This window comes from Cheilinus undulatus, linkage group 11, assembly GCF_018320785.1.
Source record: "Cheilinus undulatus linkage group 11, ASM1832078v1, whole genome shotgun sequence".
NCBI lineage: Eukaryota > Metazoa > Chordata > Actinopteri > Labriformes > Labridae > Cheilinus > Cheilinus undulatus.
Genome location: NC_054875.1, coordinates 39779197 through 39920427, shown reverse-complemented (window position 1 = coordinate 39920427; position 141231 = coordinate 39779197). Strand labels below are relative to the sequence as shown.

General features: G+C 38.9%; 6 protein-coding genes across 9 annotated transcripts; 5 read left to right on the top strand and 1 right to left on the bottom strand.

Moving 5' to 3' along the window:
• Positions 1–1737: 1737 nt before the first annotated feature.
• Positions 1738–17820, top strand: cs (citrate synthase). Its single transcript, XM_041800331.1, has 11 exons — positions 1738–1901; positions 6323–6373; positions 6675–6782; positions 9015–9080; positions 9424–9555; positions 10156–10344; positions 10484–10683; positions 12538–12667; positions 13415–13516; positions 13819–14028; positions 15750–17820. Exons 1-11 carry the CDS (start codon positions 1851–1853, stop codon positions 15918–15920), a joined length of 1410 nt encoding a protein of 469 aa, XP_041656265.1. The 5' UTR covers positions 1738–1850; the 3' UTR covers positions 15921–17820.
• A 3721-nt stretch (positions 17821–21541) lies between these two features.
• On the bottom strand, positions 21542–30319 carry coq10a (coenzyme Q10A). The gene is made up of 5 exons (XM_041800332.1): positions 29692–30319; positions 26049–26198; positions 25768–25960; positions 25348–25449; positions 21542–23944 (listed from the first exon to the last, which is right to left on the bottom strand). The coding sequence occupies exons 1-5, from the start codon at positions 29826–29828 to the stop codon at positions 23777–23779; spliced, it is 750 nt and encodes a 249-aa protein (XP_041656266.1). The 5' UTR covers positions 29829–30319; the 3' UTR covers positions 21542–23776.
• A 1637-nt stretch (positions 30320–31956) lies between these two features.
• Positions 31957–59823, top strand: ankrd52a (ankyrin repeat domain 52a). Its single transcript, XM_041799697.1, has 28 exons — positions 31957–32143; positions 32727–32810; positions 32941–33019; positions 33212–33282; positions 33501–33701; positions 33789–33876; positions 34136–34278; positions 34453–34665; positions 35516–35594; positions 35690–35804; positions 35982–36064; positions 36160–36277; positions 36395–36463; positions 36547–36687; positions 37015–37077; positions 37230–37341; positions 39203–39274; positions 39370–39571; positions 40575–40662; positions 40778–40895; positions 43755–43974; positions 44073–44160; positions 44392–44475; positions 46890–47035; positions 47174–47256; positions 47443–47525; positions 47775–47866; positions 50162–59823. The coding sequence occupies exons 1-28, from the start codon at positions 32117–32119 to the stop codon at positions 50431–50433; spliced, it is 3234 nt and encodes a 1077-aa protein (XP_041655631.1). The 5' UTR covers positions 31957–32116; the 3' UTR covers positions 50434–59823.
• Positions 59824–64077: 4254 nt separating this feature from the next.
• On the top strand, positions 64078–71628 carry rnf41 (ring finger protein 41). 3 transcript variants are annotated; one of them, XM_041800495.1, is made up of 7 exons: positions 64078–64201; positions 65055–65151; positions 65263–65378; positions 65467–65738; positions 66037–66172; positions 69848–69951; positions 70061–71628. In XM_041800495.1, the coding sequence occupies exons 3-7, from the start codon at positions 65289–65291 to the stop codon at positions 70413–70415; spliced, it is 957 nt and encodes a 318-aa protein (XP_041656429.1). In that variant the 5' UTR covers positions 64078–64201; positions 65055–65151; positions 65263–65288; the 3' UTR covers positions 70416–71628. The 3 variants fall into 3 exon arrangements, with proteins under 3 accessions (XP_041656429.1, XP_041656427.1, XP_041656428.1); XM_041800493.1 differs by having other exon boundaries at positions 65055–65160; XM_041800494.1 differs by lacking the exon at positions 65055–65151 and having other exon boundaries at positions 64092–64201.
• A 4691-nt stretch (positions 71629–76319) lies between these two features.
• On the top strand, positions 76320–103450 carry dgkaa (diacylglycerol kinase, alpha a). Of its 2 annotated transcripts, XM_041800204.1 has the most exons (25): positions 76320–76506; positions 80415–80534; positions 88394–88497; positions 88808–88884; positions 90113–90242; positions 90426–90500; positions 90597–90646; positions 90820–90894; positions 91172–91288; positions 94558–94675; positions 94824–94912; positions 95026–95142; positions 95405–95503; positions 95737–95823; positions 95904–95977; positions 96059–96133; positions 96268–96353; positions 96444–96533; positions 97746–97906; positions 98000–98064; positions 98417–98507; positions 98656–98842; positions 101771–101888; positions 102101–102161; positions 102511–103450. In XM_041800204.1, the coding sequence occupies exons 3-25, from the start codon at positions 88422–88424 to the stop codon at positions 102583–102585; spliced, it is 2193 nt and encodes a 730-aa protein (XP_041656138.1). In that variant the 5' UTR covers positions 76320–76506; positions 80415–80534; positions 88394–88421; the 3' UTR covers positions 102586–103450. The 2 variants fall into 2 exon arrangements, with proteins under 2 accessions (XP_041656138.1, XP_041656137.1); XM_041800203.1 differs by lacking the exon at positions 80415–80534.
• Positions 103451–106104: 2654 nt separating this feature from the next.
• On the top strand, positions 106105–126934 carry tamalin (trafficking regulator and scaffold protein tamalin). The gene is made up of 8 exons (XM_041800459.1): positions 106105–106457; positions 111073–111125; positions 113038–113092; positions 117370–117472; positions 120251–120344; positions 123379–123445; positions 124491–124557; positions 126109–126934. Exons 1-8 carry the CDS (start codon positions 106260–106262, stop codon positions 126588–126590), a joined length of 1119 nt encoding a protein of 372 aa, XP_041656393.1. The 5' UTR covers positions 106105–106259; the 3' UTR covers positions 126591–126934.
• Positions 126935–141231: the final 14297 nt, after the last annotated feature.

The following is a 141231-nucleotide window of genomic DNA, read 5'->3' as shown; positions in this document are numbered from 1 at the left end:
AACTCAGCTCTGCTGCTCATCCCACAAATACATGCTCCGTACAAAAATGTGGAAATAAACAGACTTTCCAAAAGTGCAAGATTAATCGCCAAGTAGCATTGGTACAACAAGGAAATAATTCACCAGACACACATTTCTTTACTTTCTGTGCTAGATAAAAATATTCACTTCTATTAATTCGAAAATAAAAAAATCTGGCTCTTGTATAAGTGTTGTTGATGACCCCAGCACGAGAGGATTAAAAGACTCACAATGATGGTGTTTAAAGATCTGCCTTATATATTCAATAAATGAACTAAATGTCTGAGACTCTCCAGAGACATCCAGCCAAGATTATATGAATAAATCTATATTGGAGTGCATATTCAGGTCAGATAAAACTAAATGATCAGGACGGCTTTGATAAAAGACATAAAGACCATATGAACTGTTAGATAACATGCAAACTGGGTCAGAGGTTACTCTCCTGGGCAAACTCTCAAAGATGATGCTGTAAAAGTCATTTAAGGTCTTAGGTGCAGTGTGTTTCCAGCGTAAAGAAAGTTAACTGAGACATAAGAATCTAGATGTGCCAAATACACTATTTTGTGGGCTTTATCCACTTCTGTTATTAACATAACTTGCATTATGTGACTTAGGATGAGTATGCAATTTAAGACAATGTACTCCACAAGCTCTGATTCAAGAATGACAGCAAGGTTGGTTTCTCTCTGTACTGTATTTGAATAACGGGGCTGTGTGTTTCTGTTTTGATACATCTCTGCATTTTAATTGTTTCTTGTGTATCGAAGCATTGGACAAACTGTTGAAACACTGTAGTCCAAAAAGTTAGCGGACAATGGGATTGACCATTAAACTATGAACCAAACTAAACCGGTTTAAGTGCATGCAGGTGGTTTGAAACATATGCCCTTGACTCTTAAACAACCAGCTACTTCTTTTTTTCCAACAGTCCTTGACAATAAAGTTTGAATCTCTTGTTTTACAGCAAAATGTATTTTTGTTCAGTTATTTACAAACCATTATGGTTGTTATCTGACAGAGCCATGTGGATGGATAACACTGGCTGTAGAAATACCAGTGTGGAGCTCCCAAGCCTCATGGGATCATGTGCGGCTACGTTTTCTCTTAGAGTACCACTTTTGTGGGTGAAAAGATTTCGGTTTTCCAAACAGTTTAGTGAGATATCCATTTATAGCATTAGCCAACCCTGATTGATTGAGAGTAACATATGCTAATACTGATTGCCAAAAATAGCACAGGTCAGGTATAAATAACATGTAGGTAAAGCCTTTGATCACTGGTAGAAAATAAGAGACAAACATTTTATGAAGGACTGAGCTGTGGAAAAAAAAATAAGGTAACTAGGCCATAATATCTTGGTTTTATTGCTCATGATTGATCTTGATGCCATACTTAGATATTGTGGAGCTATTAAAATTTACAGCAGTAAAGCTCAGAGTCCATTATATTGCACCACATTCAAAAATGTCATTTCAACGTGTTAAATAAAACTATCTTAACTGTAATTGCTATCATACATGAATAGATTATAGAGACTTTAAAGAGCTTGTTCTTGAACATACCCTGGTTGAAAGCTGTCGTCACAGGCAGACAAAGGCACTTCACCCAATCACCGCACTCCTAATGCTCCTGTAGCCAATCAAATTCCTTTACGATGTTATCCCATCAGGCCCATCGTCCAATCAACAGTGCTGCTACTTGCGGGCCAGAATCCCTCTTCAACCTTCTGCTTTCTGGAGGGGCACCTTCAACCAACTCCGCGGTGCACTGGCAGCGGCTTCTTAGTTGTAAAGATTAAGAGGAAATAACACTTGAACACAGACACAATGTCCTTTCTCTCAGTCAGCAGGCTAGCGCCCAAACTCCTCAATTCAAAGGTAAGAAGGCTCGAAACGGCCTCGGGGCCACTTAATTCACCAAAGGTGTGAGCGTTACCTTGAAAGCTAACGTTAGGTTAGCCCGGCTAGCGGCGAGCTAGTCAACGTTCGTTAGCCTAGCTTTGCTAACCACATTGTGAAATGCTGTTTGGCGAGAGCTTGTCTTGTACACCTTTATAATCTGGAGTTATTTTGAAAAAGATGCCTATATTTGTTGTTGTTTTGTACAGGGAAGTTCAAACGTCCATGTTAAAATGTTTGTGAACTTGTGTCATGTCAGCTAGCGTTAGCATTGTAAGCGTTGCTTTCTATGCTGGCCTGGTACTGTGACAGTCAGGACATGTTTCCTTAACCAACAGGGACTAGACAGATTTAACTTGGTGTCAATGAACGATCGTGCCAGTCACGTTTCTTTAGAATTGATTTTACTGATAAATGGTTCCTAATAGGTTACAGACACGAGGGTTTCTCCTAAACTCGGCTTCAACTTTGTGTTTCTGAACCCCCCTCGTTGACCTTCACGTTAAAATTTCAGCCATCTATTTTTGATAAGGTGCACCAAATATGTTTATCGTTCTTCAAAATGGAAATGTTATGTGATAGTGCAGAATTAAGCGTCTTGTATTTGTTTTATACAACTTACATTAAATTTTATAAAGTGATAAAAACTGGGGAATATGACTATTGTGAATTATTATTTATAATGAGAATTGCATTGATATCTATCTTGCAGTTGTCACTAAACCTAAATTTCAACTTTAATGTGATTCTAGTAGAATCATATGACATCCACACCTGTTGTGATACCACTGGTACAAAATTAGGAGTCCTATGCACCCAATATTGGGAGCTTAATTATATTCAGTGATCAAAAACTGTAAAGTAAATTCCTATACACTCTACAAGTTGCACAAAAACATTGGTAGTGTTACAGTACTGAAATGTTGCCAACATAAATGTGCAGTCTAGACTCCATATGTGCTTGCCTACAACTTGTGAATCTCCTGTGATTCTTGTCTTGTGAATAGGTTCTGTTTTCCTAAAGCTTATTTATTTTCTGCTAGGGATGCACGATATTGTTTTTTGCAGGTTTCTTATATACCAGTAGCAACAAATTAAATTGAGCTAAATTTGGTACTGATAACAATATTTAAATGTACTTTTAATCTTAATCTCTTGGTCCCTAAAACACACAATTCAAGTATTAGGATGAATAAATTCACAAATTTAAGTCCCTTCAACGCACTTAAAAGTTTCAGGCATCAGGTTTAACAAAACAATAGACTTAAGATGATATAGGTCTGTCAGCCCAGCTGAAAACTCCACTTATTATTTGTTCATACATGCAGTATTTAAAGCTGATTCAGGCAGATTTTTGTTGTCAAAATATCTGCTGTAAATATTCGCAGGAATTTGCACAACTACCAATATTAATATCATGTAATGTTGATAATATCCTTACTTTTTGATGCTATCAAATTTGTGTTGTCACTCGGGGAAATAACAGACTGCACATTTTTAAACACTTCATATCAAAAATTATCGACGCAAGAGCCTTATTGGCAAATATAACCCTTATAAATTGTTATAAAACAGCTTTTGCTTTTATAATCAACTGGGTTCTTCATCACTATAGCACCCTGAGGCTTATCATGCTCAGACAAGCTGCTGAAACACTGCCAGTTATGAAGCTGGTTGCTTTTCATGCGTGCTGTAACCTTCCACTGGGTATAACCTAGTGTCTTACCCCACTGACCTTTCAGCCTAGACAACTTCCACTTAGATGACCCTCATATCAAGTTGTCATCCACTCCTGAAGAATTTCTAATCACTTACTAGGTTTCCTCCAGAGTAATCGGTGACTAAATGACTTTCTTTCTTGAACCCTGTACAGACCAATGAGGAGATATGTTGTCCCTGTTATCGGTCTTGTAATTATGGATATGTAGAGATAACCTGTGTCACACTCACCCTTTCTCTCTTATCAGTTGCAATCTTTGCACAGGACAATTATTAGTCAGCTGTATCTTTCATTTCTGCAGTCCATGCTTGGGTTGTAAAATCTTTTGTTTCTGAATTATGACTGAAAATCATGTGACTCACAAGACTGGGATCAAGGACAAAATACAATCTTGTGATACTTTATTGCCTTAGGGAATTAAACTGGTTGAGCAAACTTTAATTTTGTGTGTTTTTTAGCAGAAAATTATTTTGAAACAGAAGTAACTGAAGTCCCAACAGACATGAAATGCATGTTCTCTACACCAAGGTTTCTTGCTGAAGCCAGTTTGTTCATTTGCTTTTGTTTACCAAAGAGCAAGTTAAGTCCGACATTGTTCTTCTTGTGTTTCTTCTTAACACAGCCTCTCCTATACCCCTCTGAGCAGGGTTGTTGCCCTAACCTTTCTCCTCAGCAGGAAGCTAGGAGTGACTGAGTGAAACTGGCGCTCTATATTTAAGACCCTGGCCTGAGCTGTTACATAATCTCTGTCAGCTGTGTAGAGTCTGTGTGGTGACCTGCGGTCCTACCTTTTGTTTTTGGCAAGTCTTGTCAGTTCCCTTTCTACTCTCACCCCCAGTTTAGGTTACGATAGTGGACCTATTAGGAGCAAAGCCAGCTGTCCCTTGTTTCCCAAACTCCTCCCTCTCCCATTGATGAATTAAATGAGCTTTAAGAGGAGTCATGTTTCAGTACAGAGTAGCAGTAGGCTAGACTCCCCACTACTGGCACTGAGCTTCCGAGATTACTAGTCTCTAAACACTTTAATAATCAGCGCCTGTATTTATTTAATCTCTATCCTCTTTTCTTGCTGAAGTTCCAGCAGCAAACCAAGGCTTAAGGATCCAGACTACACGAAATGTTTTGGTTTCTCATGCTTATTTATCTAGTTTTTGGCATGACTGATAAATACAAGCTGGCTTTTCACAAATGCCAAGATGGAAAGGAACAAGAAGAATAAAGTTAAAGCCTTCGGCTTATTTTTTTCATAGCTTAAAATCAATCAGTTTTTTGTTCAGTTTTTTGTTGACATCAGTACTAAAATACCTCCAGTACCATGTAATATATGGCATCTGTGACTATGCTTTTACTTGCACCAATTCCAATAGAATTTATTTATATCCAAAAGAAGTTGGAAATAAACAGTTTTAAACAGTAGCCCACATAAGTTGTACTATGCTGACACCATGGATGTATTCTGGCTACCACTGAAAACCTTGTCTTTAAAAAACAGATCTCGGACAATTTATCAAATGAAAATAGCAGAAACTAACAGGTAAAAATAGCTGTCTAAATATAGTATGAGTAGGTTTGTCTAAACAGATTTGTCATTGCACTGCACTGTGTAGTTTATTTACAAATAAAAATGAGCAACTATTGGGAAGGAAAAAAGGGAGTTGGAACCTTTTCTCATGTTTATTTAATCTTTTGTAATTCAGTGGTTCCCAGTAAGGTTTTCTATTGGTTTTATCAATGAAACCAAACTAAGTTGTGTTTTGACAGCAGTGTATTTCTTTCCATCTTTGGGTGCAAGCACTGGGGGTCTGAAGGAAAGGTGTTTGGAACCACTAGTAAATTTTTTTATTGTAACTACTGCAGCAAGTTAATACTAGGTGTGAACATAACTAGAGCATCAGGACATTCACTGTTTAGTCACCTTGGCATGTCATAGTAAGGTGGGACTAGACAGAAGGTAGACCCACCTGAGTTTTAAACCTCAGATGTCTGAAAAGGTTCGAAGCCTGTCCCTAAACTCAGAAAGACAGCAAGAGATTTCTAAAGCACACACTTTGCTGTTTGATAGAAGTTGAGCAATATTCATGTGAGTCAATTGTGAGTCAAGATTGTTCATTGTGAATTGATAGTTGGTGGGGCAGCTCTTCGTGCGTCACATGAGGATAAACGGAAGTAGTCACCTGCAGTTACTTGTTTCAGGTCTTTGTAGTTGTCTGAGTCAGTCGAGGTGTTTCAACACAGTTAACTTTGTTTTAAATGGGGTTGAAAAAGAGTAGAAAGTAAACACTTGCCCAGATCAATGCAAAACTGATACAGATGGAGGAAAGAGAAGTTGAACATTTGATACACTTAAAGAGAGGATGCCCAGAGGAATTGTAGCTATGCAGTGAGGGAAGAAATGAAATGCTTGTCAGTATAAAGAGGACAGGATTAATAATTGAAGTCCATAATTGATTACTAATGATAATATCAGTCATACTCTGCAGGGTAAAGGCCAACAGATCAATGTAAATTGGTAAATAAGAACATGCAATTGTGATGTAAAGAGTTGGATAAAGGATGATTTATTCTTGGACTGTTTTTTGTGACAGGAATTTGTGAGAAGAATTTAATCTGCACGGGTTGTCTCAGTAGTATTTAGCTTCCTGGTTATGTCATTCATATTATTTCTTTGTGTCTTACCCAGAATGCCGCCTCTTTCCTTGTGGCAGCCAGACATGCCAGCGCATCAACAACAGTAAGTACACTCTGTTCACTCCAAGGCTGTCTGCTAGCCTCGGATTTCAGCCGCTATTAATCTGTTGTTTAAATAATCGGTTTATAGCACTTTAGAAAAGACACCGTTATCCCTGTGGGTTCCCTTGAGTTTTATAAAATATGATAATAAACCTTGTGAAGCTACACATCAATTCTGTTCCACTATAATGTTTATGAGTCTTGGCAGTAAATCTTAGTACAAACTAGAGGATTGTATTTTACTTAAAGTCTGTATGTTTAATGGAAACAGCAGAGTTCTGACTGATTACTTGTTGTTCCAGAATCTGAAGGATGTTCTGGCAGACCTCATCCCCAAAGAACAGACAAGGATCAAGAACTTTAAACAACAGTATGGCAAAACCAACATAGGACAGGTTACTGTTGATATGGTAAGTAATTCATGATGATGTTAAAATAATAAGACAGCTGCATATGTCAACAATGGATCAGAATAAATGTAATCAACTAACAAGCAGGGATTGTCTAATTTACTTTATCAATAGGGAAGGAACATGTAGGTCATCAAACAGAGAATTGATTAGATGTGGCACAGTGACCTCAATTATCTGTCTAGGCTTGCCCAGCTTTGTTTACTGACAGGTTTGAGTGTTTGATCAACTCCTTTAGAGGTCACAGTATAAAGCTGTGCTTCTTTCTGCCGGTGGTGTCATTTCAGCTGAGTCACTCAGCCATCCACTGTACACTGCAAACATCTATCTCCCTGGACCACTTTATACATTTGCAGATTCACCAGTGCACCATCTGCGTCATCATCTCGGGTTTATCAATCACTAAATTCTTTGACCTTTGATCCGCCTCTTTGGGATTACATAACTTTCTTAAGACTTGACTTGGGTCTGTTGAAGCCTGGGCAGTATGGACCTAAAATATTTGAATATTTTTAGCTGAATGAGGATATACAAACTGTATGTATGGATATTTTCAACAAAAATAAAGTCACTTCTAAGTCAAATCCACATGAGACAAATGCCAAACACCACACAGGGACTCCTATAAACAGCCAGTATCACAATGTCAAAATGTGGGAAAATGAAATAAAAATTCTCCATAAATGAAATGATAATTTCTGGGTTTAAATTGTGGTCAGTAAGCATGCAAGCTTGTAAATTAACCTTTTATCAAGTCTTAAAAGTTTGGCATCTATTTTTCCTCAAATAACCAGTAAAAATATCAATATAAACACTAAATGTTACCCTGTACCTTGTTTGAAAATGCATATCAATTTCCCCAAAAAACTTGATATATTGTCCAGCAGTAGGTCTATTTATGTTCAGTCATAATTAGGGTTGTCAGCACTTCTCCATTAATGTCAGTGTACTAAAGATCCGTTATTAGTGCATTAACTTTTTAATTGCATTAATCCAAGGCTTTAATGTCCCTTTCAGCACACTTTGGTTGAGCCTCTGCAGTATCTTCCTACAGCCACAGTGATGTTAAATAAGGACACCACAGCTTCTTTATGCTTCATTATTAGTTATTTCCCTTTTTTTTTAATTTGAGAAGTTTTTTTCCATTCCTTGCTCATTTGTAACAACACTGACTAGAAGTTCTGTATCTTCTTTTGAAATAAAAGCAGGTCTATATCCAAACACCAAGTGTAAGGAACAAAACCCATTTTAAATTCAAAATAGTGGGATTTAAAATGTGACAAAAAGGAGATTAATTGTGATCAACAATAGGAATTCTGAGATTAATCCCAATTAAAGGTTTTCTTCTTGTTTGACAGCCCTAGCCATAGTATGATAATCTTTATCTGTGGCCAAAATCATGTTCTGTAAAGTGATGTATGTTTAGTACTCAGTGTACATCTAGTTCACATCTATGAAAGTTTGCCTTTTCTTTTCTGTTGCATTGTTTTCCATAGCCTTTGACAAACAAAGTTGGCAAATTCAGAGCAGTCAGTAGATTGTGATTTCATTGCAAAATAGAAACTGCACAGACATCAGGCAATGAGTCTTTTTTACTATGACTTTTGACAACACCGATCCGAATAAATCCAGACTGATTTACTTTACCATCACAAATTTGGCTGGACCTAGCCACACCCTGAATGGTCATGCTCTGGAGCCCAAATGTGCCGGCCCCACCTCCAAGTGCAATGTAGTGACATCACAGCCGTTCATCATAATTCAAGGACGCTCTGCAGATGTGTTTAAGTAGAAGTAGCTGCTCCAAACTCTGAAATACCTGCTGGATAAACAATAGAAGAAGAAGAAGCTCTGAGGTAGAATCAGTGGCCCACTTTTTAACTAAACAAGGCCTACTGAAGTGCAGCTACAACTTCATTGACTCAAAACGCCACCTCATAAGCTCTAGATGCACCCTCAAATGGGTAGCTTGGTTGTTGTGGAGGAGCAAATTCCCTGCTGTGTCAAACCAAGCAGAGCCAGGCTAGGGATCTGATGAACTTTCTTTGCTCATGTCTCAAAAGCATATTTTAGAAATGCTCACATATAAACAACCACCCAGTAATTTTAAACTAATAAATACTTTGAAATTGATTGAAAGATTCGGAATAATTCTGTCATTGTTGCTGCAAACACACATCTGAAGTAAGTATTAACAAGAAATGCATTTTCTCTTTGTGCTTCCCTGCACAGGTCTACGGAGGAATGAGGGGCATGAAGGGTTTGGTGTATGAGACCTCTGTGTTGGATCCAGAGGAGGTCAGTATGCTATAAAAGCAGCATTAATGTTATTTTTCTAACAGTGGTTAAATATATTGAGCTCATTATCCTGTGGTAAAATATCCTGCCTCACAGACACTACACTTGATTTTTTTTCTTACTGAAGCTATGTAGGAGCTTTTCGAGGCAGAGAGTTAATGTCATCATGTATCTTGTTCACAGGCCGCCACATGGAGTGAGATATTCAATTAAGCAAATTTAATTAGCAGAGCTGGAGCTCATGGTGGCAGCTCGCCAACACTTACTGGATGGTTCATTTCGGGATAATTTCAATATGGATTTCTTTACAATCTGTTTTGCTTCTCTCTCCATTCTCACACAGGGCATCCGTTTCCGTGGCTACAGCATCCCAGAGTGTCAGCAGCTGCTGCCCAAAGCTCCAGGAGGCGAGGAGCCGCTGCCCGAGGGTCTCTTCTGGCTGCTGGTCACAGGACAGGTTCCTACTGAGGAGCAGGTGAGAGGGAGCAGAGTCCTAGTGCTGCAGTCGTTATTTAACCATAGATTTATGATTGATGGAGGTCTGAACAGCAGTTCACTCTCCATCTGTCAGAGCTGGTGGCTCAGACTTTGTGGGATTTTTATAGAATGTCATTATCTTTTATAAGAATTACAAAAGATGTTAGTGAAGGTAAAATATTTGCTTCTGATTCAATTAACAATAGGGACATAAAAGGGATAAGATCCATAAGGCTTAGGCTAAGTGTTTTGTATGAACTAGAGAGCCTTTCCTCTACATTTGGACAGACATTTTATTGCTGCTAGATATCTCCTCAGAGGGTTATGCTAGGACAGCTTTACTGATAAGAGCTTTGCTTTTTGCTGAGTATAGCGTTTATTTGAAGATATAACTTCTCCTCAAGAAAAACAAGTACTCAGACAGTTTAGTTGTTTCTTTTGTATTTAACTTTTATTTTACCTTGCAATTTTTGTCAGGTAAGTTAAGTGAAAACTTGATCTAAGGCTTTGCCTGTAGCACTCATCCTCATCAGCTAAAAGTTAGAGAGAATAAAGATGTCTATAGGTGGTCCACTTATACCGTGTTCCTTTCCTCCAGGTGAACTGGGTGTCCAAAGAGTGGGCCAAGAGAGCAGCACTTCCCTCTCATGTCGTCACCATGCTGGATAACTTCCCCACAAACCTCCACCCCATGTCTCAGTTCAGTGCTGCTATCACAGCTCTGAACAGCGAGAGCAGCTTTGCACGAGCTTACTCTGAGGGTGTTCACAAGACCAAGTACTGGGAGGTGAGTTAGCATCGATAACACAGAAGCGTAACCTTGTTTAAAACCTTCAGTGTGTGGTTTGTGACTAGGGTGGAAACATTTATGTAAATAAAAATCCTTTAGTCTGTTATAATTGGTTCTTTTTTAATCATTTGTGTAGTTTGTCTATGAAGACTCCATGGACTTGATCGCCAAGCTGCCCTGCATTGCAGCTAAGATCTACCGCAACCTGTACCGTGAAGGCAGCAGCATCGGGGCCATCGACTCTAACCTGGACTGGTCCCATAACTTCACTAACATGCTGGGCTACAGCAACAACCAGTTCACTGAACTGATGAGGCTCTATCTCACCATCCACAGGTGCAAGTTCAACCATATCTATCAGATTTTACACCAGCATTGATCTTAGACATGGGCACCATGGCGCTTCCTGAGGTTCCTGTTTTTTTCAGACTATATGCTTAGAGTGAAAGATAATGAAGTGTTTACACACCACCTCAAACAGTAGAGCTACTATTGGGCCCGAGGACTAAAAACCTATTCATTTTTTCAGATTTAAACATAACCTAGAATCACGCTGAAAGGAGAGATCTTAATTGATATAAAGTCTTGAGCTAGAATCCACAAAATTTGTCGAGGTGACAGAAAAGAGTCTTTTTGTTTTAATGAGTGAAATTGAAACCTTTGGTTTTACACAACACTTAAACTCAAATATTGAGGTTAAATGGCTGGAGGAACCCTCCTGTTGATCTTACAATAAGGCACACTGGTCTTGGTAGTTTGGCTTAGGTAGTGATAGTTAGAAAAGAGCTTCCACATTAATGCATTCATTTATTGCTGCAACTTTTTATTTCCTACGTTAACAACAGTCCTGCTATTTTGCATTGGCAGCTACCCAAAGAAAATCATCTGGTAACATCTGAAGTTTGTATAAACACCAACCCATATACCAAGTAGAATATGTTCAGAGTAGGGCTGGGAAATTAATCGCAAATTAGATTAAATTGTAATATGGCCTGCTGCAATTTTCAAATTGCAATGTAAAGCGCGATTATAAGGCTGTAAAGTGCAATGTATCTTTAACCTGAATTTGTGTCAAAATACCTGTTGAAAAGTTTTTTTGCAGCAGCAGCAGCAGCAGTGGTGTCATGCATTACATATCGTATAGTCATTCAAGTGCCCTTTTTTAGAAAAGTCTACAAAAATTACTACTTTTTTCATTTTTGTACATTTTTCTTATCAAATATTAGAATGACAAAAATTATCACTCCCTTCAATACAACAATTCATATCTAATTTGCAATATGAGTCAAAATCACAATTAGATATTTTTTTTTAAAAACTGTGCAGCCCTTGTTCAATATAATATTGTGCTGGTTATAATGTAGAAGGATTCACTGTTTGCATATGTTGGAAAATACATACGATGAGGAACGTAAGAAATAATCATATCAACTTGCAATTGCAATATTGGGGGGGGGGATAAGATTTTTCCTCAAATTGTTCAGCTCTTGTTCAGAGTCGCACATTATCAGAATAAAGGCACAACAGTGTTCCAGTCTTTGCTCGTTAATAATAAACATGGAGGGCACCTCACTGGAGCATAAAATCCTTTACCATGCTGAAGCATGATCCCCCGTAGTCCTATGCTGGCCATCACTTGTATTGTTCCAGGCCAAACCAGGTGGAAGTATAGATCTGTCATCATGTCGTACCCCAGGAAGGCTGGTTTTGCATTAGGGTACAGCTAGTACATATCTTAAATAGACAAACAGAAGCACTATGACACTCCCAGTGTACAAGAACTGCAGTCTCACAGAGAAATACACACACAGCAGCTGCGAACTTTCTTCCCTTTGGGGCTTATTTTAGGTTGTTATGTCAGATACACCTCTAACGCTGCCATTGTGTAAGATTATTGTTGATGGGAACAGTGGTATTGATACGTCATGTCCACATTGCACGCCTTTGTTTATGCATGAGCAGTTGTACCATGTCGAAGCACCTCTTCTAAACCATGCCAGGGCCAAAGAAGTGTACAGTGCTTGAGTGCAGTACAGTGCACTCACAAGTCCAACAAACAGGACTTCAGGGGTCAGATGTACTCGGCAATGTACAGATTGCCTAATGTGAAACTGTCCTTTACAAATGCAAGTGTGTTCAAAATGCAACTTGAATTTTTTTATTTTAAATGATGGTTTTATTATTCTGCAGTGACCATGAAGGAGGCAATGTCAGTGCCCACACCAGCCACTTGGTGGGCAGTGCCCTGTCCGACCCCTACCTGTCCTTCAGCGCTGCCATGAATGGTCTGGCTGGTCCTCTGCACGGTCTGGCCAATCAGGTCTGTGTCAAGCAAGTTACTACTTTGACATATAAAATGTGCAGATTTTAATAGCTTCAGAGTTTTTGTGTGAGGCCGTCTTTGATAGCTCCTCTCAAGTCATGTCTCAATAGACCTTTTTACCAAAGAGTTTTATTATATCCCAGATTTAAAGTAAAAGTTTGAATTTAATATATTTAACTTCTTCCACTTCTGGCAGGTTGTCACACTTTCATTACTAACTGTGGCACCATAACTTTATAAGCTTTTATACTTTGACAAATGTGCACTGAGAAGATCTTCATAACTGAGCATTGTCAGAAAGTTTGCAGTTCTCATGTTTCACAAACTGCCTCGGTGTTGAATCATAGCATCCAATCACTGAGTTAAATGTCTGTCTCTGCTTGTTCGGCAGGGCATGGGCAAAGCTTACAGGGTGTCAAAGCTCCAGCTTAAATAAATTTAGCCACCTTTATAATTGGCTTTTTCTAAGGGCTGCATAATATACTGTTTGACAGTGCTGGAGCCAACACTGATAAAATGACTTGATAAGTGTTAGCTCATATTGAATACCTTGTGTGTTCAAATACTGATGATTGTGATACATTGGAAGAGTTTGAATACATAATCATTGCTGAGTTTATTTTAAACAATATGCAGATGTTTTATCTTGCTGAAAGGTTTTTTTCTCCTGTTGTGGTGTGTTGTGTACAAGCTGTTGAAATTCAGTTGTACTCAACAGTTTGTCTTTCCCCCTGTGTCTCACAGGAGGTGCTGGTGTGGCTCACTGCCCTGCAGAAGGAGATGGGTGGAGAGGTCTCTGATGAGAGGATGAGGGATTACATCTGGAACACACTCAAGTCTGGAAGGGTAAAGAAAAAAACCCTCTCACAAACAATTCTAGTCATTCTACTAATTTTTTAAGTATTGCTCTTCAAGAATGCAAAGATGGCCAGTGCACTCAGTTTTAAAAGCATTTTTCCAAAGGCTATTTTGCCTTTGGGGATTGTTGCATTTTGCAGCCTGAAACTGCCCCATTTTAAACTCAAAACACATTTGATTAACTCTTTCTTCCATAATAGATGTTCTAAAATGCTTTGCAGAGATTTAAAAGAGCAAGAGATCCTGGAACAGTTCAGAAGTGAAGGAAAATTGGTCCTCTGTTTTTATAGGTTGTGCCAGGTTATGGCCACGCTGTCCTGAGGAAGACTGACCCACGTTACACATGCCAGCGTGAGTTCGCACTGAAGCACCTGCCCAACGACCCCATGTTCAAGTTGGTCGCCCAGCTTTACAAGATTGTACCCAACGTGCTCCTGGAGCAGGGCAAGGCCAAGAACCCCTGGCCCAACGTGGATGCACACAGTGGAGTTCTGCTGCAGGTAGGACAGGCGTTGTAGCGTGAATCTTTTTTTATTGTGTTTATTGAATTTTCCTCTTTTCCACAAGAATTAAACACATATTGATGCCAAAACAAAAAAACTAGAACCACAAGCAAACTAAACCAATTTTCAGCTTAACAGAGTTACACAGGTAGTAATTGAAAATGTTTGTGTTAGGTAGGCCTTTGGTTTAAAACTCATGTTAAAAGGAAAATACTAAACTACAAGATTCTCCCAGGGGAAAACGTCAAGTATAGCCTTACACAAGAGATCCATGATTGATGAGGATTTTTTGAGCCCATACAAGTACTGATACTGATATTTAAATGTAGCTCAGACTTAAGCTGCTGTAGGTCTGTTGGTCCAACCTAAAACTCCACTAACTTACTGGTTTGTACAGCCAATATTACAGATGATATAGGCAGATTTTTATATTCAAAACATAGTTTTTTGAAATCTGCAGAAGTTTTCCAAGATCATGCTGATCATACTGTGCATTGCTACCTTACACCAAAACCAGTATAGGATGTTCACAATGGAGATATACGTTATTAAGATTTATAATCGTGCTTTTGCCTCTGTTTAAGAAAGAACAGTGGATAGAGAAGGAGAGAACTGGGTATGGCATGCAGGAAAGAGGCTGCTGGTCGGACTTCAACACAGCCTGCTTAAAAAGGCTGTAGCCTCCGTACATGAGATGCAGTCTAACAGCTCGGCCATTGTTGCTAACATTATTGGTTTTTTTAGAGCTATAATGAAAATAGATCTTGGTGTGTGACTTTCTAAACTGATTTTTCCACTGAAACAACCATGCAAAATCACTTACAGAAACTATATAAAATAACTTAATCAAAAGAGTTTTTGACTTTTAAATCAGTTGTTATGAATCCTGATTTATGCTGCTGTGTTGACTGTAAGCAGCAGCAAGTGCCATTGGCTTGTGTAGCCTGAATCTTGCAGAGGCCTGTGCATGTATATGATATGCACCTTCTTAAAAAATGCATCCAAAATGACACAGACTGCAAGCCCTGCAGGGTAGCACTGGATAACTGCTTGTCTCTGAGTTGTCTGCAGGCATGTTGTATTTATTCTAGAGTGAGGTGAATGGCTGCAGATGGATTTACGTCTAGTCAGATCTACTTGCAAGCATCTGATCCATGCTCATCCATGTCTCTCTCAGGGCTGAGCGGTGCAAAATAATTCCTCCTTAGCTGATTCAGCAGCCCTACGTCAAATGTCTCCTCTCTTTTTTTCTTTGCAATAACTGCAGTATAATCAATAGCTGCTCAGTCCTTGCCATTGTAAGTATGCTCAGATTCAGCTGTTGAGTATTGCAAAGCAATGTGGACACACCAACACTCAAGTATGTGGTGCTTATGATGATGTAGGCCTTTAATGACAAAGATTTGATTAAAAAAGCATTGTATACACCAGGTTTAAGTCTCCTCCACTTTAATGCTTGGCATCATGTGCTGCAGACAGTACTGAGATGTTTGCAGACTACAGAGTTTGAGCACCCTCTGCTGGACTTAATTCCGTTACAGCATATCTGAACCCTCCCCAAGCATTGTTTTCTGCATGGTATTTGCTTTGAATATGTGTTCATATAAGTGTATATTGTGAAACTCATATTTCTGTAGGATTTGTTTATTTGCACACGTATAAAGCTTTGTTTAATTCTAATCTTGACATGCTCCTCTCTCTGTCCTCTTCCCTTTCAGTACTATGGAATGACTGAGATGAACTACTACACGGTGCTGTTCGGCGTGTCCCGAGCTCTCGGCGTGCTGGCTCAGCTGGTGTGGAGTAGAGCTCTGGGCTTCCCCTTGGAGCGCCCCAAGTCCATGAGCACAGATGGACTGATGACACTGGTGGGAGCTAAGTCAGGTTGAAGAAGCACCTGAAAGGAGTTTGGGGGTTAGTGTGAAAGGTGGGAGGAGGTGGAAATATCAAAAAAGGCAGACAAAAGTTGACCCCCTGTCATTTCCAACCCCAGGGATACAATGGGATTCAAAGAGACAGTACGCTTTTAATGTCATTTCACTAAAGAAGGGCCTTTTAAAACCATCACATCATTAGTGTTTTAAATGTGTTTAGTCAACAGCTATTAAGTTTTCACGTCAAATCTTCTTGAGAGGTGAAAACTTCAAACACACGTTCATGTAACCCACAGTAGGCTCAACGTATGTACCATTAGACGTCTGCTAGCATCGCTAAGATTTTCCCCTGTGCAGTGCCTGCCTCTTTATCAGCACTGGATCTGAACTATGAGTAGGCAGAGGCTTTTAAAGGGAATTATGGGAGTGAATAAATCTTCCCCATTATTGTTAAAAGATCTGAAAGTTGACCCTTTTCCTGCTTTTGGCTCACACAGAATTTTTTTTAGGATATCCCAAAGCAAAAAAACTTTTTCCAATTGAAATGTTAGTTTGTTATTTTCAAGGTTCCCAGATCCCACCAGTCTATCCATGCGTCTCACTCCCATGTATGAACACTCCAGTTTAGGAAAAATGGTCCTCATGCTCAAAATTAACACCCTGTTCAAGATATGTTCACAAACATGAAAATCAGTTAAAAGATACTGCCCCTTTAAATCTTTGTTCTCCCCTTTTTCTCCCACTTTTAGCGTGTTTTTTTTCTTAATGATGGCCTGTATAACCTCTATGATCAAAATAACTGTCTTGTCTTACTAATTATTTCTGCTCTGCTCTTTTTCTTTAACATGCCCTCTTATTTTTCATGTTTCTCTCTGCTCTAAAGGGTCTTCTGAATGGTAGAGAATCAGTAATAATGTACAGTAACAGTAATACTGAAGATTTGAGCAAAGGGTGTTGTAATTGGCAGCCTGTAATAAATCCTTAAGAGCAAGCTTGAATAAAAGTGGGATATATTTGGGGCTTTTTATGAGCTTAAGTCCTGTCTTATATGAGTGTGTGTTTGTTAATCCCCACAAGAGAGCGCTTTTAACATCAACTACTCCAAAATGAGCACTTGCTTGATTGGATTTCCTAATTTGTAGCAGTAGAAAGAAACCCTCCCAGGTTGATTGTGTCCCCTTTTACAGAGTTTTTTTGTGTTGAATATGTATAAAACGATAATCTTTGGGTTCTCATTTTGTGGTTTTATTTATACTTTGTGTACATAGGTATATATATGTATAGCTTGAATGTATGAGCTCTGTGCGATCATTTGCTTGTAATAACCACAATGATTACCAGTTTACCAACATTGCAGTAGTGTCCGGTCTCACCAGTCGCTGCGAAACTCAAAGAACAAAAGAAAAACCTGCAGCTATCTTGTATATACACGATTTCTTGCCTAGCTCTGTGGGCCTAGCCGGTGCTTTTTTTTCAGGTGTTTCACTTGAATGTTTCAAGCTTGCTCTTAAGCCCTGGGTTTGTCAACACTCCATTTTTGTGTAGTTAAAGCTCTTGCATCTTTTTTCAAACCTCTCTTGCCGTGTTCATCAGTAGTTCAATCAGGCGTTCAAATCTCTCCGCTCTGCTACCATCTTCCTTTTGGCTGTATCAGGAGTGTGTGTGTTAGTGTGTTTGCTGTAGTGTTCTTCCATGTGGCGGGGTGTTTAAAAAAAAAAACAAAAGATGTGGTTATTTTGATCGTAGAGGAGCATAAAGGTTGTACATGGTAACTGGGAGAATTCAGTGCAGACGGCTTCATCAGAGAAACACTTTTGGGGGACGGGGCTGGATGGGTCAAAAGGGCAAGAAAAGCTGGAAGAGCAAATATTGGAAAACCTTAACAAAAAATGGAAAATAAAGGTTTTTATTAACACTTTTCAGTGTCGATTTGTGATTTTGAATAAATAACCTGTGAAATACAGGAATTTTATCTGGTGCATCTATATTAAAATCGGGATTAGAGATCACACTGGTTATACAGTGATATCCATTGAGTCAGTGATAAATTTGTCAATTTAATTACAACTAAAAATGTTTGTCATCAGGCAGATGGGACAACAAGCTAAAAATAGATCCTTGGTGATAAACACTCTGACTAAAAGAAAGCATAATATTTGTCTAGGATGCTGAACAAGACTAAAACATTAGGGCTGGACAGCAGAATATTCAAAAACGAGTTTTCTACCCTGCATTATAGTCTCTCCAAACACAACCAGAAGTAGAGTATTCAAGGTTTGTTTCCTCTTATTTTGAATAAACAAACGTATTAAGAGTTTATGAATATGAGTGCTACATTTCTATTTATTTTCCAATTTAGCTAAGTAAAGATTAAAATGTAACTTTTTAATGACTAAAATTGCCCTAAATTAATCTTTGATTAGCAAAAAAGGCTAAAATGTGATGAAAAATAATGAATATTTCATTCCAAAGACAGACTGATTTATTCAGGGTTCAGTGATGATCCACAACTATATATTTCTTAGTCTTTTTAAGTACCATTTGTTTATGCCATTGATAGTTTGCTCTTCTACTAGCCATAGTATAACAGTTGTGCTCTGAGCCTGTGGCGATTGTTGTGGATCACTGCAAGTCACTCTAACCTCCACCGTTCTCTTGACATTAATGTTTCGATCAGTGCGTCAGCATCAGGCTGCTTTATTGTGAGATGCTGGTGGCTGCACTAGAGGTCATGATGGTGCATATCAGCACTTTATACTGGTATATTGGTTGCACTGGTGTCTAGGTTGCAGCCAACTTTTATGATGGAAAAATAAGGTATTAAAATTGTCTCATACACCAGATTTAAGAGGAAATAATTAAATATAAAGTTGAATATACAGCCTTTGAAAAAGGTATTTCATGTTGTATCAAATACTTTATTCGTGACTTTTTTCCCCTTTCAATGCTCAACAATAAACAGGCTGGTGTTTACAGCCATTTTAGTAAATGGTGTCTACTCTTGGCCTTTGGTTATTATCAGTGGTAACAACTTTAAAATGTCAAAGACGGGAACTGGAAAAATGACTAGTCCCTAAAATGAATGGTGTACTTTATTGTATGATTGAAATGTAAATACTGCTATTCCAGCTAAAGCTGGACCCAGCTCTGCATTGCACTTATAAACCTCCCAATGAGATTTTATTTCAGAAAAAAAAACATAAGGAAAGTGCTCTCTTACTCTCATAGGTAAAGGACTAAAGCACCTTTTTAAAGATGTATTTATGGGCTTTTGCGCCTTTATTTTAGAGGAGGTTAGTAGATAGAGTTGAAACCCGGGCCACCCACAACCATGGGACACCACCTAACTGCTAGGCCTCTGCTTCCTGGTATTACAGCATCTTTCAACAGCTAAAGAGAGGCAAATTTTACTGCAAAGGATGAAAAATGTATGCTCATTTAATTTTAAGTGTAGTGTTTCTTTTTTTGAACCATTCAAATTAAAATACTGTAGTTAAATTCAAAGGTGCATATCCATCTACTAATCTCCCCAGAGATTTCTGTTTTAGAGACAGTTGTGAAGCAAATCAAGATTTCAGGTTAGAGTTTCTTTACATCACCAAAGAATGTGCCAACTGCCTCATTTTTTAATGTGAAATTTCTGTTTTATCATGGAAAAAGAAAGGAAAATATCTTAAACAGTTTTATGCAGCAGGACATGCTTTTTTAACTTTATATTTCTAACATACTCAAAAAAGTATGTCCCCCCTTTTTGGCATAACTTGAATTGATGCACCACAGATACAATCAGAGCTGGTACTGGACAAGGGGACTTCCTTAGAATTTTGATATAACCAAAAATACACTAAATAATCCAACTAAAAGAGAATCTTTCTACCATAAAATCTGAAAGGTAAGTCCTAAATTCATGTAGGTGAAGTATGATCCAAGTGTTTTTGGATTAGGAAATTATACCACAAAGAATGAACACAGACACCTTGTTAAATGACCTGTAATGTTCAGGTCTGATGTGCCACATTTTAATTATGGTTCTGGTGTAACACATTTGCTGTGTGAATGAACAAATTCTCACTTTGACAGCCTGGAGTCATTACAATTAGGAAACAAGGCTTCAAGATAAAAACATTTAAATGCAATACTGCTTTTAACTCCTCTGCATCCTTTATTAGGACTCCCACAGATCCTTATAAACATGGAAAAATATTTAATTTGTTAAAATATTTAGTTCTAAATTTGACTGAGATTGTTCAGTTGAATGAAAGGAAATTGTAGAAGTGCAAGTTCAGGCAACTTTGGCTTCAAGAACAAAAATACATGGAACAGCTGTTTGCCTTTTGCAATATACTTTAAAAAAAGGCCAGCGGGTCTGACTAAATAGTCCCAGTGTTATGAAAGACTGGTATTAATTTTACTTTGACTGGGTCTTAGAAAGTCTTAAAAGTGTGCAGCAACCCTGTCTTCACTGATGTGTTTTGTATCACCTTCTTTAACAAGCTAGGTCTGAGTAATATTGTACATACAATCAGGAATAATATTGCACGTACTATCAGGCCTGCCCACAGACTTGGCTGGGCTCCTGACAAACCAGAGAATGGGCCCTCCCCAGCTGTGAGTTACTGGTATCAGTGAATGTGTGTTTGATCAGTAGCATTGGTGCTAGCATCCTGGCTCACATTTACTTCATTTTGGACTTGAAAAGTACATTGAGCTATTATTGGGTTCTGATGGTGAAATCATTCATTTGTGCCTCTTTTTAACCCTTTTAACCACCTCACCCCCATGTTTGCCACCATTATTTACCACTTTTTATCAATTTAGCATACATTTTACCCATTTTTGCCACATTTTAACCCTTTTTTCCCACCCCATTTTGCTACTTCAACATGTTTTTGCCACTTTATTTTTCCAGTACAAACCCGTTTTGCTAATTTCAAACAATTGTTTCCAATTTTATTCTCATTTTCTCACCTTTTCTGCCTTTTAAACCTCTTTTCACTACATTTTCCTGCCTGTTTTCACCACTTTTAACCATTTTTTGCATCTTTGCACTCATCAATGCCTCTGTTAACCCCATTTTTGACACTTCTAACCATTGTAATTCTACTTTTAATAAAACGGGTTTACATTCTAAAGAAGGCCACATATGTCAGCCTAAGTAAACTAAACTTAAAAGTTATTATTATTAATAATTAAAATTTTTTTTTTGTTTTGTTTTTTTTTTACAAGAGTGACTTTCATTTAGGTAAAAATTAAAGTATGGTTATCATAGTTCAACTTTACAATGGACCATGATTTTGCTGACCTCCATGGGCCCCCCATTTAGCTGAGCCCCTGAAAGCACTCTCCTATATCCCCCCGTACGGACAGCCTTGCATACAATTGACAAGAAAGAAGACCCAAGGTCTGAATCCTCCGTCTGTCCTACGTGCTGTTTATTAATAACTGGCCCACATACCATCACCCCACTCTGGTTTCTTGTCCGTCAGCTGCCTGTCCTCTCTGTCTTGGGACTCCTGTCTCTGCTTGTTTGCATTTACATTGACAAAGACTCATTTTTATGTATCAGATCAAAACCCTTCAGTTATTGCCCATACCGTTAAAAACCTATAAACATGTGAATAAAAACAGCACACAGATCCCACCTGCCTTTTTTATTTAAATAATAAAGCTCTGAAATACACCCACAGTATTTACAAAGATACACTTCAGCTTGCAACAAAAAAATAGTGATCGGGCTGCAAAAATATGGCAATATATTCTATTGTAGTAACTCTTCAGTCAGTGATTGCAATGTTTCCATACTTTTATACATACAAGGCTAACACTATGAATGAGGGGAAGGGTCAGAACAGGACAGGAGGAATACTGAAGGGTTGGAGGGCTTAGGTGATCATATTTCTGGGTTTCTACTACCACCTTTTTAAAATATCCTTTCAGTTTTTTATGAATCACAGAGCATTGGCACCTACAATAATAAAACTTGGCATAAAACTCAAGTCTGTTGATATACTGAATATAAAACATCTCTAGCAAAAGAATAAAGCAACAGTGCATTCTTCCATGATGCAACTTTACTAATATGAACAGCATGCCTGAATAGAATATGGTATAAAATAGATTTAATCTATTTTATTAAAGATATAGCACTCAAAAATGTCATTTTTACAATCGTAAGAATTGTTTTATTTTATGTAACAGTGATTCAATGTAATACACAAACATTCTTCATGCATGATGATTTACTATCCCTTCACTTCCATTTCCCTTACCAACGCAGACCACATGAACTTCAAAACCAAACTCCAGCTTTAAAGGTTTTTTTTTTTGGAGTATGAGACTTGGAGAATTTGGATGTAAGACCTGCATGAAATGAGGACGGACTTTTGTAGCCACAACTTTTAAATTATTACCAATACAATCACTGACCTTGATGAGCCCTTTATCTGAATAATGCCATATGCTAGTAATTTATGTGCTAGTATCCTATTTAAATGTGGCTGAAATCTTACAATGCCAAACTTAAATCCTAGAAAATGTTGGTGACTTTGTTTCCTTTTAGTTAAATCCACGCATCATAATGTCTTTAAATAAAAGCACCAAATAAATGAAACCCATAAGATGTATAATAAAGCTTTATTCTGCCGCCCAGCAGTGTATTTTTAATCTTACAGCATGTGTAACAGGAGTCATGTCCTCTGATGACATTGAGAAAATGGACCAACATAAAAACACTGCAGAAGAAGCAAAACTGCATTTTTGTGCTTTGCTTGTTGCATTTGTGTCTGTACAACTTAATTCACAAATTTACATCTCAATTATCTCTTGTAAACTATCTCTTATATTGTAAATTATCTCTTTACACTCTGTAAATTAAGGTGCTCTTGTTTGTCAGATTTACTGCGGTTCCTCTTAATATTTTATCCTTGGAGCACTTACGAGTGCTGGGCTGTAAAATAAAGCATTATTGAAATTGCAGGCCAAGTCTCAATGTCCAAAAACACAATTATCACAGCACAAAATCAGGCAAGTTAAAGCTTAATTTCCCTTAGTCCTTGTGGGCACAGCCTAATAATGCAAAGGGCTTTTCTCCCCTTTATACTTAATGTTGTCATTCAATAATATTGTCACAGCTTTCAGTGACTAAAGATCTCCCAACACTTAACATGGCACATTTAATTCCAACCCCAATAAAACAGATAAAATGTGCTTAAATGTATAAATTAATAAGGATGAAATGAATTATGTTTCTGCACCAAGTTTACTAAAGCTCAAAAAAATATATTAAACCTATCTGAACAAAAAGGTCAAAGTAAAGGCAAAGATGACACTGTCCTGATACAGTATAATAAGCTGATTCAAGTGTTGAAGTGAACTAAAAACTGGACGCACTTTGACTTGATAAAGTTTCAGTGTGGAATGAAACTTTAAAGTCACAGTGAACTATGAAAAAGATCCAAGTTCAGAGTTTAAAGTCTGTGCCTTTTATTTCTTTAGTGCCACTGTGCTGTTTAAATAATAGTCGACTCTCTACCATTGGTGTTATGATGTTCAAAGTATTTACTGTTTTGTTCTCATAAATACAGCTTAAACTGTCATGAAGTGATAGCAGTGATCAGTCTCTTCTGCTGAACAAGGATCCCTTTCAGTGGAGGTAGACAGAAAGTGGACTGACTGAACACAAGGAGGTGAAGATAAGTAAGAATATGTTGAAGCAGGAACTCTAACACACTGCCAACAAGAGTTGGATGTCTGCGGTGGTGAAGACTTGGAAGTTTTTGCCGAATAAGCAGCTTCATGCAGGGTCATATGGATGGAAAAACAATAAAGGTTGGTTTGATTTAAGGCCAGATGAGAGAGCGCAGCTGCTGAAATCACGTCTGATGCACCTCGTGAAACATCAGCTCTCGTGGGATACGAGTCTCTGGGCCGTAGAGCTTACAGGCTCGCCGCTCAAAAGCGGCGACATTCTGCTTTACAACCTCGTCAAAGAACATGGTGGCTAACTGGGAGTGCAGCAAGGAGCGGAACTCAAAGGAAATCTGTGAAATACAAAAAATGACACTCTTTAGAATAAACCAGAAAGACTAGGTATTATAAACTGTGGCATATATTATCATGTTTGATGTAAGAGAGGACTGGTATCATTCATGTCTGTACAATAACTACAAAGTTAGAGCTAGCAGTCTTGGCTTAACACCAATTATATTACATATAAATGATGTGTGACAACACTGCCTTTTACTAAGGAACAGACCATCATAGAACCACCTGTAAATACATTAAAAGTTGTTTTTTTGCGGGAGAAAAATAGGTATTGTGTTGATATTAGGGATGCACATTGGTTAAACATTGGCCAAATAATGTGGAATGAACATACATCAGTTACCAATGTTTATCTGTTGTTATCTGGTGTATCTAGCTGCTGAATCAAATATTCAAAGGGCAGAAAATGGGACCCAGTAAGACAAACTCTGACCTGTTTCAATGGTCAAATGTGAGAGAAAATGTTGATATACTACTCATCTGATGGATGCTTTTTGCCTCTGGGAATGAAGGTGATTTTTTTTATCTAGTTCTGGTTGAAGCTAGAGGTTAGCTTTTCTTTTCCATTTGGCATTTTTGTCCACAATGTAAAAGCTGTCATTTCCCTTTTCCCTAGTGTAGTATCATTCATCTGAGGAATCTCAGTTCAAGAGCAGGATGTAGAAAAGTTAAAGGTATAAGCCCAAAAATTAGATACTAATTCTGATGTGATTTTCAAAATTAGGGTAATAAAGACTATAAAGACTGCTAAAGTTACAACAGTCAGATGCAGATTCTTAAAAAGTAAAAGGTCAAGCTTTGTCAGGTGGGGATCAATGAGGTATTATCTTACCATAGGCTACATTCACACTGCAGGCCTTAACACTCAATTCTGAACTTTTGCTCAGATCTAATTTTTTTTTGTTTGCGGTCCAAATTCCAAAAGATCGGATCTGTATCTGATTTAGAACCTCATTAGACAGTTGCCTGTATCCAATACGAAAAGGTCTCAGATCTGAGTCACATGTGAGCAAAAAAATCTGACTTGGATCACTTTCAACTGCCTTGTTAATGTAGCCTTTAGTCTATCCTTAAGAGCAGGGGAAAACACCTTTTTAATTTTGTTAACTGAAGGATTTTGGGTTCAGTCCTTTCTGTTGCTTATAAGGTAGTGAGGAAACCTTATCACTGATTGGTTGTATACAGTGTCAAACAGATTTGTGGCTCAAGTTTGAATCTCTAATTTACATTGGATTGTTAGCTGTGTTCTGATACAGATAAAATAAGATAAAATATTCCTTTATTAGTCCCGCAAGGGGAAATTCCAAACAGATGTGTGTCCTGATTCTACATTTCTAAGTTAGAGAGATTAAACATTACCCAGTAAATGATCACTGTAACCGAACTGCAGGCTACTTACTGAAAAATCTACGGTGGTAGTTCGGGGATAGCCAGGAATGCCAGGACTAAAGCGCCATATTGTCTCCAAGTGATTGAACAGCTTTCCGTCTGTGCACACAGCCTAAAAGCCAACCAAGAAACAAACTCTGTGATCAGAATGACACATTTTGAGATAAGTGTGCTAGCTCAGTGGTTCTCAGCTGGTCGGGTCTAAGGACCCACCATCTACTCCTTAAAGAGGAACTGCAACCCAAATTGTTTTTTAATCATTTAAATTGATTTAGTGGGCTTCGGATTATGTAATTTGAAATAAAAGACCATATAAGAAACCATCACAAGAATGCAACAAGAAAAAAGGCATTTTTTCAATCTAATACAATAATCTAATACAGTTTTAATGCACAGATCTAACAGACTAAGAGAAACTTCTGGTACTTACTTTAACTAGATGAGGTCGGACACTAGTGATCATAGATGTGTATCTCTCCACCACTGGAGGGAAACCTACTTCCAGCTGGGCTTTGGAGTGGCCTGCTCGTCTCATGATGGTCTGGGACTTCTTACACCATGGAACAAAGTTCTTATACTCGTCGACATTGGCCACCACATCGTACATTTCCTGCATTGAGAAGCTATGACAACAAGCATTGAAAGTTTAAGAATCACAAAATAAAAACACTTGTGATGTAAAATTGGTATTAGTTCATGGTGGAAAATTACCCAAGTATTCTACGTTCAGAGTACTCCTTCCTTTTGTTGGTGAGACTGATGAAGTTTCTGCTTTGAGGAACAGCAGTCATCGTGTCCCAGTCTTGAAGGCAAAGCACTTTGGGAGTTCTTGTCATCAAAATGCCACATGATGACAAGTGTCTAAAAGGTGAAAGAAAATGTCATGTAAGCCAGATTCTAGAAAGAATTCAAACTGCCACAGGCACAGTCCTGAGCAAAAAGAGCCCCTACATTCCAGTGTAAAGCTACTAAACTGAGTGGTGCACAGAGAGCAGTGGAACAGCAGCTTATAGAAGGTTGTTGTTGTGAGTGTGCTGGTATTTTCTGAGCTGGGCCTGTAATGTGAATAGAAAAACTCTGTAATGACACACTCAGGCTTGTTGCTCCTCTTGGCAGGCTGTAGAATTTTGACAGACGCATTTTGAGTAGAAGCTAATGTAGGTGTAATTGGAACAATTAGGGATGCACAATATCTGCATGATAGATATTGTAGATAGATATTTGTATTGACATTGGTGTGGCTAAATTGAATTTATAAGTATTGCCTTTTTTGTGCTACCATCAAAACAATACATTATTACTTATTGGACATGGCACTGTCTCGGGATTTCTTGCTAAATTACAATATCACTAACCTGACACGCCAGATGGACGTGTTTCACACATCCATCTGGGAAAGTTTCAATTTGAAACGTTTGAGAAAAGGATGAAATGTTCTGTCTGTCACATCTCTACGGGCCAATAAGAGCAACAAAATACTTGACGTACTGTAATGATCGCCTTTCGGTGTATTGTTTCTTTAAATGCTTTTGGTTACTATGGTGACGCACAGCGCCGTGAGGACGTAACCTGTACACCTGGCGGTCAGACTGGAGTTGCTCCTGGTACCGGTACTTTGCTTTTGTTTGTAAGTTGGGACTCTAAAACCATTTATTTGCTTTTTCCTCCACATAAGTGTGCTTATGCGACATGTGAAGAATGTCTGAGCTTCCCTGCAAACATAAAATCGCAGTGTGACAGTACAGAGCTGTTTCGAGTCATGTTTTCAACTCTTTTGACTTATGAAGACCTCCCTGACCTCTACAGTAGCTGCTATTGAGCTGTGCTTGTGCAGCTACTGAGGAATAACCTGAAACATGGCGACTATAGACATGCAAGTACTCGACTTTTGTAAATTTTGAAAAGCAAACAACTCACTGCAGTTCTTTGTTCTTCTTTTAATGAAGAAATGTGGTCAAGTTCTAATAAAACTGGCGCTTAAGCAGAAGCCACGCTAATCTCTCCCTCTATAACTGCACCAGCTCTTGCTGCTGCTTGTTTACGTCACGACTCTGCTGCGCCTGAAAGTACTGCCCCTTGTCACTGATTGGTCCTGTAACTTTCTAACCAGGCGGATGGGAAACGGTTCCGATGGGAGCTTTGCAAGGTTACAATATCACAAGGTGCAGGATGATATAATAGTTTTAAAAAATGTTTCAGCCAAGGAGTTAACCAACCTTTCCTTACACACAACAAACAAGATTGCTTAACTTGCCATTTGTATAAACTAAGATGCATAGGATTTTACTGCTCAAGTGATGTGGCAGCATAGGGTATAGTATGGTCAAAGAAATTAACAATTGTTGCTGGTAAGTGCCAAGATCATGTGTTAAAATGTTGTTAGACAAGAAAATCCCCATAAAAAGACATCATATACACTGCCTGGCCAAAAAAAAAGTCGCCACCAAAAAAAGGTCACACACTCTAATATTTCGTTGGAGACCGCCTTTAGCTTTGATTACAGCATGCATTCGCTGTGGCATTGTTTCGATAAGCTTCTGCAATGTCACAAGATTTATTTCCATCCAGTGTTGCATTAATTTTAATATTGTTGATGGGAGAGTCTGACCACTGCACAAAGCCTTCTCCAGCACATCCCAAAGATTCTCAATGGGGTTAAGGTCTGGACTCTGTGGTGGTCAATCCATGTGTGAAAATGATGTCTCATGCTCCCTGAACCACTCTTTCACAATTTGAGCCCAATGAATCCTGGCATTGTCATCTTGGAATATGCCCATGCCATTAGGGAAGAAAAAATCCATTGTTTAAGAAATGAGAAGTTACTCATTACATCAGCTGGGGTTAAATAACTTGTTGCCAGCTGGAAGATAATTGCCCATGCAGTAATTATCCAATAGGAGGCTCATACCTATTTGCTTAGTTAAATCCAGGTGGCGACGGTTTTTTTTTTTTTGGCCAGGCAGTGTACTATCTCTATCCATCTATCTATAACACTGCAGTGGTGCGATATCAACTACTCAATCCAAATAAATATTGCTTTGTGTATTTGAAGATATTTGCTTTTAAATTGAAAATGTCAGTTTTACACCTGGCAATTTTACATGAAATCTGTTGTGTTTCTCCCATTCTGTTGTAAGATTCTTTTCTTCTGGTATTGGCAGATATGAACATTTCCGCAAATATTTGCAACTGATATTTTGGCAGTAAAAATCTGCCAAGATCAGGTGTAAACATTGGCAGTACAAATTAATAAGTTAGTGGAGTGTAAGGCTGACCAACAGACCTTCCTCAGCCGAAGTCTTTTTCTTGCTCGTCATCATGCCTTACACTAGTAGTAAAGTATGTTTTAAGTACTTATGTTATCGGTCTGAACTACATACAAGTAAGAGTATTGATTGAAATTAATTTGTAAATATCTGCATATTGGATATATGCAAAAAAGGAATGGCATGCTTCCCTACTTTTGAGTTATAAAATCCTTTGTCAATACTAAAAAATACTGGTTAGACTGTAGGAATCTCAAATTAATCAGCAAACGAAAGCTAGGTGATGAATTCAGTTCTGTCAAAAAATCAATGAACTTTCAAAGGAGATACAGGGCAACACAATATCAGTAAATGGACATATAGTTTATATTGTGTTAAAATAGTGTTACACATGTCATATAACCATTCAACAAGTAGATGCCAGGGATAATGCTCAGTAAGAAGATTGTTTACAGTTAGTACCATTTATAGTATTATACTTAAAGGCCACAAGATAATCTATTTGAAATGTTAAGGTCAGAATATGGATGTGGGATTTTTTTATACCTGTAAAGAATTTATTCTAGATTCGTTTCCTTAATTTCGCAAACAGGTCGTTTTATTAGTTATTCTGTCATTTACAATGTGACATTGTCTGTCTCTGTGAACAAACGACTGATCGACATTTAATTTGGTATTTGGATCTGACTTAAAGCTGGGGTTCTGTTATCGATCCAGGAGAAAAATATCGAGATATATACTGTGCATTGCTATTCGGTTAAAAAACAACACAGCTATATTCTTGTTCAACGTTGTCGGACCTTAATCATACTTTAACATCGATATTACTAAGGTGTAGGTACTGGTGCTGTATACGCCATGGTCAGTCCTGAGTGACCCAAGTCACACAGCCCATACTCTCTCACACACAATCATCACACTTGTGAGACAGGAAAAGAATGTATATGTCCATTCTTGTTATAGTTAGCCTGTAACCTTATCGCTCCATACCACTCGATCCAAGGGAGGCAATGTGTCGGCTGCTCTTTACTGAAGGACTAACTGTAGGTACTTATAATAATAGCCTGTAGTGTCCGTGACTGACTCACCTGATGTTCTGTCGCACGCATCCCCTGGGAACCGCTGTACGACACGAGCGAGGGGAGCCAACAGTGGCAATCTGAAGAAAGTCACTGAATGTCCGCACACCCATAGGTAACCGCCGGGCACCGGCCGTGGCTGCCATCAAACCAGCCACTCAGTTCAAGAGAAGGGGGATCCTGGGTCTGAGCAGTGGAACCCGGTTACTGATCCAATGCCGGGCAGTGGGATTCAAGATCTAAATAATCTACTTTAACACGGTCATATGTAGTGTTAAGATAAACTGACTTGCCGAGATAAATAACATTTGAGAGATAGCAGTACACTTTCGTTTCTGTAGCGCCTCAGCCACTTTCATTACAGTCAGCGTCACCAACGTTAGTTACGATAGTCAACTGCTAACGTTAGCAAACCTTAGCTAGCAAGGTTTCATAACCAACCCGAGCAAAACGCGACGTATGGCCGCGTTTCTCTGCCCTTTTTCAGCAATACTCACATCTCCCCACGTTTTTTAGCGACTAATTTGACAACGTCAAATTAGGTAAACCGGTTTAGGTACTCATTATTATCAAATAAAACCAAGATACGGACGACCTTCTGCTGCTAAATAAAACGCCGGTGGGACAAACTGTTCCTTTCTTCTATCCGTTGGTCTTCGGTTAACCTAACCGGCTCTGTGGAGAAACTGTGTCCCCCAGTGGTTCGGAGGTTACTCTACAAAATACAGCCGTTTTTATGAAACTTACCTTTTTTTATGCATACACCTTTCAAAACTATGTTTTTCCTCGTAGAGAATTAAATGCCCCCCATTTGTGATAGACTGCTATGAATTCAGATGCCATAATGCGCTCCATCTCAATGACAACAAAGAATCGTTTTAGGAGTGTTTTCTCAAGTCTAAGCAGCTAATAATCTACCAATAAAATTAATCGAATAAACCGACTCTAAAGTAGGTGGTTTATTTAGACCCAATGTATTGTACCTTAAAAATAGAACGAAAACGCTTTCCATGAATAACTTACAACGATCTAGTCATTTTTATTTAGGTTATCTTATGTTTAAGGCACCAAACATGTCAATAGAATAGTAGTCTGGAAGTGCAATACAAAATTACACAGTCAGAAACTCTGGAACAAAATTTGAGACAAGTTTACATTGAAAAAAACATCTTTACATTTCATCTATATTAGAAAAAAAAACTTTTACAAATGACAAAACAAGTTTGCATTTGACAAAAAAACAAATCCAATACAAAATTACAAAATTACAAAATTGGAAACACCGTTACAAAACTTGAAACGGGTTGCTTCTGGTATTTGGTACATTGCTTTTCCATAATGTATTGATTGTAAATATCTTTCAGAAGTTGTAAGAGTGTTGTACAACTTGTGAATTTTGTCTCAGCTCGTGTAAAAGTGTTTTGTAAATTTGTCTTGTGCAATGTAAGGTTTAAAATGTATTATGAATTGAATTATTATTAAATTATGAATAAATAAAATCTTGATTGTAGTAACTGGTAATAAAGGGGTAGGATTAAATAAGTTTTTACTTCTGCCTACTCCTTTTTGAACATGTAAACATGCGTCAAATGCAAGATATTGTCAACAGTCTTCTTGTTTTTTCCCTTTTTTTCACAAAAGCATGGGTGACTGTATTTGTTATGGTGACAATTTCAGATTGTTCTTTGTTGTTTGTTTGTTTGTTTGTTTACTTTTTAAATTATTTTTATTTTTACTTCTATACATGTTCAAAATAAATAAATAAGAAAGAATAAAGAATTGTAGAAATGTTTTTGTGTTTCAGACTTTGTGATTTCTTATTAGACTTTGTAAATTTCTTTCATGATTTGAAAGTGTTTCAGTGATTTGAAAGTAGTTTTAGATTGGACTGTGTAAATTTGTTTCAAATTTTGTTGACGTGTTTTTGACTTTGTGATTTTGTATCAGGCTTTGTAAATTAGTTGTGTAAAAGTGTTTCACTCTTTGTAATTTTGTGTTGGACTTTTTGTACATTTGTTTTATAAAATTTAAGTTTTCAGCTAATGAAAACTTGTCTTATGAAATGTAAAAATGTTTTGGTTATTGTTCATCTGTTTTAAGGTTTGTGAAAGTGTTTCAGACTCAGTAATTTTATGCAATTCTATGCCACCGTACAACAGACATGGTGCTGCAGCAGTTCTCCACCACAAGATGACACCATTTCACCCAAGGAGGCAAAAAACAGACCGCCACGCCTGTAGGCGGACCAGCACAGTCGTAGCCTGTATCGTCAGACCAGACAGAGGATACAGACAACAACAGTGACAGATCAAGACCGCATTTCTGTTTGCAACCAGCAATGGGTGTAGTCTGAAAAGTGGATACAGTAGCGCACCGCAATATACCTCGAAGTTTTATCCTCATGAGGGAGCTCCGTCCTGGCTGAGTTTGGGAGATGGGAGTACTCAACATTGCAGACCAGGTACGCTGAAAGAAAGCGCTCCGTGTTTGTGCTATGGCGCAGTCTATTTGCTGGGAGAACCCTGCTCTTGTGCGCAACATATAATCTTTAATTTTGGGAACGGCTTGTTTTGTTGCTTATCTTATTGATGTGCATGGTAATTTTCATGGTTATTGGGGTATTTATTATATAGTGCCCTGTGTTTAGCGGTATTTTGCAGCATAAGACTAGCACGTACGTTGTTTCTTCTCTTGCATAGGCCCTCCTCTGGGTCAGGGCCAGCTCTGTAGCAGCATTAGCTAGCTGCAGCCGTTTGGCTAGCTGACGTATGTAGTCAAACAAGGGCCTGCAGGCCCCATCCAGGGCTCTGGATATTTACTGGAATAAAACTACAATCGCCTTCGGTTTTTGAAATGTACAATATGCGTGTTGAATATTATAAAATAAAAATACTGAACGTCAAGTAAGTAATTTCACTGACTAGTAAATGGTCTTTGGAAAAAAGATGACCTATTCAGGGGGATCACAGAGCCCCTGGCCGGTTTAACGTTGATGTATGCTATATTAGAGTAGCGATAACCCGGCTGTTATTCTTATATTGCAGCCTCCTCTGGTCCAGGCCATCTTCAATCGTAATGCTGAAGAAGTTCAACTATTATTGCACAAAAAGGAGGATGTCAATGCACTGGTATGTATGATGAACACAGACCTAATTACAATGCAGCTTCGTTTCGTTAAGGATTTGGAAACCGCACTATACGTTCAATCTGAAATCAAACGCTGTAATTCCTTGGATTGATGATCAATTTATCCTACAGGACCAAGAGCGCCGTACGCCACTTCATGCTGCTGCCTGTGTGGGTGACGTCCATATAATGGACCTCCTCATCGAATCAGGTTAGTCAGTGTCATGCAATACTGATAGTTTTCTCTGTTTTGACCTGGGTTAACTTGGTGCACAATGCACCCATTGTCACTATGCAGACGTCTCCATCATTGTTACTTCACTGTGCAGTGGCATTTCTCCTTCAACAATGTTAAGCTGTCTCTTCTGTCAAATGGTTTATGTTGATTCATTTTGTTTTGCAGGTGCCACTGTAAATGCTAAAGACCATGTATGGTTGACCCCATTGCACAGGGCGGCTGCTTCAAGAAATGAAGTAAGCAATGAACCAAATTTTTTTTTGACATTTAAAACCATCAGATTATCTCTGGCAGAAAACCTCATCCTCTAATTCTATTAGGTTTCGACCCACAGTGGTAAAAGCTTTTAGTTAGATTTATGCACCAAAAACATTATGCTGACTGTAGAAAATGCAGAAAACCACTAAAATGATACACACTTTAAGGTTATTTATTTACTGCTGCTTTTTCCCAGAGGGCCGTGGGTCTGCTGCTGAGGCGCGGAGCAGAAGCAAACGCACGAGACAAGTTCTGGCAGACACCGCTGCATGTGGCTGCTGCCAACCGTGCCACGCGCTGCGCAGAGGCTCTGCTGACCCAGCTGAGCAACCTGAACATGGCAGATCGCACCGGCAGAACTGCCCTGCACCACGCAGCTCAGAGTGGGTTCCAGGAGGTGAGTTATTTGTTTCCTTTTTGACGACTCTCTTAAATCACAAAAACACTGGTGTTCTTTTTATAAAGACATAAATTTTACTTCCAGATGGTGAAGCTGCTGCTGAACAAAGGGGCCAACCTGAGTGCCATCGATAAGAAGGAGAGACAGCCTATCCATTGTGCTGCTTACTTGGGTAAGCAGGGTTCACTTTGTTGCCAGTGTAGCTCAGCACAAATTTTCATTGTCTAAAAGTAGTTGAAGCATTATTGTGTGAGACTTACTTGGATGAGGAGTAACAACTTTCAGAGTCTTGTTGTCACAGAGTGAGAGTAAAAAGGCACAAAATTACTTAATGAAGTAATGGTGTTGTCACTTTAAGTATCATTCACAGCTCAGAAGATGTCGAAAGGTAGAAAACTTAAACAGTGTCTTTATTTGTATGTCATGTGTAGGGCATGCAGATGTGGTGAAGTTGCTGGTGTCCCGCAGTGCAGACAAGAGCTGTAAGGATAAGCAAGGCTACACCCCTCTTCATGCTGCTGCTGCCAGCGGTCAGATCGAAATTGTAAAGTACCTGCTGCGAATGGGGGCAGAGGTGAGATATAAATTTTTTTTTTAAATATAGATTTTTGAAGTGTCCAAATTAAGCTGTGCTATCATGGGTTTTATTAAATGACACAGCATGTCACTAAGAGTGTTTTATCATCCAATGCTTATTCCTCAGGCATCATCTGATCTGATTTGTCACATTTTTATTTTTTCCTGTCAGATTGATGAGCCAAACGGCTTTGGAAACACTCCGCTCCATGTGGCCTGCTACATGGGGCAGGAGGCTGTGGCTACCGAGCTGGTGAACCATGGAGCTAACGTCAACCAGCCCAACAAGTGCGGCTACACCCCTCTGCACCTGGCCGCCGTCTCCACCAACGGTGCCCTCTGTCTGGAGTTGTTGGTCAACAATGGGGCAGATGTCAACCAGCAGGTATGAAGAGTGTTGAGGATTCTAGAATAAAAATGTTCACACAGTTAATCCACAGTTCCTCATCTACACTCCTGTTGTTAGTTTTCATGTTATTCAGTGATTTTCAGTTTACCTAAAAGCAGATTGTGATGGTAGTAGTTTTTATTCAGTCACTGCACAAAGTCAAAAAATTTGACACAGTATACAGAGTTTTAGTTAATAGTTATGTATTGAGTAGTGACTGAAGAGGCACGGGCAAAATCAAAGTACTCATAAAATCCTGTCCTACATAGTTAAAATTAAGCTACCGGCTTCCAAAAGGGCAAAGAAACGGATAAATCAGTCACGCTTATGACAACAAAATAAATTTGCATCATCTGCAAAAATTGCATATTTAAAAAAAATCAGTAATGTTGCAGAACTCATTGGTATAATGTATAAATAGTAATGGACCTATCATTGATCCCTGGGGTACTCCACAGATAACTTTTCTAAACCCCAACACAGTTTCATTAATTTTTATGCACTGCTGTCTATTTGTAGAAAAAAAATCCAGCTGGGTCATGACTTTGGACATTTTTTTTTTTCTAAGATTTATTTTTGGCATTTTTGCCTTTATTGGACAGTTGATAGTGTCTGAAACAAGGATTAGAGAGAGGGTGATGACATGCAGTGTGGGTGAAAGTGCCACAGGCCAGACTTGACCCCAGGGTGGCCACAAACATGGGTCCCAACCTAAACGCTTGGCCATCTGTGCCTGGACATTTTTTTTTTTTAAGTCTGGATAAAGGCAGCGATTCATTGTAATTCCCCTATACATATCTCTAAAATTCACCTTAAAATAATGTGATTTTTGTTTCACCCTCCATAGAGCAAAGAAGGGAAGAGCCCTTTGCACATGGCAGCCATTCATGGACGCTTCACACGCTCTCAGATCCTCATCCAAAACGGTAACTTTATCTGTGATGTCTCTCTGATTTGTTATAAAGGTTTGTGAAGGCTTTTCTGTCCTCCTAGCTCACTCTTCCCTTCATCTCTCTGTCAGGTGGGGAAATTGATTGTGTGGATAAGTATGGCAATACTCCTCTCCACGTTGCTGCTAAGTACGGCCATGAACTGCTGATCAGCACTCTGATGACCAACGGAGCAGACACGGCCAGGTATGAGAAAGCTTTAAGTGGTATTGGTGATAAATATAATAGAGGTTATAAAACCACAGTGAAGCAAAAGGCTTTTATATAATGCAGTAAGACACTTGGGTTTATATCATGTTGCACTTTGAACACTGATGATTTAGTTTAAATGTTCTGTTTTCTGCATTGTGGGGCTTTTTTCAGACGTGGGATCCATGGAATGTTCCCCTTGCACTTAGCTGTGCTGTACGGGTTTTCAGACTGTTGTCGCAAGTTACTCTCCTCAGGTTTGTGCACTCAGATTAACTTCATTTTCTTCACCTATGTTGATATACACTTGGACACAGCTGTTACTGTCTGCTGTTTCTTCACTACCCTGCAGGTCAGCTGTATAGTATAGTTTCATCCATGAGTAAGGAGCATGTACTATCGGCTGGGTTTGACATAAACACCCCTGACAACTTTGGGAGGACCTGTCTACACGCTGCTGCCTCTGGAGGGTAAGATGCACAATCTGCTCTGTCACTGTAGTCTTAAAATGTCTCAAAAATGTTCTTGTTCATATGCTGTATGCACCTAAAGTTTAAAATCCTCCTTGTGATTATCTCTCCCTGCAGAAATGTTGAATGTCTGAACTTGCTCTTAAGTAGTGGTACCGACTTGAATAAGAGGGACATAATGGGAAGGTGAGTTTTCCCCTCATCTTTGTTACATGTCTGATTCTAGACTCTATATTATGGTTCTGATCTTTATAACTTTCCCACTATAGGACCCCGTTGCACTATGCGGCTGCTAATGGGAGGTACCAGTGCACTGTGACCCTGGTGAGCGCTGGCGCTGAGGTCAATGAGCCTGACCAGACGGGCTGTACTCCCCTGCACTACTCTGCCGCCTCCCAAGCCTTCAGCAGGTTGGAAAGCTTGTCCCTTTTCTTCACTGTTCTCTTTAAAACAACAGAAAACTCCAACTTCTGTTCAAGTCTGGCAGACAGTCAAGTGTTGTCAAAGAAAATAATTAGACTGGTGAAGCTGTCATACTGGCAGGTGGATTCTGAGATTCACAAGCAGTTGGTGAACAAAAAGAACTTTGTTCTTTGACCTTATCTGCCTCAGCTTCTCATGCTGTCTTTCAATCAGTAGTCCAATTGAATTAACTCAGGAAGTGAATGTGTAATGTCTGTATGTTGTACTTTCCTCATGACAGTTTACTAAATCAAAGCATTTTCTGTTCTCTTCAGAGTTGATCGTCATTTTTCTGGAAACCATCAGAATGATGAGGATGAGGCAAAGGAGTCGTACTTGTGAGTTTTCTTTTTTCTCTCTCTCTCTCTCTCCTGCGTATAACTGTGACTAATGAAATGAAATGCTAGTCTTTTAAATCAAATCATTTCTTTCCTCGAGTTTAATTCTGCCATTCCTCCCTCCCATCCCTCTGTACATTTTCTCTCATCAGCTGCTTGGAGCATCTTTTGGACAATGGTGCTGATCCATCCATGGTCAACTCAAAGGGTTACAGTGCTGTTCACTATGCAGCTTACCATGGCAACAAACAAAACTTGGAGTTGGTGAGTTTTTGTGTGTTTTTAAACAGAAATCACTTTATAATTTAACCTACAACAGAATTCATTATATAACACACATGACAAGCTACAATAAAACATAAATATAAGTGGACCTGGTATAAAGGTTGTTTGAAATCAAGTGATCCAGAATATCCATTGAGGGTCAGGAAGTGGGGGACAGCCATTAGGAATCAACAGGAACAGAGGGAAATTCATGCTTAACAGCTCTAAATGGAGCTCTACACTGCAGTTATCATCAGAAAACTTCTACATACCTTGAATACTACTCCTACACTTTACCCATTAGGTTTTTTAACCACAAGTTAAATTATTTACCTGGCATGGAGATAATCAAAATAGCAAATTACTCGATTGTTCTACTATTATAGCGCGGCAAACAGGCCTGTGCTGTGAAATGGCTCTTTTATGCTAGCTGCAGTAGCTAGCTCCTGTTTGAGTGTCAGTTTTCTTTCCTCCATCTTTGATGTCCTTATATAATTCACAGTTAAAAAGCCAAAAAGTGAAAAATGGAGAGGCGTTTGGGAGCCAAACAACCAGCTCTACTAAGCTTAGCCAAATGATCTGGATTTCTAAAAAGAGACAGATTTCCAATCACAGAGGCCACAAAGGCTGGATGTTAGTGAAATATACATCATCAGGAAACTCTTGATAAGATCAGAGTTTAATGTTCTAAACAGGGCACAACTGTACTGATCCAAGCCGGACTTCTTTGTGGTAACAAACCATGTACAAGCATTGTGTGACACTGCTTTTCCAGGCTTAAGGCAAAGGCTTTTTAATTCTTACCTGCTGCTGCTGCTTCTCTCTGACTTTTTAGACTTGGAAAAAAATGCCTGATTATTTCTCTACTTTTGGAACACAAAAATAGATCAAGAATTAAGACTATTTATATTTTCACACTTTGAAGACTTGGTATAGTTGTAGACAGCTCAAAGCATGGCCTTTTTGGCAGCGTTTTTCTATGTAGAAATCACTTGTTGCTCCCCAAGTGGTGACCTCTGCTGCTGCATGACATCATCTGTAAGGATGCAAAGAACCTATGGGCCACAGTTTATTTTTTGAACTCTCCCAAAGGGAGAAAAAGATTTAAACTTCCTGCACTTCCTTTTCATTTTGTTCAGAAAAGTTGATAACATGCCATTTTTGTGAAGCTGTGTCTTTTTTTTAGTACCATGTGTTTTGTTTTGTTTTGTTTTGTTTTGTTTTGTTTTGTTTTTTTTCAGTTTTGGCATCTACTAGCTATAGCACAGTAGGTGAGGTCTTGGACTCCAGGAATTGCTGGGAGGAGTGTGTTCAGTCAATTCAGAATGTAAAGATAACACCAATGAAATACTTTTACTTCTACTTTAAATACATCATTATGCCCTGACAAGGGTAAAAAGCTGTTAAAAAGTGGCACCAAACCCCACTGGTCTCCTCTGTGTTATGTATTTCAGCACATCCTGAGCAGTGTATAAGCTGTTTATAATACACTGTGAATGGGGTGAATTTCATGCAGCGTGTGGGAGTGGCAGCTGCATGCATTTGTAATGACGTAGCATGTGCAAGTTGCCCCTGTAAATAAGCTACAGCAAACTTTTTAGATGAAAAAAGTGCTATTTGTACATCGGATTTTACACACTAATGATATGCCACTTTTGAACATCTCATGGATCAGGTGTAAAGGTCAGCACATTTAATTATTCTGTTTCCTTGCTGTGTGGAATCAGTTGTCAGAAGTTACTTAGTTTTTTAAGCTACAATGAGGTCTTAAAAAGGCTTCTCTTTATATTCTTAACATTGATTTGTTTTACTTCTTTCCTTGGTACATTATCTAATCCTTTGTTGTGGTTTTGTATTTTAGCTCCTGGAGATGTCCTTTAATGCACTTGGAGACATAGAAAGCAGTATTCCAGTCAGTCCACTACATCTAGCTGTAAGGGAAACATTTAAAACAAACGCTTTAATTCTCCACAACATCCTGTTGACTAAATTGAATAAAGTCCTGATGGCCCTTCTCTGCTCTCTCAGGCTGACAATGGCCACTGGCAGGCGCTGCGTGTGCTGACAGAGACTGCAGCCTATGTGGACATGCAGGATGCTGCAGGACGTTCTGTGCTCTACCTGGCTGCTCAGAAAGGCTTCGCCCGCTGCGTGGAGGTGCTGTTGGCTCAGGGGGCATCCTGTCTCCTCAATGACAACCGCCTCATGTGGACTCCAATTCATGTTTCAGGTATGCTGCTCACTGCTGAATGCTGCAAAACCGTTTATTGACTGATTCTGCTATACCAGGTGGTGACATGCCCCCTTTCGTCTTGACCTCGCTAACAAATTGGTCTGCTAAACATAGATCAAATGTTTCTGAGATGTCTATGGTTAAATTTTGGTACTAATATGATGCACACTGTCCCTCTAGCTTATACCAATAAATGACGGCAGACAACAGCAAAACTTCTGCTATGCATTTATGTAGTTTGACTTTAGGGCCTAAGGCTCAATTGCTATACACCCCTCTCCCATACAGTTTAACCCTACCCCCACATTTTGCACATTTATGTCTAGGGGTAGGGATGCCCCTATTCTAGTTAAACCAGAGGGATAGGTACTAGGGGTACATGGCCTTTCTGTTTGGAGTGTACCTTTCAGAGGTAAACTCCAAACAGAATGTTATGAGCCTTATGAATACTCAGCAAGAATTTAAATTATGACAGTACTCTAATACCATAATTCAATGTTTTGATGCATTATGGTCCTTTTAAACTTAAACAACCATTGGAAAGGTCGTCCCAATTAATAGGGAAAGATTTCACTAGTACCCTTTATAACTCTGTTTCAAGGGGTGAAGAGGCGCTCAAAATCAAAGGGTGGGGGTAAACGCTAGAAGTGGGATAGCCGAAGTCCAGTGAAGACTGTGGAGCATGAGCAAAATGCCTAGTCAAGTTTGGGTCCTATGCTGATGCATACATGCCTGAGTTAATGGTTCTTTAGCTGCGTTTTCTCTGTGAATTAGTCGGATGTCAAGAAATTTGATTTAGTACAATTTCAGCTCGACTAACGTGTTCACTTACATTTAACAAGGGAAGTTTTAGCTGGAAAGCACAATAGTTTGCCTGTTTGTAACTGCAAAGAAAGGTAGTGATGTTATTTTAAGTTTCTGTGTGTTTCTGTGATATATTCTGAGAATATATGTTCGTTTTTGTATGTATGATTGTCTCTGTTTCTTTCGGTAAAACCAGCTGCCAACGGTCACTCAGACTGCCTGCGCATGATGATTGATTACGGAGAGGAGGGAGACCTCACCAATGTGGCAGACAAATTTGGCCAGTGAGTTGTTTTCTTTTTGGTTTCAGTTTTAATGGTCAAGATTTCATAAGTAACTTAATGACCATTGAGGATACAGTGATAAAAACTAAACTTTTATTGTCATTGTTTCCTTCAGGACCCCTCTGATGCTAGCTGTTCAGGGAGGTCACACTGACTGTGTCCACTTCCTGTTGGAGAAGGGAGCCTTGCCAGATGCCAAGGACAAGAGAGGCAGCACAGCTTTGCACAGAGGGGTAAGTTATAAACACAGTATGTGGATGAATAAGGGGACTATTTAGTAGTGGATAAAAACGTGTCAGCTGGGATGTTAGCGGTTTGTGGACAACAGCTTTAAAGGCTTGTGCTAGAGTTTTTGCAGTCTTTTACAAATTTGAGCTAAAAATCTTGGTAATTTTAAGTCTGAAGTGTCCATGTTGAGATGAGAGGTAGGATAGATATGTCTTTCCCTGTTTCTCTATTTAAAATGTGTTTTAAGTTGCAGTTTTTCAATGATTAGGAAGCAGTGACCGAAAGCATACCATTCTCTATCATCTGTTATACTCTCAGGTTGAGAGTAACCATTATAAATAAAATTAAAAAATTGAAACTTGGGATTAAAACCACAAGTTCTTAAAGTGTGTTTTCTGAGGCAATACCTTAAATTCTTTACTTTAAGTTGTTGAGCTCTCAGGCTGGGATGATAGCAGGGTGGCTACCAGGTCTTAAAAACTACTAAAAGTTAATAAAAAGTTAAAATTTTAGATGATATAAATATATTAATATGCATTTATTGTCAGAGATGGATAACGATGATAATAATTCAGTGTTGTTCATTCTATGAGCTCGTTTTTGGAGGTAAAAGGGGTAGGTTTAAGTACGCTTCAGCTTCAGCCTACACCCTTTTGGCTACCTTGGAAATTCAGAAATTTCACTTTTATCTTGTAAATTGTATTGTATGTTGTAAGTGAGCTGGAACAAATTACATTCATTCATTCAAACCAATTTAGTGAAAATGTAGGCTGCTGAAACCTTTAAAAAGTATTCAGTGCAAAACTTAACTGATATACTTTTAAGTTTTTACTGCAGTGCATAACTTTAAATGCATGCTTTTAGATTGTGGTGTAACTACTTTTAGGCCTCCTAAGTAGAAAATATGACCCTCAGTCTCCTGCTGCTTTATGATATCAAACAAGTGTCTTTTTTCTCATAGGCTGGCCTCAAAATGCTTCAAGAAAGCTTCATTCACATACAACAAGGAATACCACCACCTTTTTCTTGTCTATAACACATTTTTATTTTACAATCAGCAAAAATAACCCCACACATCTGTAACTGTGTTGCTAAAGAAGTGGTTAGAAATAGAAGATGCAATAGGGTCTTAAAATGTATGAAAAGGGTTTTCAAAGAGGTTATAAAAAGTATTAAAAATCGATATTTCTATATAAACCCTTGTTAGTTGTGAAGTACTGACCCACAGCACACGAGTCGTGCTGCTAACTGCTGATCATTTGTTGGCTTTAACTGAGGAGATTTCTTTATCAATCCAGCTTGATTAACTGCATAGTTGGCCGCTGTTCTCTTGAAATGCAGGATTATAATCCCGGGTTCCTACAGATCCTTGAAAAGTCTTAAATAGTATTACATTTCACATTTGAAATTTATGGCCATAAAAAGTCTTAAAAAGTGTGATTTTTCCATGGAGAGGTCCTAAATTTTAGAGGTCTCTTTAAATAAGACACATCCTTGTCCAATCTTTGTTTTCTTGTCAAACTTGTACCATTCTAATCATCTTCCTCCACAAATTGTTGCATATGTAGTCTTCATATTCAGGGATTTTGGTGCTGGATGTTCTAAATTTCCTGGAGAAGGGCCCCCTAGACCCCTCTGTGATTTTGTCTGGCTCACTGTGATTTTATAAATTTAGTACTGTTGTGTAACACTGGTGCAGTTCTCTAACATCTGGGCTAACAGGTGCAGCCCACCCTTGTTTTAAATGCTCAAAAAACATTATTCTGCTCTTACTAGTTAAACTGATTAGAATCAACTCAGCTCACTTACAAATAAGTGTTGTGATAAATATAAGACATATTGATAGCATAGACGCTCACATTTAATGTGCTAGAAATCATCAAATGTGAGCATCTATGAACAAAAACGTCATGAACAGTTCATTAAAATAGAAAGTTCAGCCCTGTTCTGGTGTACAGAGGAATCCCATGCCTTTCATTCTTGACCATTTACTCTGCAAAAAATTGTGTTAATTTTTGTCAGTTTATGTCTTTTAAAGGTCTAAAAACGTTTTGAATAAAATTTCTAATAGTGTGTAGGAACCCTGATAATCAAAGGATGGAGAAAGCTGTTAGAAAGTGGTGCTGCCCTGCCAGCCAGGTCTGCATGATGCATCCTCTGTTTTGAGCCGTAAAGCAACTTGCAATACACAGTGAATGGGGGCCAGTTTTCAGTAGCGTCTGGTTGTGTGCAGCATGTGATAATGGGGGTGGCTAATGTCAGAGCATTTAATGCCACTATAGTAGATGTGCTGCTATATAGGATGTAGTAAATGTTTAAGATGAGAAAATGGGTGTTAAAAGTGTGTCCTATATATCAGATTTTACAGCATTATAAGTGGGAACTATATGGACTTCTTTTATTCCCTCCTGGTCATCAGAAAAAAATCCTGTTAAACTCAACCCTGACATCAGAGTTTACTGTTGTATGGCACTTTTAAAGAGTTGGATTTTATCCTCACTACTATATATAGTAGTAGGATATCGTAGGGAACCAAGTATTTGCTCAAAATCCTGCCTGATAAGGCTGGGATATATTTAACAGAGTTGTCGAAATTTGCTATCAATACATGAGTAAAATATTAACCAAAAAAAATCATTAGCTCAAGTTCCTTTTTAAGTGGCAATATCTCTTAATTATGGGGCGAAGCAGTAGAACCCAGGCAAAGTGGGCTGTCTGTTATCTTCTGCATTGATGGAATAAAATGCCGATCAATATTCTTGATCTCTGAGTGAGAAATGCCTCTTCATGAAAGCAGCCCTAATCTTTTTGTATAAATATGTTCTGGTGGTTTTCTCATCCTTCCCTCATTGCTCTTTCCTCAGGCCGTGTTGGGCCATGACGACTGTGTGACAACCCTGCTGGAGCACAAAGCTTCTGCACTGTGTCGGGACGTTCAGGGTAGGACACCTCTGCACTACGCTGCATCCAGAGGCCACACAGAGATCCTGGCCAGTCTGGTGCAGGCCGCCATGACAACTGACCCACAAGATAAACTGCTGGACAATAAACAATACACCCCATTACACTGGGCTGCTTACAAAGGTGTGTTCAGTTTAATTGACCTGAAATGGCTTATCTTTTAAACCCACTATTACTCACTGTAGCATCTGTTGTCTGTAACACGGTGTGTTTGTTCTCAGGGCATGAAGACTGTTTGGAGGTTTTACTTGAATTCAAAACATTTATCCATGAAGAGGGAAACCCTTTCACCCCCCTGCACTGTGCTCTGTGAGTATTTCATCTACATTCTATCTTGTCTTTTGTCATACATAAGGTTACATAAACGTATTTCTTCATAAACTAAGGGCTCCTTTTTTTCTTGCAACAAACCTGAAAAGTCATTTAGTTTTAAAATTGAATTTTCAGTGACTGGAATCTCATGATGCTGAGTAATTAAAGGTTTTAAACTGCTGTCGGAAATCGTGTGAGAGCCTTGTTGACTCTTTTTCTGGCTTGTAGGATGAATGGCCACAGCGGTGCTGCAGAGAGGCTGCTGGAATCTGCTGGGGTCCACATGATTAACACCAGAGATGCCAAAGGAAGGTGAGGCTGCAGAACAAAATAAATGTTTATCCAGAGGAAATTCAGACGGACATTATGTTAATACAGGTTATAAAGAATAATGAGGTTTCCACGCATCCTGGGAAACAGTTGACCTATTTTCAAGTCCTGGAAAAACACATGGGAAGAAAAATGTCATGGAAAATTGTTTTGCTGTCCTGGAAAATTAATCGAACATCCTTTATTTTCTATTAGAGTTCAGGCAAGCAGATGACATTGTCATCAGACAGGGCTAAATTATGTTAAGGATTATATCAAATAGCAATGCTGTAAACACCCTAAAGTCACATCATGCAGTAGTACCTCCAGGCTGGGTCACTCCAGGTCACTGTAGACTGTACTTTTTATTAGGTGCATAAATAATTATCACATTTTTTTGGTCTTGTTTTAAACTGTTAAAAAGTCTTGAATTGGCTGGCACGTTTGGTTCATCTACTTAGTTTCATTAAGCTAGCTTGTTTCACTTGCAAAGGTTTTTTTTTTTTTTTTTTTTTTTGGGCTTTTGCCTTTATTTGGTTGGACAGCTGTAGAGAGACAGTAAGGAAGGGTAGAGAGAGTAGGGGAAGACATGCACCAAACATGCGTTGCGAGCAGTATGATGAGGACTACGGCCTTTATGTATGGGTGCCTGCGCTACTAAAGCTGGGTGTACACTGTGTGATTTTCCAGCAATTCAGCCACAAATTTTGAGTTTTACGACTTACTTTGAAGTCGGGCTGACTTTCAGTCAGATCAGGCATCATTTGTCGTGCTGTGTACAGGGGGGTACGACAGCCGACCACAGCCCGACTCAACCTGCTCCCACCCGTTTGGGAGGATTTCTGGCATGTTTTATATTTTGGTTGTACGACTCCAGATACTTCACAGAGAGAGCAGAAACGCGAGCAGAATCAACAGCTTTGGGGGATTGTTTTCCTTTGTAATTGGCCAGACAATGTTCTTAACATGACAACAGCTGGAATGATTTTCTGATGCCCCCTGATATGATAAAGGAAATGAATGAGCAGGAAATATTCCTAGCAGTGGACCTGCAGCTGACATAAAGGTGATGCTGTTTGTGTGTGTGGGACAGAGCGAGATAGCGGGAGAGAGAGACAGAGAGCGAATACGACTGAAAACACCTCACCCTCAGTGTGTGAGACTTGAAAAAAAGGGAACTCCGCAGGTTTCTGTCACAGTCCGTCCCAACTTCAATCGCACAGTGTGAGCACTCAGGTCATGCACGACCTGACTAAAGACTAAAGGAACTGTTATAATTTAGTAGTTTGGACAGCAATGCTTTAAACTTTTCATTTATATTTGAGAGAACTACCTCATATGCAGTAAAAACAACAAGTTTATATTGTTTCACGGGTATTGTTCAATGTTATTCAATAAAATGAGATTGAAACATTGAAGGTGTATGCTGTCAGTTATGAAAAAATCGGTATTGGCCAAAATCGTAATCGGCAGGTCAGGCTTTTTAAAGATCGGAGATTGGCCAGAAAATTGCAATCCGTGCACCCCTAATCGTTATCTGGACTCTAAGCATTTCTGATACATTTCCTAAATGACTGTGAATGGAGCTATGATTTTTTTGTATCTCAAAATTCAATTCTGTTTCCATTTTTGGGGATCACAATCTGATTTAGAATCAATTTTTGATTCAAACTAATTCCTGATTCACCACACACTCCCTATTTAATCTTATTTTTTCAGAAGTGGCAGCCTGATGTCATGTGACTAACATCCTCACCTGTGGTTATTGCACATGCACACTGGCGTCACAGATGTAAAATGATATATCTTCAGCCCTACTCTAAATGTCTGGGTTTTTTTTTGTTGTTTTGTTTTGGTTTTTTTTAAAGGAGTTGGAATGCTGAATAAGCATTTGTTAGCTGATATGTTTTCTTTATCATTGTGAAATAAGAAGTATTGCCTAAACCAGCCTTTCTCAACAGGAGTGCTGCAGCACCCTGGGGGGCCTTATGGCATCATCAGGGTGCCTTCAAATGGCTTTATTTGTAACCAAGAATTTTCATGAATATTCAAATCATTTGCTACCCATGCATAGATAATCAAAATGTCTCATATGCTCCTGAAATCCCATCATTGTAGGGGTAATGCGTTTTTTTTTGTTTTTTTTTCAGTTCAGAGAAACACATCAAAGTGTTATAAAGGTCTGCAAGACCAAACACATTTTGTCCAGGGAATTTGAAAAGTTTTAGGAGATTTTTTTTTTTAATTCTACTACTACATAAAAACCTTGACAGTTAAAAGGGATGAAAAGTGTTAATTTTTCTTTTTACTTTTTGGCATCCAATTTTCCAACATTTTTTAGGGTGCGTTGAAAAGGATAAGAAACCTCAGCCTAAGCCATCTAATTCCTTCATGTTCCAACTGTTAAATATCTGTAGGACCCCACTGCATGCTGCTGCATATGCGGAGGATGTCGCAGGACTTCAGCTGGTGCTTCGCCATGGGGCAGAGATCAATACCGTGGACAAAAGTGGACGATCTGCTCTGATGGTAGCTGCTGACAAGGGACACAGCGGAACCGTGGGTAAGACTCAGACCTGCTGCTCTTGTGGGACTCAGCACGTAGCCGTTTGAAAATATATGACGTGTCTGTAGGCTCACAGTGATTATCAGATGAGAGCGTCTGTTGTTTGCAGGATATAAATGTCTTTGTGTCTTCTAGCCATCCTCCTTCACCGGGCCAAGGCTGACCTGACACTGCTGGATGAGAACAAGAACACTGCCCTGCACCTGGCCTGTAGCAAGGTAAAAACAGCAATTATTCACACATCATAAAGACAAACCACGCTATACCGTCCTAGGGCTGAAGAAGTGTACATCCTCTTTTAATGAGTATTAATGCATCCAAGTGTGATGAACTATCTTTAAATGTGAAGCTAACTATGATAGAAAAGAGAGCGAACATTATCTTCTCTTTGTTTTGTCCCTCAGGCTCATGAGATGTGTGCCCTGCTGATTCTGGGAGAGATCCACAGCCCGACACTCATTAATGCCACCAACAGTGCTCTGCAAATGTGAGAATCTTCTAACATTTATGGGAATGTTCAGAAAAGCATCCTAAACCAATGTTATTGTATATTGTACATTTGTCCTAGTGTTAATTTAGGTTTTTTAATTATTTCTGATGGGTTATTGTGTTGTTATGATTCACACTGACCTTTTTTCTGAAGCTGTATGTTTTATTTGTTATATTATTTGTCAGTCAGTTTGACTGACTGTGGCTTGTCTGGCTGTCTCTCACACTCCCTGTCTTTCTCCTGCAGGCCCCTCCATCTTGCAGCACGCAACGGCCTGGCTACGGTGGTGCAGGCACTGCTGAGCAGAGGAGCCACTGTGCTGGCTGTGGATGAGGAAGGTGAGGGCTTGTCATGCTTTGTTTGATTCTGACAGAGTGGATGAACCGAAATGACATGAGGGTTTTTTTTTTTTTTTGTTATTTAGATCTGCAACAGTGGTTTTTGTCTCCTCAGTGGCACCTGAGCTAACATGTTATTTTTCAAAAGGTATATGTTGAAATGGAAAAAAATCACTGACTAAGTTCAGTGGATAAGTAAGCCTTTTATTTTTTATTTTAGTTGCATCTTTTTATGCAAAGCTTTACAAACTTTGCAATCTGCCTCACCCAGCTATTGAAATCACAAAACTAATGGTGTTGGATCCTAGACTGCTTTTCAACAGCTGCAACCAAGTATTCAGCCAGTAGAGATTCAACTCGACTGAAGAGCCGTTAGTGGTGTGCTAAGGTTTACAGATACATTTTGGGCTTTTTAAGCCTTTATTTAGATACTTCTAATACTTCTTGAATACTTCTCATATATTTGGAATTTGTGCTGATGCCAAATAGCAAACTAGAAAAGCACTCGGAGAGCGCAGACCTCCGCCATTAGCCCTATCTCCCAATAGTAAAGAATCGTTGAAAAAATTCTTGAGGGTGATCTGGATCACTCCCAAAATCTAATCAGGTCTTCCTTATGCCATTTCTGACATTTCCTGAATATTTCATCAAAATCCATCCATTACTTTTTGAGTTATGTTGATAACAAACTAACAAACAAACTAACCCTGCCGATCACATAACCTCCTTGGCGGAGGTAATTATTTATCAGAAACTATCCAGTGACATAATGATAATCCAAAGCTTTCATTGTTGATGCCACTGAAGGTTTTTTTTAGAATGAAACCAACAACAGATCCTGTTATTTTATTGTCTGCTCAGAATTGGCTGGCAGATCCGAGACAGTTCTGATGGTCAGCAGCTTTTGGTTGTACTTATTTTAACCCTGGGTGGTGGCGTATCATGTGAGCTCAGGCTTTTGACTCACTCCTGAAAAAGCCAACTTCACTTTCATTTAGCAGAATCAGCGTAACGGAAGTCAGGCTTCCTCTTACCTGTGGATTTGTTGAATCCACAGTGTATCCTAACTCTTTCTTTAATGAAGATGAGGCAGGCTTAATGCGCTGCTGCTGCACAGGCAGTACATTAGTATGTCAGACACAGCAGTATTTTACCAGCACTGAGAGTTAGGGTTGCTAATGTTAGCAGCATGGCTGATGAGCAAGGTCTGATACCCCTCACTGCATCTGCTTACCATGGTAGGTGGAGAGGATGTATAGATGACTCAACATGGCTGCTGGTGAAGATTTACTAAGAATGAAAAAAATCCATCTTTGAACATGTTGAATCAAATCAGAATATCAGAAGAAATCAATATATGTTAATCAGTTTCTTCAAACACCTCTGCTAACCTGCACCTTTTCTTAGAACAACAGGGTTGCTTGAATAAACTTAACTAGTAGCTTTTTTGAAAGAAAATGACTCTTTAAAACAGTCAAAAACTGATGCATGTTGCAGATTTTGGTGAAAAATGTAAATTTATCCACGGCTCCTGCAGAACCCTAAAAAATCTTCAATTGTATGTTTTAAATTTAAGGCCATAAAAAGTCTTACATGATTTTATTTTAACTAATGAATGGTCTAATCTTTGTTTTCTACCTGCATTTATTCATTTTTTCTGTTATGAGTTTGTGCTTTTTGCATATGTTATGATAGATATCACTCTTCCATATAAAGATAGAAAAGAGGCATTTATTGTGCCAAAAATGATCAAATTTGTGTTTCTATGACCAAAAAAAACATACATTTGACCTTTTTAAAATGCCATTTTACCATTGAACCAGATAATCCAGCTCTGTCTGGTGTTCCAAGAAATCTCATGTGCCTCTCATTTCTGAAAGTTTTCCACACAAACAATAGTATTAATTTTTTATCAACCTAGGTCTTTAAAAATCTTAAATTGATAGGGAAAAGTGTGTAGGAACCCTGTTATCACTGAATATCTTCTTTAACATGATATGATCACTTAATCATTTAATAATATAAGAGATGCACAGGATTATTGGCATGATATTGGTATTGGCAGACATTGGCTTAAAAAGTTAATTGTATCTGTCAGCAGATAAAAACATCTGACGATATTTAAAACCAGTATATTGGCTATAAATATTGTCCATATGGATGAGTCCAGTATCCTGTGTCCTAGACTATTATAAATGTGTTGGATGAATCAGATTTGAAAAGTTTGTCTAATATACTTCCTGTGCCTTGTTGAAGCTGAACATGTTTACTGAGGTGAATTTGTTTGTCACCTAGGCCACACCCCAGCCCTGGCCTGCGCTCCCAACAAGGACGTGGCCGACTGCCTGGCTCTGATCCTCTCTACCATGAAGCCTTTCCCCCAGCGGGACCCTTCCTCCTGCTCCTGCTCCTCCCCCACCGTCTCCCCCTCCCCGGGTCTCAACTTGCTGAAGCACTGCGGCATCACCGCCACCTGCGCCCCTCTGCCGAGCAACGGCCTCCACAACGGCTACGTCAAAGACCGTCACGGTGCACCGGTTGGCCTGGACGGGTGTCTGTCTGAGTGAGGTCACGTGCCCCCCTCAGTCAGCTGCTATCACCATTATCACCACCAGAGGGGGGGAGGGACTCCCTTTAACATGGCCCAGAGGACCAGGAGAGCACCCACCCACATGTCTGTTCTGTGTATGTATGTGTTTGTGTGTCTGTGTGCGTGAGTGTTTGGTCTTCTCTTGAGGTGCAGTCAAACCTAATATGCAATTAGATCCCATTCCTCCATCTCCTAGTAGTGCTTAAAACTTAAAGAGGCGGATTGCTCTACAAGGTCACTCAAATGAAGTATGGCATCCAAAACAAACACTAGCAATCTGGCCATCTCGAAATCATTTAACCCTTTAAAACCATGTTGACACTTATATAACCGACATCTAAGAGCATGGAAATCTCTGTATCCTCAGCTGTCTTTCTCATCATATCATTCAGTATAACGTCATATCATGTTGAATCAGCCGTGGTGACCTTGTAGAGGAACAAACAGCCTTCCCAAAAGAGTGATCAAAGACTTTTTGTTTGTTTTTTGATTACTTTTTTCTTCTTTTTTTGTTTTTTTTTTTTATTTGTGCGTTAGCTTAGATTTTTATGAAGGAACCACACAAGGGAAAAATCTAAATTTTTTTGCTTAAGAGTGCAATGCTTATGTACTACAGTACAATCTGAAAATTTGGAAAAGGGTCACAAAGAATTCCATAGTGTACTTAAAACGTACGGCCTAGAATTGTTTGGCATTTTAAGATAATTTGGTAATGCTGCTGAATACATAAGCATGCCTCCTTCCAAAGGAGGGCCATGCTCGGGTCAGCGTTTGCAACATCGATTTGTTCTTAATGCTGACTTCATGTTTTAAAGATGCTAAATAAGTGTTTGTTAAGCTAGAATGTTTCTAAGCATATAACTTATGACCAAAGTTGATCAACACTATTATGGCTATAAATTATTTATTTGAGATGAACTGTACTGTATAGAGAAAGACAATAGATCTTGATATACCTCGTCAACTCGTTTAGCAGCTGCTTCATCTTCACCCAGGGTCCGTAGGCCTAATGTTCTCTTTTTGTAGGACTGGAGAACTACTGTAGGATAGTGACTGACTGAGGCCTTGTTTATTTCTAGATGAAGGCTTTACTAGTAATATCTGCCAACAACACCTCATCAAAGCATCATATATCTGAGCACATAAATGAACAAGCCATTTCAATTTATTTCCCATCTCTTTTAACAGTGTTTTTTGAAAAGATTTCAGAATTTGAAAGGCCTAACGATCGAAAAGAGAGCGATCAGTTTGGGTTTTTTGGCACTCATTATTACATTTTTGTTTTCCTTCTTTGGTGTTTTTTTTTTTTCTGAAGTTGAACTGGCCATCAGCATTTTTACCATGCTCTCACTAACGGAGAAGTATCTCTGAGCTGAGTCTTAAACATCTTATAGCTCATATCTCAACCTCTCGGTGATCAATTTGAACAGATTTTGAGCATTTTCTGCTGTTTTTATTGGGCAGTTTTCAAGCAATATTTTCTTTTGGCCTTTTTTTGTTGAACCTTATTGAATAGACAATCACTGTCACAAGGGCTTTTGTTTCCCTGGAATGTGTTTTGATTTTTTTCTCTTTTTCCTTTTTTTCTTAATTATTTCATTGAAAATTTACCTAAAGACTAAACGAATGGCTCTGTGTGTGCCGGGCATTTTACTGTCAGTGTCAACACAAATGCACTGGATTGCCTTTATGGCATCTCATGAAATGCCTTTTGACCCATGCCTTCCGTAACACATCATTTCAGTTTGATTGCGTAATGGCAGCATACGACGAGCCCTGAGACTGACTACCTTTTCCACCCATTTGATAACAACAGCATTGAACTACAAGTAGTGGAAAAAAAAGTCGCCCGGCATATCTTTTTATGCCCTGGCATTATCAATAAGAAAGGGGGTTGATATCCCTTTATAGAAGCAAATAGGGCTAAGAGGAAAAAAGGAGAGGGATCTTTGCTTAGGCCAATACCTGTTGTTTAGATTTCAGGAATAGCAGAAATCCAAATATGTGCTTTTTTTTTTTTTTGTTTCTTTTTTGTGGTTATTTTGTCGTTTCCTCATCCCATTTCTGGTACTAAGCATACTAAAGATGATTGTATCGGACCACTAGAGCTGTTTGTGACTTTTAGATGTTCTATCTATGCTATTATTTTTTCGACCATCTGCTGGTGGTTAAATTACACTGAGTCAGATTGTTTTCATTGGTGTGAGAACTTCATATCCACTGGTAATGAAGTGGCACAATTGCACACATTAGTTGACTGGATGAGAGATGAGGACCTAGACTAGGATTATGTTCTTAAATCCCCCCTGCGATTTAAAACAAGTCTTTTCTACTTGATTTCCTAAAGTCCATTTCAGAGCATTGAGTTAGCATTGTAGGATTGTAGTTGGCATCTTAATTGACCTCATGAAATGGAACTAATTGGTGACCCCACAGCCATTTTTGTTCTCTTGATCGATTTCTAATTTCAGGAGAGCACTTGCATTATTACTAATATTAGTGATAGGTACATAATGATTTGTAATCTCAGGATCTGTGCTGAAGCAGCGAACAGAATTTATTAATCCAATCAGATCTCAGCAGGAAGATTATGTCGACATTTATTTCAGTGGGATTTTCCATAATTCCTTTTTAACCCTAATCCCACAGCACTTAATTAGATAGTCAAGCACGCACTTTAGTACATTCAGGTTCTAAGTGTGCAAAATAGAGCAGATGTTAATGTATGTACTTATGTTTACATGCATGTGTGTTGCTGCTGAATACAGGAAGGAAAGGGTTGCAAATGACAAGCAAAGGCTGCAACAAAATTGTACTCTAACAATGCATTATTTAAAAAACAAAAACTAAAAAAAAAAAAAGTACTTCGGGACAGTGTCCACTGCCCACTGACTTTCTTCTTGTGTTAACTAACTCTGGGCGCACAGCCTGTTTAAAAAGTGACAAGGTTACATTACCCAGCCTACTGTTAATAACACAGACTCTGGCCTAAGTCACTTAAAGTCAGTACACCTCAGGCAGGCTCCTCGAAATACTCTACATACTCTCTCTGCCATCTGTAGGTGCTGTCTGCTCGGGCAGGGATGTTGTTTTGTTTTTTTCTCTTGTGATGTCCTTATCTGACCAGTACATGGAGCCATTGCCCCTGAAACTGTACAAGTTGGAGCTGATCCTTTTGTTGTATCACAGTATTCTTATACATGCTCTTCTCTTTTTTTTTAATTTCATGTGTGTGTACCAGTGAAAACTGAGTGTGCATGGAGCTAGATCACATTTTTGATATAGTATAACGGTTGAACAAGTGGAGCATATACATTATATATCTGGTACCAGAAATGGAAAGCAATGAAAGGTCCAATTGTAGCAATAGAGAGTGTGTGTAACCGTGTGCAGCACAAATATTGCACTGCCATCCATTTAGGCCAATTCACTAAATCATAGCATAAATGCCAATGGAAGATTTTAAATGCGGGTTAGATGTTATAATCTTTGGTCACAAATATGGCCTGTTTGCCAAAACGTGTGGAGAGAGAGAGGGCGAATCCTCTTTAGAAAAGCAGCAATGGATTTATGCATATGTTCAAGCAGTTTACAGTCTGACCATCAAATCTGAGCCATGAATTTTTCTGACTGAAATGAATGTAGGGTCAGTTTAGAGTAGGACAATTTGCTTTCTCCCGACTTTAAACTGTTGCTCTTCATTTGTCTTGCGTAGGTATGATTATACAGGTAGCATGTAATAACCTAATTCTCTACATATTCTACAGTATGTGTAGTAGTCTTCCTGCATCTGAGGGTCTGGATAGGTTTTTTTCTTTCTTCTTTTGTTGGGAAATAGGCCTGCTGTTGCGTACTATCACTCTTCTTTCTCTGCATATTTGTGTGGAGTGTAGCCTATAAGGTAAACAGAGGACAAGAGTTCAGATGAATCAACATTCATGTTCATCCATTCCATTGAGATTGCCTTACAGTACAGTAAAACAAGAGGGACAAAAAGGTCTACAGTAGAAACGATCACACATACTCTTAATAGCCTATATTTGACAGAAATGCACCTAAGCTACACCCATTTAGTGCCATAGAAACCTTTATTTGCCTTTAGACATAAATCATACATACTTGGTCAGTAACTTAGTCAGAAGTAGGCAGGATTATTACAATTTTGTGTTCAGAGCTGCATGTCTTTTCACCAATTCTATTACTCAAAGAAACACTATAAATATTTGCATGGGATATCAGTACTTAAATGCAAGTATTCTGTTAAAAAAAAATAAGCTGTTGGTAGAAGTCTATTGTAAAATTGGACATTTTTACAGATTATAGTTAGTCCCTTTGGTATTGGCAAAGCAATCCCTAGGTTGTGTGTTTGTATAACAAGGTGGTTTATAATGTGTTACAAGGAAAAAAAAAACATTTTTGATGTCCAAAAAAAGAAGCATGGTGTATTCAATATAGAATTGATTTGCCTCAATGGATGTCTCGGTTCTTACTTGAAGTAAACGGCAAATTTCAATTCAACTCTCTGATCCACTGTTGAGCCTTTTGCCTTAAAAAGCTGAAAAAAAGGAAATGATACCTGGCAGTACCTGATTAGTTGCATCACCTGTAGAGTTATGCTACTTGGTTAGGATGCTTGATCAAAGAAAAAATAATGCTAATTTTGGTCTCACAGACACCTCTGCGTGTCGAGAAGCACACAATTGAGGTAGCACATAGCTCAAGGTTGCCATGGTGCAGAGATTGTCGTGAGAGGTTAGGATATCGCCATATTTGCCACTGTGAATGAATGAATTCAGAATTCACTCGTAAACAATCAACTTTGGCTCCTCCGTCATCCAGAGCCAAATGACACTGGGGATAGAAGTGGTGTACCTCAAGAAAAAGAATAAAAAGATGGAAAGAAAAATCGTATGAAAAATGCTTGTACAGCTATGCTAACAAAGAGTTAAAATCTTGTGATCCATCTTGTCGTGGGTAGTGTAATTCTGCTTAAACCAGCCTAAATCAGAGATGTATCTATGCGGAAGTGTTAGATTAGTGTCGGCAGATGTCTCATGTTTCCTACCTTACAAAGGGGGCAGCAAACTGCACCTTGTACTTTTTATTGGACCTGCAGTTTTTACCTCATCAGTGATATTTTGTGACGACGCTGACATTTATCCTCTGTGATTTCTTCTCGTTTCTCCTGATGCCAGTTGTGTAGATTTCTCTCTTACAGTGTGTGTGAGTGACTCTTCAATATATGCATGTGGAACCAAAACATGCACAAGTCCCTTATTTTTTAAGACAGAAAAGCATAGTTACCCTGTTCCAACATGTTTCTCTACATTACAACCAACAGATGAGTCTGTTATCTGGTGCAGGTCATATAGCGCGAAGGGTACAGTCTACTTAATAAAGGTCTGACATGAAGGTAGCTATAAAACTTTACCTCTTATAAGTGGAAATAATACAATTACACTGTATGACTAATGCTAGTTTGACCGCCTTCCCTGCCTGACCACTTGGTTATTAATTTCCCCCCACCAATAGGACCTGTGTAATATCGAGCACAGTGGTGGCATGGTGCCTTTTATTTGTTACTACCGAAAGGTACGGTCTTCCATTTGTATTTCCCAGAAGCCTTATAATGGGAAAAAGGAAATTACACTGAACGTACAGTAGAGAGGCTCATATTCCCTCTGAGCAGGATTATTTCAACCCTTTGAGATCTGAGTCATAAAAATAAAAAGCCTAAATACACTCCTGTATTATTTTGGATTTCATGACGCATCTCAGTGACGGAGTGCTCCCTTTGGGTGGCAGATTAAATTGCACATTGCTGATGCGATTTAGGGCACATCAAACATTGAATGGATGGGGATCAAAAGTATGAAAGCACAAATCCAAAGAAGGCACCTCGGGGCTCAGTCGGCTCCCTCGACACCACGGAGTGAAGGAGCCGGTAGACCAAATTTAGGCAACGATAAGACAACTCTGAGCGCTTAAAACATGAGGTTTGATTGTCAGTAACACATTAACTGTAGAAAGACCACTGTCAGGAGCTTTTTCTGATTGTTCTTCTTTGATTTTCATCAACTTCAGAATACTAACCAAGTAGTGAAAATGCGGTACCTGCATTCAAGATCAAGATTTTAGGCAAGCTGTTTGTTGTGACTGTGTTGCGAACTGATTGTAGAGTTTTTTTGTGTTTATTTTTAGGGTAGACTGACTTACAAGTAGGGTTGCAGTAGTAGCTGTGTGCAGTGTTAATAACAGTGTGATCATACTATAGAAGTGACGTAACATTTTGTTGTCTTACCGCGACATTAAGGCATGAATCATCTTCTCTCAAGCTGACCTCGTTTTTTGAAATAGACAAAAGATAAAAAGTGCAATAACCTCTTGTTTATCATTGCTTCCTCAGTTGAGAAAAAATATTTAATATGCCCTTTTTTTGTTAACACCAAAAGTCACTCGTCTGTAGCAAATGAAGGATTTTAATGGTCCTGTTGTGTTCAGAGAGGTGGCGTTTGATAGTGGAGTGTTTGATATTCCATTCTTAAAACTGTGATCAATGTCCAAGTTTAAAAGCTGCCTGCTCAGAGAACGGACTGTGCACAAGTTGACTGATAGGTTTGAGTAGGTGCTTTATTATTTTCCTTCTTCTTATGGATGGACTTTGATGGTATTGTAGTTTGGGCTTCTGGTTTATAGCCGGTAGACATGTTCATTTGCATGTGTAGATGTGTATATGCATCCTCTTCCTCCTTGAATGAAATGTTTTCTCAAAAATATTTAGACCTGCTGTCAGTGATGTCTGCGGATAAAAGGAAATATGAAAATGCCTTATATTTGTTTTTCAATGTTAAGCATTAAGGGTTCTTATGTGTCCCTCCCTTTTCAGCGTGTAGCCTAAAGCTTGTACAGTTAAGAAACTCATGAGATTTATATCTACTGTATAGCCTATGTGTTTTCAGAATTTGTTACTCGGAGGTCCTTGTGATTGTGGTTTTAGAGAAACATTCCCCTTGAAAGTGCCGTTTGTTTTCACCAGCAAGAGGATGTGTCTTTGGGGGAGAAAAAAATGTATTTAAAGGAAGGAACACTTTTTCCAGTGTTTACTGTTGAACCTGTTGAACTGAATGACACAAAGTATTCGCACAGGTGAAATAAGGCAGCAATCTTCTGGTGGAGCACCTTATCTACTCGCTCCTTCTGTGAGCCCACGGTGGAAGTAGACTCACCCCGAACTCTAAAGTAGAGCCATATCAGAGAATTTGCCCATTAGGAGCCCCTTTTGAATGTGCTATTAGGAATAGCCTACTGTAGGAAAGGATGTATTCTGCATGTTCTGTGACATTTTAGTAGTACCTTTCATGTTTTTGTTTCTAGTCCACTGCACTGTAGATGTTGCCACCTCATTGCAACTCACAAGCTATTAACAATCCTCTCACAACTGGACTTAAAGCAGGCATTGATCTGCTGCTGAGGCAGCCTTAATTCATTACAAATTTTAAGAAAAAGCTAGATAATAGGTTGCCTGTTTTACTTTGAGTGGCTTATCTGGGGAAATACAAAGGAGCCTTTTATCATGAGGGGAAGGACTCTGAATCAGGGCATGTGATGAGTTACAATCAAATAGTTTCACAGTGCACCTTCACACAAAAAAAAGAAAAAAAAGTTTAAAAAGTTGGCTCGTCCACCCAACATTCCAAAGTTGATTTTATTTCCCCCACACAGTCCTGTCCCGCTGACTGAGGAAATCTTTTTTGCTTTTGCTGGTGAATGAAGTGGGCATGTGTGTCAATGACAGGGTTCCCTATTTAGCCTGATTACCTCATTTACAAATCTGCAAATATATACTACTACTCTACTGTGTGTAAAGGAGTCAATGCCATCACCAGCAGCGTGGTCTCTAGACCTGTGATGACAACAGGACCAATGAAGTTACTCTTGAATGAAATTAGCCAATTTTGAGAGAATGATCAGTCTGGTAATATAGGGTTAAGACAGAATTTTCCTTTAAAGGCAGAATGGGCCTCTTAAATTTTTTTCATTTCGTTTATCACCACAGCTGCTGCACCAGTCTGCGCCTGAAGCGATCAGGAAAACATTTTTCCAGATTAAGTTTCAGACCTTAATTTTTCAAATAAAGACCACATTTATCACAGCTCCTTAAAAACGCAGACTGGAGTCGCAGCTAGCATGGTTCACAAAGTCAAGCCGAACGCCTGGTGTCTCTCACCGTTATTTAAGCGAAAGATCACGTTAGCATCACTTGCTGTTTTTCAGTAGCATTTCTCCTACCTCCTTGTTTTGCAGCCTTGAGTATTGTTTGTCTCTCCACCTGTTCTGACTAAAAAAAAATATTCACAGTACGGGAATAAAACAGATTTATCATAAGCAATGGTAGTTCTACATTAAAAAGTGTGCTTGGTTGTGCTGTATGTGTATATGTCTATTTGACGTTGAAAAAATATTTATGAGAAGCATTTATACGACAAAATACCACTGGAATGTGAAGCCAGACAATGTTATGATGCAGATTCTGATGATAGTCTATCCCCCTTTAACATTCAGTGGCGAATGGTCAGAGGATCCATCTTTTTAGGAATAAATAACCATGCATTTGCTTTTTCTTTAACACGGTCTTTCGTTGTGTGTGCATATTTCCTTGTCTAGCCCTATAGTGTACACCATTTCAACGTTTACAGCTTCTTTCTGGTTGGCCGATTGATAGCCCTGCAGTCGTAATGATACCACAGGTTGTCACAAGAAAGATTTTAAGGTGGATTTGTAATTCTGTATGAGGGCGAGTTTGAGCCCCTCAAGCCGTATGCCTTTGAATCCATCAGTCCACTCCAAACCAAATTCTGCTACACAGGCGTCTGTCTCCACACTGCCCTGACATTTCACGTTCAGTTTGACTACAAGGGGTACAGGACAAGGTGAAAGGTTTGAGGTTTTCTGACCAGGCGCCCCCCCCTTGCCCCGATCCAAAACATCGCCCATTCCCTTACTCATCTCCTAATCCAGGACAGGACCAGCCCCACTTCCCCCACCCCGTCTCACCTAAACCTCAAGCCATTCATTTTTTCTGTTTTTGTTTTTTCGACAATGCAATCCTGAAAGCACTTTGCCTTGTTATTCCTTTGTGTGAACATGTGAATGATAATTTGTTACAAAAATGTTAAATATGTAAAAGATCATTCACTGTTTTGGAAAAACCTGCATCTGTCTTTCTGACATTAAAAGGAAAAAAAAACAATTTAGTGACATTAAACCTGAATCTATTTTATAAAATGTTTGCTGCAGCCAATTGGTCTTGTCATTCAGTATTGTGGCTTAGGGTTGTTTGTGTTCAATAAAGTGCTATTGCTAAATATTTCCTGCGTCTGGTGTGATTCTTTGGAGTCATTGCATGTTTAATGTTGATTTAAATATCACATCTTTGACTGGAATTGTGGTATTTTACCTGAAGTTCAGTCTTCAGCTCACAAAATGTTGAGAGGGGTCCATTTCCGTGTCTGATTCAACTCAATCAAGCAGCTGATAGAGCTGATTAGAGAAAATGAAGCACTTGATTGGATTTACCGAGTGAAAGTGTTCCCTGCAGCACTGTTTAATCTCATTTCTTTAAGCTGCAGGGTATGTTTACGACAAGTTCGAAGAGTTTCCTCACATAACCCAAAACCGTTTGAGCATTGAATTCACTAATGAGTTATATTGAAACAAAGAATCCTGCTTTTAACCAAGTGACACTTGGTTTCAGCATAAACCGAGGCCAGAGAAAGCATTCACTTGAAGATGACTAAGTATTTAACTAGTTGTGTGTTAATTGTGCAAACATTACCACTGCCTGGGGCTGTATTCAGAGCTTCAACACAATCACATGGTTTGTTCGCAGGTCTTATACAATGTGATGACAGGGGACTCCGGCAGTCTTCGAACATGCAGTCACACTTGTGGTGTGGTGACTCATGCCTCAATGTGCTCCTCCTTCTGTTAAGCCATACTTTCTCACAGTCTGCATGCAGCACACTTTCTCTGCATGCTGGCTACTTTTCATTTCCTCTGTTTTAACCTTTTAACTTATGAAGAGCATTGCAGCACTGCATACATGGACTGTTGCATAGTGGCTGGCCAATGACATGCTATCCTTGTAAAATGCAGCAAACAACACAAATTTAGATGTCCATATATGTTCACATGTAAACAGACTTAAAATAATATTGCATTGCTGACTAATGTCATTTCAATCAGGAGAGATGATACGAATTAAACAACTTTTTTTTCAAATTTTAATGAAAGAAATGTGCAAAGTCTTTGGCCTTTAAACTCAATCGTGATGACTTCATGTACTTGAAGGGGTAGTGAGGCAAATGGCGGGAATAGGATACCTGTCTATGGAGTCTAGACACTGGTGGTGGTGTTGATGAAGGATGCAGGATCAGATGAGGAGTAGACCTCTGAGAAGCTGGACCAGTAACCAGTGAGGGGGCTTAGAGGGGGAGACTGAGGTATGCAGGATGAGATGAGCAGAAGACCTCTGAGGATCTGGGCTAGGTGCTGATCAGCTGGGTGGAGGAGGGTTGCAGTGTCCATACTAATGAACTCAAGACCACACTATCCGAGACCAAGACAAGACCAAGATTCTTGGGGGTCAAGACCAAGATAAGACCAAGACCATAAAGATTATTAAAAAAAAAAAAAACATGACAAGGTTGAACAGTTAAAGAGCATTGTCTCTTTAATTGTAGTTTTCTTTTAAGGAAATTTGACAAATAAAAACAAGGTGTCTGCCACTCTTTCAAAGCATGCAAAATCTTAAATCTGAACAAATTTGTTCAACTAAGTTCTTGTAAAAAATAAATCTGTGTATGTATTTAAAAGCCACTGACAAGTCCAGATTTTTTCAAATATCTGAAAATAGGATGTTTATGTAGATTTGACAGGTGAATGAGGCCTAAAGTAAGTGTTCAGAGGTTTTTCTGACAAGAAATAAGATGGACTGATGTCCGAGTTTTTGCAGGTGTAGCTATTTGTTGTTTTAGCAAGTGCCTCTCCTTATTATCACATTAATGAAGTCGAAGAACAGCAGATCAGTGCTGGTCCCGACTGGTCTTGATGGAAAATCCCAAGTCCTGCCTGTCTGAGACCGAGACAAGACTGAGTAAAAATGCTCTTGAGTCCAATACAAGACCAGGACATTCAAAATGTGGTCTTGAGACCGGTCTCAAGACCAAGACCGTTCTCGTACAACACTAGTCCACACTGAAACGACAAGTACATGATGATCAGTTAAACGAGGTTGTGACAGAATCTGATGAGCTGAGTACTTGAGAGAGTGAACTCCCATAATCAGTGGGAAGAGAGAAATAATGAAAGAAGCGAGAGATATGAAGGAGTGGTGACTAATGCATGAGTAGAAACAGTCTTCTTGAACTTTTGTCGAGGTCCATTAAATCCAAGCTTAATCTCACTTTGATTTAGGGTAGATATACGACAGATGGAGACATAGAACAATTAGGCCTTTGGGAGCTATTTTATAAACTTTATCAGTCATTGTGTGACAGTACAACTGTAAAATACATACATTTGATAATGCATTAGAAATGAGAAATGAAATTAAATGGATGAGTGTTTCTCAAAGACCTATTCCAAAGACATTCAGCCTGCTTTGACCATCTTTGGATGCTCCACAGAGACTCTAGATTGCTCTGTACTTGGGAATGGTGGTTTCCAAAAAGCATATTCTCCTTTCCTGTCCATCCAGCTTCTCACTCTGAATTAAGGATGAACTGTCTACCATACAACAGGAAAGACTGTGCCGACACACACCTAACATTAAAGACCATTTAGAAAGAAGCTGGGGTCTTTCTTGGCACTGTATCATGTTAATCTAAATCCATAGAGATCTTTCCTGCTTGGCTACGAACAGCGTTCAACTTGAAACTTTTAGGCATCATACATACAAATCATCATGTGTTTTGTTTTTCTAATTTTTTAATTTGGTGACTTATCTTGTGTTGCAGTCATAGTTTTACATACTTTGAAACTGAAATTTTAAATAAAATAATAAAAAAGAAGTGAAATTGATAAAAAATGTGCATGAATTCTTGAAATTAGAAAGAGTTTTTCAAGACTTGTACATACCCATAGCCCTGGTAGCGTTCCTATTGGTCGATCGAGGTGTATTTTCATGTCATTGTTGAATTAGTGAATATTGGGTTTCCTTTCTGGCCATTTGGGCCAAGGGTATTACAGTTAACTACAACTAACTAACAAAATAAAACAAACAAGTTTCTATATTGGTCCACACAACGTACAGTTAAACTAAAGTGTGAGACATTTTGAATATAACAGAGCTGCCGTTACTCCTGAAAATCTGTGGAGAGGTGGGTGTTCTCTGGCAAGAACGAAGCAGATAGTCAACCTCACTGTAAGGCAATACTGATGAAGAATACACATTATGCACAAACAAAAGAAATCACAGGTGGGAACTCTAACTCAGTAGATAACTTTACTCAGGGTGCAAAAGTGTCTCACATTAAAAACATCAACATGACCAAATGAACCCCAGCAGGAATCACTGGACAATAGATGACATCAAAACACAACCTGCAGACACCTGCAACCCCTGTAGACATGTATATCCAAGAAGTTGTACAGAATTGTAATTTTAGGTCTTGATTTGTATTCAAACATCAGATTTAGATAAATATAATAAAAAGTGAAGCATAACCCGTTTGAATGTAATTTTAAAATTGTATGGTTTTTACCTTTTTTTCTGGCCCTTTCAGATCTCATCACTGACAAGTATCAATAAATCTCAATTAAAAAAACAACCACTAAAACTAATAAAAACTTAACTAGAATGAAGCATTTTTTGTGAAATAAATACTAAAATACAAACAAACCAGCAATACAAACAAAGAAAAACTCTAAAAAAATTTTAGACCTGTATAGGGGTGCTCAAGCCAACTGAATTTAAACCCAGTAACTCTGAAATAATAGGAGAAATCTGACAGAAATTTTGCAGTTTATTTTTGACAGACGGACCCGAATATTGCTTCTTATTTTTGGTGAAATATTTTTTTATTGTAGACCGTTCATTTTAGATAAATTTCATTTACGTGTTGAGAAAAAACTTCAACTTCACACACTTGCATTTTTTTCTTGCTAAATATTTTATAGACTGTTAATTAAAAAAAATCATAAGTAGAAAAATATTTGTTATTAAATGACATGAGATGTAAGGCAGGAGGACTCCAATCATGCTCAGAAGTCTACATGTCACTTATTTTAAGGAGCTGGGCTTCAAACAAAAGTTAAAACAAAACAAAAATAAAATATAATGAAAGATACAAAACTAGTGTAACCCTGATTTGCACTTAAGAAGATAATTCTTGCCATTTAAAGATTTTTTAAAGTAAGCAACATCTGAAACACAGAACGACATCGTCTTCTTTGTCTAAATACATTTGAATACTTTTCGTCCTATATGACATATCAAATCGAGTTAAAATTTATACATTCGAGGAGTTAGTGGGTCTCTGGGTCAATTTAACACAACACAGGATTCATAAATAGCTCCAGTCAGAAGTTCCATAAGTACGTCATGACGTCAGCATTCGTCTGCGTATCGACGACACAGAGGTGTACGATGTAGCACAAGACGTGGCTAGCGAGCTAGTAGTTACAGTAGGACGTCCGAAAATTCAAATACATCGCTGTCAGAATCTATTTCACTACATGTTCAAGTGAGTATATCAGTAATTTACGCTGTTTTCTTTTAATGTAGCTGGTTGTAAACATTCATTTTTCGGTGTAGTTTGCCCAGACTGAGGTCTGTCTGGTTAGCTCGGTGGCTAACATCCAGAGGAAACCAACGGTACCGTAGGCGCTATCATGGCTATCCACTTAGCAAGCGTAAGCCACATTTAATTCATGACGTGCAAGCTATAATGACATCCGAACTAAAGCATTTGGGGGTTCATTCAAGGTGACATCAGATAAGCTTGTTAGAAACCCATAGGAATAGCGTTTTAGAGCATTGTTATCAGTGAAATTACATTGTACACGTAGCTAGTGTTAGCATGGGGTGATAGCTTGTTTGCAGGGCATGCTGATGGGAGGAAAAGGATCTGAAGCTGTTAAATCGCCCCAGACCGGTGTATGCTGCTTTTACCGAAATTAGGTCAGCCACTAGTCAGCTGGGACAACAGGATGCTCCCCTTAGATGTTGAGGCTCGGCTGGTGCAGTTTTACATGTCGAGGATAATGTCAGACAGCCACATTACATTACGGATTAAGGACATTGCTTTTTGGCTTTTGGATGTGTATAAATATGGCAGTATGCTGAAATGTCATGTGTCACTGTGAATTTACTGCTTAAGATGATTTTGAAGAATATGAGTCCAGATGTTTTTGATTGCATTTTTAGATGTATAGTTTCCCTGTTATAACAATAATTGTATAATGAATTAATGTCTTTATTTTAAAGAGAAAAAATTCAAAGCATAGATCTCTCTGTGACTTTTAATCATCAGCTACCCCATGCAAAAACTGTATCGTGAAACTAAATTTTTTTAAGTATTTTTTTTTTTTTTCCAGGGAGTATTTGAGTGACTTTCGACAGACAGATTATTTCTGCCAGATGTGACGCATCAGCTTTAAATCAAGAGCTGAATGGAAGTATGCATGGCCTTTTGTGAGTGAGGTAGGCTTAGTTTATTTTTGCATAAGCCTGTGAATAATCAAGAGTCAGATCTTGATGCAATCAGGTTATCTGCAAACCTAATCTGTGGGTTGTCTTCCTCAGGAGGTTGTTGGTCCTAGTAATGTACCATGGGGTATGATGTTACGAGGTTCCAAGGGGAGGTGGATGAAGACCTGCTATGCCCTATATGTAGTGGAGTTCTGGAAGAACCAGTGCAGGCAAGCCTTCAGCTTCTACTTGGTTATAATGGCATCAAAAATGTTCAGTTGTTTGTTTCAAGGCTCAGTGTTCTCATTTTTATTTCAGGCTCCACACTGTGAGCATGCCTTCTGCAATGCCTGTATAACACAGTGGTTCGCCCAGCAGCAGATCTGTCCAGTTGATCGCACGGTTGTGACTCTAGCTCACCTCCGACCTGTGCCCCGCATCATGCGCAACATGCTGTCCAAACTTCAGATCAACTGTGACAATGCTGGGTTTGGCTGCACAGCGACGCTGCGGTTGGACCAGCTGCAGTCACACCTGAAGGACTGTGAGCACAACCCTAAAAGGCCCGTCAACTGTGAGGAGGGATGTGGGTGAGTGGTTTATAATTGGAAAAAAAATATATATATTCTCCTTAGCTGATGAGTGCATTGCTTATCATTTTAAACAGAAAGTTAAACCATAGCTTCATAAGTCAGTCAGCAGGTGTAGCTTGTCACAATACAACAGTTGTCCAACCAAAGCAAATATTTATATTCTCTGACAAATATTTGTGCAAAGCTTCATCATCATACGTACATGATTTATTGGTAATTGTGACCTATTCACTGTATGATGTGAAATTAAAAACTCAGATTTTCTCTTTTTTTTTTTTTTTACCCAATCTTGCAGGCTTGAGATGCCCAAAGATGAGCTACCCAACCATAATTGCATCAAACACTTACGGAGCGTCGTCCAGCAGCAACAGACAAAGATTTCAGAGCTGGAAAAAACTGTAGCAGAGCATAAACACCAATTGGGAGAACAAGTAAGAATATTTTCCTGCACTTCGCCACTAAGTTTACTTAAGAGACTAGTGGGGAAAAATGTTGTTTAAAGACGTGCAGAACAGGTTTAGAAATGGTCAAGACATGTTTGTTTTCCATAAGAAACGTGTTTAAATGTGCTAAAAGTAATGTTGCAGGACCATGATTATTACTTTGTTGAATGACTGCATGACCAAGCCTGTTTTGATTTATTTGCTTGTTATATTCCTTTTTTTGAAAAGGATATTCATTTATGCTCATGTGAATTTTCTGTTTGAGTTTGATTGAGTATAGTGTGCAAATCTTCACTGTCTTGTGACTAATGACTCATATATAAAATTAGGCTTTAGTTCTGTAAATTAGCTTTCAAGTATTAATAATTGCTTAAGTGTATTTGCTGGGTAAAATAGTCAATAATCAACTGACTTTAAATTTGTTTGTTTTTTTTTTGCCTTGTGATAATGATATGGAACGATTAGAGATATTTCTATGCATTGCTCAGGCTTACAAGACATTGTGGTTAAAATTGATCATCTTGGCGCGCCGGTAGTCGAGTGGTTAAGGCGCATGCCATATACGCAGGCGACCTGGGTTCGAATCCAGCCCGTGGCACTATTTCCTGCATGTCTCTCCCCGCTCTCTCCCCTGTTTCCGACTCTATCCACTGTCCTATCAAATAAAGGCAAAAAGGCCAAAAATAAATCTTAAAAAAAAAAAAAAAATTGATCATCTTGTGGCTGTATTTGAATCTCTCAAAGCTAAAGCGAAGTACAGTGCATTCAGAAAGTATTCAGACCCACTTCAGTTTTGTTATGTTGTAGCCTGATGCTATAATTGAAAAAAATATTTTTTTCCTATCAACCTACACTCAGTACCCCATAATTTAAAGGGGAAAACAGAACTTTAAGAAATTTGGCAAATATATATATATATAAGAAAACTAATAACACATTGACTCAATTATTCAAACCCTTTCAACAACACTTGAAATGTAGCTCAAGTTCCTCCCATTTCTCTTGAGTGTTGCTGAGATGTTTCTGCACCTTGATTGGAGTCCACCTGTGGCAAATTAAATTGATTTTATATGATTTGGAAAGACACACACCTCTCTATAAAAGGCCTCAGACAGAGTGACCACCAGGTTCTTGGTCACCTCTCTTAATAGGGCCCACATCCCTTAATTGCTCAGTGTGGCTAAACAACCTGCCAAACTTCTTCCATTTGAGAATTTTGGAGGCCACTGTGCTCTTTGGAACCTTTGGTGCAGCAGCATTTTTTGTAATCTTCCTCAGATCTGTGCCTTGCAGCAATCCTGTCTCTGAGCTTGGCAGGCAGTTCCTTTGACCTCATGGCTTGGTTTTTGCTCTGTAATGCATTGTCAGCTGGGAGGCCTTCTATCAGAGAGGTGTGCACCTTTCCAAATCATGTCCAGTCAATTTAATTTACCACAGGTGGACTCAATAAAGGAGTAGTTACATCTTAGTAAAGACTGACAGGAATGGGAGGAACCTCAGCTAAATTTCAAGCATTGTTGCAAAGGGTCTATTTATTTATTTGTAATAGATTTGCAAAAAAAAATCTAAAATTTTGTTTTCACTTTGTCATGATGGGGAGTGTAGATGGATGAGAAAAACACCTTGTTTTTGACTGTTGCATCAGGCGACAACCAGTTGTGGGTAGAGTACAGAGTTACAGTACTCAATAAAAGTACTGTTAATTTAATAATTACTCAAGTAGAAGTAAAAGTACTTGTAAAAGAAGTACTTGAGTAAGAGTAAAGAAGTACCTTATTACAAGACTAGTCAAGTAGTGAGTAACTTCATTTTGTGCATTTTATTAAAATGTATTGCATTACGACATATTATTCTGGGGTAGTAAAGTAAACTGTACGCTGTCATAAATTAAGTAGCTTAACTTGCCAAAAGTAAAAGAAATAAAAAAACTTGAGTTAATACATAAAGCAGCAGTCAAATTATGTTTGTCAAGCGCAATTATGGGATGAAAAATTCAATACAGAGAAAAAATGGACTCTTTCTCTCTTAATAGTTATCTTATTTCTACATGATGATTTTAATCTCACACATAAATTTGTACCTAGGAGTTCTTACTTTTTAATCATTATATCTATTTTATCATGTGTTAATGATTTTTGGCTCATACTTATGAAATTGATCTTATGAACTGGCCTCATTTCTGACTTTTTTCCCTTTTTTAATTCAATTTATACTTTTTAGCTCCAATTTAGGAATTTTATCCTGATTATCACTCAAAAAATTTGGCAAAACCAAAGACAACTTTTGCCCACTAACCCCATGTTATAACCATGTTAGGTATAATCACTGATATAAGAAATGCCACATGCACATGATAATAGTTTCTCCTATGAACTAACGTTAAATAATGCTGTGTAAAATCACATTTGTGGCAGAGTTTCACGCTGCTCGCTGCTGTGAGAGCTCAGCTGAGTGTAAAAAATACTTAATAAAAATAAATTATAGACAAGTAAAAGTAGCGACCAGTGTGTTGCCCAGTGTAACGGAGTAGAAGTATCGTTTTTTTTTTTTTTTTTTTTTAAAGATTTATTTTTGGCCTTTTTTGCCTTTATTAGATAGGACAGTGGACAGAGTCGGAAACAGGGAGGAGAGCGGGGAGAGACATGCAGGAAATAGTGCCACGGGCCGAACTCGAACCCGGGTCGCCCGCGTACATGGCATGCGCCTTAACCACTCGACTACCGGCGTGCCAGAAGTATCGTTTTTTAATCACAAATGTAACGGAGTAGGAGTAAAAAGTACTCTGCTCTATAACTACTCTCAGAAGTAGCATTTTTCAAAAAAACTACTCAAGTACATGTAATGGATTAAATGTAACGCGTTACTAACCACTTCTGGCGGCAACATAATGAAATTTTAAAAATTGAATGGTGTCTGAATACTTTCTGAAAGCTCTGTACACACTACAAAATAACCATGCTGATTTTGATCAGAAATCCTGTTGTGTGTGGGCAACACTAAAGAGAGCCAAACACGCAGTCTGTGGATTGTTAGGTAGAACAGAATGATAGCCACATGGAAATTCAGCTAACTGAAGGAGGAAGCATAACAAACACAGTCATGGTAATGATAGTAAAGGTGAAGCCTAAAGTTAGATGGACATCAGAAATGGAGAATAAACTTGTTGATTTGTGGCAACAACAATAGTGTTTATACAACATGACTGTGAAACATACCATAGCTGTACTGACAAGGAGAGGTGTAGGTACTAACAATACTATGACAGTGCCCATTTTGCTGCTTCAGATTTCAAGTTTTGAGAGTTGAGACTGGTTGTTGGTAAGTAAATCTGTTAGTGGGTGGTGTTCTGTGTTAGTCATCTACTTTGACATCACACACTATAAGAACAATCAGTAATTATTCAATCAGTCATTATTTGTCATTGTGTGTGGGTCTCTTACATTTTCCAAACCAGTCAAAGATTTAAAAGTCTGTCAGTGTGTGCCAGGTTTGAGAGAAACAAGGATCAGTCTTTATCCAAAACACTAAAAGTAAAAGTAGAAAACTGCTGATTCATGAAGCCATCGTGGCGGCCAACAAACCACAAGTTTGGAAGGTATAAATCAATGTCCAGTTTTAGGAGACTATATAAAATGAGTCATCGATGATGTCTTACATTTTCAGAAACGGGACATTCAGCTGCTAAAAGCCTATATGAGAGCCATCCGCAGTGCTAACCCTAACCTGCAAAACCTGGAGGAAAGCATCGAGTACAACGAGATCTTAGAGTGAGTAAAGTGTCATCTTGCTCCTGCTTGGTATTCTATTATTAAGCATGTCAGGGAGCTGCAGCTCAGTCCTTAACTCTCATGTGGTTTCACTTTATATTATCTTCAGGTGGGTGAACTCCATGCAGCCCGCTAGAGTGACACGCTGGGGCGGTATGATCTCCACTCCTGATGCTGTGCTCCAAGCAGTCATCAAACGCTCTCTCATCGACAGCGGCTGTCCCCTCTCCATTGTGAACGACCTGATTGAGAACGCCCACGAGCGGAACTGGCCTCAGGGCCTGGCCACGCTCGAGACACGGCAGATGAACAGGCGCTACTATGAGAACTACGTTGCCAAGCGTATCCCTGGCAAGCAGGCGGTCGTGGTAATGGCCTGTGAGAATCAGCATATGGGGGAGGATATGATCCTGGAGCCTGGCTTGGTCATGATCTTTGCCCACGGAGTGGAGGAGATATTATAACTGCACAGAAAGCAGAGCTGAACCAGAGACAAAGGGGGATGTTTTGTTTTGGGGGTTTGCTGTGACGAGTATCGGCGTTGTGCTCGTTGGAGAGAACTGTCTGAATAAATCCGGCTTATTTAAGATAAAATACTATAAGAGGCTCACTACTTAGCTTGATACCTATGCCTTAAAGTAAGGACGATTATATTATGATCCTGATAAAAAGAAACTTAATCTGACTGATCTAAGATAAGGTGAGATGTGATGTTTACAAGGTTTATATTTGGTGCATTATATGACCTGATTGTTCTGCTCTGTGTCCTAATATAGTTAGAAGCTTGAGCCCCAGTTTAATGTCCTCAATTGTATAAATGCCTGTAAATACAAATACTATATTGAATTATAAATGTCAGTCTCTTTCTCCTCTCACTGTAATTAGATTGTGATTTTTGTTCAGCTCAGTTCTGTTTCGTCAGCCTGTGTTTCCGTCAGCAGGGACGTCAACTCGGAAGATTTTTTTTCTCGTGCTTGCTTTAGTATTTAGTTTCCTGTGAATATTTCACACAACATTGTGCTTCTCAGTTTAGATTGTCTAAACCTTCTGTGCCATTTGTTTTATTTATTGTGTTGCCTTTTACATAAACATGCTTGAAGATGTTATCGTTCGATGTATGGAGATCTGCCTTTTCGGTGAATTTGAAGTTCATTGCAGGAAGAAAATTGATTTTGTGTTTGTTGCCTCAGTTGTATATATAAAGTCTGTATGTTGGGTCCAGTTGAAGTGTTAAATTTGAAGTTTAACATATTGGATTTGACAATGTATAATGAGTTTATTTGATGAATCGTAATGGTTCACTTAATATCAAAAATAATCATTTTGTCTGTTTCTGATTGAAATATAGACATTGATATTCTCTTTCTTCACAGTTAGCAATCATCTATTCACTGACATATCACTAAAACATTAGCTTGAAGATTGTACAAATATTTGTGAAGTCACTTTTGGCTTTTGAGAGGTATAATGTTTCCCCATACCATCACATAGTCACTTATTGCTGTATTAAGATAAAACAAGAATGCAGATGTCCGGTATAAGAGCCTGCTCAAGTGCAGTAAACAGATATGTTTGGATCGTGCCCTCTATTGTTTTCCCTGTTAATGTTTTTCTTTGTTTGTGTCTGTTATGTACCGTGTTGTACAGACAAGAAAGAAATAAATATGTCCAACTTCATCTAAAAGAATGTCTCCTTATGGGTATAAATTTAGCCCCTTAATTAGGAAAAAATGCAGTTCCTTGTTTAACCACACCATGTCATCAGAGATCCACAGGGAGGTGCATTTGTAAAAGGCCTGTCAGATGAACACATTCTGTAAAAATGTCAGGGAAGGGAAATGATTGCTACTTGCAAGAAAGCAGGGCAGAGAGGAGGAGATGTGGGATCTGAAATGCGGCTGAACCAGATTAAGAAAATGAAGAGGAAAGTTTAGCCACAAAACTCAGAGAGAGGAAGGTCTGACTGCTCTATCCTGACTCACTCTCCCTTTCTCTGTCTAACCCAGACACCCACATGCTTTCCGTGTCTGTTATCCTCCCTAGCCAGCCCTGTCCTCATTGTGAAGCCTAATCCCTCACCATTGTGGTCACTGGAATGTGAAATCATGTGCTTTACCAAATACTGCAGCTCTATTATTGTCTAAGCGTTATTATGTGATGTGGTTGGATGTTAAAAGATATAGTGCAGTGTCAACACCGAAGGATTTTATTTGCATACCTCACAGTAAGCTTAAAAAATGTTACGCCTCAGTAAACCTTAAACAGCACTAAAGCTAGGGGCTTGTATGGAGTTCGGGAGTCCTTCCATAACAATTTTTTGTATTTTCCTGCGAGAAGAAAATGTTCCCATGGATGCTACAGAATGATATAGTGCTGTGAAAACATAATTGCCCTGGACTGATTTTTTTCTTCTTTTTTTGCACATTTGTCGCACTTAAATGTTTTAGAAATCTAACTGCAAAAAGATAACACTAGTTAATTCAAAATGCACTTTTTAAATGATAGTTTCATATATCAAGGGAAAAAGTCATTGCCCCCTCTTTGTTAAACCATGAATTAACTGTGATTAACAACATATTTTGGAAAGCTGCGTTCGATTTCACTCGCCACACCCAGGCCTGATTACTGCCAGACCTGTTGAATCTAGAAATCACTTAAATAGAATCTGTCTCACTCAAAAGCAACACATCATGCTGCAATCTGAAGAAATTCAAGAACAGATCAGAAACAAAGTCACTGGCATTTATCAGTCATTTACAGACAAAGCAATTTTGAAGGCTTTAGGACTCCAGCAAACCATATCAAGAGCCATTATCCACAAATGGAGAAAACTTGAGACAGTGGTGAACCCTCCCAGGAGTTGCTGGCCAATGAAAATTACATTGACAACTCATCCAGGAGGTAATTTCCCTGGAGTGGGCAATTACTTTTTCATAGCCCTCTATACTGTATAGCTATACCTGTAATTTCTATGTACAATTGCTATCTTTTTCTCATTCCAGGTGGAACTTAATGCTACTTATTTGTTGGGTAGATATAGCTACTGTAAACCAATCAAACCCATACAAATCCTATTGTGTGAATACATTTGTTGCTTTAACCATAAAATACATGCCATGAAGTATGAATGACAAAGTTCAAAGAATTGGAGATGCAAAATGTATGTACAAGTAGCAAAAATTTGTACCTCAGTATAGTATTTGAGTTACTGTAGGCCAACTTTGTGCCACTCTCCTTCTGCCTGTGTTTGCTGATGTCAAGTAATTGCCCACTTTTGATTGGCCAAGGATTAAAATATGCTGGAACCAATGCACAGAGGGCTTAAATTAGCAGTCTACCACAGATTTAAAAAAAAAAATGCTACACATTTAAGTTAAACTTAATATACTGTGTAACTACTCTAAAAATGCATATTTTTATGTCAATGAAACATTACTGAAATTTTGAGTACGAGTACTTTTCTGAGTGCATTTGAAATTGGTACTTTTACTTCTACTTCTACTAAGTATGTTTTAACCAGACAAACTGTTCTTTTACTTGAGTACTGTACTCTTAAACTACTCAGTTCTGTTGACAATGAAGCAGCACATAATGAGAGAACAATTCCACATCACATCCCAAAACAGGAGAAACAGGAGTGTTGATATCTCAAGTGTTCAACAGCTCTGAGTTGATTGTAACTTCTAAAGTGTAATTTTAACTCCATTCTGAGTGAAATGGACTTCAGTATTGGAGTTATTTGACTGTGTTTATCCCCCAGTGTTGGTTCAACTCTGTAAAGAGTCAAGTGATCTAAGCTCCATCCCCTGCAATTTCAAATCTGGAGGGATGTGTTGGCGGAGTTCCCCATCATGCCCTTGGGCAGAGTGTTTAGATGTTTTATGTGTGTTTAGTTGTTTGGATGTTTAGTTGTTTGACTCCTGTTGGGGTTATTTTGCTCATTTTTCTGGTCGCTGTAAGACAGAACAGCAAAAAGTGGTTAAAAAATGAGTAGTGTTTACTTCAAAATCCACAACAGCTATTTCCACTCTATTTTTCTGAGTTGACAGAACTATTTGTTTGTCATTGCACTCAAATTATTTGTAACCTTACACACCAGATGGATGTGTTTCACACATCCATCTGGTAAACCTTCGATACTAAGCTTTGGGAAAGGGTAGAGGATTTGAAAAAAACTCGGAGGCTGATTGGAGGAACATTCTGTCTGTCACATCTTTGTCGGCCAATTAGAGCAACAAAACACGTGATGTAGCTGCGACCGAAGTGCGCGTGCACAGCTCGGTCCAGAAATCGGACACGCAGATAAATGTTAATAAAACAACCTTTTTTTTTTTTTTTAACTTTCACTGCTTCAAATCTCTTCAACAACTTCAACCCTGACCACTAAAAAATAAATAAATAAATTCAAAGTTAACCCCTTTTTATGCCAGTTATTGTACACTATGCCTATGACTTGGATTCAGTGAGATGGCGTCCATGCTAAACAGATGAGCCTATCGGAGCGAAAAACACACCAGTTTTACCATCCTTTTCTTGAGCCTCCTCCTCCACCAAATCATATGCGAGTGAATGCATTTGTTCATGTTAGGTTTACTTTATGTACAGGCATAAAAAATCAGAGGAAATATGTAGGATATGAATCACGAACACGCGCATTTCCACCTCTAACCAAAATGTGACCGCGATAACGCTCATTACGCGCATATATATTTACTGCATGTTGGAGATATGATATATTCTCTCCTATTGATCGAAAGGACCCGTGCATCCCCATGCATGTCCATCTACTTGCTTAACCTTGCAAAGGAAATGGATATGCCCATTTCCTTGTTTCTCACTGGCAAATCCATCCTTTAAAGCTCCCATCTGAACTGTTTGGGCCAGGTTAGAAAGTGACAGGACCAATCAGAGACGAGGGGCAGAGCTTTCGGGCACAGCAGAGACGTGACATTAACAAGCAGCAGCAAGAGGCCGGTGCAATTATGGCGGAAGAGCTTAGCATGGATGCTGCTAAAGCGCCAGTTTTATCAGAACTTGACAACAATTCTTCGTTTAAAGAAGAACAAAGAACAGCAGTGAGTTATTTTCTTTTCCAAAACGACAAAAGTCGAGTACTTACATGTCTATAGTCGCCATGTTTTGCATTATTCCTCGACAGCTGCTACGTCATGTGTTTTGTTTCTCTTACTGGCCTGTAAAGATGTGCCAGACAGAATGTTCATCCAATCACACTACAAGTTTTTTTCAAAGCCTCTGCCTTTTCTCCTGACATGTTTCCTATTGAAACGTGTAAGGTTACCACTTGCTGTGAAGTGAGGGCAAAGTTGAAATTGTCCAAATGTCCCCCCTTCTTAGTCCCAGACTACAGAACTCGGAAGTAGCATTTTCGATGTAAACTCTCCACTTGCGGCATGCCCGGTTGTAAACATAGATGCACGAGCACACATAGGAGCACACATAGGAGCACACAAACTTTTCCTTACACAAGTAGCCCGCTCTCAGACATCCATAAATAGTGGCACGAATCGTTTCATTTAATTCAGATGATGTTTAGTGGGTGAAATAGCGCTTCAAACACTCTGAGTCCATGGAAGAAGTTCTGCATGCGAGTTGCTGAAAGGGTTAAAATGGTGCGCTGGCGCCATCTGCTGGATCACTGTGGAATGGTGAAATTTAGGGCCCTGTTGACTGCATAGAAAAGGTTGCTATATGTTATTTTGGTGCCATAGACACAGTCAAAAAACATGTTTTTAATGGAAGCGTAGCCTATTGTCCAGATTTTGGACAAACAAGGATGGAAGGAGCTATTTGGTGTCAGTAGAGTTCTATGGGCAACACATTTTATATATATATATATATATATATATATATATATATATATGAAGAAAAATAATAACTTTGGCCAAATTTGATGCCTCAATCTGTAAAAATGTGACTATCAAATCAAAATAATGATGATGAAAATGATGAATGTCCTCAAAATGGACATACTAGGATCCGAGGTTTAAATCATAATAAGGATGCATTTGGGTTATAACTGCACCTTTGATCGTTTCCTGGTACTTAGACCTGAATTTCTTTTAGGTAATTAACTTTCTTTATAACTACTACCCACTAAATTTTATATGACCAATGTGCTAATAGAGCTATAACATTTATTAGTCTGTTAAATTCAGCACCGTGAAAGCTTCAGCCTGTGTTTTTCTATTGCCTTAAACAGAGAAGACTGACGTTTTCATTGCCTCGGTTTACACCTGCATGCATGATTGTAATGAGCATTGCTGTGCAACTTCGCAGATGGATGCACGCCGGTGCAAAGCGTGTGTATTTGTTAGCAGAGAGGGCGCAGAGCAGCTGAGGCGGTGCTTGACAGGAGGGATCCTCACCCAGTCTAAGCTCTGCACTAGTACACCGCTTTCACTCCGCCGACCTGCCGTCTCCGGGTAAAGTTAACGGCCACTTTGCTCTCCGTCTGAAGGCTGGATTTCAGGCGGTCGCTTTGGTGCTTCAACGACGACTTCCATAAAGACTTACAGCGGAGTGACGAGAGGAAAGGTAAAAGACTCACACAAACAAGCGGCAAGAGATCCTGACTCGGCGTATTGATTGAAGTTTAAGTGCAGCTCTGATCGGCATTTTGCTGCAGATAAATGTCAGATGGCTTTCATGGGAATCCAGGTCGCCTGTGTATCCGATGTTGTCCCAAAACACGTAAAAATTAAAGAAGATGCAATGGGTTTTTGTTTGATTTCAGCTGTCTTTATGGGGTTTAAGATATTGATAGTCGTGTGGGCAAGTTGATTCACCCAGTGAGCAGGAAAGACCGACGCTATTATTCCTCTGCTTTCTTTGTAAACCTCATAAACATGCATCATTTCAGTTCCCCTTTGCAGCGTGACATGATTGTTAATGTCAGGCTACTTAAATTACCAGCAGGGGAACCCTTCTCTCAGTCTATTTAGAGAATTGAGCTATTCATCTATCAGAGTACAGACTGATGGGCATTCAGGGGTGTGTGAAATATTTGGGGGTGCCATGTCTGAAGAAAAAACTTGAGTATACAGGTCTTAACACTCTGTGAAGCTTGCTAACATATACTGTGGCTTTAAATGCCACTAGTTCATTAAGTACACAGGTTTATTGTGTCATTACCCTGCTGTTAAACATGATCTTATCTCAGTGACCACCACCTGAGATTGTGTTTATAGCAGAATAAGCTGTTAACCCAGAAAACTCAAAAGAGGGTTTCCTTTTTTGTTCTATGGAGTAAATTAAAAAATCCTCCACATTGTGAAGTAGATGATTGTCGCCTGTGGGCGTTGGTGGGCACTGTCACTGCTGCTTGATCATTTTTTATTCACAGCTCCTCTTTCACTGTCATTTGACTGCAAATGCTGAGTGTGAATGCAAAGCCCCCATGTCAACTGGAAAAACGAAACATACAGGAAAGTCTTGACACTTTTCAAATGTTTGTTTTATCTTTTTTTTTTCCACCTGAATTTGCAGTTTCAAAGCGGCTTCACCTGCAGGGGACACTTGAGTAGTGGAATCAGTCCTGTGTTCATTATGTGGAGGTTATTTCAGAGCTTTGGAGGCTCGGTTGTAATCATCTGTCTGTAGCGGCAGGAGGGTTTTCAGGGCCTCACGATCAATACCGCAGTCAGGTCAATTAGCCTATAGTTAATGTTTACATCAGAGGCTTGAGGCTGTAAATAAACCAGAATTCAGCTCAATTTTGGGATCTGTGGTTTAGTTTATAAATGTTGACTGCAGCTGCATTTCTGGCAAGCATGACGTGAAAGAACAAAAGGAAAGTCTTTTGTTTACAGACATATTCACTTCTCTAAAAATAGTTCTGTCTTCCATTTAGCAAGCACTTTCTTTATGATATCATCACACTGAATCTATATGCGATTCATAAATAACCTATCTTAAGTCAATACTGTATTAACATGTAGATGTGATAAGAATTTTCAATCCTGGTGGAGCGTAGAATGCTGCTTTTCATCACATCGCTTATTCCTCCTAGTTGGGATAATGCATTCAAGAAAAAGTCAGATGAACAAATAGGATAACATATATGTAAGTTCTTTCTGAAGAGCATTGATTCCTGAATCTGTGAGAGTGGTGAATATTTCAGATTAAACGGAACCAAAAAAAACCCATTACATTTCATATTGTTGTACTTTCAGTTGTGGATAGATCTGTGGGCGAACCAGACGAGACTCTAGCTATGTGTAAACACTCTAACCATAAAAGCAATGTGGCTGTTGTTGTATGACAGCATGCACCCTCACAGGTCTGGGCAGGTTGAAGATTTTTTTTAAATTTCTGTACGCAGCATGGTGTTCCACAAGGCTGCCTCCACAAAAAGCGATTATATAAGTCACATTCAAGTCTGAACTCTGAGTGATGGGCAGTCCTCGCTTTGAAGCAAGTGAGCAAGAAAAGCCTCGCCTACATTTTCCAAGAAATCAGTGATTCATGCTGTGGTGACTGTCTTTTGTTAGATTTTTTTTTCCCCCTGTTCGTGTTTTTGTCTCATTTGCAGTCCATGCTTATTGTGTTAAAACGCTGTAGTGCTTCTGAAAACTGGAACTTGCTGTAGTTTGCATATCACTTAGTTAGTTCTTGTGTTGTTGCAGTGGTAGAGAAGGGGAGACCCTCTTTAATAGAGCGTGTTCTGCTGTGATCTTGTGAACTTGCCTCATGGCATTTTTTAGAAAATACCTTTGGCTTTCAGAAATAATCCACACATTCAGGACTACGTATGACATATTTGAAACACGAGGAGTTTTAAACTGGTTATGAAACAGTCTTAATTCATTTCCACTGCCTTTTTTTGAACAACAGAAACAAACCTAACTGTCAAATATTTCTTTATATGCATTCTAATGCCTGTTGGAGACCCACTGTGACAAAACTGTCCGCTGTATGCAGCCATATTAGTGCATGTTTACATTTTTCCTGCCAAAGTTATGTTTAGGAAATTACATTTAACCATTAATTTTGAAAAGGAGAGTGATACATTTTAACAGATATTGCCTACATATATTTAGGAAGGGTTCAGAAATAGGAAAAAATGCAAAAAACTGACCAAAATTTGAGAACAGATATGCATGTGTGAAAATACAAGTCAACCTCGGCTGGAAAACCCTGTCTTAATCTTAGAGACTGGTTTGTAACACCTATTTATTTTAAAGACGTTGATTGGACATTATAGGTAATGCTGAAAACTGCATAATTATGAATGAAATTACCATTACAGAAGAACCTTATTTGTTAGCTGTGGCTAAACAATGTATATTTAAAAACTAGGGATGCACAATATTATCTACATGATAACATCTTGAATTTATAAAGCGCCTTTCAAAAAACCCAAGGACACTTGACAAAAAACAGATAAGACATGGACAAACTACACTGATATCAGTATTAGCCAGTTTTTACAACTAATATATCAGCTGTAAAAATCAGCCTAGATCATTTGCAAATACTGGCTGTATGTACAAAAAGTTTGGGGACTTTCGGGCAGGACCAACAGACCCGCATCAACTTAAGTCTTTTCTTTGTTCTTCCTCATTCCTCAAATTTTAAATTGTGACCTAAGAACGTTAGTTTGTTTCTTTGTACACCCTTAAATTTTAACTTGTGTTTCATGGACTGAATTTTTAGGTCTGCACTAAGTCTAAATATAAGTACTGATATAGGTATCAGCTGGAATTAATTTGTGAAAAGTGGCAAATTGGATACCAGTAAAATCCAGTATCATCCATCCCTTGGACAGGCTACCTCCAGTGCATTCCAATTATTAATCCAACAGACAAAAAGCTATGGTTTACCTCATCACTCAGAATCTGACAAACAGCTTTGATAAGAAACATATTCATACTAAAAGGTTACATCTATTTTTTTTAGTGTTGCAAACAAGTGCAAAAGCTTGCCAGATCAAGAAATCGAGCTTGTTATCACACTAGAGTGAGAGATTTTATGTAGGGGCTGACTGATTGCTGTTCTGGCCAATTATTGAGGCATATGTTTGGCATTTGTCTGCGCATTGGTATCAGCATTTTATTTTACTGATAATCACTAAAATTGATTAATTAAAAAGTGCACTACTTTGGTTCCACTCCAGGTTGTATCTTCCCCTCTGGCTTTATTTTCACTCTCCACAGTCTCACAAATTATCTGATTGGCTAGATGCCCCATGAGCTCCAGCCAATCAGTACTTAACCCTAGGTGCCACTCGCCATTTTTAAGTGGACTGCTTGTGCAGTGTTGCCAACTTAGTGACTTTGTCGCTATATTTAGCGAGTTTTCAGACCCCTCTAGTGACTCTTTTTCAAAAAAGCGACTAGCGACAAATCTAGCGACTTTCTCTGGTGTTACTGGACTCCGACATTAAAGCATGTATCGTTGTTGCTCCTCTCCGTCGGCCCCTCCCCGTCCCAAAACACTCACAGGCAGTACAGTCCTCGCAGCAGTCCGTCTCAGCTGGTCTCAGCCTCTACAGTCTCAGCTGCAGTCGGAGCAGGAGATGCCCACGCCCCCATGTCAGACTGCAAACCAACCGCTTTGTGAAGGTGCCTTAACAGTTTTTTTCTGTTGTCTCTTTTTGGTCGATTTAAAGTTGTTAATGAAGCCTTTATAAAAAAAAATATTTATAAATGTTATGGTTAAAAATGTTAATGTTTCACTGGAATTTGATGTAGGCTTGCAAGTGGACCAGAAGACTTAAAACTAAACCAAAAGTAAGAAAGTTAAACTTCTAAGAAAAATAGAATAATTAATAGAATAATAAACTAAACTAAAAATTAAAGTTACTCTGCCAGAGTATCTCTCGAGTCATTTTTTGCCAGTCCCAAGCCCAGATAAAGGATCAGGGTTGGAATTGTGATGTTATAAAAACAAGAATTGACAGGAGCAAGTTCATTTGTAGCTCTATACATCTTAGAGATCTTTGCACTCACTTTTTGTCTCCTACAGCGTCCATTACAATTAAATGCATACCCATGATCATGCAAATTAGGTGATGAGGTCATTTAGCAACTTCTGGCGACTTTTAGGACAGCCAATAGCTACTTTCCATACTGAAGAGTTGGCAACACTGTGCTTGTAATCAGACTAAATGTCTGATCTGAATAAAGATGCTTCCTATAAACATTTAAATCGGAATGAAATTCTCACATCCAGGTTGTTTGGAAAGAAATTTCATTGTGATAGAGAGGGGGGGGGTTTATGCTGATTGTCATTCACATCAATGCCCATGAAGGCACTCAGTCTGATCATCTCTATATTAGTGATATAAGGGTCTTCTGCATCCTCCTCCTCTGAATTGACTGCAGCAGTATGTACTGCTGAGTTTGCTGGTAAAACAGGGAGAGCACCAAAAACACCAGAACTGTTTGCAGCACTTGATAAAGGCCAATTTTGTAATAAAATAAAATAAAAATAAGATAAGGTGCAGACACGAGAGAGTACAACAGTCCAGTATTTTTGCATGGAAGGAGTTAAAAAAAAAAAAAGAGCAGTCTGATGGTGTAGCGGTGGCGGTTTGTTTGCAACAAAGGTGTAGCTACGGCGGTGGATTTGACCGGTGGGACAATACTGCGTATGTCAGAGCAGTTTTATTCAGATCAAATGCATGGTGTATGCGTACGCACATCTGAATACAATCACATCTTTTAGTGGATTGACAGAGAAGTTTAAATCTGATCAGAATGAATTTAATCAGATTGTGGAAAATTGCTCATGTAACCAGTGAGTGTATGTGTGCACATTGTTTTTCTTGTTTTTTTGATCATGTGCTCTGTCCTTTACTACATTTAGTACATTTGTACACCATAATAAATGCATGCTGGTTTTAAATATCGGTTTTCAGACTCAGGTATAGTATCAGTGTCAGCCTTGAAAATTGCTGATGTATATGGTCCATTTAATGAACATCACATAGTAGAATAGAGTATTTAAACCTTGTCTTATACAGAGCTAAGGTTGGCCACAAACTCCACAATTTTAAACTCGATTTGAGGCCAGATTTGCCTCCCTTGATGGTGCCAGGGCATATCACCGAATAATTCTCTAGTGTAATGTGTCAACCGATTTTATTCCTGCACCAAAATTGCATTGTAGCCTCACAGATCTCGAATTGTAAATATCAAGGATATTTAATATTTATGATTCTAGGTTGTAGGTCCTCTGATGGAATTCCCACAACACCAAATGAGAGCCAGCAGACCAGGCACCATCGCCAGCTGGATGTTGTGTACTTTCACTACTAACTATTCCAGTCATAGTTTCATGCATATTCTTTTCCTCATTTTATGATTTTTGCTGCAGCTGTAACCCACGCCAGGACAGCAAGCTGAGGATATTGATAGTCATTCGTGTTTGTTTCTATTTTGAATTCCTGTGTGATCACATGAGCTTCTGTGAGATCTTGTGTGTGGAACCTTCACTGTGAGGTCATTAGCAGGTCAGCAGGTGTTTGGTCTTTATTCGTCTGACAGTCTGGCTGGCTCAGAGGATTTAAGATGAAGAATCGTCCTTATGTCTGGGGTCCCCCATGTTTATAAATTTTTAAAAGATTTTTAGTGTGGCCAGAATAAAGTGATCATGTAAAACTACAAGGGAAAAATAGTAGTTTCAGGAGTACAAAAATGTGAAGAGTGTTTTTTTTTTCTCTGACAGTGTCTTGAGTAAGACAAATATTACCTCTGCTTTGCACCCTCTGGCTCTTCCGGCTTAGTGACCCTTTGAGCAAATAGTCCATTTATAGTAGGGGTGTATTCCCCAGCTCAAGCAATGAGTCACTGTAGCATCAGCATGTAGAATGCAATTTCCAGCGTGGCCTCTGCTTCTGAAGGCCAACCCAGGCTGATGGTGTGGGAGGAGGTGGAGCTGCAAAGGGAAGACACGCAGCTTCTGACTGGGCTCCCCCTTCCCTTGGCAGGCTGCCTCTTTGCCTTTTCCTCCTCCTACCTGTTAGTCACCCGTGGCAGCACTCTGACGGAGAGAGCAGCTGATGGAGGGGAAACTCTTTCCATAGCAACCAAGCATGTTTGTCCTCCCCCTTCTTTTGACCTGATGCAGTCTGCACTCACACAAGTGAGGAGAACTGTTGTAGTTAAAAAAAAAAAAACAAATACAAACATTAAAAGCAGACTTCTCTCTTTGTTCAGGAAACCAAGGCAGTGTTTTCCAACCACAGAGTCAAAGACTCGAACTCCGCAAGTGTTGCAAAACAGCAGATTTCCTTGACACAAGGCGTAGGTGTTATGACAGCTTGCACAAACATTAGCCTCCATGGAAAAAGGTCATCCCCAAGTGTACCTTGAGTGATTCTTGTAAAAAGGTGCTGTGTGGGTGTTGACAGTGTGACAAGCAGACGTTACAGGCTTCATAATTAAACATAGGGTCCATGTGAAGGAAAAGGCCCACTGAGCTGTCCACTCTGATTCTCTAATTATTTCACTGTGTGAATTTTTATAAAGCACTGGCTTTGGTTGTTTTTTCAGCTGAGCGGTCAAAATTAAAGGCGGGTGCCAGGCTCTGAGCAGACGGTTTTTCAGAGGTTTACGGGGGAGTAGATGTTGCTTTCCCAAGCTGTTGCTACTTGTGGAACCACTTTAACATTTAAATTGTTTTTACTGCTATTTGAAGAACTGCTAGTGGCCCACGAGTCTGAAGCTCCTTTGCTTTTTGTCTCAGTGGATGTTTTGCACTATTTATTCCTCATGGAGCAACATTTTGTTCAAACAGAATTCTACCCCAAACTGTCAGGAAGTGGTGTGAATCACAGTGAATTATTGCAATATGACTCCTATTAGCTAACATTTAAATTTTCTTCCCGTCGACACAGGACAGTCTCTACATGAATGTTTCTATGAAGAAACATAAACAGTTCCCTTAGAAAACATCCACCATTTAACTTCAGCCCAGCTATGTAACCTTTAGAGAGTCAGTCCAGATTGAAGCTGTCATTGTCTGTTACAGATCTTTAAATATTTATACCTGCTCCTGGTAGCTCATTTCAATGATGTTGTTTTAAGAAACCTCTGCCCTTGTTTAAGCGAGGAGACAACCATCATTATATGTATTACACTGTTTATCTCTTCCTTTACTAAGTGAAAGGGATTCTCCATGTTGTTGCTGCTTCTAATTCCCACTCTGCATCATGCATGCAAATCATTATCTAATCAGGAAGTGAGGAATCAGATTACTCAGATAGGCTCGAGATGCTGTTGAACCCGGCAATAATGATGATGATACTCAGTTGGTAAGGAGAAAAATAGTCGCTGATGCTGCTCATGACATCAAGCTCCAAGGAAAGGGAAACAACACCCAGGAGAAATCTAAAATAAGAGGTGTGTTTTATGGCTATTTTCAGGAGCATATTTTTAGAAGAAATAGGTCAGGTGATCAGTAGCAGATGGCTTTTTTATTATTCCTTTGTGTGTCCCTTTGCGGTTGATACAGTCTTAGCTTACCTGATGGGCTACATAAACAGAGCTACGAGGCAAAGCTGCTGACCTTTTGTGGGAATTAAGTGAGGACAGCGTGAACTTTTCAGGGCCTAAAATGCACTCAGATCACATGTTAGAGTGGGTGTTATTTCAGATTATTTTACTTACTTCTCAGTACGTCCTTTGTTCTTTAAGTACTCTGATTTTTTTTTGTTTGGTGCAGGCAGCTGTCACCGATACCTGCACTGGCTGCACTTTCTGCGGGTAACACCTGCAGACACAAGTGTGAGCAACACAGTTACAGTGGAATCCTTCTCACCAGCCAGAGCTTAAAACCACCACACACATCTTTCATTCGTTGTACTTGTGCATTTGTGTAGCTAATGATGGGGTAGCCTTGATATCAGACATGATGTTAGATTCACAGCCCAACTCTTTAAACTGTTACACTGGGTTCAGTTTATTTATCCTGTTCTGCTGTGATTGATTTCCTTTTGGAAGTCCTTTCTGAAAAATCACATCAAAAGGGGAATCACTAGAATATCTGGTTTTAAGCCAACAAGCTGCTCTTAAAGGGCCATACAAGTTTTTTTTTGGTTTATTTTCTTAGCCACATATCATCATCACTAACCCTTTTCCAAAGCATGCTGTAGAGTTTCTCATTCTGAATCAGCCTCTACCTCTTTCCCATCACAAACAGTTTTTAGAATCAATCAGCTGAGTGAAAAGGCCCCATTTATTGTTTTCAAAGGTCCATTAACGTTGCACAGTAATGCAGGTGAAGTGCAGATTGATTTGGAAAGTCTAGATTGCACTACCCCATAATGGTAATGTAATTTGCAGGGACCCCTAATGCAGTTTGCTGTGATAGATTAGCTTCAACACTCAGATGTTTTTCAAGATAAACTTCCATTAAAAAATTTGGAACTCTGCGGAATGGAGAGAAAATTATTCTATTAATGGGCCGGGCCATGAACAATCATGTAGAGGTCCTTGAAAACAAGACTGTGTAACTTTTGCTGAAAAGTAAGGACTACTGTTCCATCTGAGAATTTGGCAATATCATACAGCAGGAATTACAATAAAGGAATTATAATAAAGTATCAAATATATTGCATGCATATTGACATAATTCCCTAGTAAAAAAAAATGTTTTCTTGCCTGCCAGTTACAAAAAGGGGAGGAGTGATTAAGTCCCTAAAATGACTCAGTTATGTTACTTAAACAACTGTATTTTCAAATCAGCCACCCTGGGTAAGTTCCTGGTCTCAAAGACTGCAGGGGAAAACTGAGATTATTGTGTTTTTGTATTTTATTTATTCAATCAGTCAAACTTTATTTATATAGCACTTTTCATAAGAGACAACGGAGCACAAAGTGCTTTACAGGTAGATAAATAAAGGAGAAAAAGGGAAATGTGACCCTGGCCCACTCCACCCAGCCCTCTAACCCCCTTTCTCTAACATCAGCTTCCCCTCTTTGTAGCAAAAAAAGTTATGCATCAGTGAGTCAGAAAACCACAATTCTTAGTGCACTTTTTGGTAAACATGTCTGCAAAGATCAAGTATTTCCTGTCACATAAACCAAGCACAAAAAGTAAGGAAATTTGTGTTTTTTAGATTATTTCTTTGTTGTAACATTGTTGTAAGCACATTTATACAGAACATGCATTTGTGGGATGAGCAGCAGAGCTGAGTATGTGGGTTGAAAAATTAGCCAAATCTTCTCTGCCAGTGCCAAACAGCTTATTCTGCCATTGACTCTTGTTTAGTGATGTTTGGTGGATTGGATGATTGAAATCTGAAGAAAAAAGATGTACTGGCAATTTAACAAACAGGAGCCCCAGTAGTGTGTGAGAGAACCATACACAGCCACACCAGACTGGAATCTCCTCCTCATGGTGGTCACCAGTCTGGTCACACACTACTGTGGGATGGCATCCCATTTCTCAACCAATATTTGTCACAGTCAGCCAGTTTGGTTGTGTTGGTCACTCTGCACAGCACAACCAAACTGATCCCACAAGTGTTCAATGGGGTTGAGGTCAGAACTGCTTGCAGGCCACTGGTTGCAGAATCTCATCTGGATTTCTCTCTGCATTGAGATTGCCTCCAATGATGACAAGCATCGTTTATCCATTGAGGGAGATGACACCTCACACCATCACACCGCCTCCACCAAAAAATGTTATTCTATCAGTGCAGCAATCAGCATAGTGTTCTCCATGTCTTCTCAGCACTTTCATCCAACTGCTGTAGGCAGGTTCCAGTGCATGTGATGCCGACACCAGCACAGACGGGCCTGACGGTGAAGGGCAGTCATGGCAGGCCTCCTGGAAGCCCTATGAGACTTCAGATTGGCTGTGTGGTCTGCTACAGAATGTCTGGGCAGAGAACTGTTGGCAATATCATCCAAATCTTGATAGCGTATCTGTAGAAGACAGTCCTACGATTCCTAAGTGCTGACAGGGTGAGGAAACGGTCTTCTTGGGGTGTCCCTTTTTTGTGACGCCTGTCTCTGACATCTCTGTTATATGGAACTTTGCAGTCAAGTCGAACATAGAATGCCGATTCTTGGAGCAGACACTTCCTGACCACTGTAGCCCATACTTACAAGTGCTGACAATCAGGTGCCTGATTTTTCAAAACAAGAATCAATAGCAACAGCAGAACAAGCTGTTTGGCACTGGCAGAGAAGATTTGGCAAATATTTTTAATGGGCACAGCCCTCATACTCAGCTCTGCTGCTCATCCCACAAATGCATGTTCCTTACAAATGTGGCACCATTGAAAAGGGAAATAAACAGGCTTTCCAACAATTAAGATTTATTGCCAAGAAACATTGTTACAACAAAGAAATAATCTACCAAACACAAATTTCCTTACTTTTTGTGCTAGTTTTATTTGACCTGTATTAGTCATTTCTTTAACTTCTGTTTTGGTTCGTCTCTATAAATGTAAAGCAACATTTCATGGCAATTCATCTGCAAAACAAAGATGACAGAACAGGATGCCAGGATAATAAAGTTTTCTACCTTGACTAGTTCGACCTCTTTCCTAAATGATTAATGAACTATACACTATCTGCTGTTTTCCCATCACCAATGTTTCTCCATCCATTATGTTTTAAAAGCATGCTTGCAAATGCGGAAAGCATTCTGGATGAGCTCACTAAGATGTACATCCGGACTTCATACTTCTGACAGTAAAACAACATGCCAGTTTCTGATCGTGGTTACAGCCTCCTTTGCTGTGCCAGATTCAAATATCATGCTCACTTTCAGCTCAGTTTGACATTTAAGTCCATTTTGGAGGGGAGGTCCCTTAATAAGCCAGTTTGGTTTGTTTAACCTCTCAGCAAAGTCTTTCTTTTTTTTATAATCTCTGCATTTAACACTTCACTGAACTCTTAAACTTAAACTAAAAGCAGGCACTTACAGTCCCTATTTCTGGTGTTGTATAAATCAGATGTGGGCCAGTGAGTTTATGGAAAGAGATTTTGGGTGCAAAGAATCCCCTGAGTTGAAGTGCCATGGGCACCTTTATCCTGACATAATTTCTAAAAGACTTCTGGCCCAGTTTGAGAGATTAATGCAAATTTGACACGTACAGTATATACACATGACTATGAGTTTCTGTTGGGGAGCATTCAAGAGCATCATACATAAAACATTTTTAATACACACATCATAAACTGACTTTATGAATATTGAACACAATCCATTATATCGCTGCTATGCCAAAAAACATTTCTAAAGCATTCATTGTCTCCTACAGTTGCTGTTGCTTTACTCAAACGTTGGCTGTTGAGTGTAATTTTCCCTGTCAACTTTCATGGATTCGTTACAGCACGAGTTGGAAGATGCTATCTTTTGCTTGCAGCCATGCTTTTATGTTTTACAAAGAAGCGGGCTACTGTGCACCCACCTTCTCTTTTCTCTCTGTCTACATCTCACTGTTTCTCTCGACTGTGCACAGGCTGCCAGTTAGTGCAGAAGCAGGCACCATGTCCACCCCCACAAACCCAGAGGTGAAGGAACTGAGCCCTGTCGACTTTATCCAGCTACAGCAGTACATTGAATGTGAGTACAGACAGGGAGGCGGGTGGGCAGGCAGCTTTCTCAGCGCTTTACACCCCTCCTTTACTTCCACTTCCACCCACACATACACACTCATGATGATGATGAATCTCATATCTAGAGGAGGTAGCAGTCTGCCGCATTCTTTTTTTTTCCAGCATGCACTTCTCTGTATTCATATACATATGCACATGATTTCCTCAGAAATGTGGACTGAAGATTAACAAGAGTTGCATGTAAAAAATCTGAGTGCTTTCATCAGGTACAGAAGTGCATGTGTATCCCTGTGTGACCTCTGTGTCTTTGCTTTCAGACTGCAGCTTGAAGGTGAAAGACGTGCTGAGGGAATTTGATGCAGATGGCAGTCTGGCCCGGCACAGACATGGAGAGGTGAGTGGACGCTGTGTCCTGCTGTTCACCATCAGCCCCACTCCAAAACTCTCTTACAGCAACGTCAGCTATGAGGCGCATAACTGAGCTCAATTAGAACTCTCAGTGGAGCATACAACTGACAAATGAACATTTGATTTATTTATAATGGGCTGTTATTAATTGTCCTATGCTGATTAATTAGTTTTAAACCCATCGATCACTGACTAAGCTGTCCAGAAGAAACATCTAGAGTGCGTTCAAGCGTTGTTTCAAATGTAAATTAACTCCTTGGTTTTGCCCACGCAGCAAGGCCTCGCTGAACAGTGAGCTGGCTGCCCTCATGCAGTGTAAGCTCAAATGTGATTGAAAAGACATCTTTCCAATACTCTACATCAGCGGATGACACTGCCAAGTAATTTGAGCTAAAAAGCAACTGCAGTAAATTCTGATGGTTAAAATAGCCACATAAATTTTAATAAGATAATTGGAAGTAAATAGTTTTTTAATGGGAGTGAAGACAGATACTTCCATGACGCACTAGTTAGTAGCTGTGAAAATAAACAACAATGACGGTATTTGTAAATTTAAGAGCATGCAGAATAATGGTGGCATCTTCTCAGTCTCACTCTCCTTCTCCTTTTTTATTTCTTCTTCTCCTTCTCTCTTGTGATCTGGCTGTCTCACTGTGACATTATTTATTACTGGGGCAGCTCTGCAGGGTATCAGCTAGAGAATGGAATAATGTCAACAAGAAATGGGTTTGTGGTTCACCATTATCGAGGGATTTTTGCTTGTTAGCCCTGCAGCATGTCATCATGTGAGAGAGACGCATACCAGGCCAGACAGATGGACTGAAATCTTGAAGCCAGAGCTTGTTTTTTTGTTTTACATCACTGTCATGTGAAAAGCATGCAACTGTGGTGATATTTTTACCTATTAATGATGGATTAAACATTTCTGAGAAACCTCTTGGGATTTTGAAAGCTTTCCCACCCCCCACTGGAAACACTTCCATGCCTCACAAGCTCAAAGCAAGTGTGTTGTTCTGAGAAAAGCTGCACATGTCAGATATGTAATATTCTCACAGTGGCGACAATGTGTTTGCAATCTTCCCTTATCTTCAAAAGACATGAATTTAAACATAGAGAAGTTACCAATCACATTGCACACATTGCAAATAATAGAAAGTATTATGTTTCACAAAGCCACTGTAAACAAAATACATCCTTCTTGCTCCTCTTTCCAGTGCATTGACGAAGAAGGCTTTGGTCTGTTTTTGAAGACGTATTTAGAAGTGGAGGACTTCCCTGTGGATCTCTGCCAGAGACTCTTCCGCTCCTTCCAAAACTCTGAACCCACCCAGGAAGACAGTGCCAGTGAGATTACACACCATGTATTTACACAACTCACTGCCTCCACGCTACTTTGCAGCAGGCCCTTTATCAATTTGCGCCATGGCCTATTTGGCTTACATTCATTTATCACCACATGCCTGTGAGTTAGTATCTGTACAGATATGGTAACCGGAGTATTCACAGCTCCCTCTCTCTCCCCTGTAGAGGAGGTCTTTCTGAAGGATGTTTCGTGTTACTTCTCCCTGTTGGAGGATGGCCAGCCCAGGGACAAGCTGGAGTGTGAGTCCTTTGTTTCTGTTATGCCCAAAATAATTTGAATGTTGACTTGATCCAGCATTTCCACTTTAATCCCCCCTGCTCTTTCTCTCTTTTTAGTCGCTTTCAAGCTCTATGACAGGGATGGCAACGGAGTCCTCGACAGCTCTGTAAGTTTCTGTGAAAATTTTAAATATGTGGTTGTCAACATTGCATGACAAGTGACAACTTAGCTGTGAATCGGTCTGATTCAATTATAGGCCAAATACTGTTATTATCACTGATTTACTGTAGCATGCCAGCCTTGCTGCTAAAACAAGTCGTTTGTTACATTTTTAAACAGGAAGTGGATAGGATTATTGCACAGATGATGCACGCTGCAGAATACCTTGGATGGGATGTGTCAGAGCTGAGACCGGTAAGTCCCTGAGAGCTCTTCTGTCATACGAAAATGCTCCCTGAATACAATGCTGTACTTTCAACAGTAAAATGCATCTTTAGATAGACATACAGCTGCACAACATATCTTCACATAAAGTATATGGTAGTACTTGTTACTCATTTACTAGAAACTGATAAGCATGTTTGCACCTATAAAAGTGGACAGGCTACCATGCAGGACTTGCTTTATAAAATATGTGGACATCAAATGTTTGTGCTGATTAGATCATGACAATCAATCATCGTTTCATCAGGTTCTGAAGGACATGATGACAGCAATCGATGCTGACAGCAGCGGCACCGTGTCTCTAGAGGAGTGGGTGGAGGGGGGCATGAACAACGTCCCTTTGCTGGTCTTATTGGGTCTAAAGGTACTTAAGAAGCAGGATGTTTCTCTTTTCATTAATTGCTGGCTCCAGAAGTCTATCTCAGATGTATTTCATTTTTACAGCAGGTGTCTAACAAAGTGGTATAAAATCTACTTTTACTGCTCTTGTGAAACAGTGGCCTTGCATGCCTCTCCTCTGTCCTCCGCCTCCTCCCCATCTAGAAAGGCCTTTTTGCCGACTCAGTGTTACAGAGGGTGTGGTAATGTCATCTACTCTCATGCAAGCTTTGCACCATCAGAGTACTTTAGTGTTTTCCATTTACTCTCAACAAACTGTGCCCACATTTCACAGAGTGCTCGCATAAAATAGCAATCTTAAGGCTGATGCGCTACATTTAAATACAGCGATGAATCATTTTAAAATCTGTGTATACGTAAAACCAAGGACAGATCTGCTTCATGTTGTGGGTGTTGTTTAAAAAATGTAAAGGCCACTTACTGATAGACTACGGCTTCGATGTTTGATCTGAAACTACAAACTGGACTATGTAACTGGGTTTGGCCTCTTCAACAATGCCAGGGACTTCCCCTCAGGCTATTTCTAGCCACCAATGATCATTTGAAGCCTGGGGTGCATGATTTCAGCCCCCACACTGTTGCTCTGTTTCTGTTACCCTTTATGCTTCATGCAGTAAGTGATAGGCTGATGCATCATGTCGGGGAAAATATTGCATGTAATCTGGATAAGAGCACTGGTCACTCAGTAAAAAATAGATTGAAAGCAATCATATAATCTTGTGTTGAGAAATTCAGATTAATGTCAGTGTTTATTTAAATAGCCATGGCTCTTTGCTGTATGTCACGACGTGCAGCGCTATTACATACTGCATAGCCAGCAATCTCATTAAGGCAGGGTTAGTCATGAGTGGGTGTGAAATATAACTGTAAAATACAGGCTCCATCCCGGATGTGTTAAAGAAAACGTTTGTCTAGTTTGACACAAAAACAAAGAAAGATATACAGTGCTGTTAAAAAGTATTTGCCCCTTCCTGATTTCTTATTTTTGTATGTTTGCCACACTAAACATTTCAGATCATCAAACAAATTTCAACAATAGACAAAGATAACCTGAGTAACCTGAGTTTTTAAATGATGTTTTTATTTGTTAAGAGAAAAAAGCCATCCAAACCTCCAGTCTTATGTGAAAAGGTAATTGCCCCTTAAATTGAAGAACTGGTTGGGCCACTTTTGGCAGCAACAACTGCGAGCAAGCGTTTGTGGTAACTGGCAATGAGCCTTTCACATGTGGAGGAATTTTGTCCCTCTCTCCTTTTAGAGTTGTTTTTAATTCAGCCACATGGAGGGTGTATGAGCATGAATAGTGTGTTTAAGGTCATGCCACAGGATCTTAATCTGTCCTCCAGCCCATTGGTTCGCAACTGGTCTAGTCCTAGGACCCACCACAGTCATGCAATCAACAATGCATATTTATTTAATGACTATGTTGCAATCCTGATCTTCGATGGATCAAAATATGACTGAAAAAAGAGACAGGTCAAAACAAGCACATTTTTACCCCCTGTTTTCCCAAGATAGCATGTAGATATTTGCCACTTTTCAAGAGATTTTGTGGAAATACCTCATATATAATGGAAAAAGCTGCTTTGTTATTCCAAGGAAAGGAGATAAATGAGATGAGATATGGAGGAAACGTTTAAATATACCTATTATCTCTATAAACCACAGCAAAATAGATAATTAATTTGTATGGATGTATGTCCACTAATGGCCACTCCACTTCATAGCCTTTTGCTGGCATTTTTTCTTAGCATAAAGTCACAACTCAATGAGATCTGCTCCACAACCCACTTTTGGGTCCTGACCCACCATTAGAGAATCACTTCACTGGTCAGTACACAGAATATTTTCCCATAAGTCTTGGTGATCATCAAGAAGTTTTTTGGCAAAAATGAGACAAGCCTTTGTGTTCTTTTTGATCAGCAGTAGTTTTCACCTTAGAACTCTCCCATGGATGCCGCTTTTGCCCAGTCTCTTTCTTATTGTTGAATCATGAACATTGACTTTAACTGAGTCAAGCAGGCCTGCAGGTCTTTAGATGTTCTGGGTTCTTTTGGGACGTCCTGGATGAGTCATCAATGCGCTCTCTGAGTCATTTTGGTAGGCTGGTCTGTCCTGAGAAGGTTCACCACTGTTTCAACAAGTTTTATCCATTACAGTCAGGACCACTTTGTCAAGAAACGCTAACAATATGTTTCTAATTTTTTTTCTCTTTAGTAGCAGTTACTTATTTGCTCCTTTTGCTCTTGTTTATATTTGGCAGCGTGGCTGTTCTGAGATCCCCATGCCCTTCCACAAGCCTATGTGGAAAGCACCAAGCAGGAACAGCACACTTTTCTGCTCTTCCTGTGCCTACAAGGAGAGCCTAAGGCAGGGAGAGAAGCAGCAGAGCAGGCATCAGTGACAACAGAATAACAGTGATAAATTCATATAGCTTAATGAGGTGCTGGGGTGGAGGAGGGTTTGCAAAAAGCAGCTCGCAGATGGAGCAGCAAAACTTAGCCAGAGTAGAGCAGTTTGAATATAAATGCCTAAAATGTCCCTGAGAACCTTTGTGTTCATGTTGATATACCACTGGAAATGTAATTGTGCAGTTAATGTTGTTGGAAAATGAGGAAAAAATAAAGTTATAAAAAAGAGCAGTTTGAATATGACCAATGGCGTGCTTAGAGTAAATCAGCTAGCCATCCACTGATGAGGGTTGGCTGAGATCAGCTGATCTCAATTATATGGTAATCCTCAACTTCATGGCCTGCCTGAACTACCTCTATGCACTGGATTTTTGAATAATGGCTCTCACCATGGTTTGCTCGAGTCCCAAACTCTTAGAAATGGCTTTGGAGCCCTTTCCAGGCTGGTAGATGTCAATGACGTTGTGTCTTATCTGATCTTGAATTTCTTAAGATGGAGCCATGATGTGTTGCTTTGTGGTTGATCACAGCCAATTCATGATTTAACAAGAGGGGCAATTACTTTTTAGCATGGGACCAGGTAGGTTTGAATGGCTTTTTTTCCTTGTTGAATGAAATCATAATTTCAAAACTGCATTTTGTATTTCCTCAGGTTATCTTTGTCGAATGTTAAAATTTGTTTGATGATCTAAACATTTAAGTGGGACAAATGTACAAAAAAATATGAATTCAGGAAGGAGTAAATACTTTGTCACAGCATGATAGATGTTATTTTAACAAAAACCACAAAAACCATGACTCTCTTCTTTCCTTAAATGATCAGATGACCCAGAAGGACGGGCAGCATCTTTGGAGGATGAAACATTTCAACAAGCCTGTTTACTGTAATGTGTGTCAGAGCATGCTGCTGGGTCTGAGGAAGCAGGGACTCTGCTGCACCTGTGAGTATCTTAAGTCACCAGAAGAGGGCAACACTCCACTGACATCCACCTAACTGTGATGACAAAACAGAGAATTGAAGGATCTTTTTAGATGAGTTATTTAACTTTAACGTCAAATGACAGCTGGGCTGTGTGTTATATTTTTCAGGCTGTAAATACACAGTCCACGGACGCTGTGCCAACAGGAACCCGGCACCCTGCACCAAGACGTATGTGAAGTCAAAGAAAGAAATAGGGGTATGCTAGTGTCTCCATGACAACATGCAGAGTGACACACATGGTCAAAATTAGACATTGTCCTGTTTCCGAGTGCTCTTATGTGAACGTTTAAACATTCATCACACATTCAGGTTCCAGCGCACGACTGGGTGAGTGGGAACTGTGACTCGAGGTGTGATAAGTGCCAGAAGAAGATCAAAAGCTACCAAGGCTTAACGGGGAAACACTGTGTGTGGTGCCACACGATGGTGAGCAGCCACCTTCAAGTGTAATGTTTATAGGAATAGAAGTTATTTACTATAAGTAGAAAATGTTGGTTATCAGACACACTTTTAGGCTCAGATTCAGTCAGTGTAGGCTGCTCTTCCCGTTTTCATTTATCCTATTGTCCTGTCTCACCTGTTAATGAAGCAGCCATGGTAAAATCTCTTTTGAAAGATAAATCTGGATCCTGTCAGAGGTCCCCGCTGCTGGTCTTTTATGTAATGTGCCCCTGTTTTTGTTTTACAGCGTCACGACGAATGTGCCGAACAAGAGCCAACAGAGTGTACCTGTGGGCTGCACAGAGACCATATCCTGCCTCCATGGGCGATATATCCTGTCATAAAGGTACCGAATTATCCTCAAGCACAGTTACAGTACAAACAGTTTCTGTCACACCAACACAGAACCGAACACATCATCAGCCGCAGGATGTTTTTGTTTTTGATAAATCGTTCTCACCTGTGTGTCATTTTGACAGCTACAGTGGGTACAGATCTTTCTTCGTCCTCAAAGGCTGAAAAAAGCTGTTACATTTTCTCTTGATAGTCCAATCTGTGCCTTTGTTTTTATCCCTGAAGGAAAGACCAAACAATGTAAAGAATGGCTGCTCAAGCTCGGCTGATGACAGTGAGCTCAATACCACTCCTGACGGACAAGTGCTTCAGGTATTAATCATTTCAATGAAGGCTTTATTCAGTGCTTTTATCCGGTTCAGTAACTGCAACGTCTACCCATTATTTAACAGATCAGCCCTGTGCCAAACACTCATCCTCTCCTCGTGTTTGTCAACCCGAAAAGTGGAGGCAAGCAGGGAGAGAGGTAAGTCCCAGAACAAACACTTTGATTAAGGAATAAATATCTAATTGATGCACACTGTTTAGCTTGGGTTTATTATTTCAGAGTCCTGCATAAATTTCAGTATTTACTGAATCCACGGCAGGTTTACAACCTCTCCAATGGTGGACCTGGACCAGGGTGAGTAACAGCAGATTATAATAAGCATGACAGAGAAGTATATGCTAATTTGTAAAACAGAGACCTAAATATAGAGGATTTTGTAATCTCTGTCATGGTCTGCTGTTTTAGCCAACATCTCTTTTTATTTTCAGACTGAGTTTCTTCAGAAATCTGCAGGATTACAGGATCTTAGTGTGCGGGGGAGATGGCACAGTTGGCTGGATTCTTGACGCAATAGGTGAGATAGTTGGATCAGGAACTGTTAAAGGCACACGTCATCTTCCAAAAACATTATGACGCATTTAATCTCTCCTCTTCTTTGAATCAGACAAAGCCAGTCTTCTGGTCCGGCCACCTGTCGCTGTGCTTCCTCTTGGCACAGGAAATGACCTTGCTCGATGTCTGCGATGGGGAGGAGGTGAGAAGCGAGCGAGAGCTGAAGTGTTTCTTTTTTCTGAAAATGATTAAACAATATTTGCATGGTCTTCCTTTGTGTAGTGTAAATCTGCTTCAGCAGTATAAGTTCTTATATTCTGTTATCTATTTGTACACTTTAGACCAGGGGTGTCAAACTCAAGGCCTGTAGTACACTTAAAGATCATATCATATTTTTATCATAACTCGCCCACCAGTATGAGGTCTGCAGATTTCCTCCATTTTAACAATGTAAACTAAATCTTGATGATTTAAAATATTCATTTTAAGTCTTACAAATCTGATAAAGCGTCAAAACAATAAGATAAAAAGTCAGGAATGTGGGGGGAAAAAAAAAAAATTGTGTTTTCATTTTATACATTCAATTTTGCATCTCACAATTATGACTTAAACTTATGAGTTTGATGTTTTTTTTTATATTTGGACCTTTTCAATGCATGATTTGGACTTTTATCTCATATTTGACCTTTTAGATTCAGAACTTTTAATTTTGATTTATATTTTTACATTTTAAACCCATGATTTCCAAATTGTATCTCACACTTTGACCTTTTCAACCTCTAACTTTGACTTTTAGTCCCATATTTGGAACTTTGAGATTAAAAATTTTAAAATTTAACCCATGATTTCAAATTTTGTCTCATATTTTTGTCCCTAATACTCGTGGTTTTGACTTGGATCTCATATTTTGACCTTTTAAATTCATGATTTCAAAATTCATCTCATGTCTTAACCTTTTAAACTCATAATTTTGAATTCTATCTCATATTTTAACCTTTAAAAACTCCTGTTTTTGACTTTATCTCATATTTTGGCCTTCTAAGCTTATGATATCTACTTTTATCTCACGTTTTGACCCTTAAAAAACACGTTTTTTACTTTATCTCATATATCTTATAACATTCTTTTGACTTTTAATGTAGTGATTTGACCTTTTCAACTAATAAGTTTGACTTTTTATGTCATATTTTCAGCCTTTAAACTTATAATTCTGACTTTAATCTCAGAATCACTTGTCATGAGTGCTAAGTTTTGTCCCCCATAATTCATTACCTGTGAAAATGCAGCTGACTGTTTATGGTTAAATGTTGATCCTGAGGCTCTCAGGTTAGACCTAAATCCAGAATCTGTTTGACACCCCTGCTTTAGACGGTGAATCCTGTTCATCTTTGTGTGTGATTTTGCCTTTTTGAAGGTTACGATGGTGAAGATTTGAATCGAATCCTCAAAGACATCGAGGGGAGCTCTCAGGTGCTGATGGACCGCTGGAGTGTGCAGGTCATCACAGACGAGAACCAGGAGAAGGGCGACCCAGTGCCGTATGAAATCATCAACAACTACTTCTCCATTGGGGTGGTGAGTTCTCCTAGAATACAAAACACAACAGAAAGTGTTTTTATTATTTTGTCTGAATCATTTCTGTTTTGTCGTGTTGTGCTGTGTTGACAGGATGCCTCCATTGCTCATCGGTTTCACACAATGCGGGAGAAACATCCCCAGAAATTCAACAGCAGGTACGCATTACACTGGAACATATTCATTCTCGAGGGCGCATCCTCAGGGGCAGAAAAACAAACAGAAATACCTCACATAATAACATACAACACCACAGCAAGCTTGGGAATGCTGTTTCAATTTGTTGGCCTCGCTTTGCACTTTCATTTTTCCTGCTTGCAGTAACAAATTTTTTCATAGCTGAAAAAAACTGAATGCAGGTGGCGACAACAGATGTCTGTGGCAGCTAGCGTTGCGGCCTGACTCCCCCTCCATCTAAAGAGCTGTGTGTGCTAAGAGCAGAAAATGTTCTGTGAAAATGAAATATCACTTAAACCTGAAAAAAAAACACTCTTTTTTTGCTTTTTGCAGAATGAAGAACAAGCTGTGGTACTTTGAATTTGCAACTTCAGAAACCATCTCTGCTTCCTGCAAGAAACTGAACGAAAGTCTAACTATTGAGGTGAGAACACAGCATTAGCATACCACCACTGAAAGTATGCACTTTGTATTGTCTTTTGTGAAAAATGGCTTCTTAGTGTAAAACAGAGTGAATTATCTCCTGATGCTTTAAACCCTCTCTGCTTTGTGCTTGTTTGTTTTATCTTTAGTGTTGTGGAACACCTCTGGATCTCAGCGGCTTGTCTCTGGAGGGAGTTGCTGTCTTAAACATTCCCAGCATGCATGGTGGCTCCAACCTGTGGGGTGAGACCAAAAAAGGGGACACGAAGGGACTGACAAGTCCAGAAGAGCCTGAAGTGATCGTTGATCCAGAAATCCTGAAAGTGACCTCCCAAGGTATTGTATCTTGATATTCACTTGGACCCAAGTGTATGTGACATTATAAAAGTCTGAAGGGGTCACTGTGAGAAACCTGAAACCTTACCGTTCACCAGCCACATTGTTTTTGTTTCACATGTACAAACTCCACTCCTATTAACTGTTTCCAGCCAGAGATAGCAGAAATGTCCTGATAAACCTGCTGTCCAATAAAAGCTCTTCATGTCCTGCTGTAAATGGCAGACTGACTTAAACAGAATGAAAAAGGAATGTGAACACAGTCTAACATTTGTCAGTTTGACACAAACAGGGCCCAGAATAACTGCCACACTGTGTCTGGCGCTGGATGTGTAAATAGGAAACTGCTGCCTGGGCAACTTTATAAGGTGATAACAGACTTGGTGTGCCACTCTCAAGTGGTAGAAAAAATCTTTTATAGCAGCTTTAAGAGTATGAATTATCAAACATTTAAATGCATTCACAAAAACAAATGAAACCAATGATGTAATTTGAGTTTATAATTTTATGTTATTTGGCAGTAAAAACCTGCATTAACTATTATTCTGACCACCTGAGGGCAGCAGAAACAAGCTGTGAACACAGCATGACTCACTGATAGGTAACCAGTATAGAGACGTGTATGTACATGTCCAGCAGACTCACAGCAGTGTTGATTAATGTTTGCAGTCACTTTTATTTTTTTTATACACATGCTGCAGATGTATAAGAATGTCTGCATTTGTTGTATATCCTTATGTAACAGTTAATAGCTGCATTGAGATCATTCTTTTGTAGCCTCCTGAAACGAGCTTTTGTTTGGTATGCATTTTTAGTTTCTCCCAATTATTTAGGATATTAAGTATAAAACCTAAGCCAAATCTTTGGACAGGAAGTAGCTGTCACCAAAAAAATAATGTCTGGATATCTCTTTATTTATTTCATACCATTTGATTGTGTTCAGACCAGTTGGTAGGGGGTGATTCAGTCAGTAGGCCAGACATGAACTAAATTTTCATTGAAAATTACATTCAAAATTTTCTCAATTTCACAAAACAAGAAATACCCTTAAATTACCCCCCAAAAATTCCAAGTAATTACCAAAAATACTTTTAAATTCCGAAATCCCTCTAAAAAAAACAAAATTCCCTCAAATATTCTCCATATGTTTCAGTAAACGTTTTTGAAAATCCTAAAGATATATATAAAAATATCATCAAAAATTCCATTAAAATTTCTGAAGATTTTCAGGCAAATTTAAAAAAAATTCAAGCAAAGGCCACCCAAAAATTTTAATAAAATCCCAAAAATTTACAAATAAAACCCCCAAGAATTCCATGGAACAAATTCCCCCAAACATCAAAACAAATCACCTAAAAAAAATCTGTTAAAATAAACAAATACAATTCAAAGGAAATTCACAAAAAAAAAAAAAATCCATGAAAGTACCCCAAAATTTCAAAGCACACTGCACCCCCCATCCCCCAAAACTTAAAGAAAATTTCGATAAACTTAAATGCAAATTCTGGACAATATCTCATGTTGTAGGTTGGCCAAAAAGTAACAGTGTTCTCTTAAGTACATGCAGAGTCTCAGGAGGACAGGAGTGAGCTGGTTAAGGGAGACATTTATACAGCAAAAATACAAACCGACATAAATCATCATAAAGATTTTAAGAATCCTTAAAGGCAGATTTTAAAGTCTCCATAGTATTATCTCTAATGGTTAAGGTCTTTTTATACATCCATTGTTTTCCACAGAATGATGTTATACTTTGGCAGGGACCGTCATCCTGGCCCGTCTCGTTCTATTCATTGAATATCTTGTTTGCACTCTTTTGATAGTATTCATCAGCAGTACGTTCTATAAAGATGCTCAGATAACATCACTCCCACTCAAAAGTCTGTTATCATAGTAGGTGGGCTGCGTGCTTATTTTTGATGAGGTATGTATCACAATTATCATCCCAGAGTGCAGCTGAATAGGCTAATATTGGTTGCAAGTATTTTATTATTATTTTCACCATGTGTACATATGCAAGTATAGAACAAACGCAGGCAAACACTACAGTACAATACCAAATTCCCACCACATACCCCCCTAAGAAGTGAAATTTGAAGTTAATAGAGAGAAATTTGTGCATACAAAAACCTGCATACAAACAATTTTGCACTAAAAACAACTGGATCTAAAACAGCCTCACATTATAGAAGGAAAAAGAAGAGCTAACATGTTTTTCATTTATTATGAACATCACTTTCTCTATAGATTCCCTATCTTCACTTCACCACATCAATTATAAAATACCTCTTTGGGAAGTTTTCCAAGCATGTTGCTAAGGAGAGCCTGGGGTCTCAAAATGTGGCCTTGGTTATGTTTTTCTAAAGTCAATCTCTTCAAGGGCAGAAATTCAGATATTTGATATGGAAACATTATAAAGCTTTATTTTTAACATGAGATGGCACCTCAGTCGATGCATTTACAAGAGGGATCGATTAGTGGGTGTCTCCCTAACACGCACATATGACCAGTTACATACAAATTCAAAAAGGCCAGAAAATATACTGGAGTAGATGTAAATACACCAGGGTGATCAATTAAAATATTTTATATTTGTGGGAAACACTCTTAAAAAAAGAAAGGGCAGCAAAGTAATGTAAAGCAATGAATACACCATTGTGATTATACATATTGTGCTTTACGCCAGAAAGACTGTATCGTTTTCAGTGTAACCTAACAATGTGGTTAATTTTTAGTTTGGAAAAAAAAAACATTATGATCCTCTGATATTATTATGTATTGTAGTATGTTTTGATTGCTCCTGTAAGGCCTGCTTACTTTATTTAATTGCACTATAATCCCATCTCTGTTTATAAGAATAAATATCTGTAATTGATGATGGTCTCAAACTGTATGGGATGTTGTGTAAACCATATCATTTCTTATTAGATCTGAGTGACCGTCGATTAGAGGTGGTCGGGCTTGAAGGAGCCATGGAGATGGGACAGATCTACACAGGTCTGAAGAGCGCTGTGAGGCTGGCCAAGACATCACAGATCACCATCAGGTGAGAAACAGACATGTTCAGGCATGTCAGGCTCTGGGCTTTTAGTCTTGACAATGGCTTATGGTTGACTTTGATCCCCTGCCAAGCATGATACTTAACTGCTTCTTAACATAACAATTACCGGCTTTTCTTTTGGTATTTTAATGACGCATTAGAGTCAGTGATTTTGTTTTCTGATGCACTTTGTTGATCCTACCTGTCTTTGCCCTCAGGACGAAGAAAGCTTTACCGATGCAGATAGATGGAGAGCCGTGGATGCAGCCTCCCTGCACAGTAAATATCACACAAATATTTTGTCTTATTTAAGGCAGAGAAATACTGCAACTAATATTTTATCATGCATTGATCTGGGTGTTACTTTCTTAATCAAAGTGACTGTACTAATTCAAATGTACTCATCAAAACCTACTTTTAAAAAATAAATCTAGAATTATTGGAAAATGAGATTACCGAAATTGTGGAGTAATCATCCAAATAGTTAGTACTTTATTTATTTTTAATGATCAGTTAACTGACTCCTTTTAAGGCAAACTATACAAGTGTCACTCCTAAATTTAAAGAAATGTTTATCTTTGATTGCATTGCAATTTACAGGACATTTTTGTTTTATTTTTCTTTCCAGATTCAAATTACACACAAGAACCAAGCCTGTATGTTGATGGCTCCTCAGGCCAAATCATCTGGGTTTTTCAAGTAAACCATCTGCTCAGAAGCAGCCACATGCACTCTAGTTTATTGTACATAGAGGACTGACACTTTCCCTGCATGTATGTTAACATGTAACCCAAGCATAGCTCTGTATGAGTAGATACGTCTGCATCGTGGCAAAAATGACCAAACTAACTTTATGTTTTTATTAATACTCAACACTCCTCGCTGCCTCTGTCTTCTGCTTCACAGTTAGTGGAAATGTCGCTCTGTAGGAACTTAAAGTGGGTTAAAGTAAAGTGAATATCACGCTTAAAGACGAATATTCAGCTTCATGTGCCTTTAAAATCTGTTCTTTGGCTGTTGCTTAAGTAGAGGGCTTACAGAGCGCTGTGTAGGCATGCACTTCTGACTTAAACCATGTAGTATTGTTGTTTTGTTGTGGCTTTAAAGGACGATTTAAGTTCCTGTCCGTCTGAAACCAGAAACGAAGGATTAGTAATAATATTACATTTCAGATTGTGGCTAAAGCAATTTTACCTTTTTCATACATTTCAGATGATACTTGAAAGTGTTTTTGAGGAGCAGTAATAGGACAATCATTGCCAAAAGGAGCTGCATGTTGATGTGATGCAGCAGGCCTCATCTACTGTTCAGTGCGTGTGTGTGAGTGTGTGTTTGAATGTGTGTGTGAGAGAAGATAAAGCTGTTCTTTGTTTGTGTGCAAAGCTGAGAAATGTACACTTCTAACTTATAAATAGGGTATACATCATATTTGAATTTATGCGTTCAGGTTAAATGTATGTAGTTCTCTTAATGCTTCAATGGTCATATCATTTAAATGTATGTGGAAGATGTTCATGTAATATGCCTGAAATAATACACTGAAATTTTAATAAATTATCTTGACCTTACTGCTTCATAAAGTGTCAGTGAGATTGATTTGATGGTGCAAGTCAGGCCTTATTGAGTTCATGATGAGTTTTTCTACCACAAGGGGGCATCATCCACTTTTAGTCTGTGGCAGTAGCATGATCATTTGACTAAGAAATGTTTACTTCTCCTCTCTTACACTTAAAATGTCAATCTAAAGCTTCATCTTTGTTTTTTTTTTTGTTTTTTTAAATGATCTATGCTCAGAATATATATTAAGATAATTTCTGAGTAATATCACCTCTTTTAGAGAGATTTATCTAAATGCTGCCTTTGAGTACTATTGGAAAAATCAAGACAACTGCCCTGATTGCATACTGTATGTCTGGAAATGCTGCCAAAAGCACAGCTGTTGCTGGTCAGAGTGATTTGCACAGCTGTGTGCATATAAAATAAGACAGCAAATTAAAGCAGTATGACGAACATGTGCATAAGGTCAGCTCAGGTTCTCTGCAATGTGTATGGAAAAAAACAAGATTTTAGGGAAGAAGAAATGCCCTTCAAAACTTTCCTATATAAAGCAGAATATTTTGAAACAATATCTACAATTTAGATGTGGAAGCAAGTGAAAGCTTTAAATACAAACTTGTTGGGATTTCACTGAAAAGTCTGTAAATTTTACCTTCCATCTTATGTGCAGAGGTGGAAAAAGTTCATGGCTTTTGTACTCAAGTAAAAATACAGTCACTAGATAAAATTTACTTCAGTAAAAGTAAAAGTACTGATTTAAAGATCTGCTTAAATAAAAGGTATTCAAATTAAAGTTTGCCTTAAGTACTGAGTAACTACTGAGGAATTGTAAGGTAAAAGATTATCTTTCCTTATTGGCAAAAACAACAAGACAAGAGATCTTCAACCAGGTTGTTCAAGTAAAGTCACACCTGTACAATTAAGTAAAATACACAGCTAATTTGACTGATAATTACATTTATATAAGGTTTAATTTAACACTTTAAAGTGTTTATAATGTTCCACACTAGATATAGTGATATAATAATATGTAACACTTCTGAAAGAGTTAAATATTGTACAATATGACAGAGCTCCAGTAACTCTGAAAACCTGTGGTGAAGTGGGTCTCGGGCAAGAACAAATCAGAGAGTCAACCTCATAGTGAGGCAATTCATACTGATAAAGAAAATGCACTATGCTTCCTTCAGGAGCACTTAAAGTCACAAACGGGAACTCTAACTCAGTGGATAACTTCACCCATGGTGCAAATATGTCTCACATCAAAAAACAGCAACCCGCCGCACATATGAACACAGGACTCTCAGCAGGGGACATCCAAACACAACTAAACACTTTGCCCAAGGGCATGTTGGGAAACTTCCCCCATGCATTCCTCGGATGCAGCTTTGATCAATTGACTCCCTGCAGAGTTGAACTTAAACTGATGGATCAACACAGTCAAATAACTCCATCGCCCTGCTTATGTGTAACAAATGGGACAGTTTGTTTTTTCAATTTAAAATCCATTTGTGCTTCCTATTTGGGTGTATATTAACAATGATTAGCATTTTATATCTATAATAATGATAATAAATCAGAGCTTCAACCTCACTCAGACTTTAATCAACCCCACTCTTCAAATGTTCATGATTACTTCAGAAATATGCCTTTTCACAACTATTCACTTTAATTCTGCAAGTTTATCATCATTTTGTTGATTAAATGTCTGTAAAATGTAAATAAAATGTTGAAAAATAGTAAAGAATGTCCATTATAACACGTTGCATTTCAAAGTGAGTTTGTAAATGTCTCTTCTCGTTGTCTGCTGTATAATCCAACATTATTTTAGCGTATAACTGTGCAACTAAAGAGGCTGACATAAGGGACAGTTTTTCTTTAAATTATTCTAACAACTTGAAAACTATCAGTTAATTTAAATCGATTCAATTAAAAATATATATTTTCGTCCCCGGGGGGATATTCAAGGCATTCAGAGCAGCAGCATTACAAACAGCAGAACAGAAGTTTAAAAAAAAAAATCACAATTTAACATATAAGAAATATGTAAATAAAAGAGAAGTTTTAAAACATATTTACAGTATTTATGTCTCTATAAAAATATAAACAGACTATTTTAAATGTAGGTCTCAGATATTGACAGTAAGTGCAGTTAAATTTATTAAACAAGCTGTAAAATTACAGTAAAAATGTAAGCAAGGAATGGTTGAAGTGCAAAAAGACAAAGATTTTAACTGGAAATAAATAGATATACAGAATTACGTGAAATGGACCAGTACTGAGTAAAAAAAAGGGGTTGTAGTGCAATAGGACAAGAAAAAGGGAGGAAGTCAGTAAAAATATAAACAGATGTTTCTTAAATGGACTGGATAAAAGTGCAAAAAAAGGACAAAGTGACAGCAGTGACTGATGAGTGGCCATCTGAGTAACTATATCGACTATTTGTGTTTATTTGTGTTCGGCCTAGTGGTTTTTCTATCAGATTCTTTATTCTTTCGCATTTGTTTCTCAATAACTTTCTAATTTCAAAACAAAAAAACTTTCAGTCTCCTTAATGTGTCACAGAAACGTCCGAGGCACACATGAAGGCATCAAAAAGGATGCACGTCAACACGGCTATTGGCACTCATTCACGTCCTTCACTACAAAGTCTCCGCCCCCAGCCTATTCACAAGAAACACACTAAAGTGACATTGTAGTTAGTAGACTCCACGTTGAGACTCACACAACAAACCGGCAGCATCTCTCTGTTCCTGGTTTGTTTCTGCCTCTGTACTGAAGCTAAACAACTCCGTTTTTCACGTCGTCTGTGAGCTCAACATGACGTTCAGGAGGCTGAAGAAGGTGAACTCAAGCGGGCCAGACTCCTCTGGACCCGCATCCCAAGACGACATTTATTTTCCCTCGTCAAAGTCAGACAGCTGCAGGACCAGAGACTTACCCACGAACTCCTCCGAGGTCTACAACTACAAGACCCTGGCTTACTCTGGAGGGACCCTGCCGAGGAACTTCAAGAAGGTAAAGGGTCCATTCAACTCTTTTATGAGCTACATTTCTCTTCCTTAAAATCACTATTTATCTCAAAAGAACTTTTTTAAACGTACTTTTAAAGTTTGTCTGTCTGAAAGTCATCAGTCTTTACAGAAGACATTACAGTTTGCTCTATATCAAGTTAATCACAATCTACAGGTAGAGTGACTCACCTGTTTGTCTTATTTAACAGCATGAGCCACGTCTTAGTGCCAGTTTGGGGTTTTATCATGAGGTTTTAACACTTTTTGCTCAGTTTGATGCACTTTTTCTACCATAACAAGTATCTAACTAGTAAAACATTATAAAATTACATGAACAAGTCCTGAATGTTTTACAATTACACACTTAAACTTCCTCTGTATACAATTTAATCTAACCTGGAGGCAGAATTACTCACTTTTTTGCCATGAATTTTGAAACTTGTTTTTCACCACATTATGTTGATTCTTGATGTAGTCTTACCAGCCAATGGGAAGAAATTGGCAGTATGAGTTATCAATCTCTTAAGTTAAGTATTTAAAGTTAAAATCACATTTAAAGTTGCTTGATATCAATTTTATCCCAATCTCAATGTAGAATTTTTTTTTTTTGTCTTATTTAAAAGCCTGAATCATATCAAGCGCAGTTTTGGGGTCTGTATGAAGAATTCTTACCAATTTCTTCTCAATTTGCTGTTTTTACCCACCAGGATGGGGGAAATATGCACCAAATGGACTTTAAAACTTGCATAATATAAAATTTACTGCATTTATAGGCACAACAATAAACCTGTCTGCCTTATTTTCAAGCATGATTCATGACAAATGTCAGTTCTAATTTAGTATGAGGGGTTTTCACTACTCTTTACCCAGTTTTCTGGTGTTTAACCTGCAAAAAGTAGAGGAATATTCATAAAATCCATAGTTAACCCATGAACTCAGATCGTAAGATTTAAATCATGCTTTAAATCATTTTGACTTACATATGCAGGAACAAAAATGAACTTTTTTGCCTCATTTTCAAAGATTGACCATGTCATGTGCCATTTCTGGATTTGTATGGAGAATTTTTCCATGTTTTTATTATTTAACCTGCAACAAGGAAGAGATCGTCAATGAAACTTAAGATTTCACAAAACTAGCATATCATCGTTTTCTAGTTAATAAGGCAATAGAGTCAGACTCCACAAGTTCTGGCTGTCAATGGTGGACTTTCAGCACTTTTTAATCCACCTTTGGCTCATATTACCCTCCAGAAAGAGAATATTCAATATAATTATGGCTAGACACTCAGTGAACTTTCCATAACCTTATCTGACAGTAAAAGTCTGAAGCTCTGAGGAATGCAGTCGGCTCAGATCTGTGGTCTTGTGAGTCTGAAAATGTTGCTCTCAGTATCTGCTCAGGGCATCTCACTGAGGGCAACAGAAGCTCATCAGGGGGCAAATGTGGACCACCCAAACGCTGAGTGATCTCTACTGCTGTGTCACATACAGCAGGGCCTCATGGGTGGACTCAATGAATGAGCAACAAGTGCTTCAGGTCAACCAGCAGGGTAAAAATATCTTTACCTTACTCATTCTTACATAAGAGATAGCTGAAACGTGTCGATATAATCATAGAGATGATTTCATGCAGGCAGCTAGGAGACCATTGTGATTGTTTTTTTTTTATTGTAATAAAGTGGAATATGCTCCAATAAACAACAAAGTTTAGTGTTTTAGCAACACTTAAATCAACTAAACTATTTTTTTTTTTCATTTCTTTAATGATTGATGCCAACAGAGCAGCATTTTTGAGAACCAGCCATTCATTTGTGATTGTTTAAGGCAGAATATGATGTTTAAACAGTCATATAAAGAAAATGGCAAAGTCTTTGTACTCTGCCTTAGGGCTGTTAACAACACCACGTTTTTAAACATTGATACACATTTTGATCAAAATCAAACATAATCCATATCTGGCACAAAAAGTTGGATGTTTATGTGAATAATTGCCAAAAACTGCAGACAAATTCACGCACACTGTCTGAAATGTACAAATAGGTTGGCAGCGTTTCTATACAGAAACACTGCCAAATAATTTGTGACTTTTAGACAATGCTCACTGTCTCTCTTTGGTTGGAAAGATGACTGAAAATCTGAATTTTTCAAAGCTTTGGTACCCATTTTAATACCTTTCTCTCTAAGATAATGGAGACTGGATCATCGTATGGTTTGACAGGTATTAAAGTATCAAACATTTTGACAACTTATGATTGTTATTTTGACTCTACTAAAGTTTTTGTCTCTATAGAGAATTTATATTATATTTAAAAAAATTCCAAAGTCAAATATGACATTTCCAAATGTCTTGTTTAGTGCAGAAGTCGAAATGATTCAGTTCAGAGTCTAGAGAAGTAAACAGAAATAATTCACTCTTAGTCTGCTGGAAGGAGATTCTGACTATTTTTTCCAATGATGTACCTAAACTAGTTTATCAGCTATCTTGATTTTAAGCTATCAAACAAATAATTTTGATTCAAAGACTGATTATTCCAGGTTTACTCTTTAAAATTGTTGCCCTCATTAGGAAACGATCTACAACTTGACAGATAAAAGCCTCGCCTAGGTGTTCAAGTCCCAGACAGTGAAAGTCCAGCAGTGAAGGGAAGCTCCATTATCTCTTTATTCAAAATAGCCAACGTGCGTGCCATGTCTCCCTTTGCTCCTCACTTAAATCAAAGTGAGAGCTGTTTTGGTGGGAGGGGCAGGGCACAAGATGTGCTATAAAGGAAGAAAGGGTGCGTTTGATTTACCTCACATGATAAAACTTATGGACAAAAGCAGGAAAGTGGACCAGCCCACAGGGTCCTGGGCACCCAGTATGCAGTGAGCTGTATCAGTCATGGAAAGCAGGCCAGGTGCCTATAAAAGCATAGCTGCTGTCCCCATATAAAGAAGCAGAATCCTTCCCATCCCTGCTTTAAAGACCACATCAGCATTAGACACACGGACTTGCCAACGATACCCAAAAATGTGCCAAAGAGAAGTTGGAGTACTTTTTGACCTTAACCTTTGCTTCCAAAATGTTTTCATTTATTATTAAGACAGAGTGGACATTTGTGCAAAATTTGAAGTCAGTTCCTCAAAATGCTCTTGAGGTATTGTGTTCGAAAGCAAGGGATGAACATGAGGCCCAATGATCTTTATGTCTGACCTCCAACATCTGATCAGACTTAGAGAGATTTAGAGTGGGCATTAGTGCAAAGTTTGAAGAAAATCCCAAATAGTTTTCTTGAGATACCGTGTTCAAAAGCAAGTGATGAACAAAAGGCTTAATGCCATTGACCTTTGACCTATGAATTCCAAAATCTGATATACTCATCCTTGATTTAGAGTGGATGTGAGTGCAAAGTTTGAAGAAAATCCCTCTTATCATTCTTGAGATATTGCGTCTACAAGAGTGACCTGGATGTATGGAAAGACTAACCCCTGGCTGTTGACGGCAGGAGGCATTACTGTCTTGGGAGAGCCTAATCACAGCAAACGTTTCAAGCTGATAACAGCATGTTTGCCTGGATCAGTTTAACCAAATTTGAAGAGGAGGGGTCCAGACTGACCGCCCCTCTTCTTCGCATGGGCCAGGACCATGTCTTCTTTAGGGACAGTGCATAGAAGAGGCTGGAAACTGGTGTGGTTAATGGGTTGTTTTGTACATTGTACTGGTGAATGGAGCTGATTTTTATACAATGGAGCTGATTTTTATACATTTAATTCATTGATAGATTCTCACTAAATAGGACTCCAAAGTTTAAACCAAGCTTGTACTGTAAACAGAGTCACATTCTCCTCAAACCTACATACATCTACATAAGCGTCCAGTAGCTGCAGTGAGGGACTACAACAGGGCATTGTGCACAGGGATCCTGCTGCAGACGCCCCCGTCGGTTGCTCTCTGTGGGTTTTTGGGGAATAAATGCACTCATTGAGACTTTTGCGGGACAATTCTGTAAGTGTTGGGACATAAAGAAAGCAACATTTTACTACCAGAGAGAGCGTGACACAAAGCGGCCTTTCATACAAGCTGCTTTTGAACATGATTGAATGGGAACAGACGAGGGTTGATAGTGAGTGATATAGTGGACTGATGCCTTCCTTATTTACACAGCCAGGTAGGGCTGGGTCCTGACCTGCTGTTCACTCTGGTTTTCACTCAGTGACTTTATTATAAAAGGCTCAGTGTTCACTAATGTGTCTTATTTGTGTCTTTAAATAGGCTGGAATGTGTATAAACTGCTCCAGTTTCACATAAGTGATCAACAGAGCAGCTTGTTTTTGTGTCACAGTATAAGCTAATTTTAGGCGCACTCATACTCAGGTAAACAAGGAGCAGCCCAACACGCATTTCTAGTTTCACCTCTGATGTTTTCCTTCTGACATAATGGCCCAGTGGCTTTATAAAAACCACACACAGAGCACATGGCACAAGTGGGCTGTGTCCAGACTCACTCTACCGGTTGAAGCGATGATATGTAGAAAAGGAGTGTTGGGGAAATGTTGTTTGGGGAATCCCTCATGAGTAATCTTGCTTTAAACTCAGCAGGTGTCTGACACGCTCCTTGTTTCTTTTTCTCTTCTCAGGGTGGCGGCCTGCAGAAGTGGAAACCCCTCACACAGTCACCAGAACCACAGAGGTAAAATCCCTGGCATCATCGTCATTCACATTTCTCCTCTTTGTGACGTCGTCCTCTTTTTCTCTGTTAATTGTCCTCCATCATTAGCATACACATTGAGGTTTTGTCATGAATTTTCATGCTGCCGCCCCCTCGTGATGACGTGTCTGAGACACAGACCCTCTCACTGTACATTCAGCTGTGACGTCCACGTCGCTGTCAGACACAGAAGAAGCCCTGTACTGTCTCTCAATGTACAAAAGAAAGAATACAGAGGAGGACATAAATATCTTCTTAACCTTGTCCTCTTTTTCATCGTGGTTTCTTATTATACATTCTTATATCCAAAATGTATTTTTATAGATTAGCAAAGTTACTGTAAGCTTTAAAACACAAGGATTTAAATCCTTTATTTAAATGCTTTAAAGTTGGGTTGTCATAATGATTAGTACCTAAATATTCTGGATCCTGTATGCTTGTAACCAGTACAGTCTTAATGAAGCCGTGATCAGCTGTCAGCCAGCTGATCCCACAGCCAATCACAGCTCTTTCTCTTAAACATGACACACCTCTCACTAATTCAGCATTAATGCTGATATACCACACTACTGCTGCTGCTGCTGCTAAAGCTTAACCTCCACCCCAGCCTGCTCCTTTATAGCATGAAGCTTGTTGCACCCTCATATTTAGATGCTACTATGCATTAATTGCTTTTTAACAAATTTTATTGTATTTAATACACATTGTCATAAATCAATCAATCCACTTTCTAGCCATTTTTTCCTTGGAAAATCAGGGAGCATCTTTTAAGCAGAGCCTTCTCCGCCAAGTAAAACTGTCCATCCATTTTGCAACAAAATGGTTAGATGTAAGACGACAATGTTCCTGAATTAATTTATTTTAATGATTAACGGTATAAAAAGGTGCAGAAGCTTTATAAGAACAGTTACATTTTGTAAGTTAATTTCTAGGGAAAAAAAAATGGTGCGTACTGTCTAAATCACACAGATACACTGGCATGATTTCAGGACAAACCATTACCAACATATATGTGCAATGTGGACCGTTTTAAGGAGTTTGCCTGCAATTTTTGATTATTGAATTTACCCAGATTTCTCAAACCCCATCTTAAGTTATTACACTGGGTGTAAATTGAAAGATAACCCTTAGTTTTAACTTGATTTTACAAGCTTTGAGCATTATATAGTTAAAGCACATCAGTGGTTTGTGCAACAGCTCAACAAAAATGTCTGTTCCAAAGGCGGCCAATGATTTTGATCCTTGGAGTTTTTGTGTTTTTGTGAAATAAAGTAAAATAATGTAAGCATCCAAAATAAAACAAGGATTACATATGGCAGCTATTAATTTTGTCCTTATCTGTACTTTTGACAACCTCAGAGCAGATAAAGCATGACAAGACTCTCAAGGGGATCCTGGACTAGAGCCCAGTCAGCATCTTCAAACATCATCATTATTTCCTCTTAAACAAATCAGAATTGCAAAAAATCTCAGATTAAACCCCTAAAAAGCATAAAGTTCTCTCTTTTTAGGCACTGATGCTTCCGGATATTTAGCATTTTGCTCTGAGAATTACTAAACAACTCATGAGTCATCCAAATGGTTGCTGATGAATCATCTAGGCTACAACTTTTAAACATTTTCTTGCTCTTGTTTCTTCCTCTCTGCACACTTAATCTGCATGGTAAATATGCACCAATTCTGCACTGATATTGTTCTTAAAAAGTAGAGATTTCTCACATTTTCAGGCTTGAAACCAACAAAGTTTTCTCTGTTTTCTCCCTCGAGGCTAGAAAACGATTCATTTCCCAGCACATGCTGGTTTTAAAGGACATTTTGTGAGACTGTAATAGAAGATGTGATAACTGTGCAGGATAAAATAACAGTTATGATGTTTTCTCTCTGTGTTTTCCAGGAAGGTGGTGGTCCTGGAGAAGAAGGAGGAGGAGTCGTTTGGTTTTGAGATCCAGGTAAGAGGATTAAAGGCGACATACTGTGTGTTTGGGGGGGGGGGGGGTTAACCTTTTGAGTGCCATTTAACAGGATTTCCCTGATAGTCCACGTCTCTGTCCGAGGATGATGATGCTCGAGTGACTGAAGCGTGTACATCTTACCGTGTAAATCTCTTAATCCCAGCGTTTGCCCGCAGGGATGAAAGGGTGCTCATCAGCGAAATAACTCTCTGATTTCAGTCTCATGACTCCAGAAAAGTGGAGTTGATGTTTTTTTCCCAGTTTGAGTATTTTTAGCCGTGCGGTCTGCTCACACGCCTTCTTTCTAATACCTGCTGCACTTAGCATGCAGACGTTTCGCACATTTGACCTCAGTATCTGTCACATCTCTCTTTTCACCCTGGAGCACCGCCTTACAATGTCCGCTCTGTTCTGCAGCAGACTCTGTTTTTAGATAGTTTTTGAAAAGGATAAATATGGATTAGGTTTGTTTGAGTTTCTGTAAGCAGAAGTCTTCTCTACAGGAAGGACGGATTGTTCTATTTGTGTTCGATGGAGGTTCCCGCCCTTCCTGTGTGCCTGTAGCCAAAAGGAAGTGAGATCATGAGGGCCAGTTGGAGGGTCAGCAGAGAAATGGATGACTTTTTCCTCCTTTCTGCCTTCCTAGGTGTCCTGTTACATTAACCCAGCTCCAGAATGTAAATGCCATATTTGCATCTCGGCCATATTTGCATGCTTTTGTGTTTATCTTTCCGGCTGCAGAGAAGGAAGCAGCAAACAGGCCGATGTGAATCATTTCAAATTTCCATAAGAGTCACTCATCCAAGCTGGACGCTTATGTTTTTTTAGAGCCACTTGACTTTAACAGACGGAAAATTTGATACCTTATTTTTACGAGACAGTCTCTGGACAGGTTTGTTGAGGGAAAGGCCCGAGTTTCAGGCTCTGTCAGCAGCTTTAAGAAGGCTGACTGGTTTGTGTGACAGGGGAAGTTTATCTGCGCTCTGCAGTGACCTTCAGCAAAGAGAATGAAACAAGGAAGACATGCAAATACACGTGGAAGTCATAAATATGTTTCCAAGACAACCCAATATTTGTTAGATTAGAAGCAGGTATGGGTTACCACAAAGTTCTGCATTTACTAAGCTGCTGCATGGGAGCTGCAAGTTACCACTGCATTTTCTAATGTGCTCATATGCACTTTAAGAGGTTTGTAATGATAATTTTAGCCTTCATAGTTTACTTTTTAGTTTATTTTGCCAGGAATGAAGAGATTGCAATGCGACATAAATGGGAAATGGAAACATAAAAGAGAGAGTAATTTAAGAAATTAGAAATGAAATAACAGAGGATTAGAAAATATCAGTTTTATACCAAAAAGTTTTGTGCTATGAAGAGAAGCAATGCCCTGCAGATGCACTTTAATGCTTCTGCTGCTAGTTGGGGTTTTAAGACCTTTTATAAGAGATACAAGATTGTGTATTGAATCGGAAACTGGAGAGAAAGAGTAGGAAGTGCAGGAAAGGAGCCCCATGCCATTTGAATTCTGGCCTCCCATTTTGGGGACAACAGCCGCCTGGACATAACCATGAAGCTACCAGAGTTGCTTTTTTTGGTCTGAAATTTTCCGGTCTGTGGGATATCAACACAGCAAGGAAAATGTTGGACTTAAAAAGTGTCAAATTTGGAAGACGTTTTGACAAAGAGTCTGTTTAAACCTCAAATTGTTTTCAGCTGAACATTGGAAGTTATTCACGCAACTGTAGACTTTCATCTTTCACAGCAAAAACAAACTCTGATGTACTTGTCTGCAGATTTGATCAAAGTGACATTTTCTGCATTTTAATGAATAAGCCAGCATGTTAATGCTGTTTGAAGTTTGTACAGTCAAAGAGAAGATAAATATTCCGCAGTGTGTGTTAGATTTGTCTGATTGATATCAAAGTTTCTATTCTTAAACTTCCCTGGACTGTTTCCTGCCAGGGCACAGCAAAATGACAAAAGAACAAAAAGAGACAAAAACGTGTTGAAACCTTGGAATTTGACTCAAGTCCAGTCAGACCCCAAAAACCTCAGATTATTTTCAGCTGATCTTTAGTAGTCATTTATGCAGATATGGAGTGCATTTTGGCTCAGAGTGAATAAAGTTTTTCGACCATTGTTGAAACAAGAATGCTGTTGCAGCCAAAATTTAAGTTTACCAATAAATACTGCAGAAATTCTAATCTTAGCAAGTGGATTTGTCTAGTTTAATGTTAAATATATCTCATTACTCAGGTAAAAAAAGCTAAACTCAATTGCTGAGTGTCTTAAATTACATATTCCAAATTAATCTAGATAGTACATCTAATTTAAAGAGACATTCAGATATTTTGACTTAATAAAAGCCATTCAGACCTCATTTATTGCTTGCTATTTTTGTAAGTAAAGCGTTCATTTTCACATGTCAGATATATCTAGACTAAAACGTGAGTGAGACATTTCTGACTTGAGATTAGACGAATGCACTCTCTTAGATTTGAGTTTTTGCTGTGAAGAAAGGAATATTTGCAAATAATATATATATCTTTTAAGTTTACAATGAATTATAGAGTAAAGGGTTAGGGAAGTCTCATCAAAAAACAGCAATGGCATTTTTTTTTGGTTTGCCATGAAACAGGAAGTAATCTTAAAACACAGGTATAGCCGTGAATCTTAATGTGTGTAGAATTTGTCAAAACAGCATTCAGAGGATATTATAAATAACTTACAGAAGCATCATTCAACCAACCAGTTTTATTGTTTTACAATAACTTAAAATTAATAAATTAAAATTTGTTTTAGTGTCAGGAAGTTGTACCCTGTATGTTTAAGACACAGTGTAAGATTTTTTCAAACCAGCCAAGCCTTGAGCTGCAAATTTTGTTCAAGTGCAAAAAAAAAAGTTTTTTTTTTTCAGCTTTCAATGAATTGTTTAATTGTTTTCCTTTGGATCAGATGAACCCCCTCTGAGGGCTTAATTCAGGAAGAACCCCTCGGATTTTGCTGAATTTTCTGAAATTGATATCAATCTTCTTCTCATTAAAAAATTTTGTGCCAAAATTCAGAGCTCTACTAGTGTTTGAGACTGATAAAACTACTTCCTGTTTCATGGCGAACTTAAAAATCGCCATGACTACATTTTTTTGGTGTGACCTGGACTCAAGCTGACCTTAATCCACTGGTGGTTTAAAAAAGACTACAACAAACAATGACCCCAACTTTTTTTTTTTTTTCAGTGGGAATTTCATAAAATTTTGAGAGACGCCTTCCCACAAATTCAATAAATTCCTGCAAATGTAACAGTTATTATGTGTGCATTAGGCCACTGCTGTTACATTATTGGGATTAACACATTAAAAGCTGCAGATTTGTTTTATGTTTGTGGTTTATTATGTTTATGGGTGGTTATAACATTAGCAGGTTTCACACCATATCCTTTCAACTCACTGTCACACTCTGATTTAAAACTTTAAAATATTCTAGTTAATAAAAGTAGTCAATTGAAATTAAGGCTGAGTCAAAAGGATACACCTAGTATAAGAGATACTTTAACATCTGTCAACTAAAAATTTTAATGGACGATTTTATGAATGAGATAGATTTGTTTCCTTGCTTTAGTTTTAATAGGAAGATTGCAGCATACCTGATATCCGGTAAATGAGATTTCCTCTCAGTTTGTGGGTGAGATGGTGCAGAGATAGTTTTCTGACTGCGTCTCAGAACTCAGGAATTTTTTTTTATGTCCTAATTTGCTGGAAATAAGTTTATCATTAATGAACGAGATTTCTGTTGTTACAGCCGATCTCTGCATGTGTGCTTTATGAAACAATTACAGTGGCTAAAACAAGCATATGTGATTATCCATTACGAACACTTCCTGCTGTGATTTTTCTGCAGCCAGCGTGGAATATTTACACCACTTTGTTGCTGTAAATGAACATATGGGGTTGTCAGAAGTTTTGCTGAAAAGGGAAGGTGCTTAAATAGTGCATGACAGGAGATTTTTATCAGCAGGTTGTGTTCAACAAGACGAGAGGGAAAAACCCTGACTCTGCATGTTAACTGGCACAATCAGCTGCTATGCCTGTCATGACTTCCTCAGTATGTCTTTCAGTGGTTTATCTGTGTATCATTTTTATGCAGCCTGGTTTTATAATTGCTGACGATAAACATATTGTGTAACTGACGGGTAATTCCTGTAAAGATGGAGGTGGAGAAAGTATTTGTTAAGGTATTTCAGAGGATGATAAACAGTGTGCTTGTTCTCGTTTCAGACGTACGGCCTGCACCATCAGGACCAAAATTTAGTGGAGATGTGCACATTTGTGTGCAAGGTGCACGCTGACAGCCCTGCGCAGGAAGCAGGACTCAAAGTTGGTGAGTTTTCCATGTTATTATTTCAGCTGTATCAAAGCCCAAAATAACTATAGAGGGGGAAGTGAACGTGTCTGGAGGGTTTTGTTCAGCTCATCCTCTTTTTTGTGTTTGCCAGTTGACATTTGTGTGCCGAAAGTCAACAAAAGCTTTGCTGCTGTTTAGGGAAGTACAAATATGACCGTGTGCCCGCTCATTTTCCAGTCAACAAACAAAGTTGCTAAGCGGCTGTTTCAGTTAAAGCGTATTTGCCGGCTCCTCTCGCCCATGTGTCAGACAGACCCAGGGAAAAACAATCTAACTTAAGTGAGGGTTTATTTTTATTAGGTAAATGTGCCTCTTTGTGACTCATGAGATCCAGTTATCCAATCACTGGTGACAAATATTTGTCACCTAAAAATCAAAAGAAAAAATGCCCGATTTACCTGGCTGTGACAGCACTTATTGGCCTCTCCACAGCATGATTTGTGACATGAATGAGGGTAAAGTGAATTGAAGTAAATCAGACGAAGAATAAGATGACAGCAGGATAGAAAGAAATTGAAAGGCTAAAGGCTGATATTAGATGATACTACTGCAGATAAACGCATTAGTCCTACACTTAACCTTTTCAGGAGACTTTGATGTTTCTCAGTTAATAAGATACATCATGATGAATCATCAAATTATTGTTTTACAGAATACCAAGTATCTAAGAATGAGTGTACTGTGATGTTATTGCTACCACAGCCACACAACATGCATAGCTATCGTACTGACTGTTTCATATTGCACCATATTGTATCCCCCTGAATTTTACTTGTCATATTAAATTGTACTGTGCTGTATCAGATTGGATTGGATCATGTCCTGTTGTATCATATTGCAATCGTATCACATTGCAAATATCCTATTGTATTGGGGGGTGTAACTTTTTTTTATGATTTATTTATACATTATCAAGTAAGTATTTCAACACATATAAATACAGTGGTCACATGGTACAGAAATCATTTGCAAAATGTCTGATTTGAGAACATACTGTTGTGCATCACACCTTATATAGACTGTGGCAAGGCAGTAAAAGTGCTAAGGGCGCATGATTATGCAACCAAACCTAAAACAAATGGACAAAAAAAAACCAAAACATAAACATTTGAAAACGATCACAATTAACATACTTTGCATCCCACATGCTATCAATATAAGAGAATAAGACTCAATTGGTATGTCATTTTTTGGTAAAGTGAAGTAGAGAGGGTTGCTCAGCCAACAGGGTCAGCATCTAGTTAGAGGGATCTGACATGCTCTATAAAAGGTACCATACTTTGTTGAATTTTGTTAAACCACCAACAAAGAAGAGGAAGTGGCTGACATTTTTAAACACACGAAGAAGAAAAATTGCAGTGCAGCGAGACCCGCCGCCCTTTTTCTCCTTCTCTTCAGCTCCACACTGTTTTTAAAAGGCTCCGAATGCAAAAGCAACAAGATGTTACCACTGTTAATACACTTTAAAAGCTATACGGACCGGTAGAGGTAGAAAACACAGACGACAAACGTGTTTTAAGCGGTCTACTCGGACTCCGTTGTAACCTCCCATCCTGTGTTTACATTAGCTAGTCTGGGATCCAAATGAGGAGATATTGAGCTGTTTTCTGTTTTGCCTTTAATTTTGCATATTTGTTGTGTTTGTCTTATCTTTAATACATCACAGGCTGTACCAATTATCAGTGATAGTTCTTAATAACACTAGATGGAACAAAGGATTGATTGATTCAAATGTATATTTCAAACATTTAAACAAGTATGGGTTGCACTAACGTTTGTACAAAAATAAATATATTGATTAAAAAATTAATTATAATAATAACAAGTGAGGGGCATCTAGGATAATAAATCTGGGACTTTTCTGTTTTTAGCGATAAACTAACCTGTACCAAACTGTGACCCCAAAACCAAGGTACAAACTGAACTGAACCGAACCGTGATCCCTGTGAACCGTGACCCCTGTGAACAATTACACCTCTATATATTTAATCATATTGTATTGTGTCATCATGTATCGTATGGTCTCATATCGTATCGTATTGTTTCCCTGGGTTACCCTGGGGTTTCTCATCCTATTTTTACTGCAGTAAGAGAAACTGTTCAAAGTGTGATGAGATGAAGGAGCTCTGTTCTACTTTCCTCCATCAATTTTCTCTGGTTTTCAAACTCCCCAACGCTCAGTCACACGTGGTCGCTCCTAGCGTTTTGTTTCCGTCTGTGTGTCTAAAGAAACAGAAGGAGGAAGGTGATCCTCAGCCTCCTCTGCCGCCTACTCCCTACTCCATCAAAGCAGAGTATGTCACTTCAGTTTCACTTCCTAAATTCCTCACATGCTCGCCCTATTGTTCCCCGTGTTCTGCTGTGGACGCTGACTTCATCGTTTGAAGCAGATTTCAGGCGGTGCCTTAGAAAGAGGAAAATGGGCTTTGTGCTGAGACTCACAAAGGGCAGCTGTCACGCCTGAGAGTTCACATCACATCTCCTGACCCGAAAGTCTGAAGTGGAACGGTGTGACTCTCACTCATATATAAAAAAATGTGGCGTTAACATGATAGAGTCAGATTCTGCCCCGTTAGCTGAACACCACAACTGCAAATGCACACATGGCGGCCCACATTTGTTCTGCACATGTGTAGAGGCTTGATTTAGAATCAAAGTTGGCTGCAGTTTGTTGTAATTGAAGCCACGGTGCATTAAAGAGCATGCTGGTCTTATGGCTGCTGATTAACACAAGTTTTCTGTTTGTATTTTTAGGAGACACCATCGCAAGTGTGAATGAGGCCACTGTGGAGGGATTCCGGCACAAAGAGATCGTTCAGCTCATCAGGGCCTGTGGAAACTCTCTCAGGTACATACGGCATCACAGGAAACCAAAAAGCTGCAGACATTAATCTATATCAGTTATAATTTTGTTATCAGTGCTGCGATCGGAAAGCTGAAGTTCCTGTTTCAAACAAAATTCATCTGTACCTCTGCTAGAGCTTAAATGAAAATTCCATTATATCAGTTTTTCACATCCTTGTGTACTTTCTGTTATTTTTCCCCTCGTTATCTTTTTTCTTATGAGTGAAAGAGTTTTTTTCTGTCACGTAGGTAGCCTAAGGCTTCTCTATTAGTCCCCCACTGGCCAGATAACTAATTCACATGATGATGGACACTTTTTGGATGAAAGTTTTATAAAAGTAACTCCCAAGTTTAAGAGATTTCTTTTCGAGAAATTGCAACACTCCTTGTATGTCACCATTTTATCTCACTTTTGACCATAAAATCAGCTCAGAGTTGGTCCCTGTAAAAAATCTCATTTGATTTAGCCGCTAGATATGCAGTGCCCTTAAAAAGTATTCATTCCTTTGGATGTTTTACCCTTGTATTGATTTTCTAAATCAATCATGGCCAATATAATTTGACTTTTTTGATAGAAAAACCCTTTAATGTCAAAGTGAAAAAAGATTTCTACAAAGTAATGTAAATTTAATAAAAATACGTACATATAAATATTCACGCTGTATAAAGTGACTGACCTAATTCAGCAGAGGTCCAATCAATTAGTGAAATGGGGATCACCTGACTGCCTCAAGTGATTGTAGTATAAAGACACCTGTGTCTGGAAGGTCCAGACAAAAGAACACTCCAAGCAACTCGGAGAAAATGTTATTGAAAAGTATAAATCAGGTGATGGATACAAAACAATTTCCAAGGCACTGAACATCCCTCAAAGCTCAGTTAAATCCATCATTAAGAAATGAAAGGAATATGCCATATGTGTAAATTTGCACAGATCAGGCCGTCCTCACAAACTGAGTGACCGTGCAAGAAAGAGACTAGTAAGAGAGGCCACCAAGACAACTCTGACAACTCTGAAGGAGTTACAAGCTTCAGCAGTTGAGATGGTAGAGACTCTGCATACAACAACTGTTGCCTGGGTCTTCACCAGTCAAAACGTCATAGGAGAGTGGCAAAGAGAAAGCCACTGTTGAAGAAAACTCAAGATTAAATCTGGACTAGAGTTCACCAACAGGCATGTGGGAGACTCCATGTTAAAGTGGAAGAGAGTTCTTTGGTCCAGTGAGACCAAAATGGTGCTTTTTGGCCACCAGACAAGATGCAGAACACTGCGCATCACCAAAAACACACCATCCCCACTGTGAGGCACAGTGGTGGCAACATCATGCTGTGGGGATGCTTCTCTCCAGCCAGCCTTGGGAGACTTGTAAAGGTAGAGGGTAAAATGAATGCGGGAAAAATAAAGGAAAATCCTGGAGGATAATTTTATTTAGTTTGCAAGAGACCTACAGCTCAGAAGATTTTTTTTTCCAGCAAGACAACAACCCGAAGCATACAGCAAAAGCTACGCTAAAATGCTTTCGATACAACAAGGTAAATGTTCTGGAGTGGCCAAGTAAAAGCCCCGACCTCAATCCATTTGTAGCTGGATTTGAAAGGGCTTTTCCTGCTTGATCCCAGTTCAACCTGTCGGAGTTTGAGCAGTTTTGCGAAGAAGAATGGAGTAAAATTGCCGTGTCCAGATGTGAAAGCCTGATTGAGACCTATCCACACAGACTTAGTGCTGTGATTGCAGCCAAAGGTGACTCTACTAAATACTGACTTGAAGTTGGTGAATATTTATGCAACCACTTATCTTACCTTACATATTTTTATTTAATTGGCATTACATTGTAAAAATCTGTTTTCATTTTGACATTGAAGAGTTTTTTGTATTTTTTTGTCAAAAAAGCCAAAATATAATGACCATTACTGATTTATAAAATCAATAAAAGGTAAAACATCTAAAAGTTGAATACTTAAAAGCACTGTATGTGGTCAGCAGATATACAGAGTGGGCAGGTTCTGCTCTGTGTGGAGATACATGGTGTAGTCAAAGAATTGCATCTGCTTTTCATTGCATGTGTTGAGGAGGGGAGCTGGTGCACAAATGATCCAAATGCTTCTCATTCTGACGAAGCGTTTCTAACCAGTTTATCTTTGCTCAACCGGGCAAGGCCTGATGGCTGCAGCGTAGGACATTCAAGGGAAAATCTAGACTTTCATCCTTCAAAATCTAGATTTTCCACAAATACGATAATTCCATAAAATTAATTTACCACCCAGGCTTAAGACAGACGAATCAGTTAGGTCTGTCATGCTTGGAAAGACATTATTGGTTTGATGTGTGGTCTGACAGGTCAGGAAGCGAAAAAGCTGAACAGTCACACTGAAAGGGGGGTTAGAAATCCATCTCATGGCTCGTTTCTCATCTCTGCACAGCTGACTAGTCAAAGCAAAAACGTGGAAATTAAAATCAAGAATGAAGGCAAGAAAAGCCCCACAAAAGATTTTGTTTTATGTCTGTTTTGTTGAGCTAAAAGTTTAGGCAACCATAGTTTAGAAAGGCCTTTGTCTAAACTGAATGTTGCTGTTTTCATTCATAGCCACACTTCTTCCTCATCTGTCTTCTTCTGCTTGTAAAAGATAAAAGAACAATTAGCACAGCCCGTTAGCCATTAGCTCTCATAAAAGACCTGAGGTAAACCGCATCAGAGTGCCAGCTCTGGCTCAGACTTTCCAGACTGACATCATCAAATTATACTTACGAGTTTAATCCGTATGAAGCGTCAAAGTGAAAATGAGCTCCCAAAGTCGATCCCCCACTTGTGTGATTCAGAGGATTTCGTGTCTGGAGTGGAAATTGTATATGTTCCTCATCCTTCCCCCGCTCTTGTAAACTGTCCGACATCAGACCCCTTCCCGTTGCCGCCTCATGAAAAGACTCTTTCATATGGTTGCATTTGTTTTTTAAGTTGCTGTTTACTGCTCTTGTAGTTTTTAAAAGTGCTTCCTGTGACGTTTATTAATTCTGTTGCCTTCTGGTTTTACTCTTACAGGCTGGAGACGGTTTACAGCGACTCAATCCGGAAAGCAGAGCTCGAGGCCCGGCTGCAGTATCTAAAGGTGAGACCTTATTGCTTCTTCTGCAGAAGTTTCAGCCTGTTTGTGTGTCTAGCAGTCACACACAGACACAATACGTTACATTCTAGATATAGACATCCTCCCCCCTCCCTCCACACCTGTCCTCCCCAGCAGCACCACCTGTTAAATCAGCAGCTTGTCCTGCAGGCCCGCTGATGGCTGCACACATTCTTGACTGTGAAGTGCCTCGAGTGAGCGCGCTTTCCCCCCAAGATTACAGCAGCTGTCCCGCTCTAATCCCGTAGCCTCTGAGAGCCGCGACACAGCCGCTTCCTGAGAGCCTAATCCCACGTTTTCAAAGATTAACATGCTGATGGGGAACGTGCTGCATTAGAGGTAGATTTCAGAACTAAATACCATAAAATATGTAAATCACCAAGAAGAATAACCACATACAGTTATGTTTGTATGGAGTTGCATGTCAGTCAGAGGTTCTCAGGGAAGCTCTGCGGTGCGTCATATCCTGTAACTCTCACTATCAGTCAGCTTGGTTTTTCTGTTTCACACAAGCTGTCATGATATTTATGCCTCCATGCTAGTGACAGGCTTCAGGTTTTCACGTTGTCTGAGCATAATAACACAAACATATCCTGGGGATATCTCAAGAGCACTTGTCTCAAGACAAGGTATAACACAGAGAAAAAATACAATACAATAATTTATGCCATTCTACCACACAGTAGTCCACTATTTTATTGATTTTTTTAGCCATCTGTGATGATGTTTACCTTACATTGATTCACATCTTTGAATTTCTTAATGCGGCCCCAGGTAATTGCTACATGGTGATAGCTCTCATGTTTAGATTTTTAGTCTTTTTTTTTTTTTGCTCTACAAATTTATATTTCAGATTTTTTTTCAGATCACAAGTAAAAGTAGAGATATTACCCTGGAATGCTGTTCACTTAAAAGTCCTGTCTGCCTTCGTTTTTAACAGCAGACATTTAAGTCTAAATCCATGTTGTACTGCCTTGATGTTGTCTTTTTTAGGGTGCAGTTATTTCAAATATCTGTTTTTTCTTTTTAGCAAACTCTTCATGAAAAGTGGGATGAATATCGGTCGTTGATGGTGCAGGAGCAGAGGCTTGTTCATGGTAAGTTTTTGCAAAATTGTATGCATCTTTTCTGAATTAATTTACCTTATTTCAATCAGCCAATCTTAATTTGTAAAGCACTGATTCCTTATAAATGTTATCTTAAGGCACTTTTCAAAAAGAAAAGGTCCAAACCATTCTTTTTGTGAAATTATAAAAAGATATTCCTTTATTAGTCCTTCTAGGGGAAATTCCAAAATTTACAGCAGCAAAAGGGTGTAATTATTGATTTACTTTACCCTACATTAAAGTGATATTTCAGAATGTTTGAAGTTGGGTTCTAAAACAGGCTAAAAATCAATATTGGCTTAAATGTATGCCATTTTTACCCAGAAAAGAAGCTTAATTACATGGAACTACTGTGTCCATCCATAGTGCTGTATAGGCTACCGTCCTTCACTGTGCCCTCTAGAATGCAATCTATTCAACCCTCTGAGACCAACATTGTGGGTTATGTCAAGTAGAGACACAGGTTACAAAAAAGTAAACAACTTTCGAACCATAAGTCAGTCATAGCTACTTACTTTTTCCTTCTTGCGTCCTGCCGTTGTGCTGTTCTAATGACGCTATCCATGCCTGCATATCCCTTACAAAAGCTTTTCAAGTGAGCCTAGGACTTGGGTGACTTTCTGATGATGTTTAGAGCTTGACTGTGTACCATGTGGTTGATGTTTTACAAGCTTTATAAGACAAAAAGTCCAGGTGAGACAAATGGTTCAAAAATACCTTTGGGTTTTGAGGGTTAAAGAGGCAATGCAGACCGAAATCTTGTCTCTAATATAACTTCTAATACCAAGTAACTTATACAACTCAGCTACTAAAATACCAAAAAAGCCTTTTAATCCACCATGAGCACAGCATTTTACAACACAGCAAAGAAACAGGGGCAAAAAAACACCTTATTACTGTCAGAAACCTTAAGCAGAACCAGATTCTTACCAGCCATCTTCCCAAACTGTGTTGGGTTTGGAAAGTTTGATAGAGGGGGACACAGAATAACAGAAATGGATGGAGCACCATTGACAATAATGACTAAAACATATTTGTTTCTACAATGCTGAAAATAATAGTAAAAGTATGTGTAGTATTAGCAGTGACAAAGAAGTATAAAAGACAGACTATAGTAATGTTAACCTTTAACGATAATGAAATAAAGAACTGATGAGAGTAATTACAGCAGTTGAAAGTGAGCTGCATTTAGACTCAAATTATCATTTGTTTATTTCATCCAGATTAGACTTCAAGTGCACTTTTGCATGATTTGAATACATGAAAACAAGCAATAAAAGTGTTAAAACATAAAAGTGATTTTTAATCTTGCTATTTCCCTTTCAAAGTTGTTTTCCCAAGCATTTTTCCTTCATTAGTGGGCTGGGCTTCCGTTAAATAGACAATAAAACCCACACTGTGTTAATAAAATAAACATGTTTTCAGAGAACTGCCGTGTATTCAGCCCAGTCTGAATAGTTTCCTTCATGTGTTCAGCGTTACATAACAGTCAAATTATCGGTTTACGAGTGTCCTAACTTTGTTTTTCTTTCTTCCCTCCAGGCATAGTAATGAGTGATGCTGCAGTGTACGAATCCCTGGAGTCAGCAGGCATCTATGGCAGCCTCGGTACTCCCAGCCCCGCCGCCCAGCGAGCCCTCCGCTGCACGGGCAGCACCAGCAGCAGCGCCAGCTTCCTCAGCACGGCCACTGAGGACGACCCGCTCTACCAGACCTGCCTGTACCAGACAGATGGCGGCGTGGACTCAGATAACAACAGCACTGACAAAAAGAACGAGCAGCAGCAGAGGCAGCAGCGCCTCCGACCAGCCAGCGAGCTCTTCACAACGGCAAAAACGCAGCTTACCCGCAGCGCAAGCACACGCAGCTACATTAGGGGATCTTCATCATCCGGCCCTGGGGAGAAACAGGGAGGATTCAACTCTCTACAGAGGAAGCCCAAACAGAAAAGCTTCCGCAGACGCCTCCTTAAATTCATCCCTGGACTGAACAAACCTTTAGAGGAAGAAGAGAGCAAATTGTGAGCAGCAGACTAAGCTGTAGAGACTGAAAACACTCTAAAGACTTTAGGCCAAAGAAAAAAATGCAAGCAGCCCCAAAGAGTGAAGAGACCAAAGCGTCATGGAGCCCTCAAAGCTGTACAGAACTTTTGTTTCCATTTGTTTTGTTCATTAAATTATTTATTTATTGTAAAAAGTCTCTGATTTGTGTACAAAATGAAGGATTTTTCTGTTTTTACTGCATGCACCCAGTTTTGTTTTGACCCATTTTGACATTTTCTAAGAGAGAAGTTTGATAGAAATTGATCCTGTTTTTATTTTTTCCACTTAAGTTGCAGCTCCTTAAAATAAAATATGTGTCATTTTCAGATTGTTGTTTCTTATTTTGTGCAGAACTTGCATGAAAAAGCCTCATCAGCTTGCGGGCACTGCAGCTGCCAAAGTTAAATTAGCACTCAGACTTGGAGTTGAGCACAATCTGTTTGTCATTTCCTCTGTTTGGATCTGTCCAGCTTCATGTGATTCTTTTAAATATAGTTGGTGTTTACAGCTCCACAACTCTTCCTTGGTTATCACAAGAGTTTCTGAGGTTAGTATGCGGTTTAGTAGAGCAAGGTATCCAGAAAGGAGGCTGTTGTATCGCCTCTGACACACTTTATTGTTGGGAGAAAAGCGAGGAATGTGCGGAGAAAGGCATGACCCAAAAATTCCAAACACAACCGCTTTCTTTCAGCTCCTGCACACGAATGCCGAGTCCTCCTCTTCCATGCTCCCATATTCCCATGGCTGCTTCAGTTGTCCGAGATCTCACTGTGTGTGCCTGTGTTTGGGCGGGGGTTGCTCGAAGTCTTTTCATTCCTGGCTCCCAGCTGACCCGTGAGGTCATGATGGTCACTCTCTCTGCTGGCCGTGCCGGGTTGATCCCTTTTGTCCTCTGCCGCTCATTCACAGATGCGTCAGGAGTGTTGATGATGGTGAGCGATGGTATGTGGCCATGTGTTGAGCCGGACCCTCTCCCTGCCCTCTGAGTGCTGGGTGAGAAACAGGAGGAGGGGGATTGATGGAGAGGGTTGACGCTGACATAAGGGATTGTTATGCAGGCTTGGACCGTGGTTTTAGAGCGACTGAGCTGAATGCATAACGAGGGGGTAATTATTCAAGATGATGGTACACTAAAAACAATGTGTGAAAGGGCCATTTAACAGAGAGCCCAAACAGGGAGGCTGTGGCTCAGTAATTACCCCAGAGGGAGTTTAGTTTAAGGGGGACATCGCCCTACTGCCAAAACACCACTGTTGATTCATCATGGGGTGAATTTGTTTTGTCTGTTTAGCAGAGTGTTTCATGTACTTACAAAAATCAGGCTCTTGTGTGCCATTTTCCTTGTTTTAGGGTGAAATCTTCATTTACTTAAATGGAAGATGAGTTATTTTTAAGCTGACTACATTTTTTCTTGATTATTTTTATGAAACGTTCAGACGTTCAAGGCCAGAGAGAACTGATAATGTTTTCTTCAAGGGTGTCTGGTTCTTAAATCTCTCTCAAAACAAAACAAAACAAAACAAAACAAAAAATAGAAAAGATAATCTTTTATTTGAGTTTGTCCTGCGAAAAATAATTCTAATTATGGATTTTAATGATGCAATATTATAACATATTATAAGTATGATAGGATACAATGGGTGATGACACAAGATCAGACAACACAATGCAAGGCAGTTGGATGCAAAGAGATACCATACAGTGATCATCAACTGGCAGTCCAGGGGCCACACACAGGCCCCCACAGCTTCCCATCTGGCCCTCGGCAGATTATTAAATTCAGAAAATTTGAGAGGGATAAATAGGCATGCAATATTTTTAAAGATATATTTTTATGCCTTTACTGACGGAAAAGGACTGTAGATAGAATAAGAAACATGAATGAGTGAGTGGGGTGGAGACATCCAGGAAAGGAACCGCTAACTTGAACCTGGGCCACCCATGCACATAGGGCATGACCTGACCATTAGACCATTTGCATCCCAGCATGCCATTGCCCTTTTTCACTTACAGTTTAGATAAAACCTTCATCCCAGCAACTTATCAAACTAGAAAAGCACTTGGAGAGCGCAGACCTCTGCCATTAGCCCTATCTCCCAAAAGCAATGAATCCGTAAAAAATTCCTGTTTCCAGACGGTGATCTGGATCACTTCCAAAACCTATCATTTTTTCCTTGTGCTATTTCTGACATTTCCTGAAAATTTCACCAAAATCCATCAATAACTTTTTGAGTTATATTGCTAACAAACTAACTAACTAACCCTGCCGATCACATAACCTCCATGGTGGAGGTAACAAGATGCACACAAGTATAGTTTTTCTAAGTTAGGATGGTAAACATATGCTTTACAGTCTTATCTTGATTAAAGCTGTTTTTTTTTAAACATGTAAGTTTCTTTGAGCATGCAATTTCCCTTTCTAAGAATCTACACTGAAGATCTGTTACCTCTGTGTGTTTTTGACAAATCATGACAAATCATATTAGTAGTAATGGACATCATGAAGGGTCTGGAAATATGTAACTAAAACATTTCAATTGCCCCCTTGTGGCTGGTTGCAGTATAGGTGATAGGGGCTGATCTCAAAAGGCTAAAAGTTCCATTAATTTTTGAAGGACACAATTTTTTTTGTTAATGATTTATTTTGGGGCCTTTTTATGCCTTTATTAGATAGAGAAAGGACTGTAGATAGACTTGGAATCAGGGAAGAGAGTGGGGAGAGACATGCTGTAAAGGGCCACAGACTGTATTCGAACCCGGGCCACCCGTGTAGCGCCTTAAACCGCTCAACCATCTGTGAGCCCGGGAAATGATATGTTTTTACAAGAATATGTTAAACAGACAAAACTGTTTTTTATTGTAGTTGATTTCAATGTCTGGCCACTACAGCGCCTGTTAAGAAAAATCTGGCCCTTGTGTAAATGGCATTGCTGACCCCTGCCCATGGCCCACTTTAGGAACCACTGAGATAACATGAGTACAATATTGTTCGATCATGATACGATACAATACGATATGATATTATTAGCTTTAATTAAGTAAATTTGATATGATTTGGTATAGAACAATACAATACAATACAATACAATACAATGCCATATGATTTGATACAGTACAATATGATATATGATTTGGTATGATAATATAAGACACAATATAGTAAGACATGATACAATTCAACATGATTTTGTACAGTATTGTACTATACATGAGAAGATATGGTACCATTTGAGATTAGATATGATATTCTGTGTTGTCCCCATGTGGAAATTTGTCAGTTTAAATACAGTTTTAAATATGCTGAAAGAAAATAAGAATATGATAACATCCATGTGGGATTGAGAAAAGCAAATATGTTTAAAAACACACAACCAAGTTTTCATGAGGGATAAAAAAATACTTTGAATTAAAAGAAAAAATAATCTATGTTTTTATTCCTTGGTTAGCTGCTAGAAACCTTGCACGTGCGTACATCTGCAGATAACATGATGTTCAGTTTTCTTTTCTCAGGAACGTGAATTTTGGTCACTTTCTCATGATCTCAATCAGTTTATCTCAAACAACAGCAGAAGCTTTGCACCATAATAAGTTAATTTCTTGATATCCCGGAAATCAACAGAAATGAACTAAATGTCACAGAAAGGAACAGCGTCACGCCTGAGATAACAGGGTTGTGAGTTGAGATTTTGAGAAAACTACTAAAACTGACTTATCACAGTTAAAGTAAGATGTGTGCATGTGTGTCCAATTAGAGCTTATTTAACCTGTCCACTGCCAGGCTGCTGTGGAAGTGTGAGGTTTATTCTTTTGATTTTCAGAGGCTGAAATCTAAGTGAAAAAAATTCTGTACCTTTTTCCTTTAACTCTCTTTACAGCAGCTAAAGTCACTTTAAAATCAACTGCCTTTCTGTTCCTTTTTTCTGGCGAACACCTGCTACCAACTTTTGCGTCATTTTACTTTGTTCTCATCATGGGGAATATTTTGTACCTCAGTGAGCAAAATGACATATTAGAGGATGAGTTTATATCAACTGGGAACAAGATGTGAGCAGAACCCAATTAAAATCCTGCACGCAATTTTACGCCTGTACAAAATGCTCCAAAAGTGGTTCAGACTTCTCTGTGAGCATTGCCCACTGGATTTTTCAGTCTTGAGACAGCACCAGTCCTTCTGGTGCCACCGTGTTATTGTCTGTCATTGATGAGAAACGAGCTGTGAGAAGAGGAAGCAGATCGGTTCGTGGAACAAACTTGAGCCTATGTGGCGTAACAGCTCAGACCAAGGAGTTATTTCTTAAGCTCAGAATGCGTCACAGCTTCTGATCAGCAGTCTGTGTCTCTGCTAATAGTCATGGATCAGTGCCAACTTTCATGCTGGTCAAAAAAGAGGAAGCATTCAGATGCTTGTGCGTTCTTTTTTTATTTACAGTAGACTGTATGTGCAGAAGAGACAGCAGACAAAACCACTGAGTTCATTCACACGCAACATACTGACGTATCTGAAGAAGAAATATCTGTCAAAAGAGAAGTTTTTCATGTTAGAAAGCGTGGGCAGCCTGTGTGGCATTTAGGAGCTGCATCTGTTGTGTCTGATAGAGGGAAAGGAGTCTGAGTGGGCCGTCGAGGCACAGGATGTGGGTGTCAAATGTGCTGGAAATCCACCGTAAAGATAAGAGAATGGGCCAAGAAGTGGCTGCATGAGATAATCTCAATATTTGCCAGCTTGAATAAGTTTGAATGAGAGGGAGAGCAAGCAGGTAATGTGCAATAAAATAAGGCATGCACCACATGTGACTGGACCCCTGCCATGAGAGGTGACAGGTGTGGATGTTCGAGGAGATTTCATGGTCAGAAGTTGCAAGTAAAAACCTCAATTTGCTCCTGAAAATTCCTTAAGAAACTGTGGCTCTAAAACAAACAGGGGCAGGATGAGGATGAATCAGCAGCTACACTATCTGAGCAGTTAAATAAATGCAAATCAAAGAACGTATTTGCAATTTGCATCAGAGATAGACCCTGTTTCCCAGCAGCAGCAGTGAGCTGATAACTTAAATGTTATATTGTCTCTCTGTAGCTTTTACAGCCTCTTTCCTGAAGCTGCAGCTCATAATTTCCAGCTAACAGCTCATTAATGGACGGCTCGGTTATATAGTCATCGCCTCTTACTGAGGAAGTGGACAGCTGTGTGCTTTACTGAATGCTGGAAACAGTTCATAAAAAAAGTTTTACAGTAGCTGCACAACTAAAACAAAGTTACATACAGTCTATTTAAAAGGGTTCATTAGGATATAAAAATAGCAGCTTACTTTTGCAGACTCATTGGCCACTATATTAGGTACACCTAAGGCATGCAAACTCTGCATTTATGCATGTGGGCATGGTCAAAGTGATGTGCTGGAGCTCAAACCAAGCACAAGAATGGGGAAAAAATATGTTTTTAATGACTCAATAACACTTTGAGGGATTTTCTTGAAACACTGCACTCTGACTCAAGAAAAACTAATAAGATACCTGAGGCTAAAGGTTAATGGTCAGGTTCACTGGGCCTCTTGTTCATCCCTTACTTTGCAATGCCATATCTCACGAACACTTCAGGGGATTTCCCTCTGTCTTTGCACAATATCTACACTGACTGAAGGACAAACTGATCAGATTTGAAGGTCAAAGGTCAGGGTCATCGGACCTTGCTCATCCCTTACCTCTGAATACCATATCGCAGGATCATTTTAAGGGATTCTCTCCTGTCTTTGCACAAATGCCCACTCAAAGATAAACTGATTACATTTTGGATTTCATAGGCCAGTGGTCAGGGTCATGTCGGCGCTTTCTCACCCATTACTTTTGAATTTGATATGACAATAATGCGTTTCTGTGATTTCTGTTTAACTTTGCATGAATGTCCACTCTGACTCATTATAAACTGATTAGATGTTGGAGCTCATGGGTCAACGCATCCTTTATTCATCCTTTGCTCTTGAATGTGATATCAGAAACACTTGTAGGAATTTTTACACATATAACAAATGTCCACTCTGATCCAAGAACAACCAACTAGATTCTGGAGGTAATAGGTTAATGGTCAGGGTCAGTGAGCTTCTAATTCATCCATTACTTTTGAATGCCATATCTCAAGAACAATTTGAGGGATCTCCTTCATTTTTGGCACAATGTCCACTCTGACTCAAGGATAAAATGACTAGATGTTGTTGTTCAGTGGTCAGTGGCCAGGGTCACTGTGACTCTTGTTCCCTTACTTGTGAATTTGATATCACATGATGCTTTATGGGATTTTTGTTTAGCTTTGCACAAATGTCCAATCTGCATCAAGAACAACCAGTTAGATTTTGGAGGCATTGGTCAAGGCCACTGAACCCCCTGTTCATCCATTACTTTTGGATGTCATGTATGAAGATGAAGGTATTTTCCTCTATCTTTGCACAAATGTCCACTCTGACCTAAAGATTAAGTGATTCCATTTTGGAGGTCAGTTTCATTGGTCAGGGTCTTTGCATCTATTGTTTATCCCTTGTTATGAAGGTGATATCCCTCAAATGTTTCGAGGCATTTTTTTTCTAAAAATTGCACCAACATCCACTCTGACTGAAAGATAAATTAATAAGATTTGGAGGTCAAAGGTCAGGGTAATTGTGCCTCTTGTTTATCTCTTACTTCTGAATGCCATATCTCAGGATCATTTCAAAGGATTTTCTTCAAAATTTGCACAAACCTCCGCTCTGACTTGATTAAGTGCTGATTTGATTCGGAGGTTATAGGGCATAGGGCCTTTTATACATCCTTTGCTAATGCACACTTCCAGTGATTTTCTTTATGCATTGTAGAAATGTTCAGTCTGACTCCAGGATGATCTTAATACATTTTGGGAGAACTAGATCAAGGTTGCTGTGACATAAAATCTTTTAAGCACAATATTCCATGAATGCACTGGGGGATTTTTGTCAAATTTGACACAAACCTGCATGTGGACTTGATGGATAACTGGTTAGACTTTAGAGGGCAAAGGTCAAAATTACTTAACATATTTTGAGGTCACAGTCACCTTTTACTGTATCATAGCTTGATGTATCGGTGTACTTCACGGATATGTAACCACAAGTTTAGAGCCTAATTCTAGTCTGTAACTGAAAACTTGAACTTTGGTTCTCTTAAGACATGAGTATCATATATTTCATTAAAAAAATAAGATGTAAAGGGCTGTAGAATGCACCAGTAAGCCCAATCATCCAGCTATACTTTTTCTTGGACTAACTGAACATTATTATTTGAGGAATTTTCTGTCTATCAAAGCCGAGACACATGAAGGTTGTTGATTTAACCATAAAGTTGCTATGCAAGTTGAGATGCTCAGCCATTTTTATTTTCTGCTTACTGAAAAAGAGCATGAGTCATAGCTATGAAAGGACTTCTTTGCTGGAAACTAGGGGTCATGTTATATTGTTGAATATAAAGTTCAATACTTTTATTTTGCTCAGGAAGAAATCTTGATCTTTGCATGAGTTTAAAGTTCTTGTGAGGTGAGGTTTTTTTTTTTTGGCTGGTAATGAAAATAGACGTTGAAAATGAATATTTACGTCTCTTAATAACACACAAAAACAACTCTAACCACAAGCCACAAGACTGAATATTTGTCTACAGGCTGAGTTATTTCAGATGCCTCACCTCTGCTGCAGTGTGGGTGCTAGATGAGGTGAAAGCCACACATCGACTGAAAAAGTCTTTTTTTTTTATAAATGTCTGTATGTCAGAGCTTCATTGTGGTTTGTCTGAGGACATTAACATAACTAATGGTGAGTTTTATTTATCAGAAAACAGAACAGGACAAAGTCAGCTCAGAGTACTCAGAGTGTTACTTTGTCCACAAGGGGTGCCAAAATCAATAGAAGCCAGATATTCTTCACAGGATCTTTAGGGTTCTCTAATTTTACATATGGTTGTCATTTTTTAAGCAAACTTTATGGCTTATGTGGCTCAACATCACATTTTCTCCACAAGAAGACTCGAGAGGTTTACCATGTTTACTCAGTGTGCTTGCTTAATTCAAACCACTGTAGGGGCACCCTGAAGGTACTATACCATGTATTCATGACTGGAAAAGAAGTCTTGCAAGCTGCATCTCATTCTTTCTCTAAATTGGCATCTAACAGGACATCACATTATATTTTCTTTATAGATAAGGCATGCTTAACTGCATTTATACTGTTTTCTTCACTAGAAGTGTGCTCCAAAGAGTATTTTGCCATGTTTTTCCTACTGTAAGGCACCTGGTCATGTTTTTCATGAACTGAAGATGGGCACTTTATCACTTTATCTCAATTTATAAAGAAACTACTGCTCTTTTCTTCCCCTCCAAAAGGCCCTTTATCTATCTTAAATGGCTGCTGTCGTTACTTCTTATAACTATCATGTCATATCTGCAGTTTCATAGTAAGACCTCAGATGACTTCCTTCACCCATCACCCATCACCCACACAGACACAAACACACACACTTCTACGCTTACTTCCTGCTTAGGCGTGCGACAGGTGTGAATGTCTATGTCATTGAATCTGCCTTTTCTCCCCTCTGAAGCTCACGTGTCACACAGACATGACCATTTAGCAGATTGCCAGCACAATACAACAGCTGTGCATACTTCTATGCTGTATACATTTAGGGATAAATGAGAGGGGAAAAAGTGTTTCTGATAAGCTTTGGTCTTAATATCATGCACATGTTTCTGGGTTTGGCCTACACTGAATATGTTTCAGTAATACAGCAGATATGGAACAAATGTAAAGAATTAGAAGGTTAGATCTGGAGTAATGTTTGCAGGCCTTGTCCTTGATTTTGGGTATGATGATGGTTTTCCTCAGGATACAAACATGAACAGTGTGTTTATGACTAGCGTGTGTGCAGATGGTGTACAATAGACCACAGATTGAACATTCTGTTGAACTGGTTCCCCTTTTTCATAATAGTTTTATAGTGTTTGAGAACACAAAGTCAGATAAGGAACCACCTGCTGCTTTCTGCTGCTTCCCCTCCCTGACCCACCCTAACAGACATGCACAGCAACACAAGCATGGGTACAAGAAAAAAGCCTGAACTTGATCTTCATTGTAGGTTTATAGCTGTGCCTCATATGCATATGATAATGGTTAAGAAACGTAGCTATGCATAGGTCTATTTGACATATTTGCATACTTTTCATTAGGGGTTTGGAAAAGTAATCTTTACATTATTTATATAATTATATTTACGTTAACTTTTTTGGAAGCTAGCATTAATTAGCTAACTTGAAAGCTTGTGACAATTAGCAAACTTTTGAGCCAGCTAGAATTGTTTAACTGAATGCTTGCTAAATAATAACCGGCTGTATCCAAGTTCATCTGTAACAGAAAAGTTAGCTTGTTAGTTTGTAACTGCAAAGTTAGCTTGCTAGCTTGCAAGCTAACAGATGAAAACACTGGGCAGCTCCCCCCTACTGTGCTGCGATATGTTATTAGTCTACCTACCAGTGTGGTGGGACTTAAGCCTGGAGACATTTGTTAGTGATCTTTTCTTAGAAAGTTAGCTTAAGCAATGTGAATTTTAGCAAACATAGTGAGAGCAAATGTAGCGAAAGCTAATGCAGCTGCTAAGTAACATATCTACCTAGCTTACACAGCTGCTTTTTGAGCTAATTTTAGCTACATTAACTATGTTGCTGTTATCTATAACAACGTTAACTTTGGCAACATGCGCTTAAGCAAACATAGCTTAAGCTAACGTAGCTATGTAGATAATGTATCTATCTAGCTTACTTAGCTGTCTTGTGAGCTTAGCTTTAGCCAAGTTAACTATGTAGCTCTGTTTCCTATAGCTAATTTAGCTTTAGCAATGTGAGCTTTAGCAAACATAGCTAAAACTAACTTAGCTAAACATATTATGTAGATATGTAGCTTATGTCCCTACTTTGTAAGCAAAGCTTTAGCTAAGCTAGCAACCTCACTCCGTATTCTTTAGCTAAGTTATCTGTGGCAGGGAGAGCTTTAGCAAATGTAGCGAAAGCTAACTTCACTACATAGATAATGTAGATATGTAGCTTATGTTCCTGATTTGTGAGTTAAGCTTTAGCTGCATTCGCTACATAGCTTTGTTATCTTCATAGCTTACACAGCTAACGAAACTACATAAGCTACACTTGCTTCATTAGAATGTTTTCATGTAAAACAAGCTTTTTTTCCAGTAAGCGGACTGTTCACTCAGCTTTATGAAATGTTTTTGATCCGGTTTTGCAGGTCAGGTTTTTAACTTTTAACTTTTGGAATTCTAGCCATACTTTAACCCCAAACAGAACTTTATCCTGATTTTACTGAAAAAAAAAAAGTTTTAGCATGTGTTTCCACTATGAGATATACAGCATCTAAGATGAACAGTCTGCAGCCAGACTGTAATGAAGAAATCAGCAGAACATAAAAATTACGTATTTATCCACAGGTTGACACCTGAATCTCCCCTCACTAAAAAGTCCCTAACAGGAGCTTTATCCTAACCCAGAACAACCGTTTAACCTGTTTTTCATTGTTAAACAGGGGAAATTAAAAAAGGAAGAAAAAATTTAAGAAGTATGAATATTAAAAACAGGCAGACTGGTTGTCACATAAATATTGCCAGGCACAAACCAGTGAAATTTGTTTTAACATTTCTTTTCATGTCAGTGTGAAGAGCTGAAATTATGTTATGTAAAAGCTCTGTGTGCAAACATATGCAGCGCACACATGAAGACAGAGAAAGTCCTCGAACACAATGGCAGGAAGTGTCATGGGGTTATGTCTGTAGTCACTCTGAGGCTGCAGTTTCAGACCATTTACCAGAAATCTTAACAGAAAATATTTAAATCTTTTTTATAGCCAGAGTGATCCCTAAAATATACAATATATCACCCATCATAACTTCTATTTTCTTGAACATCATGCAGGCCTGTTGACATCCACACTTGGTTTGACAGAAAGAGAACAGCAACAGTAATTTCTTCCTGTCTCCAAAGAGAGGAAGTGGCAGGGCTCAGCCTGTTCTACAGTCTTTCTTTTTCTTTCCAGGGGACTCTGAACAAATACAAGCATCACGTCCACGCTGATAGAACAGCACAGCAGAGTACAACACATTGTCTTCATCTCCCAAATGAAATCAGCATGCCCGCCTGACAGCTCAGGAGTGCCTGGGCTCCAGGAATGCTGTGAGCTGCTGTTTGTCCAAGAGGGGAAAGGAAGTTGACTCACAGGGAGTTTTTTCAAGAACCAGCTTCATGGAAAACAGAGAGGATGGAGCCAGGAGATACTGTACCATGTTCCCAGAAAACATCAGGACAGTTGTTACCTTCGAATTATCAGTTCTGAGGAAGATGACGGCATGTTTTTGGTTGAGGATGTAGAAAGTTGCAAAACCAGTTAAAACTCGCATGGGGTTCGGATTCAAATGATCCATGAACCATGCAAATTAAGACATGTTTTTCTTATTAGATTAACATTCATGCCTCTTTATATGTATGTTGTAAAAAGAAACCACACTACTTTTTTACATTATGAGAAAAAAAAAAAAAAAAAACACATGTTGGCTGCCATTGTTTTGCAATGAACTCTGGGTAGTGATGTCAAATGGTTGCATTGTTCTCCCTACTTTCCATTACAGTAACTTCTTCCTATTTGTCATTCTCAGTAAAACTACACTTGGGTTGATCAAAAAGACTTTAAGGGTGACACTTTATGGGAAAAGGTGTGGGAAAAACCACTTGGCAACCATTTGACATCACTACAGTGGAGGAGGGCAGAGCTAAGCAGCATGTTTTACTCGACTTGGAAATGTCTAGTAGGACCACAGCTCTCTGAAAGTTGGGGGGTGTGGAGTTCCAGGTTTAGTTGTGGGGGAAAGCTTGAACTTCAACTGATGGAAGAGAATATTTGAGGGTCTGATGAAGAGCAGCAGTGCTAGAAACACCACTACTTTTGTGTACTAAATAATTTGGACTTTTGGAGCCCTGCAGTGTGCAAGACGTTTTTCTGTAAACTATATGTTATTTCTTTCATCCACCCACCTTGGCTTGGATGTGCTTGTTAAGACTTTTCTGTAGAGAATAATGGAGGTCCATAACAAGTAAAGCAGGCCACACACCACACAACAATCATGCTGTTTGTCAGGCTAAATCCCACCTTCCAATCAAAGTCAGCAAAGGTCTGATTACTGGATGGTTTTAAAGACTATCTTGCCAGATTATCCTGTAGTATGTGATGTGCTAAGAGTGTATATTTTCCTCTCAGACCTGATTGGAGACACTCCAACTCGAGATCGTAAATATTAAACGTGTTCAATATTAACCGAGGCTGAGATCAACTCCAGACTTGGACTTGCACATGGGCGATTGGTTTCCTGAGCAAGACAGAGTGGCATTTCTGGGCATCCGGGCATGTGGATGAAAGCCAGTCTTGTGAGGCCTAAATGTTAACTAATAGCCAGAGGCGCCGGTTCCTTTGTGACAACTTCTCTTCTGTGCATTTTTGGGTATTGTTGACAAGACAGTGTGTCTATGACAGGGATGGGAAAAGACAGCTGCTTGATACAGGAATAGAAGCTGCGCTTATGGGTATCTAGCGTGCATCATGGAGGTGGCAGTTGGGAAGATACCTGAAGATATGTGGCATGGGCTTGACGCAAGCCTGGATGATGGCAATCAGGAGGCTGGAGCTGTCCAGGACTAAGATTGATGCACTGAAGTGCCAAACTGACATATGCTCCCATACCTGACCTATAAATCAATCTGGTTATTCTCCTCTGACCTCTGCCATCAATAAGGCATTTTGTCCCAGGGAACAGTGGCTTACTGGATATGTCCTCCTTCTTTCGGATCATTCTCTGTAAACTCTAGAGATGGATTTGAGTGAACTTCTCAGTTGATCAGCAGTTTGTGAAATACTCAGTCTAGCTCATGTGGTAACAACAATCCTGGCACGGTGAAAGTCACTTAAAACCCCTTTCTTCCACACTCTGATGCCATGTGATTGCCTGATTACCTATTTGTGTGAATTAGCAGTTGAACAGGTGTACCTGATGAAGTGGTCGATGACTGCTTATTTCTTGACAAACATGTGGATACAAACTTTACCACCACGTGTCTTTAAAACATTCTCACTCTGCCCACACATATACCTCAAAGCCATTCACTCACAATCCAAGAAGGTAGGTCTGACTCATCTGTGGTGATGATGAGCCACAAACACTTCATTTTACATATCATATGATTTTTTTGAGGAGGTGGTGACATGCGAATGACGACTTTGAAAGATGACCGCCAGAAAGTTGTGATATCATCTCTATAAACTGATCAACAACTTAAGTTTGTGAAATGAGGAAGCTGTCTGTCTAGTCACATTTTGGTTTCTCGACTGCTTCTTCTTCTTCTTTTGATCCATGATTACGTAAATACATCCAAAAGCACGCGTATTTGTTTATCTCAGCATGTGTGGTTGTTCTAGAGCTAAGGTCCCTACACTGCAGATTCAAGTCTCCCTCTTTGTTTAATCTTTAACACCTATAGACTTGTGATTTTCAGATGAGTCATTGTTTCAGCATTTGGTCCCTTGGTTTTAGTAAGAGGGCGGTCATTTTGGGTTTGATTCAGCTCCAAAATAACAGACAGTGACTGTACTCTGCATGCTGATGAGACCAGGGAATTCACTGTGATTTGAGAAGAGACCAAACATAAGCACATTGGGGCAAAGCTATTATCCATTTCCAGCTGAATGGCAGCTGTGGTTGTAATAGCTGACATTTCTCTTTCACCCTCTACAAATTTCCTGAATCTCTGTTTAATACTGACAGGCCGTGTGCTGTATTGTTCAGGGATTTCACTTGCATCGGTGCAATCAGCCCGGGTGCACACAGAAAAACCCACTATACAGTCCCTCTGCTCACTCTTGAACATCCCGCTCCTGACCTTGAACAGGTCCAGGAAACTTTGAGACAATAACACCGCTATTTCGTCCATGGACTGTAACTGGAAAAAACAAGAGGAAATTCATTGAAGAAAAAAAAAAAGTTCAGGATGAAGAGAGGCCAAAGTCAGCCAAGAGCCAATATGAGTGAGTCACTGATGGCGGCTGTCCCAGACCTGGAAAGGAATCAAAACAAAGCAGCCCACAGCGGCTGGCCATGCAGGCCTGTGGGGATGCTGGTTGTGGAGTTCCTGGAGGTGTTCGGCGCTGACTCTTAGCTTTCTGCTGTGACCAAGTGTTTTAGGCCTCATACAATGCTTCCTGAATATTTTCCTCTGGGACCGGGGAAATAATCCCAAACCTCGTCTAGGCCTCAGCTCAGTGACAACAACGATGACCACAACCACAATAAAATGCTCTGAAAACCAAGAAAGAAAAGACAAAACTGAAGTGTGAATGAAACTAGACGAGCTTCCTGTGACCTGGATGTTTTCTGAAGTTCTTCAGAGTTTACCACTAACATAAGCACGCCTACTCAGGGACTGTCTGCAGTGATGGAGTTCTCGCACTTTGTTGTTTCCTGCTACATTTACTTGACTACCATGACTTGTTACTTATTGAAACTTTATATAGGAAACATCGAAGATGCTTCAAGACAG

Bases quoted from the DNA above. Each gene is read 5' to 3' on its own strand.
- tamalin (XM_041800459.1), top strand. From the start codon at position 106,260: ATGACGTTCAGGAGGCTGAAGAAGGTGAACTCAAGCGGGCCAGACTCC. The intron at 106,458-111,072 runs GTAAAGGGTCCA...TTCTCTTCTCAG, and splicing joins TGCCGAGGAACTTCAAGAAG to GGTGGCGGCCTGCAGAAGTG. The intron at 111,126-113,037 runs GTAAAATCCCTG...TGTGTTTTCCAG, and splicing joins CAGTCACCAGAACCACAGAG to GAAGGTGGTGGTCCTGGAGA.
- cs (XM_041800331.1), top strand. From the start codon at position 1,851: ATGTCCTTTCTCTCAGTCAGCAGGCTAGCGCCCAAACTCCTCAATTCA. The intron at 9,556-10,155 runs GTGAGAGGGAGC...CCTTTCCTCCAG, and splicing joins AGGTTCCTACTGAGGAGCAG to GTGAACTGGGTGTCCAAAGA. The intron at 13,517-13,818 runs GTAAAGAAAAAA...CTGTTTTTATAG, and splicing joins ACACACTCAAGTCTGGAAGG to GTTGTGCCAGGTTATGGCCA.
- coq10a (XM_041800332.1), bottom strand. From the start codon at position 29,828: ATGGCAGCCACGGCCGGTGCCCGGCGGTTACCTATGGGTGTGCGGACA. The intron at 25,961-26,048 runs GTAATTTTCCAC...TTGTTGTCATAG, and splicing joins TCTGAACGTAGAATACTTGG to CTTCTCAATGCAGGAAATGT. The intron at 23,945-25,347 runs GTAAGTAGCCTG...TGTATTTCACAG, and splicing joins CTACCACCGTAGATTTTTCA to ATTTCCTTTGAGTTCCGCTC.
- dgkaa (XM_041800203.1), top strand. From the start codon at position 88,422: ATGTCCACCCCCACAAACCCAGAGGTGAAGGAACTGAGCCCTGTCGAC. The intron at 95,504-95,736 runs GTACCGAATTAT...TTATCCCTGAAG, and splicing joins CGATATATCCTGTCATAAAG to GAAAGACCAAACAATGTAAA. The intron at 96,534-97,745 runs GTGAGAAGCGAG...GCCTTTTTGAAG, and splicing joins ATGTCTGCGATGGGGAGGAG to GTTACGATGGTGAAGATTTG.
- rnf41 (XM_041800495.1), top strand. From the start codon at position 65,289: ATGGGGTATGATGTTACGAGGTTCCAAGGGGAGGTGGATGAAGACCTG. The intron at 65,739-66,036 runs GTGAGTGGTTTA...CCAATCTTGCAG, and splicing joins AACTGTGAGGAGGGATGTGG to GCTTGAGATGCCCAAAGATG. The intron at 69,952-70,060 runs GTGAGTAAAGTG...TATTATCTTCAG, and splicing joins GAGTACAACGAGATCTTAGA to GTGGGTGAACTCCATGCAGC.
- ankrd52a (XM_041799697.1), top strand. From the start codon at position 32,117: ATGGGAGTACTCAACATTGCAGACCAG. The intron at 36,065-36,159 runs GTTTGTGCACTC...ACTACCCTGCAG, and splicing joins TCGCAAGTTACTCTCCTCAG to GTCAGCTGTATAGTATAGTT. The intron at 47,867-50,161 runs GTGAGGGCTTGT...TTTGTCACCTAG, and splicing joins GCTGGCTGTGGATGAGGAAG to GCCACACCCCAGCCCTGGCC.